Here is a 144,179-nt window from a genome sequence, read left to right as displayed (position 1 = left end):
AAGTAATATTAAAAAACAATAATAACCCCCCCCAGAATTAATAAGTTCACCATACAAAATCAACCTACACTATCAGCAAATATATGGACACTAAATTTGAAAATACAAAACCATTTACAGTTACTTAAACAGATATGTTTACATGCAAATGTAACATAACTCATGCAAAACTTATATGCTGAAAACTACAAAACACAGATGAAAGAAATCTAAAGAGATCTTAAAAATGGAGGGACATACTATGTTCATGGATTGCAAACCCAGTATAGAAAAGAGGTCAATTATTCCCAAATTGGAATACAGGTTTAGCAAATCATTGAAAAATATCAGCAGGACTTTTTTGTAGGTTTAGAAAATATTATTTAAAAATGTATAAGGAAAGGCAAAGGAATTATGACAGTTAAAACAATGAAAAATAAGAATAAGGGGGGAGGAATCAGTCTGATTATAGGGCTTATTATATAGCTATCATTGAGACTGTGTGGTTTTGGCAGAGGGATAAAGATACAGATCAAAGGAACAGAATAGAAAACCCAGAAATCACCCAAGTAAAGTGAATGCATTTTTTACAAAGGTGCAAAAGTAATTTAATATCAGAAGGATAGCCTTCTCAAGAAATGGTGATGGAGCAATTGGGCATTTATAGGCAAAGAATGAACCTTGACCCAATTCTCACACCTTATACAACAATTAACTTGAAATGGATCATGAACTTTAATGTAAAATGCAAAACTATAAACCTTTCAAGAAAAAACATACAAGAGAAAATGTTTATGTTCTACGGCTAAAAAAGAGTTACTAAATTTTGTACCAAAATCCTGATAAATAAAAGGCAAAAATAATAAATTTATTTTCATCATAACCAAAAACTTTTCAGTGTAAGAGATCTTTTAAAGAGGATGAGCATCTCTAGACAGGGAGAAAATATTTGCAAACTACATATCTGAAAAAAAAAAGAGATATAACTGGAATATATAAAGAATACTTAAATCTCAATAGCTTGAAAAAACCCGAATCAGTTACACAATGGGCAGAAGAGAACTTGCTGAAGGGGATACACAGATAGCAAATTGACACATGAAAAAATCAACATTATGAAACATTAGGGAAATGAAAATTAAGACCACAGTGAGATATCACTATATAACTATGATGATAGTTACTAAAACAAAAATAGTGGCAGAAAGAGATCAAGATGATGGAGTAGCGGGAAACTGAGCTCACCTCCCCATGAGCATATAAAGAATATCTCTACAATTCTCACTGAAAACAAACTAGTGACTGTCAGAAAGACTCTCCTACAACCAAGGCTTCCACATGGAGTTGCACAGGAAGGCAGTAGAAGGGATCAGGTTGGGACTTGAGCTCCAAGCAGCAGACACAGAAGGAAGGGGATTACATGGGCTTGGAGATCCTCCCTGCAGAGTCAGTAGTTAAAACCACATATTGGGAACCTCAAGCCTGAGGGCCAACACCCAGAAGATAATTCCCCTTAGCTGGTAAGAAAACCAATGAGGCTTAGAGGAGGGCTGTAACTGGTCATAGCAAAGACCCTCTTCCAGCAACACAAGAGAAGACTCTACACATGGACATCACCAGATGGTCAACACCAAAATCAGATTGATTATATTCTCTGCAGCAAAAGATGGAGAAGCTCTATACAGTCAACAAAAACAAGACCAGGAGCTGACTGTGGCTCAGATCATGAACTCCTTATTACCAAATTCAGACTGAAATTGAAGAAAGCAGGAAAAACTGCTAGACCATTCAGGTATGCCCTAAATCAAATCCCTTATGATTATACAGTGGAAGTGAGAAATAGATTTAAGGGCCTAGATCTGATAGATAGACTGCCTGATGAATTATGGAATGAGGTTCATGACATTGTGCAGGAGACAGGGATCAAGACCATCCCCATGGAAAAGAAATGCAAAAAAGCAAAATGGCTGTCTGGGGAGGGCTTACAAATAGCTGTGAAAAAAGGAGAAGCAAAAAGCCATGGAGCAAAGGAAAGATAAAAGCATCTGAATGCAGAGTTCCAAAGGATAGCAAGAAGAGATAAGAAAGCCTTCTTCAGAGATCAATGCAAAGAAATAGAGGAAAAGAACAGAATGGGAAAGACTAGAGATCTCTTCAAGAAAATTAGAGATACCAAGGGAACATTTCATGCAAAGATGGGCTCGATAAAGGACAGAAATGGTATGGACCTAACAGAAGCAGAAGATATTAAGAAGAGTGGCAAGAATACACGGAAGGACTGTACAAAAAAGATCTTCATGACCCCGATAATCACGATGGTGTGATTACTCACCTAGAGCCAGACATCCTGGAATGTGAAGTCAAGTGGGCCTTAGAAAGCATCACTACAAACAAAGCTAGTGGAGGTGATGGAATTCCAGTTGAGCTATTTCAAATCCTGAAAGATGATGTTGTGAAAGTGCTGCACTCAATATGCCAGCAAATTTGGAAAACTCAGCAGTGGCCACAGGACTGGAAAAGGTCAGTTTTCATTCCAATCCCAAAGAAAGGCAATGCCAAAGAATGCTCAAACTACCACACAATTGCACTTATCACACACGCTAGTAAAGTAATGCTCGAAATTCTCCAAGCCAGGCTTCAGCAATACGTGAACCGTGAACTCCGTGATGTTCAAGCTGGTATTAGAAAAGGCAGAGGAACCAGAGATCAAATTGCCAACATCTGCTGGATCATGGAAAAAGCAAGAGAGTTCCAGAAAAACATTTATTTCTGCTTTCTTGACTATGCCAAAGGCTTTGACTGTGTGAATCACAATAAACTGTGGAAAATTTTGAAAGAGATGGCAATACCAGACCACCTGACCTGCCTCTTGAGAAACCTGTATGCAGGTCAGGAAGCAACAGTTAGAACTGGACATGGAACAACAGACTGGTTCCAAATAGGAAAAGGAGTACGTCAAGGCTGTATATTGCCAGGGTCCAGCCCCGGTGGGGACGGAGTCGGCGTCCTTGGAAATAACTAATTTAATTACAAATACAGAGAGAGATTACAAACGGATAGTGTAGTAGAAAAAATTAGTGTAGAAAAGGAGCCTGAATAACTTGGTTTACATGGAATACCAATCACCATCTACATAGGCCGCAGGCGTCTTCCCGTTCTCCCGAAGGAGAGGAGGCACTAAGGGCCCCCCTGGTCTGATCTTAGCAGCCCAGGCAAAATTAGCAGGCTTGGTGAGTACCCACATTCCAGATGGAAATTCAGCCAGAAGGGGAAAGAAAGAACGACATGGGGGAACAGTATTTCCGGAAACTGATCCGATTTCTTTATTTTGGGGTTTGCTTATATACCTTTTGTTACACATTGGGATGAATACAGAGTCACGCGGGGGTCAGCAGTCCTGACCTTTATCAAAATCAGGTGCTTCACATAAATGTATAAAAAAAGTCTTAGGGGTTTTACATCATCTTCTGGCCATGAGACCTGCTGACATTTTACGACCCTTTCTTTCTGATAACCAAAAAACTTATTTTTTCCAAGGGTGTTTTTTTCTTAAACCAGGCACCACCCTCCAAATAAAGTTGCATTCCTATAGGGTGAGGGTGTAGTGAGTTACAATCAAGAAAGGAATTTATTTAACCCAAAGTTAACATGATTAATCTTAAAGGTTAATACTTATTTCTCCTATATGCTTAAAGGTTAATTCTTATTTCTCCTATATGTTAGTTATATTCATTATAAGGACGGGAAATATGGAGATTTAGCAGCAAACATCAGCCCAACAAATGAAAATCCTTTCCCCAATGTTCCCCTTAAGATCTATTTAGTCTTAAGATAGTGATAAAGTTACATTTTTACATAGCAAGGACACAGTGATTTATAACAAAGTAGAGTGATCTATTACAAAAGAGAAAATTCATTAACTCAAAAAGTCTAGTATTGCTAACCTTAAAAACTACTATATTTCCTTTTCTATATTCCAAATACATTGATTAATATATTCCCAGGTGCCTAAGGATATGGAGGCCTGGCGGCAATCATTGACTCAACAATGAGAAAAGCCCTATGCTGATTAAGACTCTCAAAATACTCCAAAACTCTCTGTGCTGTTTATGGTTGAGAGGTAGTAAACAATCATGTGGGTAGTGGCAGGAGTGTGGATAATCCTGTCACACAAGCTAGTCTGTCAGCAGAGAGGTTTGACCTGAGACACCCTTGTCACACCTAGGGCAGGGAATTAGCAGCAATTATTGGCACAACAAATGAAAAAACCCTTCACCAATATAATTCCTAACCAACCCACTATACTGACAATTTCCAACTTCCCAAAGGAATTTGCCTTTAGTAAGTCTAAAACATCTCGTGCCTTTCAGGTTGGGAGGCTGTAAACAATCACATGTGGCCGGATGAACCTATACAGGCGGGCTGTCATGCCCAGGGATTTTTATTGACTTGGAGCTGCAGGTTAACTCCTTCTCTGAGAGAAATGGTGATGGGGGAGAGCCCCCCGTAAAGTCAGAGGTGTAGGTGAGAGCATAAAACAGACTCTGGTTGTGAGGGTAGATGCTCGGGAACAGGGGGTTTCCTGAGGCTTGATCACGCCTTTGCGTATGCCAAGCCTCCTTCCTCATGACCTTTGCCATAGGCTGAGTTCCTCACTCTGGCCCCGAGCAGTATATTGTCACCCTGCTTATTTAACTTATATGCAGAGTACATCATGAGAAATGCTGGACTGGAAGAAACACAAGCTGGAATCAAGATTGCTGGGAGAAATATCAATCACCTCAGATATGCAGATGACACCACCCTTATGGCAGAAAGTGAAGAGGAACTAAAAAGCCTCTTGATGAAAGTGAAAGTGGAGAGTGAAAAAGTTGGCCTAAAGCTCAACATTCAGAAAACGAAGATCATGGCATCCGGTCCCATCACTCCATGGGAAATAGATGGGGAAACAGTGGAAACAGTGTCAGACTTTATTTTGGGGGGCTCCAAAATCACTGCAGATGGTGACTGCAGCCATGAAATTAAAAGACGCTTACTCCTTGGAAGAAAAGTTATGACCAACCTAGAGAGCATATTCAAAAGCAGAGACATTACTTTGTCAACAAAGGTCTGTCTAGTCAAGGCTATGGTTTTTCCAGTGGTCATGTATGGATGTGAGTGTTGGACTGTGAAGAAGGCTGAGTGCCAAAGAATTGGTGCTTTTGAACTGTGGTGTTGGAGAAGACTCTTGAGAGTTCCTTGGACTGCAAGGAGATCCAACCAGTCCATTCTGAAGGAGATCAACCCTGGGATTTCTTTGGAAGGAATGATGCTGAAGCTGAAACTCCAGTACTTTGGCCACCTCATGCGAAGAGTTGGCTCATTGGAAAAGACTTTGATGCTGGGAGGGGTTGGGGGCAGGAGGAGAAGGGGACGACAGAGGATGAGATGTCTGGATGGCATCACTGACTCGATGGACGTGAGTCTGAGTGAACTCCGGGAGTTGGTGATGGACAGGGAGGCCTGGCGTGCTGTGATTCACCGGGTCGCAAATAGTCAGACATGACTGAGCGACTGAACTGAACTGAACTGTAAGAAATCTAGACTTTGCTCATGAAGTTCATGCACCTGCTTGATTCAGTTCAGTTCAGTTCAGTCGCTCAGTAGTGTACAACTCTTTGCGACCCCATGAACTGCAGCATGCTAGGCCTTCCTGTCCATCACCAACTCCCAGAGTCCACCCAAACCCATGTCCATTGAATTGGTGATACCATCCAACCATCTCATCCTCTGTTGTCCCCTTCTCCTCCTGCCCTCAATCTTTCCCAACATCAGGGGTTTTTCAAATGAGTCAGCTCTTCACATCAAGTGGCCAAAGTATTAGAGTTTCAGCTTCAACATCAGTCCTTCCAATGAACACCCAGGACTGATTTCCTTCAGGATGGACTGTTTGGATCTCTTTGCTGTCCAAGAGACTCTCAAGAGTATTCTCCAACACCACAGTTCAAAAGCATCAATTCTTCGGCACTCAGTTTTCTTTACAGTCCAACTCTCACATCCATACATGACCACTGGAAAAACCATAGCCTTGACTAGATGGACCTTTGTTGACAAAGTGATGTCTCTGCTTTTTAGTATGCTGTCTAAGTTCGTCATAACTTTCCTGACCAGGGGTAAGTGTCTTTTAATTTCATGGCTGCAATCACTATCTGCAGTGTAACCCTGCTTGATTACTCCCAGGAAAAAGATTGAAATTGCCCAAGGAATTAGAAAATATAAATAGAATCATTCAGAGCTGAAGAATCTGATGACTAAGATGAAAAACAAAAGAAAGAATTAATAGTAGACTAGGTGATACAGAAAATGCAAAAGTGACCTGGAATATTCAATAGTGGAAAACATCCAATCAGAACAGCAAGGTAAAAAAGAAATTTGTAAAATGAGAATAGGGTTTCCCTGATGGTCCAGTGATTAAGAATCTGCTTTGCAATACAGGGGACACTGGCTCGATTCCTGGACTGGGAAGATTCCATTTGTGATGGGGCAACTAATTTGTTGCACTGCAACTACTGAGCCAGCATTCTAGAGACTTCTAGCCACAACTACTGAACCCACACACTTCAAGTACTGAAGCCCAGGCACCCTAGAGCCTGTGTTCTGCAATGAGAAGCTGCCACAATGAGAAGCCTTTGCACTGTAGCTGGAGAATAGCCTCCTCTCACCACAACTAGAGAAAGAGCAACAAATAATTTTTTTAAATGAAAACAGCTTAAGAGGCTTCTAGGATATTACAGAGGTCTCAGAAGGAGATTAGAGAAAGGGGTCAAAAATTTATTTGATGAAATTATGGCTGAAAATTAACTGAACCTGGGGAGGAAAAAAAAAAAAAAAAAGATACCCAGGCTTATGAAGCACAGAGAATCTCAAACAAGATGAAACCAAGATAAAATATAATTAAAACAGCAAAAGTTAAAGATAGACAATTCTTAAGGCAACAAGAGAAAAACAATGAGTCACATACAAGGGAACTCCCATAAGCTTATCAGCTGATTTTTCTGCAGAAACTTTGCAGCTAGAAGGGAGCGGTATATTTTAAGTGCTGAAAGGGAAAAACCTACAGCCTAGGATACTCTACTGAGAAAGATTATAATTCAGAATTGAAGAGGAGACAAAGAATTCCTCAGACAAGCAAAAACTAAAATAGTTTGTCAATATTAAACTGATCTTGGACTTTCCTGGTGGTTCAGTGGTTAAGAATCCACCTTCCAATGCAGGGAACATGGATTTGATCCCTGGCATGGGAAGAATCCACATGCCACCAGGCAACTAAGTCCAAGCACCCTTGCTCTAGAGCCTGTGAGCTGCAACTGCTGGGCCTGTGTACCACAAACTACTGAAGCCCACATGCCCTAGAGCTTGTGCTCTGCGACAAGAGAAGCCACCACGAGACGCCTACACACCACAGCTAGAGAAAGTCTACACACAGCAGTGAAAACATGTAAATAAATAATATTTTTACTAAACTGACCCTAAAGGAAGTGTCAAAAAGGCTTTCTAAATGGAAAAGAAAAGGCTACAAGATATACAATTTATAGGAAATGAAAACTTCCACTAGTAAAAGCAGCTATATGATAAAGTCCATCAACCGCTTAAATAAGTTAGTACAAAGATTAAAAAATAAAAATTGTAAAATCAACTATAACTGCAATAAACAGTTAAAGAATAAACATGAAGAAATAAAATAAGACATTTAAAACACAAAATATTAGGAAGGGGACTAAAAAATGTAGATCTTTTAGAATGTGTTTGAACTTAAGTGATTATCAGTTTAAAACAAGCAGATGCAGTCAACAAATATATACTCCATGGTAACTATGCATCAAAAATCTACAACAGATGCACAACAACTAGAGATAGGAACACGAATAAACCACTAAACAAAGTCATGAAACTATATAGAAGAAATGAAAAGGAGAAGAAAAGAATGAAGAACTACAAAAACAGCTGGAAAACAAATTTAAAAATGGCAGTAAGTACACACTTATCAATAATCCCTTTAAATGTCAATTGACTAAATGCCCCAAGTAAAAGATGTAAGGTGGCTGATCTAAGTTAAAAAAATAGGACCCAGTACTGGCACAAAAATAGACACATAGATCAATGGAACAGAAGAGAGCCCAGAAATAAAGTCACACACTTGTAGACAATTAACCTACAACAAAGGAGGCAAGAATACACAGTGGAGAAAAAGCAATCTCTTTGATAAGTGGTGCTGGGAAAACTGGACAGCTATGTATAAAAGAAAGAAGTCAGAACATTCTCTAACACCACATATAAAAATAAACTAAAGTCAAATAGACTAAAGACCTAAATATAAGATTCAAAGCCACAAAATTCCTAGAAGAAAACATAGGCAGAAAACTCTTTGACATAAATAATAGCAATCTATTTTTGGATCTATCTTCTAAAGCAAAGGAAACAAAAGCAAAAATAAACAAGTGGGATCTATTTCAAATTTAAAAGCTTTTGCACAACAAAGGAAATCAGTGACAAAACAAAAAGACAACCTACAAAATGGGAGAAAATATTTCCTAATGATAGGACCAATACGGGGTTAATATACAAAAGATATAAACAGTTCATACAATATACAGTTCATCATCAAGAAAACAAACAACACAATTAAAAATGGCCAGAAAACCTGAATATACATTTTTCCAAAGAAAACATACATATGGCCAGCAGGCACATGAAAAGATGTTCAACATCACTAATCATTAGAAAAATGCAAATCAAAACTGCAATGAGATATCATTTCACACCTGTCACAACGGTTACCATCAAAAAGAACACAAATAACAAATGTTGTGGAGGATGTGGAAAAAAACGGGAATCTTCATACACTGCTGGTGAGAAAGGTCATTGGTGCAGCCACTGTGGAAAATAGTATAGAAGTACCTCAAGATATTAAAAAAAACTACAATAACCCAGCAATTCCACTCCTGGGTTAGTATTTTAAAAAGCAAAAGTACTAATTAGAAAAGATACATGCACCCCAACATTCATAGCAGCACATTTACAATTGCCAAGACATGAAAATAATTTAAATATCCATCAACAAATTTTATACACACAAACACACACACAAAATAGATTATTAATAAAAAAAAAAGTAATGACATTTTCTGGGCTTCCCTGGTGATCCAGTGGTTAAGAACCCTCCTGCCAATGCAGAGGACACAGGTTTAATCCCTGGTCTGGGAAGATTCCACAGGCTGTGGGACAACCCAGCCTGTGCGTCACCGCTACTGAAGCCCACACACTCCAGAGCTCATGTGCCACAGCTACTGAACCCACGTGCTCTTGAGCCTGTGCTCCACAACTAGAGTAGCCCCCACTCACCACAGCTAGAGAAAGGCTGCATACAACCAAAAATAAATAAACAATGTTTTAGAATTAAAAACAAAAAAACATTGTGCCATTTGTAACAATCTGGAAGGACTACAAGATAGGGGAAGGGAATTAAAAGGTACAAACTATTACGTATCAAATAAGCTACAAGGATATATTGTACAGGGTAGGAAATATGTTGTGTTGTTCAGTCACTAAGTCATGTCTGACTCCTTGTGACCCCATGGACTGCTGCACGTCAGGTTTCCCTGTCCTTCACTGTCTCCCAGAGTTTGTGCTAACTCATGTCCATTGAGTCAGTGATACCACCCAACCATTTCATCCTGTCACCCACTTCTCCTACTACATTAAATCTTTCCCAGCATCAGGGTCTTTTCCAATAAGTATGAAATACGGCCAATATTTTATAATAACCAACATTCAGGAAATGAAGATCATGGCATCTGGCCCCATCACTTCATGGGAAATAGATGGGGAAACAGTGGAAACAGAGTCAGACTTTATTTTGGGGGGCTTCAAAATCACTGCAGATGGTGACTGCAGCCATGAAATTAAAAGATACTTATTCCTTGGAAGAAAAGTTATGACCAACCTAGATAGCATATTCAAAAGCAGAGACATTACTTTGCTGACTAAGGTCCGTCCAGTCAAGGCTATGGTTTTTCCTGTGGTCATGTATGGATGTGAGAGTTGGAATGTGAAGAAGGCTGAGCGCCGAAGAATTGATGCTTTTGAACTGTGGTGTTGGAGAAGACTCTTGAGAGTCTCTTGGACTGCAAGGAGGTCCAACCAGTCCATTCTAAAGGAGATCAACCTTGAGTGTTCTTTGGAGGGAATGATGCTAAAGCTGAAACTCCAGTACTTTGGCCACCTCATCCAAAGAGTTGACTCATTGGAAAAGACTCTGATGCTGGGAGGCATTGGGGGCAGGAGAAAAAGGGGATGACAGAGGATGAGATGGCTGGATGGCATCACTGACTCAATGGATGTGAGTTTGACTGAACTCTGGGAGTTGGTGATGGACAGGGAGGCCTGGCGTGCTGCGATTCATGGGGTCGCAAAGAGTCAGACACGACTGAGCGACTGAAATGAACTGAACTAAACTGATAAATGGAGTATAACTTTTAAAATTGTGAATTACTATGTTGTATACTTGTAACTTATATAATATTATGTATCAACTATATCTCAGTTGAAAAGGCCTATCTATCTGCTGCTTACAAGATACTCAATTTAGAGGTAAAGACACGTACATACTGCAGGTGAGGGAGATGGAAAAGATATTTCATGCAAATGAAAATGACAAGAAAGCTAAGGTAGCAATACTCATATCAGACAAAGGAGACTTTAAAATACAACAAAAGACAAAGAAGGGCATTATATAATGATTGAAAGATCAGTATAAGAAGAGAATATAACATTCATTAACATACGTGCATCTAATCTGCTGCTGCTAAGTCACGTCAGTCATGTCCGACTCTGTGCAACCCCATAGATGGCAGCCCACCAGACTCCCCCTTCCCTGGGATTCTCCAGACAAGAACACTGGAATGGGTTGCCATTTCCTTCTCCAATGCATGAAAGTGAGAAGTGAAATTGAAGTCGCTCAGTTGTGTATGACTCTTCGCGACCCCATAGACTGCAGCCTACCAGGCTCCTCCACCCATGGGATTTTCCAGGCAAGAGTATTAGAGTGGGGTGCCATTGCCTTCTCCACATCTAATCTAGGGGTACCTAAATATATAAAGTAAACATTAATAGACATGAAGGAAGACATTGACAATAATTGAAAACCCCAATAATAATAGGGGACCACTTACATCAACAGACAGATCATGCAGACAGAAATCAATAAGGAAAAGGTGATCTTAAATAACATTCAGACCAGTTGAACTTAATTAATATCTATAGAATGTTCCATTCAAAACAGCAGAATACACATTCTTTTCAAATATACATGGAATATTCTCCAGGATAAATCATGTGCTAGGTCACAAAATAAGTCTCAGTAAACTTAAAGGAATAAAAATTACATTAAGTAGCTTTTCCAACCACAAGGGAAACTGGATATCAGTTACAGAAAGAAAAATGGGGAAAACACAAATATGTGGAGACTAAACAACATGCTACATAAAAAAAAAAAAAGGATCAACAAGTAAATCAGAAAATACTTTGAGACAAATGAAAATAAATCTTTCCAAAGTTTGCAGGAAGAAGCAAAAGCAATCTCACATGCTCGTAATGTAATGCTCAAAATTCTCCAAGCCAGGCTTCAGCAATACGTGAACCGTGAACTTCCAGATGTTCAAACTGGTTTTAAAAAAGGCAGAGGAACCAGAGATCAAATTGCCAATATCTGCTGGATCATTGAAAAAGCAAGAGAGTTCCAGAAAAACATCTATTTCTGCTTTATTGACTATGCCAAAGCCTTTGACTGTGTCAATCACAATAAACTGTGGGAAATTCTGAAAGAAATGGGAATACCAGACCACCTGATCTGCCTCTTGAGAAACCTATATGCAGGTCAGGAAGCAACAGTTAGAACTGGACATGGAACAACAGACTGGTTCCAAATAGGAAAAGGATTATGTCAAGGCTATATATTGACACCCTGCTTATTTAACTTATATGCAGAGTACATCATGAGAAATGCTGGGCTGGAAGAAGCACAAGCTGGAATCAAGATTGCTGGGAGAAATATCAATAACCTCAGATATGCAGATGACACCACCCTTATGGCAGAAAGTGAAGAGGAACTCAAAAGCTTCTTGATGAAAGTGAAAGAGGAGAGTGAAAAAGTTGGCTTAAAGCTCAACATTCAGAAAAAGAAGATCATGGCATCTGGTCCCAACACTTCATGGCAAATAGATGGGGAAACAGTGGAAACAGTGTCAGACTTCATTCTGGGGGGCTCCAAAATCACTGCAGATGGTGATTGCAGCCATGAAATTAAAGATGCTTACTCCTTGGCAGGAAAGTTATGACCAACCTAGACAGCATATTCAAAAGCAGAGACATTACTTTGCTGACTAAGGTCTGTCTAGTCAAGGCTATGGTTTTTCCTGTGGTCATGTATGGATGTGAGAGTTGGACTGTGAAGAAAGCTGAGTGTAGAAGGATTGATGCTTTTGAACTGTGGAGTTGTAGAAGACTCTTGAGAGTCCCTTGGACTGCAAGGAGATCCAACCAGTCCATTTTGAAGGAGATCAACCCTGGGATTTCTTTGGAAGGAATGATGCTGAAGCTGAAACTCCAGTACTTTGGCCACCTCATGCAAAGAGTTGACTCATTGGAAAAGACTCTGATGCTGGGAGGGATTGGGGGCAGGAGGAGAAGGGGACGACAGAGGATGAGATGGCTGGATGGCATCACTGACTCAATGGACATGAGTTTGAGTGAACTCCAGGAGCTGGTGATGGACAGGGAGGCCTGGCGTGCTGTGATTCATGGGGTGGCAAAGAGTCGGACACGACTGAGGGACTGAACAGAACTGAACTGAAGGGAAGTTTATAGTTATACAGACCTACCTCAAAAAGCATGTAAAATCTCAAATAACATAACCTATCATCCAAAGAAATTAGAAAAAGAAGAAAAAACAAAGTCCCAAATCAGTAAAAGGGAGGAAATTATAAAACATCAGAGCAAAAACAATATAGAGGCCAAAAAATAATAGATAAGATCAACAAAACAAAGGGTTAGTCTTTTGAAAAGATAAACATAATCTTAGGCTCATTAAGAAAAAAGAGAGTCCTGGCTTCAGCAGCACATATACTAAAATTGGAATGATATGGAGAAGATTAGCATGGCCCCTGTGCAAAATCATATGCATATTTGGATGCATTCCAAACTTTAAAAAAGAGAAAGATGAAAAAAAGGGAAGGGGACCCAAATAAAGAAATAAGAAATGAAAGAAGAAATTATAATCAACATCACAGGGAACGAAAAAATGATAAATGGTCCAATGGTTAAGAATCCACCTTGCAATGCAGGAGAAATGGGTTCAGTCCCTGGTCAAGGAACAAAGATCCCACATGCCACAGAGCAACTAAACCCATGTACCACAATTACTGAGTCCACATGCTCCAGAGCCCACGTGCTGCAACTAGAGAGCCTGCATGCTGCAACTACTGAAACTCGTGCACCACTACTAGAAAGTCCACCACCCACAGTGACTGATCCTGCATGATGAAATAAAGACCCTGTGTGCTGCAACCAAGACCCAATGCAGCCAAACAGATTAAATAACTGAAATGGATACTACAAACAATTACATGCCAACAAATTCAACAACCTAGATGAAATGGATGAATTTCCAGAAACATACAGTCTTCCAAAACTGAATTGGAAGAAAAAGACAATCTGAACAGATCAATCATTAGTAGTGAAACTAAATTAGCAAAAACCAAAAAGTTTAGGCACTCAGTCATGTCCAACTCTTTGTGACCCCATGGACTGTAGCCCACCAGGCTCCTCCATCCATGGGATTTTCCAGGCAAGAGTACTAGAAGTGAGTTGCCATTTCCTTTTCCAAACAAAGCAAAATAAAACAAAAAAATTCCCAGCAAACAAAAATCCAGGACCAAAAGCCTTCACAGGATAAGTCTAACAAACATAATAAAAGCTAAAGCTTATCTTTCTCAAACTATTCCCAAAAAAACTGAAGAGAAAGGAACACTCCCAAATTCATTCTATGATGCCACTATTACCTGATACCAAAACCAGAAAAAGATACTACCAAAAAGAAATAAAAGGAAATTACAGGCCAGTACCTCTGACGTCTATAGACACAAGAATTCTCATCAAAATATTAACAAACCAAATTCAATAATATATTAAAAGGATCATACACCACAATCAGTGAAATTTATTCTAAGGATGCAAGAATAGTTTGATATTTGCAAATCAATCAAAAGTGATCCATCACACTAATAAAAGGAGAGATTAAATCAAATGATCACCTCAACAGATTTAAGGAGCATTTCAAAAACTTTGACATCCGTTCATGATTTAAAAAAACCTCCCATCAAAGAGGGAGATTATATATGATAAAACCATAGCTAACATACTCGATGTGAAAAGCTGAAAGCTTTTCCTTCAAAGTTGGGAACAAGACAAAGAAACCCACTCTTGCCACTTCTATTTGACACACTGTTAATATTCCTAGCCAGCAATTAGACAAGAAAAAGAAATAAAAGGCATCCAGATCAAAGAGAAGTGACAGTAAAACTGTCACTATTTATATAGAAAACCCTAAAGTCTGTAAGCCAAAAAACTATTAGAACTAATAAATGAATTCAGTAAAGTCTTGGGATAAAGGATTAATATATGGAAATGTTTTTCTATACACTAGTAATGAACTACCAAAAAGAGAAAGCAAGAAAACAATTTTAAATCATATCACAAAGAATAAAATACCTAGAAATATAAACTTAACCAGGAAGGTGAATCACCTATACTCTAAAAATTGTAAAACATTGAAGAAGGAAATTGAAGATTATACTGAAAAAAAGGTAAAGATATCCTGTCTTCATGGGTTGGAAGAATTAATGTTGTTAAAATAACCATACTACCCAAAGAAATCTACATATTTAATGTAATACCTATCAAAATATACATGATATTTTTCACAAAACTAAAATAATTTTAAAATTTCTGTGGAACCAAAAAAGACACCAAATAGCTAAAGCAATCGTGAGAAAAACGAACAAAGCAGGAGGTATCATGCTCGCTGATTTCAGGCTTTACTACAAAGCTATGGCCCCAAAAGAAATGCGAACTCAAATTTACACAAAAACCTGTACACAGATGTTGATAGTAGCCTCATTCATAATAGCTCCAACCTAGGCACAATTTAGATGCTCCTCAGTGGGTGAATGTCCACGGAACTTTGAGGACAGATGCTGCAGTTTAGACTCAGACTGTTTGTGACTTTCCAGAGAATGAATATATGATTAGGGCAGAGTCAGGATGTGTGCTGAGAGGCTTGGAAAGGAAAATGATGACACACTAGGAGAACTGAATAATTCGGTCTATAACGGGTAAATATTGAACTGCATCTGTAAGGCCTTAAGGTTTCCAGATCTGTTTCAGTCCAAAACACTTAGGAAACACAGACTCAGTAGGGCAGCCTCCTAGGCTTACCAAGCAGCATGTGTTTTTCCTCCTTTGGCAGAGATGAGCCTTGGCATCTGTTCTCCTACATTTAGAACAATCTGTGAATAACCTCATGGGCAAAGTGACCCACTTTGTGGAACACAAGTTTTGTGTGTGGATTTTTGGGTGTTTGTGTAAGATGTATGTGTATGTAATATGAAGTTTGCAATCCTCAGAAAGGTTGATGTTGTTAAGTCACTAAATTGTGTTAAACTCTTTGAAACCCCATGGACAGCAGCACATCAGGCTTCCCTGTCCTTCACTGTCTCCCAGAGTTTGTTTAAATTCATGTCATTGAGTCAGTGATACTATCTAACCATCTCATCCTCTGCCACCCTCTTCTCCTTTTGCCTTCAGTTTTCCCCAGCAGCAGTGGCCACAGGACTGGAAAAGGTCAGTTTTCATTCCAATCCCAAAGAAAGGCAATGCCAAAGAATGCTCAGACTACCACACAGTTGCACTCATCTCACATGCTAGTAAAGTAATGCTCAAAATTCTCCAAGCCAGGCTTCAACAGTGAACTTTCAGCTGTTCGAGCTGGATTTAGAAAAGGCAGAGGAACCAGAAATCAAATTGCCAACATCCGCTGGATCATCGGAAAAGCAAGAGACTTCCAGAAAAACACCTACTTCTACTTTATTGACTATGCCAAAGCCTTTGACTATATGGACCACAACAAACTCTGGAAAATTCTTAAAGAGAAGGGAATACCAGACCACCTGACCTGCCTCTTGAGAAACCTGTATATAGGTCAGGAAGCAACAGTTAGAACTGGACATGGAACAACAGACTGGTTCCAAGTTGGGAAAGGAGTATATCAAGGCTGTATATTGTCACCCTGCTTATTTAACTTATATGAAGAGTACATCATGAGAAATGCTGGACTGGATGAAGCACAAGCTGGAATCAAGATTGCCAGGGGAAATATCAATAACCTCAGATATGCAGATGACACCACCCTTATGGCAGAAAGTGAAGAAGAACTAAAGATGAAAGTTGTTCTTGATGAAAGTGAAAGAGGAGAGTGAAAAAGTTGGCTTAAAACTCAACATTCAGAAAACGAAGATCATGGCATCTGTCTCATCACTTCATGGCAAATAGATGGGGAAACAGCAGAAACAGTGACAAACTTTATTTAAGGGGGCTCCAAAATCACTGCAGATGGTAACTGCAACCATGAAGTTAAAAGACATTTGCTCCTTGGAAGAAAAGTTATGCTAGACAGCATATTAAAAAGCAGAGACATTACTTTGCCAACAAAGTTCTGTCTAGTCAAAGCTGTGGTTTTCCCAGTAGTCATGTATGGATGTGAGAGCTGGACTATAAAGAAAGCTAAGTGTCGAAGAACTGATGCTTTTGAACTGTGGTGTTGGAAAAGACTCTTGAGAGTCGCTTGGACTGCAAGGAGATCCAATCAGTCAATCCTAAAGGAAATCATCCCTGAATATTCATTGGAAGGACTGACGTTGAAGCTGAAACTCCATTACTTTGGCCACCTGATGTGAAAAACTGACTCACTGGAAAAGACCCTGATGCTGGGAAAGACTGAAGGTGGGAGGAGATGGGGACAACAGAGGATGAGATGGTTGGATGGCATCACCGACTCAATGTACATGAGTTTGAGTAAACTCCCGGAATTAGTGTTGGACAGGGAAGCCTGGTGTGCTGCAGTCCATGGGATCACGAAGAATCAGACATGACTGAGCGACTGAACTGAACTGAACTTCCCCAGCATTAGGGTCTTTTCCAGTGAGTCGGCTCTTCGCATTAGGTGGCTAAAGTATTGGAGCTTCAACTTCAGCATCAGTTCTTCCAATGAATAGTCAGGGTTGATTTCCTTTAGGATGGACTGGTTGGGTCTCCTTGCAGTCCAAGGGACTCTCAAGAATTTTGTTTAGCACCACAGTTCGAAAGGATCAATTCTTCTGCGCTCGGCTTTCTTTACGATCCAACTCTCACATCCATACATGACTACTGGGAAAACCATAGCTGTGACTATACAGTCCTTTGTGTAATCAGGCTAAGTGATGTCTCTGCTTTTTAATATGCTGTCTAGGTTTGTCATAGCTTTTCTTCCAAGGAGCAAGCGTCTTTTAATTTCATGGCTGCAGTCACCATCCACAGTGATTTTGGAGCTCAAGAAAATAAAATCTGTAGCTGCTTTCACTTTTTCTCCGTCTATTTGCCACAAAGTGTTGTGAGACCTCACCAAGTGAGCAAACGGCACCAGACTACATCAGAGACATGTTCCTCACATTACCACAAGATGGCAGCACATGCACACAGCATTTGAAGTTCATTCAGAAATAAACCCACTCCAGTATTCTTGCCTGGAGAATCCCATGGACAGAGAAGCTTGGCAGGCTATAGTCCACGGGGTCGCAAAGAGTCGGACACGACTGAACGACTTCACTGAAAGTGAAAGTGAAAGTTTAGTCACTCAGTCAAGTCCGATTCTTTGCGACCCCCTGGACTATAGCCCACCAGGTTCCTCCGTCCACGGGATTCTCCAGGCAGGAATACTGGAGTGGGTTGCCATTTCCTTCTCCAGGGGATCTTCCTGACCCAGGGATCGAACCGAGGTCTCCCACATTGTAGGCAGACGCTTTACTGTCTGAGCTACCAGGGAAGTCATTCAGAGAACAGTGCAACTAAACTGTCCCCTGTCACTACCCCTGCCATCCTGGAAAACTCGACACTAAAGGTTTATGAGGAACCTTTATGACCTCCTTTTATGACAATGTGTTGCAAACACGAAGAATTTTAGGTAAATACGTAGATCCAAGAGATGGCCAGAGGGACTTCCTTAGTGGTCCAGTGGTTAAGAATCTGCTTTCCAATGCAGGGAATGAGGGTTCAAGCTCTGGTGTGGAAACTAAGATCCCACGTGCCATGGGGCAACTAAGCCCACATGGGCTTATGAGGGTGTCCATACTGGACAGGACTCCTTTGAGATGTGACTGTGGGAACACACAACTGAGGAGACAAGATCATTGATGGAGAGCTGGGAGGCCAGTGTGTTGGAAATGTTAATATTATCTACCAAGATATTGATCTTACCAAGGAATACGACTAGGGAGTGTTAGAGAAAGTTTAAGTGATTCAGGAAGTGAAACTTCAAGGAATAAACTCATCTACCCAGACTTTCCCTGGAAAAGGAAATGACAACCTATTCCAGTATTCTTGCCTGGAAAATTCCACGGGCAGAGGAGTCTGGCAGGGTCCTTGGGGTTGCAAAGAGTCAGACACGACTGAGTACACACACACACACCCAGAATTTGGTAAATAACTGTCACCACAATGATGGTAGGAGAAACAACTCCTGGTAAGAAGGAGGGAGCATGTTCCAGGAAAGCAATAGTGAATGGGAGAGGAAATAACCCCTCCTCCCCACCTTCAGGTCCACAGAGGTAAAAACGAATTGCACAAAACATCCACACCTGAGAGAGCAGAGGGGCAAGGTGATCTAGCATGCCAGCTGCCAGTCATGTGTGGCCATGAGCACTTGAAATGTGACTGGTGTGGCTGAGGAACCGAATCTTTAATTGAATTTAATTCCAATCAGGTTAAAAGCTGAAGTTATATAAAATTTTTTTCTGTTAAAAAAAATCACAGATCCATTGTTTTGATAGGACTACATTTCGCTTTAACTGTTGAAAATCCAAACAGAAATATGCTCTAAGTGCAAAATACACACCATATTTCAAAGACAGTATTTAAGAAAAGTTTAAATATATTAATATTTTTAATATTTTTAATTTATATTTTTATACTTTCACATGATAAGTATATTGTTAACAGGTTACATAAATATGTTTTTGCATGTTGGATTTGTTTTGTTTGAGAAAATATATCATCAAAATTAGTTTTATCTGCTTCTTTCCACTTATTTTTTTTTTAATTTTGTTTATTTGGCTGCACCAGGTTTTAGTTGCAGCATACGGGATCTTTGATCTTCATTGTGGCCTGTAGGATCTAGTTCCCTGACCAGGGATCGAACCCAGGCCCCCTGAGTTGGGAGTACAAAGTCTTAACCACTGGACAACCAGGGAAGTCCCTTTACTTATTTTAATGTGACTACTAAAAAACTTAGAATTACATGTATGGCTTACTTTACATTTCTATTGGGCAATGCCAGCTTAGGGAAAAATGATGAAAGAAGCTCCTAGAAAAGAAATGGGCACTTAGCTGACAAGTGACCAAATGTTCCAAAAGGCACAGTAGAAAGGCCAGAAAGGGTCAGAGAGGCAGAAGCACACTCATGATTGTGGGTGTCTTGGAACTGAGGGATCTCCAGAAAGTCCTGGGCCTCTTGTGGTGCCTGGAGAAAACAGACAAATATAAAGAGCTGTCTTGATTGTCTCAAAGCAAGAACCAGTGATGAAGCCGTGACTGGAGGTAAGAAGGTGAACCAGATCTAGTTGGGAACCCTAACTCACTCTGCCAAAGGAGGCAGGGAAAACAACTCTTTTGAAGGAAACCTATTCTTCAAGGTATGAAAGTAAAGGAGGAGTCAGGGGTGACTCGAAGATTTAGCAACTGGAAGGATGGAGTTGCCTTTTATCAAAAAGGGAAGACTGCAAATCATAGTTGGGGTGGTGGTGATGAACAGCATGGATTCACACTGGGACACGCTAGGTTCAAAGATTCTCTTAGACTTCCAAGGAGAGATCCGGAAGAGGCAATTAGTTGTAGGAGTCTGCAGTTCACAGAAGAGTTGAGGCTAGAGATAATCTGAGAGTCTTCAACATCTAGATCGAATTTAAAGCTATGGAACGTGAATTCTGAGACTTCCCTAGTGGCGCAGCAGTAAAGAACCCACCTGCCAGAACAGGAGATGCAGGTTCAGTCTCTGGGTCGAGAAGATCCCCTGGAGAAGGGAATGCCAACCCACTCCAGTTGGATTTCCAGCTGGGAAAGCTCACGGACAGAGGAGCCTGGCGGACTACAGTCAATGGGGCCTCAAAGAGTCAGACGTGACTTAGTAACTAAACAATGGCAAAAACAACAATGTGAATTCTGAGATCAAAAAATTCTAGATCATTACAGCTATTTCCCATTAGTTTGCTGAATAACTATGAAATAAATAACCCCTAACTCATTTTTTAGCTTATTTTTTTCCCCTGATGTATCTTCCTATTGATATTTAACTCAATCGTATATTACACTGAACACCTGCTGACAGAGGGTATAAGGGTCCAGAAGCCTGGTGTTTCTACATTTCATAGCAAAGAGGACCTATTACCATTGACTCATTGAGAGCTTCCTAACTGCTGCTCACCCTGCTTACAAGTTGCTCCTGCCTCATTGCAAATGTTTCCCTACATGCCTGAAATTTGTTTACAAAAAATTAAATGTTTGGTGAGAGTCTTTTGAACTGAACTAGCTATATCACCTCAACTGACGAAAGTCATTCTCTTTGCATTAGGCTAACTGGTGAATAAGCAGTTCAAGATCCTCAGAGAAGAGCTTTCTGCACAGTAATTAAACAAAAGCATATAGAAGAGGAAGAGAAAAAAGCGGGGGAGGGGGAAGAGAAGGAAATGGCATCAGATAAATCTGTCTTTCCTTCTGTGGCTCCTTGGTTAGCTGAAACAAAACAAAAACTCTTAATTTTCACCATTTAACCCTGGTTTGGTTTTGCACTCTACTTCCTTCTGGAAGCACCCCGCCACCACCTGGCATCCCATCCCTCCTCCCCACACAGCTCCTCTCATGGACATAACTGGGAAGGCATTTTAAAAGTGGCTTCCAAGTTGAAGAGAGAATAAAAAAAACCACAGAGGTCAGACTGCAAGCTTATCATTTCAATTACCAATTTGCTGAGGAAACTGAAGCTTAAAACTGGTGGAGACAGAATCAGAACCAGAGCCCTTACTCCCTTTTCCGCCTTCTCTTTTAGCTTCTTATTACAATAAATTAAAAACACATACAAAAGTAGACAGAATAGTATAATGATTCCATACATACCCATCAAATTCCCTGGAGGCTCAGATGGTAAATTATCTGCCTGCAATGTGGGAGACTTGGGTTTGATCTCTGGGTCGGGAAGATACCCTGGAGAAGGGAATGGCCACCCACTCCAGTATTCTTACCTGGAGAATCCCATGGACAGAGGAGCTTCATCCATGGGGTCGTAGAGTCAGATACGACTGAGCAACTAACATTTCCACTTTCTTTCATCAACATTTTGCCAGTATATTGCTGTATTCACCCCCTCTTCTATTTGTACTGAACTGTCGTAAATAAAATCCAAAATACAATGTCATTTCTCTCATAACTACTCTAGCATGCTTCTATAATGATAAAAATAGTTTATAAAAGAAAAACACATGCTATTAGACATTCAGTAAAGTTAACAATAATTCCTTTAGTATCATCTAATACCTATCCATATTCATTTCCCTGATTATTAAAGGTGTCTTTGTGTTTGGTCATTGGAATCAGGATTTTAAAAATTCATACATTGCATTTGGCGGCATGTCTCTTAAGTCCCTTGAAGGATGTGGCAATCTTACTGCTCTTTGTGATTTAACGCCATTGATTTCTTCAGGAGAGTGGATCAATTAGCTTCCAGTACGTTCCTTGCTCTGAGTTTGGCTTTTGGCTTCATTTTGCGGTGCTGTCTGTGTCCCATGGTGCTCTCCTGTTACCTGTACTCCCTGTACACCAGAAGTCAGGTCTAGAGCCTTACTCAGATTCAGATTCAACTTTTTAGGCAAGAAGAATAGATAGGAGGGATTGTGCGTTTGCTGTGGCTTTCCATCAGGGGCATATCATATAGAGCTCCAGGCTGTTTCTGGTGACGCTAAAGCTGTTTGCCAGGTCCAAGTGGTACTGGCCTGATCCCTCCATTATGAAGTGTCCTATCTGGACTTCTCTGATGGCTCAGTGGTGAAGAATCCACCTGCCAACGTGGATTCCATCACCAGTCCACGAGGATCCCACATGCAGTGGAGCAACTAAGCCTGTGCAATACAACTATTCAACCTGTGCTCTAGAGCCCGGGAACCTCAACGGATGAAGCTCGGGCACTCTGGGGCCTGTGCTAAGCAACAAGAGGAGCCACTTCAATGAGAAGTCCATGCACCGCAACTAGCGAGTAGCGCACGCAGCAACAAAGACCCAGCACAGCCAAAAAACAAACAAATAAAATAAACCTTCCTATCAACTTTCACGTTGTGGTGCTAGCGTCACATGAAAATACACTCATTGCTTCATTAATGCTTGTTGCTGTGCTGCTGCTGCTAAGTCGCTTCAGTCGTGTCCGACTCTGTGCAACCCCATAGACGGCAGCCCACAAAGGCTCCTCTGTCTCTGGGATTCTCCAGGCAAGAACACTGGAGTGGGTTGCCATTTCCTTCTCCAATGCATGAAAGTGAGAAGTGAAAGTGAAGCTGCTCAGTTGTGCCTGACTCTTCGCGACCCCATGGACTGCAGCCTACCAGGCTCCTCCATCCATGGGATTTTCCAGGCAAGAGTACTGGAGTGGGGTGCCATTGCTTTCTCCAGTTGTTTGTTATTGTTTAGTCACTAAGTCATGTCTAATTTTGTGACCCCATGGACTATAAGTGGATTGCCATTTCCTTCTCCATCATTAATACTGGAGTGGGTTGCCATTTCCTCCTCCATCATTAATGCTTGCAAGATGGCAATTTTTTAAATTCTATCATTACTTTTGCTTCTATTAGCTGAAATTTTTCTATAAAGGGAAATTTGTCTTTATTAACTAATTGGTTTTCCTGCTACAGGACTTCCCAGGTGGCACAGTGATAAAGAATCCACCTGGCAAGGCAGATGATGCAGGAAATACAGGTCCCATCCCTGGGTCAGAAAGATCCCTTGGAATATGAAATGGCAACCACTCCAGTAATCTTGCCTGGAAAATTCCATGGACAGAGGAACCTGGTGAACTATATAGTCCATGAGGTCGTAAAGAGTCAGACACGACTGTGCACACACCACCTTTCCTGCTACGTAGTTGATCTTATCAAGGATAAGCATTTGAGTCTGTCCATTTATTTACCAATTGTCAAAGAACTGAATTTTGCCCTGATAACTTCTAGTGGTGACAAATGCAGGGCTCTTGTCCTTTCATTTTTTTCTTGTATTGTTATGTTTCAGTCTATTGTGTGTTTTGGTGCTAAACTGTTCAGTCTTAGGTGAGTGCACATCCCTTCAGATTGGCTTGTGTGCTCTTTTACTTCTCTGATACCTTCCTTTTTTAAGGCATAATAAGATATCCCATGCTCCTGTCCTTCAAACCCTACCTTGCACCTGTTGAAATCTATTTTCTGCTGGTCTAGTGACAATCCATAGCCTTTCTTGATACTGCCTGTTCCTTAGGGCATATCTAGGCCTTTCCTTTAGCTAACAGTTGTGGTCATGAGGATCTGCTCTTCACTTGGCAAGATGCCTTGGAAATTTTACTCTGTGGGTTTTTATAACCCTTTCTTTTTAAGGCCCCTGAAGCTCTTTGCAAGCCCAGATCTCATGCTTTGCTTTTGTTTTGTTTTTCCTCTTAACATGACTGCTTCATAGCCACATAGGCAGATACAGAGGAAAAGCAGGAGAAAGAAGAACATTCTGGAAGGCCAGTTTGGCCCTTAAAAGAATCCAGTTTTGATTCAAGCACTGCCTTCCTCCTTCCTCTCCAATCACTGCTTCCCTTGGCCAGAGTGGATGGCTTAGCTGAGGCAACTTCTGGAGTGTGCATTTGACATCCAACATCCAAAGAACAAATTCCCACTTGCTATTATCCACTTCTGATTCTTCCTCCATCTCTGAGATCAGAGATAAAGTGGGACAGGGAGCAGTGAGTGGAGCTGCAGAAGCAGGGATGGACTGGAGCTCCAGGTGGGAGCGGAGGCCCAGGGCTCACTGCTGGGTGTGGTTCAGGGATATGGGGCAACATGGAAGCTGGGGAAGAGGAGGGGAGGTATAGTGGGGCAGAATGAGACTCAAGGGTGGAGTGAAATTACCTGCTGTTCATACACCAGCTGGAAGTTCTGTTGAACAAATGTGTTTTTTTTTTTTTTGTTATTGTTGTTCAGTGCTTTGTTTATTTAGCCTGATGGAGTGGTTGTGAAACCATTTTGTTCTGAGATTGCTCAGGACTCAGATTATATCCATTTTCATAATATCCACATCTCCAAATGGCACCAGCCCTCATGGTCTCAGTTCAGTATCACCATGGAGCCACGCCGTGCCCACTAAAGGAAGGATGGCAGGCTCAGTTTGAAAAGATGGGTAGGATGTAGAGTTAGGCAGAGGCTGTAGGGCTGTGATCCATGAGAGGGCAGCAGCCAGGACTGGGATATTCCAGTGGTGACTCACCACAGGGCTGGGTGATGCCACCAGACCGTCCAGGAAGTCACTGGCCCCAGACTGATAAATTATTTCCTCACTCCTTCTCACTGCTCACCCAGCTGTGGAAAGAAGCCCAGAGTTTGTCATGACACTATGGAAGTAGTTGGCTAGTTTATGAGGTCAGAACAGCACCAGTGGGTGTTTATAGCACTCATTAAATTTCAATGTTAGCTTTGAAGGTCATCTTGTTCAAAAAGGCAGCTGGGGGCTTTCCCTGAATGTCCAGTGGTTAAGAATCCTTCTTTCAATGCAGGGGACACGGGTTTGATCCCTGGTCAGGGAAATAAGATACCATATACTGTAGGGCAACTAAGCCCGCGAGCCAAAACTAAGACCTGATGCAGCCAAATAAATAACTGTCAAAAAAAAAAAAAAAAAGAAGAAAGGCAGTTGGTGAAGCATCCCATCTCATGAAGGGAAGGGCCCTCACTATACCTGAGGCATCTCTACTTTACACTGTGATGATGGTCAAGGACCCTTAAAATATAGATGAGCTGTGTTTAGTCTGTGTCACCTCCACCATCGTAGGAACTCAGTAAAGGTTTGTGGAATAAGTGAATGAATGCATAAACAGTGTCTTCTTTGCAGAAGCAGGAGTTGAGGACAGTCCTCTGAGTATAAGCAGAAAGTGTCTGGACCTTTAAGTTTGTCCTAACCATCTCACCTCCCCTTCATGTTTAAGGAGAACCCAAACGGAAGCGTCTCCCTCACCCACAGGGTTTCTAACTGGCTAGAGATTAGACACAGGCCCTCAGGGAGTTCAGACAAAGGATCCGTAGGTGAAGAGACTCACTCTGTCAGTTGCCCGATTCCCCAGGCTGCCTCCCCAGAGCTTGCTTAGTTTCTCACCAAGTGCACACCCAGTGCTGGGAGGGGAACGAAGGGAGAGCCGCGACCTTCACACACTGGGACAACATCCCTGCTCTCCTTGAGCAACAAAGACCAGGTACCAAGCAGCCCTTTCAAATGATGCTGAAAAGTCTACTGGAGCAGTGCAGTTATTCCTGAAATGTGAAATTCAGTGGAAATAGGCAGATTACAAGCAATACATACTATGTGAGCATATATATACATGCTTCTGTTCAGAGAAAGGCCTGAAATAGCCTAACCAGATCAGTGTCTCCTCTCGGGGATTATTGTGGCCTTTACTTTTATTTTTGTACATTTTTGCTTATCTATACTCTAAATTTCCTTAAAGTAATGAAGTTGCAGATTAAAAAGACAGTTTAAAAATTCATTTATTTTTTAATTGAAGGATAATTCCTTTACAGAATGTTGTTGTTTTCCGTCATTTTGAAGATAAGAAACAAAATGAGATTGTATCTCATAATGTACCATTCATTCAACACTAAGAGGTAGTTTTCTGAGAAGCCTGGAAAAGAGCCCTCACTCCCTCACTCAGCTTTGCCAAGTTCTCTGGGGCCCACTCCAGGTGTTCAGGAGCATGTGGGCCCTGACTCCACTCCTCTGACAGGGAACAGACATGAGGTGTTATATTTCGGTCATTTTGATTTATTTGTCCATGTATCACTTGGGGCCTAATGAGTGCTACACTCTGAACCAAGTGTTAAGGTTAAATTCTGTCCTGGTGAAGAGAAGGGTGTTAGGTACTAAACTGTGGCCCCCCAAAACTATATGTTGAAGCCCTAGCCCTCAATGTGATAGTATTTGGAGATGGGACCTTTGGGGAGTAATTAAGTTTGGATGAGGTCATGAGGGTGAGATGCCCACCATGGGGTTGGTGTCCTTATAAGAAAAGCAGTTCATTCTGTCTCCAAGAGCACACACCCAGAAAAGGCTGAGGACCCAGAGAGAAGGTGGCCATCTGCAAGCCAGAAAGAGAGTCTTCACCAGGAACTGACCATGCTGGCACTCTGATCTTGAATTTCCAGCCTCCAGAACTATGCAAAATCAATTTCTATTATTTATGCTGCCTCTGTGTGTGGTGTTTTGTCATGGCAGCCTGAACAGACTAAGACAAAGGGCACATAAAGCAGAAGTACAAGGCAATGTCTTCAGTGCTATAGGTGCGGTGATGGCCAGAAAGTTCTAGCCTGCTCTTCTGCTAGCTACTCAGTGCCCTGGAGCAGAGACGTAGCTGGCCTGGAAGATCAGGCCACATAGTACAGAGAAATCTGCCCAGAGTTTGGGTGGGTTTACAGATGGGAGGGGAGGGAACTTTGCGTTCAGGATCCCAGGCCAACACAACATACATGCATGCTGAATTGTGGGCCATAGTCTGGGTTTCCTGTCACAGAGGGAAGAGAGAAGAGGAAGTCAAGAAACTTGTCCTTCCCTGGTATGAGGCCAAAGTGTTATTTGTTTCTTTTCTCTTTGGCATCATCTCAACCCTCCTCTAGGAGAAGGCAATGGCAACCCACTCCAGTACTCTTGCCTGGAAAATTCCATGGACTGAGGAGCCTGGTGGGCTGCAGTTCATGGGGTCACCAAGAGTTGGGCATGACTGAGTGACTTCACTTTCACTTTTCACTTTCCTGCATTGGAGAAGGAAATGGCAACCCACTCCAGTGTTCTTGCCTGGAGAATCCCAGGGACAGGGGAGCCTGGTGGGCTGCCATCTATGGGGTTGCACAGAGTTGGACACGACTGAAGCGACTTAGCAGTAGCAACCTTCCTCTAAATGCTGTATCTATTTCCTTGGGCTCTTGTCCCCATAGCATCATGCTGTATAGGGGGCAAGATAAGACCCATGCATCCTGTATTCCAAAATTATCTGCCTGTACTCCTAGCCAATCAGAACATCCACTCCCTCAACACTTGAATCAGAAATTAATCCATACTGAGATGTAAGTCACTGATTGGATCAAAATCTTACTAGAGCATTTCCCAGAATGAGTGCATAGACAAGAAATTTTAAGTTAGACATATTTCTTTATTACTAACTCTCCAGAGCTTCCAATATGCTCTTGGTCACAATTTCTGACCTAACATGTCCCTAACCTTTTACCTAGAGAATACTTTTTTTATGTAACATCTTCCCTTTGGCTCCAGAATTCCATAGTAGGCACTATCGAAACTTTGTCCTGAAGATTTTGCATTTAAAAAATAGACCTATGACACTAATTAACTGCTACTGAAATTTCTGACTGTGTAACAATGAGTTAAAGAACTTTCCTGGAATGTGTGTGTATGTAAGCAGGCAGATTTATATGATGATGACTCTGAATTCTCCACCTGACATCTTGCTCAGGCCCAGACCAATATATCCAGCTGCTCATGGGACTTTCCTGTTGGGTGTTGCCCAGACACCTCAGACCAGACAGTCCCAAAGGGAAAATCAGTATATGTCCTCATGTCAGCACATGGCAGGATTATTCACCCAGTTACTCAAGACAGAAACCTAGGAGTCATGATGGACACCTCCCTTTCCGTCACACCACGCAGTCAAGGCCTGCACACAGCAACTGAGGCCTGCAGCTTCCTCTGCTCACTATCTTCCAGATCTGAAGCTCGCCTCTACCTCCGTCACTCCTGCTAATGCTGGTGTTGGGACCTTCATTACTTTTCTCCTGACTGACAGCAGTCTCTCCTCTGGACAACTGGAGAAATAATGGTACCTGCCTCACTGGGTGGCTATGAAGGATACAACACTTAATAAACGTAAAGCAGTAACAGGGCAGGCTGTGCAGCCCCCAGGAGCTCACTCTGTCCCAGCAGTCAGTGTAGCCCAGGTTGCCTAATGAAGCCCCTGCTTTCACCAAGTCCCCTGCTGCACCTGCCTCAATCCCGTGTATGTGCAGAGATGCAGCCACTAATGCTCCACAGTCCTCCCTGCTTATCAGGGGGCTTGTTCAGCAACCCTCCCAACTCTGCCTCAAGGGAAGGAAATGGGATTCCAAGGACTCTGGAATCTCACCTACTCACTCCTCCTCTCTGTATTTGCCCACATGTGGCTGGCTTGGAAGTGCTTCCTCTAACTTTGCTTTCTTGTCGGGATGGGATGTCCCCTGCTGCTTGTTTTCCAGTGTCCCCGACTTGCCCCCTTGCCTAAGGCCATGAGGCAGAACAGTTGTCAGGGAATATCATTAATGAAGCAGAGAAAAATATCTGGAATTACAATTCCAAACTGCTGTCTAATATAAAATTTATATGTTTGAATTTTCTGTCACATGTGAACATTGTTTAAAAAAAAAACAAAAAACGCCGAAGAAAAAAGAAAATCCAGGTAAACAAGCTTCTGAATTCATTGTGATGTTGTAATCATCTATAGAAAATTCTGCATTTTAAGCCTGCTTTATTTGATGCTAGGGAATTAATGCATGCTTACTTCTTTTTGATCCAGTTGTTTTTTGTGTATGTGAACCTGAGTTGCCTTAAATCCGTCAAACAAAGAAAAACAATTTTCATGGCATTGGGCATCTCTGATATCTGACCAGACTGCTACTATCAGTCGTTACCACAGGTGACACAAAGTATGTGCTGAACAGGGATTGGCCCACATCCAACATTAGTCCTCAGCATGGCATGGGATCTGATATGGCACAGAACTGGAAAGGTGTGTGTGGAACACGAGAAATGCAACCAGCTCTTTTCTGCCCTGCAAAAGACAATGGTACTTGCTAAGCTGCACAGAACCTTCTTTTCCTGGAACTGGCTTCCAGGAAGACAGACAATGGCCGCCAGCTGGTTCAGTAGGAGACAGAGACAGCTGCTTTGGACAGTGCTGAGTGGCCACTCTCTTTAGCAGCAAAGACAACAGAGACCACCTCGGCTCAGAGAAGCAGGTTTGATTCAGTGACATTTGGTCAGCAGCCATGACGTCGGACATTAATTCAATGAATAAGAAAAGGAAAGCATTAAGAGGCAAGAGAGAGACAAAGACACATGTTTTCCTCCATACCTCTAGAATGACTGGTGTTTTGGTAACGGATATCAGCAAAGACTGAAAAAGAATGCACTACCAGCTAGAAGGAGGCAGTCCTCAAGTTTTATCCTTGAATAAGTATATTCAAAATTTTTGGAAAAGGGCAGGAAAAAAGCTGGTCTGAGCCATTCAGAGGCCCTAAGAACAGTTATTGAGACCATGGGGAACTCCTCTCTCAAAATGTAGGACTTAGACTTCTCCTCAGAGGCTCACTCATAACCCACTTTTCCCAGGATAAATTGTTGGCTACTGCTACTACTAAGCCATTTAAAAGATAGCAGTACACTCAGAATGTTTTAAATAATGATCAGAAGTGTCAGTCAGAGTCCCTCAGTTCAGTCAGTTCAGTGGCTCAGTCGTATCTGACTCTTTGTGACCCCATGAATCGCAGCACGCCAGGCCTCCCTGTCCATCACCAACTCCCAGAGTTCACTCAGACTCACATCCATCGAGTCAGTGATGCCATCCAGACATCTCATCTTCTGTCGTCCCCTTCTCCTCCTGCCCCCAATCCCTCCCAGCATCAGAGTCTTTTCCAATGAGGCAACTCTTCGCATGAGGTGGCCAAAGTATTGGAGTTTCAGCTTCAGTGTCAGTCCTTCCAATGAACACCCAGGACTGACCTCCTTTAGAATGGACTGGTTGGATCTCCTTGCAGTCCAAGGGACTCTCAAGAGTCTTCTACAACACCACAGTTCAAAAGCATCAATGCTTTGGCGCTCAGCTTTCTTCACAGTCTAACGCTCACATCCATACATGACTACTGGAAAAACCATAGCCTTGACTAGACAGACCTTAGTCGGCGAAGTAATGTCTCTGCTTTTCAATATGCTATCTAGGTTGGTCATAACTTTCCTGCCAAGCAGTAAGCGTCTTTTAATTTCATGGCTGCAGTCACCATCTGCAGTGATTTTGGAGCCCCCCAAAATAAAAACTGACACTGTTAACACTGTTTTCCCATCTATTTGCCATGAAGTGATGGGACCAGATGCCATGATCTTCGTTTTCTGAATGTTGAGCTTTAAGCCAACTTTTTCACTTTCATCAAGAGGCTTTTTAGTTCCTCTTCACTTTCTGCCATAAGGGTGATGTCATCTGCATATCTGAGTTTATTGATATTTCTCCCGGCAATCTTGATTCCAGCTTGTGCTTCTTCCAGCACAGCATTTCGGTAACCATTAAAAATGAAGTTGTAAAATGTAGAGTGGCATAGACATTTTACATTCTAAATATGTACATTTTAAACTTTTTATTTTCAAATAATTAAAATTTCACAGGACTTTGCAAAGAAAATAGAGAATTCCCTCATACCTTTCATCTAGTTTCCCCCAATGATTATGTCTTAATTAATTTTTGTATAAATATCAAAATCAGGAAATTGACATTGGTACAATGTGTGTATAGTTCAGTGCATCTCATATTTAGATTCATGGAAGTCAAGTGGGCCTTAGAAAGCATCACTATGAACAAAGCTAGTGGAGGTGATGGAATTTCAATTGAGCTATTTCAAATCCTGAAAGATGATGGTGTGAAAGTGCTGCACTCAATATGCCAGCAAATTTGGAAAACTCAGCAGTGGCCACAGGACTGGAAAAGCTCAGTTTTCAGTCCAGTTGCAAAGAAAGGCAATGCCAAAGAATGCTCAAACTACCGCACAATTGCACTCATCTCACAATTTAGTAAAATAATGCTCAAAATTCTCCAAGCCAGGCTTCAGCGATATGTGAACCATGAACTTCCAGATGTCCAAGTTGGTTTTAGAAAAGGCAGAGGAACCAGAGATCAAATTGCCAACATCTGCTGGATCATCAAAAAAGCAAGAGAGTTCCAGAAAAACATCTATTTCTGCTTTATTGACTATGCCAAAGTCTTTGACTGTGTGGATCACAATAAACTGTGGAAAATTCTGAAAGAGATGGGAATACCAGACCACCTGACCTGCCTCTTGAGAAACCTATATGCAGGTCAGGAAGCAACAGTTAGAACTGGACATGGAACAACAGACTGGTTCCAAATAGGAAAAGGATTACGTCAAGGCTGTATATTGTCACCCTGCTTACTTAAGTTATATGCAGAGTACATCATGAGAAATGCTGGGCTGGAAGAAGCACAAGCTGGAATCAAGATTGCTGGGAGAAATATCAATAACCTCAGATATGCAGATGACATCACCCTTATGGCAGAAAGTGAAGAGGAACTAAAAAGCCTCTTGATGAAAGTGAAAAAGTTGGCTTAAAGCTCAACATTCAGAAAACGAAGATCATGGCATCTGGTCCCATCACTTCATGGCAAATAGATGGGGAAACAGTGGAAACAGTGTCAGTTTTTATTTTGGGGGGCTCCAAAATCACTGCAGATGGTGACTGCAGCCATGAAAAGATGCTTACTCTTTGGCAGGAAAGTTATGACGAACCTAGATAGCATATTGAAAAGCAGAGATATTACTTTGCCGACTAAGGTCCGTCTAGTCAAGGCTATGGTTTTTCCTGTGGTCATGTATGGATGTGAGCGTTAGACTGTGAAGAAAGCTGAGCGCTGAAGAATTGATGCGTTTGAACTGTGGTGTTGGAGAAGACTCTTGAGAGTCCCTTGGACTGCAAGGAGATCCAACCAGTCCATCCTGAAGGAGATCAGTCCTGGGTGTTCATTGGAAGGACTGACACTGAAGCTGAAACTCCAATACTTTGGCCACCTCATGCGAAGAGTTGCCTCATTGGAAAAGACTCTGATGCTGGGAGGGATTGGGGGCAGGAGAAGGGGACGACAGAGGATGAGATGTCTGGATGGCATCACTGACTCGATGGATGTGAGTCTGAGTGAACTCTGGGAGTTGGTGATGGACAGGGAGGCCTGGCGTGCTGCGATTCATGGGGTCACAAAGAGTCAGACACGACTGAGTGACTGAACTGACTGAATGCATATATACAGAATCTAGAAAAATGGTACCAAAGAATTTATTTACAGGGCAGCAATGGAGAAATAGACATATGGACATGGGTAGAGGGGAGGAGAGGCTGAGATGTATGAAAGAGTAACATGGAAAGTTACTTTAGCATATGCAAAATAGATAGCCAATGGGAATTTGCTGTATGTCTCAGGAAACTCAAACAGGGGCTCTGTATCAACCTAGAGGGGTCAGATGTGGAGGCAGATGGAAGGGAGCTTCAAAAGGGAGGGGATATACTTATACCTATGGCTGATCCATGTTGAGGTTTGACACAAAACAACAAAATTCAGTTAAGCAATCATCCTTCAATTAAAAAATAAATAAAAATTTTAAAAAGAAATGAAAAAAAAAAGGAGGAGAAGGGGACAACAGAGGATGAGATGGCTGGATGGCATCACCAACTTGATGGACACGAGTTTGAGTGAACTCCGGGAGTTGGTGATGGACAGGGAGGCCTGGGGTGCTGTGATTCATGGGGTCGAGTTGGACACGACTGAGTGACTGAACTGACTGAATCACCACTGAAGTAAAGATAAAGAACCAGAGGACTTCCCTAGTGGTCCAGTGGCTAAGACTCTGCATTCCCAAAGCAGGGGGCCTAGGTGGAATCCCTAGTCAGGAAACTAGATCCCACAACTAAGAGTTTGCATGCTGCCACCTAAGATCGTACATGCAGCAGTGAAGACTGAAGATGCCAAGTGCCACAAATAAGACCCAGTGAGAAAAAAAAAAAATCATAAAAAAATTTTTTTAAGATAAAGGACCACTACATCACTGTGAAGATCTGCCATGATTCCTCTTGTTTAGTCACAAAGTTATGTCTGACTCTTCTGACTCCATGGACTCTCGCCAGTCTCCTCTGTCCATGGGATTTCCCAGGCAAAAATACTGGAATGGGTTACCATATCCTTCTCCAGGGAATCTTCCCAACCCAGGGATTGAACCCATGTCTCCTGCATTGGCAGGTTGATTCTTTACCACTGACCCAGCTGCAAAGCCCCCTATTATCCCTACTACCTGACAACCACTGGTCTGCTTTCCACCTTTCTAATTTTATTATTTCAAGAATGTACCATGTGTTAGTTGCTCAGACATGTCCAACTCTTTGCGACTCCATGGACTGCAGGCTCCTCTGTCCATAGGATTTCCTAGGCAAGAATACTGGAGTGGGTTGCTACTTCCTTCTCCAGGGGATCTACCTAACTCAGGAATAGAACCCAGGTCTCCCACATTGCAGGCAGATTCTTTATTGTCTGAGCCACCAGGGAAGCCCAGATGGAATCATACAGTATATAGCCTCTTGATACTGCTTTTTTCACTCAGCATAATGCCCCCAGTATCCATCCTACTGTTTGGGCCAATAGTTGATTCCTTTTTATTACTTAATAGTTTTCCATGGTATAAATGTATCACAGATTGTCCAACAATTTACCTATTGAGGAGCATTTTGTTTCCAGTTTGGGGCTATTACAAATAAAGCTGCTGGAAACAATTGTGTATAGGTTTCTGTGTGGACAAGTTTACATTTCTCTAGGTTAAAACCTCAGGAGTGCATACCTGGGTCATATGTTAAGAATATATTTCATTTTAAAAACACTGGCTAACTATTTTCTAAAGGAGATGTAGCATTTAATGTAAAACTAACTTTGTATTAATTTTCCCACAAGTATGAGAAATCTACTTTCTCCATGTCCTCACCAGCACTTGGTATTGTACAATTTTGTACTGTGGCTATTCTAATAGATTGTAGCTATTCTAATAGATTTGTATTGTAGCTATTCTGATTTGTAATGAGAGTGTAGTGATATCTCATGTTACTTTGCATTTCCTTAATGGACAGTGATATTGAATATCTTTTCAAGTATTTAATGCCTATATATACTCTTCAGTGTAAATGCCTCTTCATGTCTTTTGACTGTTTTCTAATTGAATTTTATTTACTATTGAGTTTTGAGAGTCCTTTGCCAGATATATGGTTTGCAAATATCTTCTCCCAGTCTGTAGTGTCTCTTTTGATTCTCTTAACAGGGTCTTTGCAGAGCAATAGTTTTTAATTTTGATAAAATCCTGCTTAGCAATTAAAAAGACCTAAAGATTTTCTGAGAACTAAGTTGTTGGTTTTTTTTTTTAAGCCCCTAAGACCGAAGATTTTTTCCAATGTTATCTTTCAAAAGATCTAGAATTTTGCATTTCAACCCATGATCCATCTTGAGTTACTTTTTGCATAAGATATGAAATTTCAGTTCAGTTCAGTCACTCAGTAGTGTCCCACTCTTTGCGACCCCATGAACTGCAGCACGCCAGGCATCCTCATCTGTCACCAACTCCCGGAGTTTACCTGGGAGTAAACTCACGTCCATTGAGTCAGTGATGCCATCCAACCATCTCATCCTCTGTTGTCCCCTTCTCCTCCTGCCCTCAATCTTTCCCAGAACAGGGGCTTTTCCAATGAGTCAGCTCTTTGCATCAGGAGGCCAAAATATTGGAGTTTCAGCTTCAACATCAGTCCTTCCAATGAACACCCAGGACTGACCTCCTTTAGGATGGACTGGTTGGATCTCCTTGCAGTCCAAGGGACTCTCAAGAGTCTTCTCCAACACCACAGTTCAAAAGCATCAATTCTTCAGTGCTCAGCTTTCTTTATAGTCGAACTCTCACATCCATACATGACTATTGGAAAAACCATAGCCTTGACTAGATGGACCTTTGTTGGCAAAGTAATGTCTCTGCTTTTGAATATGCTGTCTAGGTTGGTCATAACTTTTCTTCCAAGGAGTAAGCATCTTTTAATTTCATGGCTACAATCACCATCTGCAGTGATTTTGGAGCTCCCCAAAAGCCACTGTTTCCACTGTTTCCCCATCTATTTGCCACGAAGTGATGGGACCAGATGCCATGATCTTCGTTTTCTGAATGTTGAGCTTTAAGCCAACTTTTTCGCACTCCTCTTTCACTTTCATCAAGAAGCTCTTTAGTTCCTCTTCACTTTCTGCCATAAGGGTGGTGTCATCTGCATATCTGAGGTTATTGATATTTCTCCCGGCAATCTTGATTACAGCTTGTGCTTCTTCCAGCCCAGCGTTTCTCATGATGTACTCTGCATATAACTTAAATAAGCAGGGTGACAATATACAGCCTTGATGTACTCCTTTTCCTATTTGGAACCAGTCTGTTGTTCCATGTCCAGTTCTAACTGTTGCTTCCTAACCTACATATTGGTTTCTCAAGAGGCAGGTCAGGTGGTCTGGTATTCCCATCTCTTTCAGAATTTTCCACAGTTTATTGTGACCCACACAGTCAAAGGCTTTGGCATAGTCAATAAAGTAGAAATAGATGTTTTTCTGGAACTCTTGCTTTTTCAATGATCCAGTGGTTGTTGGCAATTTAGGTGAAGGTTTTGCTTTTTTTTTTTTTTGCAAATGGATATCCAATTGTTCCTGCATCATTTGTTGAAAAGACATTTCTCCATTGATTTGCTTTTACGCCCATGTCAAAAATCAGTCAGCTGTATGTATTTCTGTAGATCTTCTACTGTTTCACTGATGTGTCTACCCTTTCACAGTACCATACAGAATCGATTCTTGAAACTACATTAAGTTTTGAACTCAGGCAGTGATTCCTCTCACTTCATTCTTTTTTAAAACTCTTCTTAGATACTCTAGGTCCTTTGCCTTTCCATATAAATTTTAGAATAATGTGCATATCTACAAAATGTTTTGTGGAAAGAGTACAATATGAATTGCATAAAAGTCCCATGTGTTTCTGAGGTCATGCTCATTTTTTATCAGTCTACTTTCTGTTTTGATTGGGTAATTTTTATCTCTGATTCTATCCTCTGTCCTATTCTGCTGTTGAGCCCATTCACTTTTTAAATTTGCTCATTCTAAAACTTTTGTTTGGTTCATTATATCTTCTGTTTCTTTGCTGAGACTATTTTTCCATTTGCTTCGATTTGTTTCCATTTGTTCCATGTTTCTAATTGCTTGCTAAAGCATCTGCTGACAACTGCTTTAAAATCCTTGTCATGTAATTATGTGTCATCTGTACTGTCTTTTCTCACAGGGTTTGAGATCTTCCTGGTTCTTGGTATGAGAAGTGGTTATTGATTGAAACCTGGACGTTTTTGGTATTATAAGACTCTTACTAAATTTTACTTAAATCTTGTTTTTTAACAGGTCCCCTTTGCCACAGCATTGCCTCATTACTGCCAGGTAGAAGGTTCCTGTTGACACCTGAGGACAGGAAGGGCTCGGAGTTCAAGTTTTACACTAGACCTCCTCTGACACCACAGGGTGAGAAGCATCTGTTACTGAGGATGAAGGCTAGGCTCCTTGTGTAGTCTCTACTGACACTGTTGTACAGGCCATCTCTTTGCCACTGTGCAGTGGTAAAAACCCTGATTCTCCTCTGAGCACTGTTCCCATCCCAGAAAGCAAGGAGGTTGGAGTCCAGGTTCCTCACTAGACCTTCTCTGACACCATCCTGGCAGAGGGCTGAAGTACTAAGTTTAAGCCTCCTGGGGTGGAATCTAGGCCATCCCTTTGGCCTTAACTGGTGAGGGTGAGGATATGATTGCAGTCTTTCATATTTGATTAGAATAGAGAAGTTACTGTCTAAAGGATTTCTGACTTGTTATGCTGCCCTTTTCCTGGTCCTTTGCATGAAGAGATCAGGCTTTTACTGGGTTTTGGTGTTCACTTCATTTTTGCCTACATCTTCTGGTGTTTCCTGGTAGCCAACTTCACCAAAATTGTCTGATATAGATAAGGAAAATAAGAAAACCCAGAAAATTCACGTTTTTCCTTGAGTCCTGAAGTCCATTGCTAAATCTGTCTTCTCTCCATCTTTGTCTTCTTATGCTTGTTTTGCATATAATTGTTCATATGTCAGAGGTTTTAGTTGTATTGGGAAGTATGTATATTCCATGTTTCCCAAGAAGTTTAATTTTTCATTACATACATTTTAGTCAAAAAATGAAAAGATCCAAAATCCTGTTAAAAAATGAAACATACTATGTGCTTAGAAAGAAATACCAAATTATATTAATATTTGGGTAGTAAACTTACAGAAGTTTCTTTTGCTAACTCCTATTTACCATGTTTAATATAATGTACATGTGTCACTTGGAAAATGATAGTCCTTTTCCTAAGCTGATTTCTACTACTCTCTTCATGATACACCCCAGGTTATGTTCACTTTTGCAAGGAGTATGAATTCCATCCAAGTAACATCAAATAGCATTTGAATCTTCATTTGGTGTGCTTTTTAAAACTTCCAATGAGCTGATACTTTACAGATTCATGTCCTGGCCACTACTTTCCAGGAATGGATCCTCTGCACTCTTTCTGTCCAAGAGGCAGAGAGGACAAAAGTTGGTACCCTGGGCAAAAGTGTAGGGCCTCTGTGATTGCTCTGTTGTTCAGTCACAGTCGTGTCCCAACACTCTGTGACCCCATGGACTGCAGCATGCCAGGCTTCTCTGTCCTCCACTATCTCCTGGAGTTTTCTCAAATTCAAGTCAATGAGTTGGCTATTTTACCTAACCATTTCAACTTCTGCTGTCCCGTTCTCCTTTCGTCTTCAATCTTTTCCAGTATCAGGGTCTTTTCCAGTGAACCGGCTCTTACCATCATGTGGTATCAGCTTCAGTCCTTCCAATTAACATTCAGGGTTATTTCCTTTAAAATTGACTGGTTTGATCTCCTCATAGTTCCATAGACTCTCTTAAGAGTCTTCTCCAGCAGCAGAATTTGAAGGCATCAGTTCTCCAGCACTCAGTCTTCTTTATGGCCCAACTCTCACATCTGTACGTGACTACTGGAAAATGTTAGTTTGGACTACAAAGACCGTGGTCAGCAAAAAATACTGTCTCTGCTTAATATGCTTTGATTTGGACCATACAGTGTTGGACATAACACTGGAGGAGGTGAGATGCGAGCAGGTTTGGTGAAAGGAAGGAAAAATCTTTGCTGAGGTGTGTTAAATGTGAGATGCCCATTACATCTCCAAGTGGAGATGCAAACTGACAACTGGATATATGAAGCTGGGGCTTAGAGAGGTCTGGGCCACAGAAAAATACATTTGAAATTATGGGATAACATGGAACTTTTACTAAGGTTTAGTTTCTTTCCCATGAAATTATGTAATTTGGTTCTGCAAGTTTGTTTCAGTTCATTCATCCCATATGTATTTGTTTTCTGAGAAAAAAGGCAGAGGTATGTTTGGATCAATTTAGTAGAGGACTAGACAAATTATTTCCATTCATTGCCAAGTCATCTCCAACTCTTTCACAACCCCATGGACTGTTGATGGGACTTCTCAGGCAAGAATACTGGAGTCGGTTGCCATTTCCTTCTCTAGATCTTCTCAACCCAAGGGTCAAACCTGCATCTCCTGCATTGCTGGGTGGATTCCCTACCACTGAGCCACCAGTGGTTTATTATTCCTATACTAACATTAGTTTCTTCATTATTTAAAAACTAATTTCACCATGTCATTTTCCTTAAAAATCATCAATGAACTTTTATATCCTACAAGGATGCAAGGCCTCTGACATCCCTAAATCCTCTTCCACTGTTGGGATGGCTCTATGATCCTCTCTGAACATACTACTACTTTGGCCTCTGAGTTTACAAAGGCTGTGCCCCAAAGCAACCACCACCCCATTCTGCAAGGGCTTGAGAGCCTCATGAAAACTTTCTTCCAATCCATGAGCTCTCCTCCAATACATACTTGGGGATCTTAATCATATGCTTACTTTTAAACCATTTCAAATCCATTTCTCAATATATACCCATGAGATTATTTTGATATATTTCCACTCATGAACACCAAATACTACATTACTTCTAGTATGTATACATTCTTTCTACCCCAAAAGTACATGATCCAAACCTAAAACAGAGTAAATCATTTGTATTCAAATCTAAATGAATAGAACTCCACTGTCAACCTAGAGTACCAAACCAGTGATAATGTATGTGTATGTGTGTGGTTGGGGGAGGAACGCAGTCAGGGTGTGGAGAGTCAAGGAACAAAGGATAATGATGGTCCCTCAAGACTCATGAGCACTGGCCCCACAGGTCATGCAAGTCCTACCCAAGGCAGTACCTGATTCAGCCACCCACTGCAGGATATAGGTGTACTGCTCTAGAAAGGGACAGGCCTGGGAGAAAACTACCTTATCTGCCACTCATTCCCATGACTGTCCTCATTCAGCACGGAGGAGAAAATTAGTTATGGTAGCCCATAAACTAAGTGACCCCAAGAAACTGGGGGTGGAGTGAGACCTCTATGTTTAAATATGCCAACATACATGCACATGCATGCACACACACTCTAGACAACATGGTTGCACACCATACAAAAACATATGTATACTGTGAAACAGTCTGAGTTAGGAAACTAGGATTGTAGTCTCCACCATTTATTCATCTAGTTCATATCTAAGTATAGAACACTATGTAGTGCTAGAAATGCAAAGAAGTCCTTGCCCTTAAGGGGCTTACAATCTTATAAGCGAAACAGAACAGGCACATAAAAACTGGGACTACAAGAAAGCATATGCTAACAAATGCCACAAAACTTCAGAGGGCAGCATTGTCCAAGAACATGGGACTAGGAGTCATAAAGCCCAGTTGTAGTCCCAACCCAGTAAGTCAGTTAACTTGTCTGGGTTTACTACCCCAGCTGCAAAATTGTGAGATTTAGAGGCTGTCTGTACTTGTTTGCATCATGATTCTGATCAAAAGCAGAGGAATGGTTTTTGAGGAGGTGGCACCTGAGCTGAACGCAGAAGGAAGTCAAGGAAAGCGGTGCTGAGGTAGGCCTAAGTATGGGCTTCGGAGGGGAGAAGAAAGACAAATGTCACAAGGAGCAATGGGAGAGAGGTAAACAGGTAGCGGTGGGAGCCCTCAGGCACCACTGACACAGGAATGAACTGTGTTCCTCATATTTACATTCAGTTACAGTACATAATTCCAGATAATGGAAAAAAATCAAAGAACAATGGCAGCATTTTATCAAACATTTCACTCGATTTCCAAAAAATATATAAAATAATTTAACATTATACTTCTACATTTAAAATTGACATTAATAAACTATTCCAACTGCCAAAATGAAAACCAACTCACTGCCAAAATGTAAACCTACTCAAAGTTTACATTCTTAGTAAATTAAATCTCTTAACTCAAAAGTACATTTGATACAAATTATATTATCCTCAAAATCCCAACACTTCTTTTCTACTATGTCCCCATGCATTATGGAAATAAAAATTTGTAAAACAACGTCCCTACCCTTGAAGAGCCTGCAGCGTGGTGAGGCAAACATTAACTGTGTCTACCAAGAATGTACCATGATGCATGACATGATCAAGGAATGAACATTCAGCCATGGAGTAAAAAAAGGTAGATTTATCCCTTCCTAAGTTTTGGCAAGGGTACAGCAGAGAGGTCGATGAAGGGCTAAAGGAGAAATGAGTGCGAGCAGGGAGAAAGTATCAGGGGCAGAAAAGGCTTCCAGGCAAGGCACATGGCTACAGAGAGGGAGCAGTGTGGGAATATGGCATGGCGAGGGCCTAACACAGGCACAGTGTAGCTAGAGCAGAGTGTATGGGGCAACAGCTAGTGATATGGAAGCCAGGACTTAGTCCTATAAAAAAGGAAGCTACTGCTGGCTATGAGTTAATCATCTACTAACCCTGGTGTTTATAAGATCAGAAAGAGACAGGAGAAAGTGAGCAGTGAGGTTCTGTCCTTGTCACAAGCAGTGGCTGTAAGCTCTACTCAGCAAATTATACTGTTGAGGAAACTGACCCCTACATCACTTCCTTTCCTGTTCCTCTTCTTTCCATTCATGATCTGCAAGTCTTTAAAATGGAGCTGGAACTAAAAAGGCACAGGGGAGGAGCAAACAAACAGGACTAGAAATACACGAATGGCTAATCAAGTTACCATAAAGTAATGGTAACTGTATTATACCAGGTCTGTAGATCAAAAAAAGTTAATTCTTTTTCAGAAGTTTTCTAAAAGTGCCTAATTCACACCAAGTTAATTTCCACACAAAGTGTTGCAAAATCTCTTTCAACATGAGAAAAGTATATAAAATCCCTGCAGAAAACTATTTCCTAAACTATTTTCCATTAAATATCAGTGTTACAAACACAGTACCATAGGATTTTAAAGCCTATCTTCACACAATTAAGATCTGACCAAAACTGCATTACTCAGCTTAAAAAAGTAAAGATACAACATACAACCCAAGTTTTCGGTTCTCGGCTACTACCAAATCATATCAGTAATGAATAAACTGCCTACATGAAGTAAAAGCTGTATGCAAATAAGCCATCCTTTCAGGGTGGACACTAAATTCCAGTATCTCATAATAATAGTAAAGGACCAATTCTACACAAGTAACATCTTGAAATTTCATTTTATAATGAAGAAAATAAATCTGTGTATTTTACTTAACATTTACTCATAAGTTAGTTATGCCAAAACAATCTGCTTCTAATGAAAGAAACCTTTGTATAATCCTAATAATACGCATACACATACATAGAATCTTCTACATTTCTAAATAAATTACATGCATGATATTCATTAACCAATAAGAATACCAATGAGAATTCAGGATATTTATTTTTTGCACAGGGTTTTATCTACTGTACAACACACACATACATAAAACAAATCCACAAAGCAATGGTGTGTAATAGGTAGTGAGAGACACACTTAAGCATATTTAACATGCCTACAGACAACTTTTTTTTTCCTTTTTTTTTTAGGCAACAAAATATTTTTTCAGTCCTTGACACCTTCTCACACTCACCTAGCACCACAGATGCAAGGACTTACAGTAAACGTGTAGTCTCATGCTTAAAACAGAAAGCATGCATTCAACAGAATTTATACATTATCATCTATTGTATGAAGTCTGTAATCCATACTTGTAATATTTTGTACATTAAGTTACCCTGCAGCTTTTGGGAATTTTAATATTTATGCAAAATAACTTCTGAAAGATTTATGAAACAAGTTTTCAAGGATCACCTTTAGGCTATTTACACAGGTAATCGTTTGGTTAAATGGGAAAATGGCAGCAGCCTCAAGGTTCATACTGAATGAAAATGGTGTGCATGTCAATTCATGTGAAAAATACATTATACACACAGATGGCACAAAGGTTTGTGCAGTTGGAATCACCAGTGCAAATACATGCATTTGAGGTACTTATTTTTCCCATGGTCAGGTATAATTATGCATAGTCATGGTCTTCTGAGTGCTAAGTATTTCTGACCTGATCAAATAAAAAGCTGTAGTAAGTGTAAATATGAGATATTTATATAGCTAATTCCAAAATTCTATGTTTAACACTATACATTTACATATTTAAAGTATTTACCAACAAATAAATATTCTCATTGTAAAGAGATTGACTGGTAATTATACCTGGCCAAGTGATTTAAATAGCATACTTGAAATTCTAGCAAGAACCGTAATGAAATAGAAAATACTTCATTATTGCTTCATTGGACTGAAAACCTAAAAGGCATAAACAGTGCTTAGTGATGAAAAGTGAATACCCAGAATAGCGGTGCATGCCCCAAATGGTTTCCACCCAGTAAACGCTAAGCACTCTCCACATTATCAATGCCATTGGCATCCACAAGAATGTCAGGCTCCCCACACAAAGATGAGGGAACAAAGCGGCTAACAGTAGGACACAAACAGCTCTTAAGCTCTGGTAATTCTTGCTTCAGGCGTTCCAACTGCTCCACTTGGAATATATTTGGCTGTTCAGGCATCCAATCATATATCCTATGATGAGACAAACAGAAAACATAAAATAGGTAATTTTATGGTTTACTTAGGATCTCACAACCTACAGAATGCCTAGAACACCTATACTACAAAGTCTTAATTTTTTCTTTAAAAGATATAAGCATCAGTTTTATTTAAAAACATTTCTCTTCTTCCAGTCTACTCACTGCCTTTTTGCAACCCTGAAGCAAAAGAGCTGATTATAAATTGAATCAGAAAATGAAATCTGTAGCTTACTAGTGATTCTTCAAGTATCTTTTCTCCAATCAGCAATGCCTTATCTGACAGATGGGAAGTTACTACAAGGTAGAGTTGGAATTCATACCTGATTCTGACTTCAAGCAACTAAAGATCAAGATGAAAAGGACTGCTCGGGACTTCCCTGGCAGTTCTGCAGTTAAGAACCCACACTTCCACTGCGGGGTACATGGGTTCCAGCCCTGGTTGGGGAACTAAGATCCCACATGCCACATGATGCAGCCAAAACATTAAGATTAAATTTAAAAAAAAAAAAGGACTCAGCAGTGTGAAAATTATGCTAAAGCTATGTAGTACTAACAGATGTATCTAGACTTGAGAGCCCCAAGTGACAATAATGGTACTAGCATTGCCCACCAGCACAGCAAGGCAGACCTTTCACTGTTTAAATGTAAAAAAACAGACAATTTACATGAGGCACTAACTCTTTATGACATCAAGCCACTCAGCAGTGCTCAGACTCTGCAATACCATGGACTGTTGCCTGCCAGGCTTCTCTGTCCATAGGATTTTCCAAGCAAGAATACTGTCCTCCAGGGGATCTTCCCAACCCAGGGACCGAACCCAAATCTCCTGCGTCTCTTGCACTGGCAGGTGGATTCTCTACCACTGCACCACCTGGGAAACTACTATGGCATCAGAATAGGGAGAATTTTCTTAAACAAGATTTTTCAAGTATTGATTTTATGAAATATTTCACTATTCTAACACAAAGACTTAATTAAAGGCATGTATACAATAATGAGAAGTGATCTCTCTAGATCAAGATATCAGACTGAATAGAAGCATCTAAGTTCCTTCCCTACATCCTGTCAGAAATAAAATAAGGGTATTGAGAGAAAATTCACTAAATATGAGAAAAACCAAAGAGACACAGCAACAAAATTTTGGAAGCTGGAAAACAGATGGATAAGTAATAAAATACTTCAATTAGCAGAATAGCAAAGTCCAAACCACAAGCTAGTAGTTGAAAAAATGAAAAGGGTGCACTAAAAGTAGCCCAAACTCCTCCGGAACTGGGTGGGGGGAGGAAGGGGCTCAAAGATGGGAGGATGGGGTGAAGGTTGAGCAGTAGCAAGTGGTTCCCCCTTCCATTTAACTCCCTGCTGTGGAGGCTGCCCCTGCCCTACTTGGTCCAGGTTGAATGAGGGAGAAGACTACATGAGAGAGTCTGAGACATTTTATGAAATAGCCATCAGCATCAGGGAAATTACAGATGGTACAAATACAACAAATTCTAAACACAGAGACCTGCCCTTCTTCACCCATCTCTCTTTCCTCACTTAACTCCAAGAAACTGAGTAGCCAGACTTGTATACTCGAAGTACAAAATATTAGTCTTCTATGAGGAATCTGACCAATCAAAAAGCAAAGTTTTTAATCTAATGATAGATGTATGACCAAAGGGGTCCCACAGATTACTCCACAATGAGATTTCACAAGCCATATTCATACACTCAAGAGTTTCCAACAAGCTTTTTAGATTTCAATTCCTTAACCAAGGATTTCTAAATATCTGAGGAAAGCTTCTAACATGTAAGATAGTGAGCAAAAGAGAAGAAAAAAAATTTTTGCAAGTGATCCTTAATGATTTCAGATAAATAGTAATTTCATCAAAAGAACAGAATTTTTTAAATACATATAGAAAAAAGAGCATTCAGAGGAAAAAAGACAGTTCTTGAAAATTAAAAGCACAACAGCAGATATGAAAAACTCAACAGGATCAGCGGACACAAGGTTGAGGAAATCTCTGAAAGTAGAACAAAAAGACAAAGATATAAAATAGGAAAAAAGCTAAGAATTTAAATCTGGTCGAAGAGTATGTAATATACAAATGAAAAGATTTCTATAAAGAAAAACAAAAGGGATACCAAGTGCCTAGCAGACCCACAAGACCATCTTTCTGAAAATTTAGAACACTAGAGACAAAAGCGAAGATTCTCCAGACTTCAGGAAAACAAATCACATGTGAGGGAGTAGGAATCAACATGGTTTCACATTTCTTAACAGCACAATGGAATTGTGAAGATAACGGAGAAATGCTTTTAAAGGTCTTAAAAAAAGATTTCTAACATGGAATTTCATGCCCAGCCACTTCCAGACATGCAAGTTTTCAGACTTTCCATCCTCCTTTCTCAAGAAGATACTGAACTATATGTTCGATAAAAACGACAGAAAAATGAGAGAGAAAAAGATCTGGACTACAGGAAACAGGAGCTCTGACCTAAGAACTGTTGCTCAGCATGGCAGTTGTACCCAAAGAGTCAAGCAATGTTACTGAAGAAGACTGACTGGATGGACAGGCTTGCTGTGGGCTAGCACTCAGAAGAGCCCCTGCCTATCAGGCTTGCTGTGGGCTAGCACTCAAAAGAGCCCCTGTAGCTTTGAAACCTACAGAATGCCCTGAACTATTTAACATTTGTTGATTCCGTTTCCACTCTACCTGACAGGTTTATTTTGGGCTGACCTACTCCTGAGAACTCTTAGGAGGCTCCAGTGAGCACAGAACAAGCACAGAACAGCCCGCTCCATGTGCCCATATTCCTATTATACTTCCCATGCCTAATCCACAGACAAATGCCTGATGCTGAGCTAGAGACCCAGTGGGTCACAAAATTAATCTAGAAAGTTAAAAGTAGCATAGAAAAGTGCAAGCCAATGGCACAATCATTTAAAAAGCACACATACATAAATACTCAGGGACCATTATCTTTTTAACTTATTTAACAGTTTCCGGTCGGAGAAGGCAATGGCACCCCACTCCAGTACTCTTGCCTGGAAAATCCCATGGATGGAGGAGCCTGGTGGGCTGCAGTCCATGGGGTCGCTAAGAGTTGGACACGACTGAGCAAATTCACTTTCCCTTTTCACTTTCATGCATTGGAGAAGGAAATGGCAACCCACTCCAGTATTCTTGCCTGGAGAATCCCAGGGACGAGGGAGCCTGGCGGGCTGCCGTCTATGGCGTCGCACAGAGGTGGACACGACTGAAGCGACTTAGCAGCAGCAGCAGCAATAGTTTCAGGTACACACTTGTAGATTAAATATCTACATGTGAACTAGGTTGCTATGTAAAATGCATTTGCAACTGGGTTTGGGGTCAACAGGTTTAAGTAACTCATTCCCCTAAAGAAACTTATACACATAACCTGGTCAACAATATTTACAACAAACAGTGTAACACCAAACTTTGGCAACCACCTCAACATTCTCCAATAGTAGAATAAATTGTGGTAGAATCATAGAGCCATGAAGAGAAACATATCATAACATGCAACAAATGGGTTGACTTTAAGAATGTAACAAGTAGGGAAAGAGTACAAATAAAGTTTAAAAGCCATGAAAAACTAAATGTTATATTGTCTGCTGCTACTAAGAATTTTAAAAAATTTGAGAATAATCTGATAATCAGTTATATCTGAGGGAGGGGGTAAGGGAATATAATTAGAGAGGGGCATACAAGGGAGTTCATATCTAATAATAATGCTCTTTAAATGTGGGTTCTGTTACTGAATTATTTTAAATAATTTGAGCAGACACAGTATACAAAGAGGAAACATTGCTCAATTTACTGTATGAGGCAAGTATTATCCTCATGTCAAAATTAGACAATCATTTGATAAAGGTAAATTAAAGGCCATTTTAGTCATTACTACAAATGCAGAAATTCCAAATATCAGTAAATTAAGCATAGCAGCTTGTATAAGATAATAAATCACAAAACCATGATTAAATCTAAAATCTGTGTTAATGCCTTTGTAAAATTAGAACTGGCTTTGACAAATTAAAAACACATCACAATTTCCCCCCATGTAAAATGAAACAAAGATTCTGAATCATTTAGATCTTCAATATGTCTAAATTTGATAATGAAAAAATAACAGCAATAAGCACCTTAAATACCATAAGAAACCGTTTAAAAAAAAATTTACACAGGAACTCAGGGACAATGAAAGAGATAGGAAAGATTGCTAGGTTTTTCTTGGTTGCACCTCATTGCTTGCAGGATCTTAGTTGCCCAACCAGGAACTGAACTTAAGCCATTGGCAATGAAAGCACTAACTTCTATCCATAGAGTGCGAGGGAATTCCCAGGACTGTTAAGTTTTTATTATTAGTCTTGAACTATTTGAAATACGTACACACACACACACACACACACAGAAGACACATATATATGTAGTTCATATATATAAGTATGGTTGATTATATATATAGACGTAATACTTTGACTAAAATTCTTTAAAAAAGAAGAAAAAACTTCCAAGAACAATAAAAACTGACTCGAACCCAGTCCATATTTCACCTCTCCTTGGGCCCAAGCAGAAGCCCAGTGCTGGGTTGCCTCAACATCCTCCACACACACCCTCAACACAGTCCTGCCCTGGTGCCTGCTCCCACCTCTGCCTAAAATGCAAAATCTGTCACAGCCAATTTCACCACCACCACCCATGCTCAAATCTATCTCTTGCTTCCTCTTTAAAATTATTTTTGTTGACCCTGTGCCACGAAGCACTCACTCTGTTTTGGCTTTTTATATATATCACACAGGATCTTCCTGTTTTCCTTGCAAGGTCAGTGTTTGTTACAACCAAGTAGGGCCCTTTAGATGAAGGATCTGACTAAAATTTCTATACTCTACAACAGCTGTACATGATATAATCTCACAATATACTTTTCTTACCTGAAAAGGTTTGCAATCATTCCTTCCTCCTCCTCAAAGAAATATTCCCTCAAAATTTGCTAAAGACTTCCATCATATTACAACTTAAAATTTTTAATTTTCCTTTAGTTAGATGGAAACATCTAATAGAAAGAATCATGAATTATGCAGCTTAAAGAAATATTAGCCAAATACTTTAAAAGGCAGGCATTATCCGGGTTGTAGTTTTAAGACAACACTAATACAGACAAAATAGCGGGGGTGGGGAAAGCTTTATTAAGTAAGCAATATAACTTTATAGAACAAACAGTAATATGAACTAAATCCAAGGACTGTATTTTTTTAAAGCAGGTCTGGTAACAAATTTTATCGCTTACTTGATGCTGCTCAAGTATTAGTAAACCCACTAAACCCCCTCAGCAGAGTAAACCTTCTAACCCCAGATTTTTTTTACACTAAGCAACCTTTTCATCTCTCAGAGATCTCAGACTTACATTTTAAACAACCAGCAAATTTATTTAAAAACAAATTATTTAAGCTATTGTATTGAGCCAAAAACTGGTAATACCAAAGTGAACAAAACAGGCAAAGCCTTGCCCTCATGGAGGATATTTGGGGATGTGCAAAGTATGAAAAGCCACAGAACTGGATGAGACCACCAAGAAAGTTCATACAGACAGAGAACAAGTTTAGGGCAAACAGCCACCTCCAACTGCAAGATGAGTCAATATATCTTCTATGTTAGTGAGCACTCTGAATTTTTAACAAACTTCCCAAGTGACTGTGGTATACTCCAAAGATTGAAAAAATTTCACTGACAAATAAATGTAAAGATAATTATACTACTTTTCCTCTTCTAACAATCCATGAAAATTTTTCATAAAAAACAAATACCTATCATAAATTAGACCATTAACTCCAAATTCCTTTAATTTCTTTCTGTTTTCAGGATCATTGGTATCATCGCCCCAACAGAATATGACCAGTCCCTTAGCTTTTGCTTCTTGAATATAGGACGGATTTCTGAGTAGGTCTTCAGTATGTGCATTTATTCCCTAAAAGATGAAAAATAAGTTACTAATGAAAAAGTAACATTAACTACAAATTAAAATGGTCATACTCTATATTAGTATTCTGTAAAGTAGAATGGACAGGGAAGGAAAACGTTAGAATTTTTTCTTTCAATTTAATAAATCAAACCAGTTTAGATGATTCATAAAACCCACTCAGAACACTAAACTACAAAACATACTTAACCTAGGCCTGCAAAAAAATTTTTGTCAGTAGTAGTCATTTAACTGCTTTTCAGTCTGTAACTTAATATTCTCATTTTATGTAGAGCTATCTGCTCATTATACATAAGTCAAAACTAACCACTCAGATGTTAAGGTAATGCATAATTTTACTATTACTCTAAAATATTTTTCAAAAACTAAATATTAAAAAATTCAAGCATAGCTTACCAGTAGATTTTCAAATTGTGCAAAGCTCATTGCAATGGGAGTTGTCCGAGATCTGAGGTCCATGAGTTCAGGGTAAATATCAGACTTCCCTTGAGTCAAAAATAATATGGGATATTTGTTCTGCTTTTGCCGAACCCTAAAAAAAGACAATTTAAAAAATATTTTTCAATGGGCAGATAACCATAACATATCGCTTTCAAATTTGAGAAAATACTAAAAATATAAACAAAAAGAAATTAAAGGCATACTCGTTACAGAGGTATAACAAACATTAACATATACTGCCTGTAAGTTAAAAAAAAGAAAAGAAAAAATTATATCATTCTATACAAGAGTTAAAATGCTCTCAGAAATGGGCAAAAAGAAAACCCTTGAAGGATTACAATTCCGTAAGGAGGATTTCATATGTCTGTAAAATGAAACACAGGGTGTGAGGTACTTCAACCCAGGGATGTACAAGACATCTCAGTTCAGTTCATTTGCTCAGCAGTGTCTGACTCTTTATGACCCCATGAATGGCAGCATGCCAGGGCTCCCTGTCCATCACCAACTCTCGGAGTTCACTCAGACTCATGTCCATCGAGTCAGTCATGCCATCCAGCCATCTCATCCTCGGTCGTCCCCTTCTCCTCCTACCCCCAATCCCTCCCAGTATCAGTCTTTTCTAATGAGTCAACTCTTCCCATGAGGTGGCCAAAGTACTGGAGCTTCAGCTTTAGCATCATTCCTTCCAAAGAAATCCCAAGGCTGATTTCCTTCAGAATGGACTGGTTGGATCTCCTTGCAGTCCAAGGCACGCTCAAGAGTCTTCTCCAACACCACAGTTCAAACGCATCAATTCTTTGGCGCTCAGCCTCCTTCACAGTCTAACTCTCACATCCATACATGACTACTGGAAAAACCATAGCTTTGACTCGACGGACCTTCGTCGGCAAAGTAATGTCTCTGCTTTTGAATACGCTATCAAGGTTGGTCATAACTTTTCTTCCAAGGAGTAAGCATCTTGGCTGCAGTCACCATCTGCAGTGATTTTGGAGCCCCCCAAAATAAAGTCTGACACTGTTTCCACTGTTTCCCCATCTATTTCCCATGAAGTGATGGGACCAGATGCCATGATCTTCGTTTTCTGAATGTTGAGCTTTAAGCCAACTTTTTCACTCTAGTCTTTCACTTTCATCAAGAGGCTTTTTAGTTCCTTTTCACTTTCTGCCATAAGGGTGGTATCATCTGCATACCTGAGGTTATTGATATTTCTCCGGGCAATCTTCATTCCAGCTTGTGTTTCTTCCAGTCTAGCGTTTCTCATGATGTACTTTGCATAGAAGTTAAATAAGCAGGGTGATAATAGACAGCCTTGACGTACTCCTTTTCCTATTTGGAACCAGTCTGTTGTTCCATGTCCAGTTTTAACTGTTGCTTCCTGACCTGCATACACATTTCTCAAGAGGCAGGGTAGGTGGTCTGGTATTCCCATCTCTTTCAGGGTTTTCCAGTTTATTGTGATCCACACAGTCAAAGGCTTTAGCATAGTCAATAAAGCAGAAATAGATGTTTTTCTGGAACTCTCTTGCTTTTTCCATGATCCAGCGGATGTTGGCAATTTGATCTCTGGTTCCTCTGCCTTTTCTAAAACCAGACTGAACATCAGGAAGTTCACGGTTCACATACTGCTGAAGACTGGCTTGGAGAATTTTGAGCATTACTTTACTAGAATGTGAGATGAGTGCAATTGTGTGGTAGTTTGAGCATTCTTTGGCATTGACTTTCTTTGGGATTGGAATGAAAACTGACCTTTTCCAGTCCTGTGGTCACTGCTGAGTTTTCCAAATTTGCTGGCAGATTGAGTGCAGCAATTTCACAGCATCATCTTTCAGGATTTGAAATAGCTCAACTGGAATTCTATCACCTCCACTAGCTTTGTTCATAGTGATGTTTTCTAGGCCCACTTGACTTCACATTCCAGGATGAGTGATCACACCATCATGATTATCTGGGTCGTGAAGATCTTTTTTGTACAGTTCTTCTGTGTATTCTTGCCACCTCTTCTTAATATCTTCTGCTTCTGTTAGGTCCATACCATTTCTGTCCTTTATCGAGCCCATCTTTGCATGAAATGTTTCCTTGGTATCTCTAATTTTCTTGAAGAGATCTCTAGTCTTTCCCATTCTGTTGTTTTCCTCTATTTCTTTGCATTGATCGCTGAAGAAGGCTTTCTTATCTCTACTTGCTATTCTTTGGAACTCTGCATTCAGATACTTATATCTTTCCTTTTCTCCTTTGCTTTTCACTTCTCTCCTTTCCACAGCTATTTGTAAGGCCTCCCCAGACAGCCATTTTGCTTTTTTGCATTTCTTTTCCATGGGGATGGTCTTGATCCCTGTCTCCTGTACAATGTCACGAACCTCATTCCATAGTTCATCAGGCTCTCTTATCTATCAGATCTAAGCCCTTAAATCTATTTCTCACTTCCACTGTATACTCATAAGGGATCTGATTTAGGTCATACCTGAATGGTCTAGCGGTTTTCCCTACTTTCTTCAATTTAAGTCTGAATTTGGTAATAAGGTGTTCATGTAGGGAATATATAAAATGCAATACAGAAGACAAATCAAAGGTGAAGGCTGAAAACTTCCTTATCTCCTACTGCAGCAAAACTACTCTAAATCCTAGCTACAGTCTAAGTATATAGGAGAAAAAAACTACTTACATTGTGCAAATATCTGCATCAAATGAAGAAAATACTATTCTCCTCTTCCCAGAATTTTCTAAAACAGTTTTTAAAATTATATCCAAAAACAGATTCATGTCAAAATATGTTGATAAGTTACCATCCCACATTCCATCCTATGGAAGAATAGGAAAACAAAAGTCATTAAATACCCTAGAATCACAGTACTAAGAAAAATTCTTGAGAATAGTCCAACTAGTATTTTACAGATAAGGAAAGCAAAAGCCTATGTGAATTATTAAGGTATAGATGCTTACATACAAAGTGATTATAATATCAATTGACTTTTGTTTTAATGAAGTTTAACAAAATAAAAGCTAAAATTCTAGAAATCTGAAATCTACTGTGACTTTAAAATATTTTTATATAATCTTCATAAACTGTAAGTGGACAAAAAGACTCCACTTTATTTGTTAACTCACTAGCCAAAAATCCCTGGTAACTAAGAATTACCAGTTAAAAATCTCATTCTTGAGTCTTAGGCATATTAAGTACCCTCAAAAACTAATTTTCTAAATATAGATAAAATACTAAGAGCCCTGTTGATCACCAAATACTAAAAATTTAAAATATTAGTCATTACAGTTATTCTAAAAGCTCTGAAAACTAAAAATCAAGTACTAGGAAAAACATGTTAGCCAGGACCAGCTTATCATAAATAGCGATGTAAAAGACATGCTTTCAGGACAGTTTTGATTATTCTGACCAAAACAAATACCAAGATTGCCTGGATTAACTACTTCCAATGTCCCCCCACCCTAACCAGCACTCTTAGCATGCAACCTGATCTGATACATCCAAGAGTTAGTTGTTTTCCTGGATTAGAACACTACTAGGCTCCACAAAGTCAAGGCTCTTTTTCACCATTTAAGCACAGTAGCAGCTTTTCAATAAATAATTCTTTATTGAACAAAAGAATGACTAAATTTTTCCGAAATTTCTTTTCCTAATTACTACTAGCTACTGCCACTTAACAAAAAACTGCTTAGACAATTATTTAAGGTAAATATTGAGATGAGGGTAAAAAGACAAATACTAATCATTTACAAAGTTCTGACTGGTTAGATTTCTCCCTGTTCCTTTTACAAGTCCCAGAAATTGTCCATATTACTGTGCGCATGAGAGGCATGTAAACTGGATTTTCTACTATAATGTAATAACTGGGCTTCGTCATAACTGATAGCTCAGTTGGTAAAGAATCCGCCTCCAATGCAGAAGATCACAGTTTGATTCCTGGGTCAGGAAGATCCCCTGCAGAAGGGATAGGTTACCCACTCCAGTATTCTTGGGCTTCCCTGGTAGCTCAGCTGGTAAAGAATCTGCCTGCCATCCGGGAGACCTGGGTTCAGTCTGGAGGTTGGGAAGATCCCCTGAAGATGGGAAAGGCTGCCCACTCCTTAACTTTTAAGAACTCAAATAAGTGTAAATTATGCTTTATTTAAAAGGTCTAACAAGCACTGTGCCTGCTGGAAGAAGCCCTAAGATTTCAGTTTCACTTATTCCACTAAAACAAAGAGACAAGAATCAATGCATTTAAAGAAATGAGAGGGAGGAAAGAAGAATGGGTCACATGGAGAATGGCTTACCCTTTGCTGGCAGATCCATTTAATTTCTATGTTAAACCCTACATCTTCTGGCAAAGATTCTAAAACCTAGAGTTGCATTTGTTGGTGGTAAATTTTGTTTCGTTTTTGGTGAGATGAATGGTAGAATAAGAAGGAAAAAAAGAAAAACAAATTTATTACAAAAAGCAACCTGTAAGAAAACATATCACTAGTAAGGATAAAGCGCTTTGTGCTGTTGAAAAAAACCACTATCTTTTCTTGTACTCAAACTGACAACCTGGTTAATGATTAAATTGAATAAGAAAGTCAAAACAAATTAAATAGCAAAGACAGTGGTCTTTAGCATGTGATAATTGATTACTACTAACCATTGAGATGATCCTAACCTAAAATCCTTTTCACCATTAGTACTGAACAACTAAAGTGAGCAGTAATAACAGACAAGCAGCTTCATGAATTTAAAAAGACATCTGTCATATTTTCTGAATCACATCCAGGTCAATCTACTAAGATATAGTTATACAAAAGAACATAATTTCTAGCTTTGTTTTGAAGGTGGTGATACGTAACTTGTACCACAGTGATAACTCCCTGGAAAGATGTTATCTCCGAAGTTAAAGACGCTCATAAATAAAAAAAGTCTTTATCTATATAAATAACAGAGTATCAATTTATCTAAATTACCTAGACACTATGCAGTAATACCACTTGGCCTGGCATAATTAAAATATAATCTAAAATATGAAGCCTGAGACTTCCCTGGTGGTCCATCGGTTAAAACCGAATCCACCTTCCAATGCAGGGAATGTGGGTTCGATTGCTGGTCAGGAAACTAACTTCCCACATGCCATGGAGCAACTAGAGAACTATTGAGCCTGCATGCTCCAGTTATTAGAGAAGCCTGCACACCTCAATGAAATGCCCCTGTGGTACAATTTTGAGAAAGCCCATGGGATGCAATGAAAACCCAGCACAGCCAAATTTTTTTTTTAATAAAATAAAATAAAATATGAAGCTTGTTTACTAACCTACAAGCAGCTGGTTTATTCAAACACCAATTTGTTTTGTCAAATACTCAAGCATGCTAAAGCAGAAAATTAATTTAGAACAATTTATTTCAAAATTTAGAAACTTAACATGGATAGTATATGTGTTATTTAATTTTATAATAGCAAGTAAAAGAATGCTAACAGAATAAGAATATAGCCTGGAATTCTGGTGACCCTGGATATAGCCCTGGTCTGCATTAACCAGCTGCATGAAAAGTACAATACCTAAAACAAGCTGTATTCAATCTCCTGTGGGGTTTTTTAATTTCTTCTCTGATATGTTTAGCCTTACTTAATGTATCTGCCATATTTTTACTGGACTAATGCACAATCAGAAAAGGACAACCCTCTGAAACACAATTTTTTAAAAAATCTGTTTTTCTGTTCTATGAAATCATGTCCCGAAATCATGAAATTTCTAAGAACCAAATGATTTCAGTATTTTGGGCTAGAAGGAATGACTTAGCTAGCCTTCATACATATCTGAAAAATTATTCAAACCATGACCTAAAGGAACTAGTGCTGCTGCTGCTGCTAAGTCGCTTCAGTCGTGTCCGACTCTGTGCGACCCCACAGATGGCAGCCCACCAGGCTCCACCGACCCTGGGATTCTCCAGGCAAGAACACTGGAGTGGGGTGCCATTTCCTTCTCCAATGCATGAAAGTGAAAAGTGAAAGTGAAGTCACTCATTGGTGTCCGACTCTTATCGACCCCATGGACTGCAGCCTTCCAGGCTCCTCCATCCATGGGATTTTCCAGGCAAGAGTACTGGAGTGGGGTGCCATTGCCTTCTCCAAAGGCACTAGGACAATGACTATTATAGGGGTTTTTTGTAGCATCCTTTTTAGAGGGTAAATAATCATGATAAACAGGTATTACCTACTTTTTCCCTAAGAAAACTACTGTAGTTGACACATCACCAGAAATACAGGGGGAAACAGGAAAATTAGGAAATGGAGCCAACAAGAACAAAAGGAGATTCAGCATGATAAAAGAGGGTATATGACCTGCCTGTCAAAGGAATTCCTCTATGAACTGTGTCTAGTTTTAAATCTTCATGTGAATTTTTGTTACACTTTTTCAGAGTGAATTCTTAAAATTTGTATCTCATTTTAAGTAGCCAGGGTACCTACATTGTTTGGTTGGAGAATTTCTCTCTAAAAGCCAAAGTCCAGCCTTATATTTTATAAAAATGCCTCTCCCATCATCACACTTCCCTCTGCAACCCCTTTTCTATGCCCTTTCCTCTCTGTTTATATACAGAAATAAGTGAATTTTCTGTTCTCCAAATTAATCCATTGAGTTATGAAATTTATTCACCTGAGCAAATCAGTTTCTCATTTAAAAAAGGTACACAAATAGACAAGAATGTATCTTCTCTAAAAAGCATCAAACATTAGTTTACATTACACATCCTTTTTAGTGCCCATTTAAAAGACCAAAATAAATTATTCAGATATAGAAGAATTAATGATAGCATTACCCTAAGTAAAGAACTTACCATCTTAAGAGAAGGAAATGGCTGATTTTCAGAAAAGGAATTTTCTTCTTCAACCATAGATTCTGAAATTTTAAATTATAAAAACTCAGTAGATTAATGCCACTTGATCACAAAGACCTTCCCCTGAATTCTTTAAGGAAGTAGTTATGAGATCCTTTCACATACAGTACTTTGAAGGCTCTTGTATTTAGTAATTGTAACCAATAAAACCCCCATTTTCAAAATGAGCATCCTTTATGAAGACCACTTTACAACATTTAATAGGAACATCTAAGTGTATCATCTCAACAGTCATTATTTTCTTATAAAAATTATACTTTATAAAAAGAAGTTGCAAGCAATTATTTTTTATATCTCATTTAGGTTAAGGGCTATGTAAAGTAATGCTCAAAATTCTCCAAGCCAGGCTTCAGCAACACATGAACTGCAAACTTCCAGATGTTCAAGCTGGTTTTAGAAAAGGCAGAGGAACCAGAGATCAAATTGCCAACATCCACTGGATCATGGAAAAAATTTCTGCCACCCTTATGGCAGAAAGTGAAGAGGAACTAAAAAGCCTCTTGATCAAAGTGAAAGAGGAGAGTGAAAATGTTGGCTTAAAGCTCAACATTCAGAAAACGAAGATCATGGCATCTGGTCCCATAGCTTCATGGGAAATAGATGGGGAAACAGTGGAAACAGTGTCAGACTTTATTTTGGGGGGCTCCAAAATCATTGCAGATGGTGACTGCAGCCATGAAATTAAAAGATTCTTACTCCTTGGAAGAAAAGTTATGACCAACCCAGAGAGCATACTCAAAAGCAGAGATATTACTTCGCCAACAAGATCTGTCTAGTCAAGGCTATGGTTTTCCCAGTGGTCATGTATGGATGTGAGAGTTGGGCTGTGAAGAAGGCCGAGTGCCGAAGAATTAATGCTTTTGAACTGTGGTGTTGGAGAAGTCTCCTGAGAGTCCCTTGGACTGAAAGGAGATCCAACCAGTCCATCCTAAAGGAGATCAATCCTGGGTGTTCACTGGAAGAACTAATGCTAAAGCTGAAACTCCAATACTTTGGCCACCTCATTCGAAGAGCTGACTCATTGGAAAAGACTCTGATGCTGGGAGGGATTGGGGGCAGGAGGAGAAGGGTACGACAGAGGATGAGATGACTGGATGGCATCACCAACTGGATGGACATGAGTATGAGTGAACTCTGGGAGTTGGTGATGGACAGGGAGGCCTGGCGTGCTGTGATTCATGGGGTCGCAAAGTGTCGGACACAACCGAGAGAATGAACTGAACTGAACTGAGTCCTGCTAATACTTCTACGTGAAATAGCAAGTTAAAATTAAGAGACTCTACAAGTACCATTGTGTCTTTGTTAGCATTATCATTTAATCCAAAATCAATTATGTCAAGGTACACAGAACTTTTACCTAGAGAAAAAAATTTTCTATCAAGATTTAAACCTCCCCAATAAACAAAAAGTAAAACAAAACCAACAAGTAACTAATCCTGTGCAATGCAAATTCAAAAACTAAGTCATATAAAATTTTCCAGTAAAATAAGTTAAAAGTAAATTCATTTTACTATAATAGTTATGAAACATTTACAAGCTTGCAAAGTCATATTTATGCTCTGGGGTTTTGGGCACCTCACAATGCCTTTATAAAGGCATTACAACTATCCTGTTATCCTAACTGCAGATAAACATTTAATGAATACCTACTATAACCATTTATTATAAATTTTTCAGGGAATATAAAACTATTTTCACACCCTTGGGAGGTTTACATTCTGGTGGAAGAGATACGACATGTGCAAAAATAAAGGGTTAAAAAGGACATATTGAAGCTAAGATGAATGCCATACACTATTAAGTTCTACGGGGGCAGAAAGCAAAGGGGAATTACAAAGGGATTTTATATTCCATTGAGGAAAGTGGAGCATGTAATGGTTAAACACAAAGATGGACATCATAGCTGATAAATGCTAGAGCTAGTTCAAATACCTATATAGGGCTAGATTCTATATTTGATACACTCTTGTCCTCTATAACACTTAAGAATGTGTGGAAAGATTGGTAGGTACAAAATAATAAAGATTTTTGATCATCAAGCTACGAAAACTCATAAAAGTAAAAAATCATGCTTTCTGTATACATGACACATATTCATTTGACAAGTATTATATGTAAAGCCTTTGCATCTATAACATTACATTTATATAACTATTATATTAAGGTCACAAAGAGTACATTAAAATGGATAAGAAAATTCATTATGCTAATCATGAAATGAAAACAATGTTTTCATATTGGTACATACCTTTCAGATCTTTAGATTTCAATGCAGTCACATGAGTGAGCTGGAAAACACACACACACATACAAAATGCAATCATTAAAAAAAGGCCTTAGATTCTGACGATATGGCTAACAGAGCTATAGCTTGAAAAGCTAGCTAGTTAGAAAAAACATAAAATGTAGAATTATTATTTTAATAAGAATAAGCCCTTATCAGTGTATATATTTTATATTTACATACATATACAAAAGATCATGATCAAATAACCAAGGAGAGGAGAATATATAAATCAGTAGGTTAGGAAACTGTTTATACTCAAACAAGCATTTATTTAAGATATCTAATGAGAACAGGAAGGATCATCAAGTAAAATTATATGATCAATAAAACAGAGAAGGTTCTTAGTAGAATAAGTATAAAAATCAATAATAGCATAGAAGGTCAAGTATGAAATAAAAAGAGCTAAAGCAGACCAGCAAAAGAATTGCAAAAAAGCAAAATGGCTGTCTGGGGAGGCCTTACAAATAGCGGTGAAAAGAAGAGAAGTGAAAAAGCAAAGGAAAAAAGGAAAGATATAAGTATCTGAATGCAGAGTTCCAAAGAATAGCAAGTAGAGATAAGAAAGCCTTCTTCAGCGATCAATGCAAAGAAATAGAGGAAAACAACAGAATGGGAAAGACTAGAGATCTCTTCAAGAAAATTAGAGATACCAAGGGAACATTTCATGCAAAGATGGGCTTGATAAAGGACAGAAACGGTATGGACCTAACAGAAGCAGAAGATATTAAGAAGAGGTGGCAAGAATACACAGAAGAACTGTGCAAAAAAGATCTTCACGACCAAGATAATCACGATGGTGTGATCACTCACCTAGAGCCAGACATCCTGGAATGTGAAGTCAAGTGGGCCTTAGAAAACATCACTACAAACAAAGCTAGTGGAGGTGATGGAATTCCAGTTGAGCTATTTCAAATCCTGAAAGATGATGCTGTGAAAGTGCTGCACTCAATACATCAGCAAATTTGGAAAACTCAACAGGGGCCACAGGACTGGAAAAGGTCAGTTTTCATCCCATTCCCAAAGAAAGGCAATGCCAAAGAATGCTCAAACTACCGCACAATTGCACTCATCTCACATTCTAGTAAAGTAATGCTCAAAATTCTCCAAGCCAGGCTTCAGCAATGTGTGAACCATGAACTTCCAGATGGCCAAGCTGGTTTTAGAAAAGGGAGAGGAACCAGAGAGCAAATTGTCAGCATCCGCTGGATCATGGAAAAAGCAAGAGAGTTCCAGAAAAACATCTATTTCTGCTTTATTGACTATGCCAAAGCCTTTGACTGTGTGGATCACAATAAACCGTGGAAAATTCTGAAAGAGATGGGAATACCAGACCACCTGACTTGCCTCTTGAGAAATCTGTATGCAGGTCAGGAAGTAAACAGTGAGAACTGGACATGGAACAACAGACTGGTTCCAAATAGGAAAAGGAGTACATCAAGGCTGTATATTGTCACCCTGTTTATTTAACTTCTATGCCAAGTACATCATGAGAAACGCTGGGCTGGAAGAAGCACAAGCTGGAATCAAGATTGGCGGGAGAAATATCAATAACCTCAGATATGCAGATGACACCACCCTTATGGCAGAAAGTGAAGAGGAACTAAAGAGCCTCTTGATGAAAGTGAAAGACTAGAGTGAAAAAGTTGGCTTAAAGCTCAACATTCAGAAAACGAAGATCATGGCATCTGGTCCCATCACTTCATGGGAAATAGATGGGAAACAGTGAAAACAGTGTCACTTTATTTGGGGGCTGCAAACTCACTGCAGATGGTGACTGCAGCCATGAAATTAAAAGATTCTTACTCCTTGGAAGGAAAGTTATGACCAATCTAGAGAGCATATTGAAAAGCAGAGACATTACTTTGCCAACAAAGGTCCATCTACTCAAGGCTATGGTTTTTCCAGTGGTCATGTATGGATGTGAGAGTTGGGCTGTGAAGAAGGCTGAGCACCGAAGAATTGATGCTTTTGAACTGTGGTGTTGGAGAAGACTCTTGAGAGTCCCTTGGACTGCAAGGAGATCCAACCAGTCCATCCTAAAGGAGATCAGTCCCAGATGTTCACTGGAAGGACTGACACTGAAGCTGAAACTCCAATACTTTGGCCACCTCATGCAAAGAACTGACTCATTGGAAAAGACTCTGATGCTGGGAGGGTTTGGGGGCAGGAGGAGAAAGGGACGACAGAGGATGAGATGTCTGGATGGCTTCACTGACTCGATGGACGTGAGTCTGAGTGAACTCCGGGAGTTGGTGATGGACAGGGAGGCCTGGCCTCCTGCAATTCATGGGGTCGCAAAGTGTCGGACACAACTGAGCGACTGAACTGAACTAAACTGAAAGCAGACCAGAGACAACTTAAGGTTATAGCTAGTCCCTATGGCCTACGAAGACTTATAGCCCCATCTCCTTCATGAAAGCAAAAGCTGGTGGGATCCATGGAAACTGTTAAAGGTGACAGATGGATGAGCACAAACTCATTCTTCCTAATAGAACAGAAAACCAAAGCATAGCCTCTACACATCATGTATATATAGTCATCCCCACGGGCAAAGAGAACATTGGTATATACAGACAAGTACAAATAGAGCTAAAACTAAATGATAAATGTAAAATCAAAAAGATTTAACATTTCACACTATTATTACCTTTAACAACTGGAGTTGGTCAAATGTTAATTCTTTCACTGGAATTTCAAATAATTCAACTGGATCAGCGTCAAATTTCTAAAAAGAAGAAAATGGGGCCGTAAGTTATTACTGAATATTTACTCTAGACAGTCCCTATGTCTCAGTTTTCTGATAAAAATAATTGTTTGGTGGTCACAGTGAGCCCACGAAGGGGAGCTCTTTCTACCTAACACCACCTTCCAGCTCTTAAATTCTGGCTTTTTTGTTTTTAATGTAGATAAAACCATTTTTTTTAGTGAAGAAAAAAACAGCTGGGAAGAAGCTGTAGCACTGAAGACACAGTGAGAACCAAGCCATAGATCAGTAATTTCTCCTGTTTCCTGCCAGGCTGTATACATTTGACATATATCCATGCTACATGACTAGGAAATCAACAGGCAAGCATGATCCAAGTATGGATGAGTTTCTGTCAAGTTTCTAAACATTTCAAAGTCTTTTAAACTGAAGTTTGGTTAAAAACAACCACAGAAATCAATTGTCATGGAAAAATTGATTATAGATGCTTTCACAATAAGCAAATCTGTTTTATTAGAGTTTAATAAATCAAAAGTCACACTATTCAGGCACTTCTATCTTAAGGAAACGAGTTAATGCACCACCAGTAAATCATCAGTCCAACAAACAAATTAAAATCCAGTGTATGTCTATTCATTTTCACATCAAGTACATATAGTATGAGACTATGTAAGTTTTTCTAGAAGGATACACAAGAAACTGCCAAGTAGAGAAGAGAGTATGACCAAGGAGAAAAAGGAAGATTAATGTTTCATTTCATAATCTTTTTACTTTTTAAAATTTTATTTGTTTATTATTTTTGGCTGCACTGGGTCCTCACTGCTCCGCCCAGGCTTTCTCTAGTGGTGGCAAGTGCAGGCTTCCTTGTGGTGCTCAGGCTTCTCACTGCTGTGGCTTCTCTTATGGCAGAGCACAGGCTCTGGGAGCACAGGCTTCATAGTTGCGGCCAGTGGGCTCAGGAGTTGTGGCAAGTGGGGTTAGTTGCCCCATAGCATGTGGAATCTTCCTGAACCAGGGATTGAACACTAATCCCCTGCACTGGCAGGCAGAAATTCTTAACCACTGGACCACCACTGAAGATCCACTTCATAATCTTCTGAACTATTGGTATAAAAAATACTGGTATATAAAAATATACTGGTATATGAAAAAACTGGTATATAAAAATAAATGTACATAAATTGGTTTTATAAGGAAAATATCAACTTAAAAATGAATACTAAAAAAATAAACAATTTATTGTTTTCATTCTGCAATTAACTCAGGTTCAATCAAAGAACAATCAAAGTCTGATAAAAATGACGGGTCAGTTAAACTCTTCAATTAACCCTCACGGAGTTTAAGAAATTACAGATAGAGTCACTAATCTCAATCTTGGTTCCTTCACCATTCCATCCGTTTTTGTTTCACTTTGCAGTAACATTTCCCCCACAGCAAAAACAACCTGTCCCAAGTCTAATTCTCCATCTTTCATCTAAATAGGTGCATCTTGGGAATTCCCTGGTGATCCAGTGGTTAGTACTCAGCACTCTCACTGCTGAGGGACTGGGTTCAATCCTTAGTAAGGGAAGCAAGAGTCCCCAAGCCATGCAGCATGGTGCCCCCCAACAACAGATGATTTAAATAAATAAATAGGTGCATCTCCTTCCTTCTCCTAACACCATTTCACAATAAGGGAAGGATCCTTTTCTATAAATGAAAATAATCCAAACTCATATGACTGAATATAATAGAATCCACCAGCAGGCAGTCAGGTGCCTTGTCACAGATTTACACTACATTATGTAGCTCAACATTCAGAAAACTAAGATCATGACATCCCATCACTTCATGGGAACTAGATGGGGAAACAGTGGGAACAGTGTCAGACTTTATTTTTTTTACGCTCCAAAATCACTGCAGATGGTGACTGCAGCCATGAAATTAAAAGACGCTTACTCCTTGGAAGAAAAGTTATGACCAACCTAGATAGCATATTCAAAAGCAGAGACATTACTTCACTGACTAAGGTCCGTCTAGTCAAGGCTATGGTTTTTCCAGCGGTCATGTGTGGATGTGAGAATTGGACTGTGAAGAAGGCTGAGCACCGGAGAATTGATGCTTTTGAACTGTGATGTTAGAGAAGACTCTTGAGAGTCCCTTGGGCTGCAAGGAGATCCAACCAGTCCATTCTGAAAGAGATCAGCCCTGGGATTTCTTTGGAAGGAATGATGCTAAAGCTGAAACTCCAGTACTTTGGCCACTTCATGGGAAGAGTTGACTCACTGCAAAAGACTCTGATGCTGGGAGGGATTGGGGGCAGGAAGAGAAAGACCTGAAAGAGGATGAGATGGCTGGATGGCATCACAGACTCGATGGACGTGAGTCTGAGTGGACTCCGGAGTTGGTAATGGACAGGGAGGGCTGACGTGCTGCAATTCATGGGGTCACAAAGAGTCGGACACAACTGAGCGACTGAACTGAATTGATGCAGTGTCTGGTACATGTTAGTTAATCTACGATGTTTTATCAGTTTCAGGTGTACAGCAGTGATTCAGTTACACAAACATATATGTATATATAAATAGATATATCTAGTCTTTTCCATTACAGGTTATTATAAGATATTGAATTAAGATACTGTTCCCTGTGATATACAGTAGGACCATGTTGTTTATTTATTTTATATATTGCAGTTTGCATCTGCTAATCTCAAACTCCAAATTTATATGAAATAATCCCTTTCCCCCTTTGGTAACCATAATTTTGTTTTCTAAGTCTCTATTTTGTAAGTTTATTTGTATTATATTTTAGATTCCACGTAAGTGATATCATATGGTATTTGTCTTTCATTTTCTGACTTACTTCACTTAGTATGATAATCTCTAGGTCCATTCATGTCACTCTAAGTGCTATTATTTAATTCTTTTTTTATGGCTGAGTAGTATTCCACTGTACATGTATATATCTTAACACATTCATCTGTATCCATTCATCTGCTGATGGACATTCAGGATGCTGCCATGCGTGAGATACTCTAAATAGTGCTGCAATAAACATTAAGGTGCATGTATTTTTTCAAATTATAATTTTCTCTGGAAATCCCAAGAGTGGTATTGCAGGATCATATAGACTTACTTCATTTTTTGAGGAATCTCCATACTGTTCTCCATTGTGGCTGCACCAATTTATTCCCATTAACAGTGCAGGAGGGTTCCTTTTTCTCCATACCCTCTCTCCAGCATTTATTATTTCTCAACTTTCTGATAATGGCCATTCTGAGCAGTAAGAGGTGGTACTTGACTATAGCTTGGATCTGCGTTTCTCTGACAGTAATACTGAGTATCTTTTCACGTGCCCGTTAGCCACCTGTATGTCTTCTTTGGAGAAATGTATATTCAGATCTTCAGCCCATTTATTGAATTATAAGAGCTGTTTGTATATTTTAGAAATTAATCCACTGTCAGTAGCGTCATTTGCAAATATTTTCTCCCAGTCAGTAGGTTGTTTTCTTTGTTGTGCAAAAGCTTCCAAGTAATTAGATCCCCTTTGTTTTTTATTTGCATTACTCTAGGAGACAGATCCAAAAAAATATTGATGCAATTTGTATCAAAGAGTATTCTGCCTGTTTCCTCTAAGCTTTATACTGTCCGGTCTTACATTTAGGTTTTTAATCCACTTTGGGGGTTCTTGTTTTTTTTAAATAATTTTATTTATTTTGGGCTGTGTTGAGTCTTTGTTGCTGCATGGGCTTTTCTCTAGTTGTGGTTAGAGACGGCTTCTCCTGATGCAGAGCGTCAATCAAGGGCATGAAGACTTCAGTTCAGTAGTTGTGGCTTCCAGGCTCTAGAGCACAAGCTTAATAGTTGGTAGCACATGGGCTTAACTGCTCCACAGCAAGTGGGATATTCCTGGATCAGGGATCAAACCTGTGTCTCCCACACTGGCAGATGGATTCTTCACCACTGAGTCACAGGGAAGCCCTGAGTTTATCTTGTATGTGGTGTTAGAGAATGTTCAAATTCATTCTTTCCCATGTAGTTCTCCAGTTTTCTGTCTTAACTTCAGATCTACTCAATTGAAAACGATACCCATCACAGTTTTAAAGAAAATGCCAGGAGATGTGGGTTCCATCCCTGGGTCAGGAAGATGCCCTGGAGGAGGGCATGGCCACCCATTCCAGTATTCTTGCCTGGGGAATCCCATGAACAGAGAAGCCTGGCAGGCTACAGTCCACAGGGTTGTAAAGAGTCAGACATGACTAAAGCAACTGAGCATACATACATCAGTGTCTGCTGGGGATTGGTTCCAGGACCCCTCATGGATACCAAATCTACAGACGCTCAAGTCTCTTATGTATAATGGCATGTATATATGAAACTTGCTAATTTTTAAACTTTTGTCTAACTGTAAGAATTAAAGGAATTTCTACATACCTTTTTCATAGTCAAACAACAAGTCAGATCATGATACACCACAGGCACAAAATCTTTTGAAAGATGTACATCAAATTCTACAAAGGCTGCACCCTGAGAGGAAAAAAAAAATTGAAAAATATTATCTAGCCCACAATACATCTAAAACTCTAAGAACATAACAAATGTATTGTTCACTGTAAAAGTATAGACCTATCTATACACACAAAAACTTCCTCAAGAATTATTTAATGCTATACTTCAAGCTTTTTCTAAAAGGTAATCTTTTAAAACAATTATAACTTCTTTTTTTAACAGCACAACAATTTTTCCTGGCAAAAAATTGGGTACTGATCCGACTCAAACACACTCCAGGGCCTTTCTGTGGCAGTGGACAGTCTCCACCAGTGTTACCTCTGCTCCTGCTATTAGCAGAAATGGAGCCTACAAGGAGTCTGGGGCATGGCTACCTCCCATCTTGTTGCCCCTGCACATCTCCGTTCAACAGTCAAACCTCAAAGGTGAGGTGGGAACAGGAAAAGCTGCAATCTCTTAGCTCTGCTACTTGGTGCACTTGAACAACACTATATAGCCTTTCTTAATAAAACCTCAATAATCAGATTAAAGAGGAAACTACAACTTCTGCTGAAAAGAGAAAACAGAAATGGATAACAAGAATAATGTATACACCAAATTTCCTAATAGAAACTTAAATGAAGAAATATGTACACCAATTAGACTTAAGTCAGATCCATGACTTATGAATTAATCCAAATAAAGGCTAAAAACAAACTGACAAAATTTGTGAATTCACTATAAGAAAACCAGCTGGGATCAAAGGATACAAGATCTGATGGTGTCTATGGCCCAGAGAAGTGCTGTGTAAGAATGGATGGACATGTTTCCATCCCTTACCCTAGCTTTAATCAAGAAAAATGCTTAACTTGTCAGTGCATATAGATCATAGGCTAGAACCAAAGGAGTCTGCTTCCTCTGTAACTTCTGAAGCAGGAAATAAGCTTAGCTGCTTCCACTGTCAACAAGAAAATAACACAAATCATTTTTATCAAAGAGGGAAAAAAAAAACCCTATACCCTGTAAAGAGTTAAAACAATTATACATAAAGTATAGCTTCCCAGTTTTAAAGTTTAATTTTACATGATTACCATCCTTTAGGAAGATAAATTTACTAAGGGATAAAATCTGATCTCAAAATTCATGTGTGAGGGACTTTCCTGGTGGTCCAGTTATTAAGACTCCACATTTCACTGCAGGGGGCCCGGGTTCAAGCCCTAGCCAAGAAACTAATCTACCACATGCAGTGTAGCATGGCCAAAAATTAAAAAGAAAAAAAAATTAATGTGTGAGCAAGTTTTAAGAAATAAGCCAATAATAACCGAAACCTCTTCAAGGATGTCTTTAACATGAAACCAAACGAGCCTTTCATAGCTAACATAAGACATTCTATAAAGTGATCCCTGAGAGTAAAAAGGGTTTCAACAGAAAAGGGCTCAATGGAATCTTCCCTCAAAAAGCAGACACCCTGAAAGCTCTTTATTAGGGATCTTCATGTGTGCAAAGCTAATAGAACCATGTTTAGATTACTTAACTATAAGGAACTGAAAATAGTTACAAATAATGACCTACAGCACAGCATAATTATATTTTAACATCTTTTCAACACAAAATTATCAACTAAACATTTTTAAACATAAAATAAATGATTATGATAATCAATCTAAGAGCTCAAGAAATATAAAATGCATCATTATTTTATATACCACTAAGCGGGAGAAAAAACAATGCCAATCAAACCATGACAAGTTAAGACAGTTATAAATCCTATCCCAATTTTAGAGATGTTAAAATATGGGAAAAGTGTGTCTTAGAATAGTTGTTTGCTTCATATAAGTGATAAAATTAAAATCTAACAAATCAAGTTTATTTGCTGAACTATTTTTAAAAAGGCAAAGCTTAAGGCATGTATGTGGAGGACAATGGGAAAAGACTGAAATATAGAGTTTCTCAGTTTTCCCCTTAGTTTTAACTTCAAAACATGAGGCTTAACTTGAGGTACAGTAGAAGGTGATGGGGGAGGAAACACACAGGCTCTTGATTTACAATGTCAAACTTCAGGTACTGAAAAACCTAAACGCTAAAAAAAAAAAAAAAAAAACAACCACTAACTGAATAACGATATAAAAGGAGTTAAGAAATTCAGCATGATCAGGTTAGAATCAGGATGGTATACAGTATATATATATATCTGTATATATATATATATATCTGCATGTATATCTCCATATATATATATATATCTATATATATATGGAGTTTTATATACATATAATATATATATAAGGAGTTTTATACGCGCACACACACACACACACACAATATTAGAAAAAGTTAAGAAGTTCAACATAATCAGGTTGGTATACAGGAGGCAAACTGACATACTAAGTGTTTTTCTTTGCGACCCCCCACCAGGCTTCTCTCTCCATGGAATTATCCAGGCAAAAATACTGGGAGTGGGTAGCCATTCTCTTCTCCAGGGGATCTTCTCGACCCAGGGATTGAACCTGGGTCTCCTGCATTCCAGGCAGATTCTTTACCATTTAAGCCACAAGGGAAGCCCAAGTGAAGAGACAGGACTAATAAGGAGTTAATATCTAACATAAAAATTTACAACTCAGCATCAAAAAAACCCCCAAACTATCCAATTATTTAAAATGTTAGAAGAACTGAGTATACATTTTTCCAAAGGAAATGCAGATGACCAACAGATATAGGAAATGTTATAACACTCAGCATGAGGGAAATGCAAATCAAAACCACAAAGAACCGGACTTCCCTGGTGGTCCAATGGTTAAGAATCCACCTACCAATGCAGGGGACACAGGATCAAACTCTGGTCTGTGAGACAAATAAGCCTGTGCACCACAACTACGAAGCCTTTGTGCCACAACTACTGAAACTCGCATGCTTTAGAGCTCCTGCTCTGCAGTTAGAGTAGCCACAACTAGAGAAGCCCTTGCAGAGCAACAAAGATCCAAGGATAGCCAGAAAGAAATATAAAACAAAAAAACCACAATGAGTTATCACCTCACTATCATCAAAAGAATGGCTATCATCATAAAGAACAGAAATAAATGCTGGCAAGCATGTAAACGGAGCCCTCTTACACTGCTGGTGGGAATGTAAACTGGTACTGACACTGTGAAAAACAGTTATGAAGGCTTTTCAAAAAGCTAAAAAGAGAACTACTATATGACCCACCAATTCCACTCCTAGATATAGCTGAAAAATACTAATTTGAAAACATATATGCTCTTCAATGTTCACAGTAGCATTATTTACAACTTCCAAGATATAAAGAAACCAAACTGAATGGATAAAGATGTGATGTATGTATGTACACACACACACAGCTCAGCTTTGTGTACTGCTCAGCCATAAAAGAGAGTGAAATTTTGCTATCTGTAACAACATGGATGGACTTGGAAGGTATTATGCTAAGTGAACTAAATCAGATAGAGAAAGACTATACTATATGACATCACTTGCATGGAACAGTGGTTATCAGTGGAGAGAGGGAAGGCAGGAGGGGCAATAAAGGCATAGGGGATTAAGTGGTACAAACTATCAAGTTTAAAATAAGCTACAAGGATACAACACAGGGAATATAGCAAACATTTTACAATAACTATAAATGGAGCATAATCTTTAAAAATTGTGAATAATTATATTGTATACCTATAATTTATGCAATATACATCAACCATACTACAAATCACCTAATTAACTTTTAAGAGGATGCTTAGGATTCCATTGCTTTAGTTCTAATCTGCACCATGAACCGAAATTAAAATGCCTAGAAATATTTTATCTTCACTCAGAAACATATTTAGAAAAAGCAGAAATATTCTCCCTTTTATCCTATTAATGCAGACTGGAGGAGGCTGTCCCAACCTACAACTCTCTACTTTTCTACCTGTGGATCACTTGTCCAAAGTTGTTTAAAGAGAGGTTCACTTACATGACTAGCAGCATTTCTTAAAGAAGCAATAGTATTTTCTTGAACTTTAGCAAGCCTGAAAGAAAATATATAGAAATATAGTTATCATTAATAAAGAAAAGATAAATTTAGTAAAGAAGTCAACTATATTTTCAATAATGGACACAGTATTTATTCTCTATTTTGAGGCTAACTTTACCATCCCCAAAATAAGACTGACCATTACTTGATTGGTGTGTGCATTCCTTAAATCAAGCTCTAATAATCATAGGTATTTACAAGCCAATTTAAAGCCCAATTACAAAATTACATTTAAATCCAGGGTAATAATTAAAAGGATCCTTTGACCTTTAGTTGGTTAAACCTTATCATCAAGCATAAGCTACCAAATGCTAGTACTACTCAAATATTCAACCTACTGAGCAGTTGTTGTAGAATTCCCTGCACCTCGATGTCCAACATCCAATGGTATTCTTGGTTTCCAATACTTGGAAAATGAAGATTTCATGTCACAACTGTATCCTGGTAATGGCTTAATAATTATATAGTCAACTTTCATAGGAAAAAAGGGGGAAGGGAAAAAGAAAGACAATTAAAAGGCTACGATGAACTCAATTACACTTAAACACCATCAAACCAGCTTTATCAGCTGATCAAAGAGAGAAATCAAGTCAATGACCATTCAGAGTAAAGCTTCCAGAAAATTGCTGTTGTTCAGTCACTAAGTCATGCCCAACTCTTTTGTGATCCCATGGACCGTCACTCCCCAGGATACTTTGTCCATGGGATTTCCCAGCAAGAATATTAGAGTGGGTTGACATTTCCTTCTCCAGGGGATCTTCTCAACCCAGGGATCAAACCCATGTCTCCTGCTTAGCAGACAGATTCTTTACCAATGAGCAACCAGGGAATGTATTTGTTAAGATTCTGAAACAACTTATTAATTCTTTACCATTCTCAAAAGCACAATTTGAAACTAATTAGAATCCTAACTTAAACTTTGCTTATTTGTAAAGGGCCACCATGCTTGTCTAAGCTTACCTCTCACTTTGCCTATTGTTTTCCTAGAATTTCTGCTCATGATGGGAAGAGTAAGGATTCCAGCGCTCTTCCCACTCTCTGCAATGGTGGACGATAAAAGACATGCTGTACCCACATGTCCAGGAAAAGCATCACCCTGAACTACATGTTCACTGAGATCTTCCTGAAAAATAAGGATAAGAATAACCCAAATTCTTATAATTGAATATTCTCCAATAAAAGATCAAAAAAGACACCCTTAAAACCAACTCGGAATCCATGGAAGGAAATCAATAAGAAATACAACCGAATTTATATTCAGGTAATTTAGATAGCTTTGTTGTAACAAGTAACATATTTTCTTTTAGTATGCAAAGATATTTAATACATAGTATATTTAAGACTTTATGTTCATTAATCGTTACTGTTGATTTGTACTTCTGATCCTCTAACATACATTATGCAAATATAAAGCGTCGACTGAATGTTTCTAAGTACTTTTATATTCAAAGACTAAGATATACCTGTTGGTGTTTAGTTGCTAAGTTGTGATCAACTCTTGCAAACCCATGGACTAAAACCCACCAGGCTCCTCTGTCCATTGGATTTCCCTGGCAAGAATACTAGATAGAGTGGGTTGCCATTTCCTTCTCCCAGGTATATTTCTGACCCAGGGACTGAGCCTGCATCTCCTGCTTGGCAGGCAGATTCATTACCACTGAGCACTAAGGAAGCCCAAGATATAATTATTTTCCTTGTGGCTCAGCTGGTAAACAATCTGCCTGCAATGAGGGAGACCTGGGTTCGATCCCTGGGCTGGGAAGAGCCCCTGTAGAAGGGAAAGGCTACCCACTCCAGTATTCTGGCCTGGAGAATTCCTTAGACTATATATATAGTCCATGGGGTCGCAAAGAGTTGAACACGACTGAGTGACTTCCACTTTCACTTTTAATGTATATTTTGTTCCTTATAAATGCATCTACACAGATGACACAGAGGGATAGTAACCTCTAGGACACTGAATACTTGAGATTATATAGTGTGTTTTATCCACCTAGTCTATGAATAAATTAGTACTTCCAAAACTGCTAACCAAATGAAAGGGAAGTCAGGCTGTTTGAGAGATAACTAATAGGTAGGTACTAAAAGAACAAGGAAACATTCAACCAAAACTTCATATTTTTATAATAAATGTCTCACAGATCTTATTAATTAGGCAAGATAACTTTACATTATACAGCTATAAGACTTACTCAGGTTCTAATCCATCCTGAATTTTGCTATTTTCAGAAACACTGGCTAGGTGCTATGGTTGGGGAAGGTTTATTCCCCACCCTCAAAGAGTCAAACTCTAATCTGGTGTAAATGTGAGTGGAAATATGAAAGAGCCAGGACCTTAGGAGAGGACCCAGTTTTATTTGTGAGGAGCAGCTAAATAGCCCCAAAGCCAAGATAAGCATCACAAACAGCTCTAGAAAGTTGGCAGCACAGAGTCTGAATAACTTGGCACAATTTTCACAGCAACTATCTTTTCTTACATATTTATACTATCAAGTAAAGTTGGAAAAATGAGTTCACTATTACAATGGATTCTTATAAAATGCTTCAATAAACAAAACTTCAGTCATGAAGAGGGCTCAATCATGCTAGTTACATCAGTTTGCCTATCAAGTAACAGCCTCTAATCTTCAAAGCAGCTTTGGGTACATTCATTTATGTTTAAAATACACAGACATCAAGACATCTGGTCATAATTTGAATGCAATTTTGAAGTTCTCAATTATATTGTTAATGAGTCTGGCAACTCTAATTTTTTAAAATCTGCTAAGGTACAGAGGAGTAAACATCTCTATGTTTACATAAATTAGACTACAATAAAAATCAAAACATATGTAAAAATAAGCTCATGTCTATATTGTCTCACCCTCTTCAGTGAAATATACTTACCTCAAAAAAATCAAATATTAGTTCTAGGTTATCTGGTTCCATTGTCTGTATACTATACTCTGTCCAACGGTCAGGCTGTAAGCCATACCCACACTCCGGCTGTGAATGTCTACACTTGAATTCATTGTCGCTTATTAAGGATATCTCCAGGCTATTTGACATTTTGTGAAGAACAGTGGGAGATACTCTATCATCATCATCTTCCTCCAGACCCTCTAATGTCAGCTTTACCCTAAATGAAAGGAAAAAATGATGAAATGCAAAAAGTGAAGAAAGAAAATCTATATATGTTACCTAAACACTAAATTTAAAATTGTTCCCTTTATATGCTAAACCTTCAAATAACAAAAGAACTATACATACTATAGGTTAAGGCATTAGTTGTATTTTATAAAATAGTGGTGTTTTTATCTCCAAACATTTTTGCCAAGTATTAAAATGAGATAAATGCTCATTATGCCTAAGGCTATTTTCATTAATTCTTTGAGTTTTTTAAAATGAATCTAAAGAGGCATTTACTATTATCCATTTATAACTGGCTATCTCAATTTCTTATGAGAAGTTTCACAAATATATATATAACAAGTACAATTTTGAACCATATTCTGTTAGTGTGCATTAAAAGACTGTTAGACAGGGACTTCCCCAGTGGTCCAGTTGTTAAGAATCCGCGTTCCAATGCATGGGTTTTAGGTTGGATCCCTAGTTGCAGAACTAAGATCCCACATGCTGCAGAGCAATTAAGCCCACACCACAACTACTGATCCCATGTGCCTTAGAACCTGAGCACCACAACTAGAGAAAAGCCCTCATGCCTCAACTAGAAAAGACCACATGCCACAATGAGATCTTGAACGTTGCAACTAAAATCCGATGCAGCCAAATAAACATTAAAAAAAGCCTGTTAAGAGTTGGAGGTCGTAAATTTTTAAATTTCCCATACTTCTCCTCACTACACTGAGACCAGGTATTTTGTGAACAGATTATTAAAGAAAACTATGGTATTAATGGTATTAAAAGCATGGTATATACATTTGCAAGTATTCATGGCTTCTATGTATTTACATATATGTACTTTTTAATGAAACAAAAGAACAAAACGAGAAACCAAGAGTCTTATTAACTCCCACAGCAATGAAAATAAAAGACAAGTTACCTAAGCCACTGGGTCACAAAGACTAATTTACTCCCAGTGAGAAGCAATCAGCTGCAGAGAACACTTGTAATACCAATAAGTTAACTCAATTCTAGAATATTTCTTGCACCAACCGGAATGTACATAGATCATATAACTTTAATACCAATGATGTAGGAGTAATGTTATTGTATAGAGTACAGTTGAACTAGGAAAGCTTTTCATTCTAGATTTAAATAAGATCCACTTAATAATACAAGTAATAGAACTGCATTAGTGAGGCCTGTTCTGTGAATGACCTGCTGCCTCCAACAACTGTGCAGACTTATCTTACAGGCACATATTCCAAGGTATCCCAAAAGGGACATGATTATTCAATTAATAATAATGTGCCATAGTGATACTGTAAAATCAAAAGTAGCACCACTTTAATAATCCAAACAAAAAAGATCCTTTCTTCTCTCCACACTCTTAGGAATATCTCTGAACAATTGATTTTGCTGGTGAGCCTGAAAGAACAAACATTCTTTACCAGGACATACAAAAAGTGACCACAAATGGACTGTAATGAATCGGCAAGGAAAGCATGGAAGATTAAATATGACTATTCTCAGGACTTCCTGGTGGTCCAGTGGTTAAGACTCCAAGATCCCAACACAGGCAACAGGGGTTTGATCCCTTGTAAGGAACTAGGATGCTGCATGCCCAGGCCAAAAAAAAAAAGCTAGTCTACAAATAGTAATGTGCAACTACCTACCTCTCCCCCCTCCCAAAAAAAAAAAAAAAAAAAACAAGTTTAAAGGGATCAATGAAAGATTTTAGTTCATTTATATTAAAGGTTTTCTTCAAATAGCTATATAAATGTTATCAGTTCAGTTCACTCAGTTGTGTCTGACTCTTTGCAACCCCATGGACTACAGCACGCCAGGCTTCCTTGTCCATCACCAACTCCCGGAGCTTGCTCAAACTCATGTCCATTGAGTCGGTGATGCCATCCAACCATCTCATCCTCTGTTGTGCACTTCTCCTCCCACTTCAATCTTTCCCAGCATCAGGGTCTTTTCCAAGGAGTCAGTTCTTTGTATCAGGTGGCCAAAGTACTGGAGATTCAGCTTCAGCATCAGTCCTTCCAACAAATATTCTGGACTGATGATTTCCTTTAGGATTGACTGGTTGGATCTCTTTGAAGTCCAAGGGACTCTCAAGAGTCTTTCCCAACACCACAGTTCAAAAGCACCAATTCTTTGGTGCTCACCCTTCTTTACGGTCCAACTCTCACATCCATACATGATTACTGGAAAAACCATAGCTTTGACTAGACAGACCTTTGTTGACAAAGTAATGTCTATGCCTTTTCATACACTGTCTAGGTTAGTCATAGCTTTCCTTCCATGGAGTGTCTTTTAATGGCTGCAGTCACCATCTGCAATGATTTTGGAGGGCAAAAAAATAAAGTCTCTCACTGTTTCCATTGTTTCTCCATCTACTTGCCATGATGTGATGGGGCCAGATGCCACGATCTTCATTTTCTGAATGTTGAGTTTTAATTGAGCTTTTTCACTCTTCTTTCACTTTCATAAAAGGCTCTTTAGTTCTTCTTCACTTTCTGCCAGAAGGGTGGTGTCGTCTGTATATCTGAGGTTATTGATATTTCTCCCGGCATCTTGATTCCAGCTTGTGCTTCATCCAGCCCAGCATTTCACATGATGTACTCTGCATATAGGTTAAATAAGCAGGGTGACAATATACAGCCTTGACGTACTCCTTTCCCAATTTGGAACCAGTCTGTTGTTCTATGTCTACCTGTAACTGTTGCTTCTTGACTTGCATACAGATACACGTATGCATATAGGACCTGCATACAGGAGGCAGGTAAGGTGGTCTGGTGTTCCCATCTCTTTCAGAATTTTCCAGTTTGTTGTGATCCACACAGTCAAAGGCTTTGGCACAGTCAATAAAGCAGAAATAGAGGTTTTTCTGGAACTCTTGCTTTTTCAATGATCTGGCGGATGTTGGCAATTTGATCTCTGATTCCCCTGCCTTTTCTAAATCCAGCTTGAACATCTGAAAGTTCATGGTTCACATACTGTTGAAGCCTAGCTTGGAGAATTTTGAGCATTACCTTGCTAGCACGTGAGATGAGTACAACTGTGTGGTAGTCTGAACATTCTTTGGCATTGCCTTTCATTGGAATTGGAATGAATATATAAATGTTATAGTCTATCATAAAGTAACACTGCTTTCCAAGTTCTGGTGGAATCAAGTGAAAGAGAAACTTGTGTGTAAAATGTGGTGGTGAGATTTGCTTGTTAGATTACTACTTTTGGCTTGTGGAAATCGCTAAGTAAGCAGTATTGAAGGCAAGTCCAAGTCAGAGTCTCCCAAAGAGTCTGAACAGCTGCAGAAGCTCTTCATTAGGAGTGAGCTTTGCAACAACCAAGGAGAGTCTGAGAAGCCATTCTGAGCATTGGTGAATGCTCACACTGTGGCCATGAGGGGTCCAAATATCAAGCACTCTAGAGGCATGGGTTTGACACAGTGGAGGCGGCAGATCTCACCATGAACGCAAGACCACACAAGGTGGATGGAAGAGTTGTGGAACCAAAGAGGGTTATATCAAGAGAAGATTCTCAAACCGCCCACTTAAATGTGAAAAAGGTTTTTGTTGGTAGCATTAAAGAAGACACTGAATAACATCACCTAAGAGATTAATTTGAACAGTATGGGAAAACTGAAGTAACTGAAATCATGAATCACTGAGGCAGTGGCAAAAAGAGAGGCTTTGCTTTTGTAACCTCTGATAACCATGACTCTGTAGATAAGACTGCCATTCAGAAATACCATACCGTGAATGGCGACAACTGTAAGGAAAGTAAGTAAAGTCCTATCTAAGTAAGAGATAGCTAGTGCTTCATCCAACCAAAGAGGCAGAAGTACTTCTGGAAACTTTGGTGGTAATCAAGGAAGTTGTTGTGGTGAGGATGACAACTCTGGCTGTGGAGGAAACTTCGGTGGCCAAGCTGGCTTTGGTAATAGCCATTGGTGGTGGTGGATATGGTAGCAGTGGGGATGGCTATGGATTTGATAATAATGGAAACAATTTTGGAGGTGGCAGACGCTACAATGATTTTGGCAATTACAACATCAATCTTCAAATTCTGGACTCATGAAAGGATGAAACTTTGGAGGGAGAAGTTCTGGCTCGTATGGTAGTGAAGGCCAATACCTTGCTAAACCACAAAAGCAAGGTGACTCTGGTGGTTCCAGCAGTAGCAGTAGCTATGGCAGTGGCAGAAGGTTTTAATTACTGCCAGGAAACAAAGCTTAGCAGGAGAGGAGAGCCAGAGAAGTGACAGGGAAGCCACAGGTTGTAACAGATTTTGTGAACTCAGCCAAGCACAGTGGTGGCAGGGCCCAGCAGCTATGAAGAAAGATGTTCTAGACAATACTCATCTGTATGGGTAAAAAAACTTGAGGACTGTATTTGTGACTAATTGTGTAACAGGTTATTCAAGTTTGTTCTGTGTAAAGCATTCCAGGACAGTTTTAAAGTAGACTTTTTTTTGCATCCATGCTTTTTTCTGCACCCATGTAACATTCTGATCATGACACTGAATAAATGTGTCTTTAAAAAGAAATAAATCAAATGTGGTGTTAAGGAGATAAAAAATCATGTTAAGTGTGTTATTTAAAATGCAAACACTATTGCTAAGCTTTTAAAATAGTCATGATAAATTTGCAGATAAAATTATTTTCTAGTAAATGAAGGCTTAACCTATCAATACTATGAATTTGGGGGAAAGAGATGGTCAAAACAAACATCAATTGCTAGCTATGCACAGTTATTTCAGTAGGAATCAGTTAATTTGTAGTGGCCAAATAAGTATGATTATAAAAATATACCAATTTAAGCCTAAGCAACACAGTAATATATACAAACACTCAACTTCTATATAAACAAGAAAAACATAGGACCCAGTATGCATAAACAATCCAAACAGAACACAATTAATTATCTATTAATTTTTTTGGCTGCATCGCAGTATGCAGGATCTTAGTTCACCAACCAAGGATGGAACCACGTCCCTTACAGTGGAAATGAGAAGTCCTACCATCATCATTTCAAAATCATAAAATGAAGACACTTTATAGCTATAACACAACTTATTTGCTTCTTTTAACATCTAAATACAATATCTACTTATTTATGACTATCTGGTTAGAGAATCTTTGCAATCAAACTGACCAAGCAGATCAGCTACGTGGTCCAATTACCTAGGTTTCTCAGAAGCAAAGCAGAGGCCTAAAAAAGCTAATGATCAGAGACAAGGTACACCCAGCACACTTTACTCACTCTCAGAACGGGCCAATGGAAAGTGTTGAGAAGTGTCACCCACCCTTTCCCATACGTATTTTATGACTAGGATAAGTAATATAGTATTTTCAGCAGTTACTGTAAAGCGTTTATGGATTTACAAACTGCACCATCATTATTAATTTTATCATGAAAATACATATTAACTATTATTGTTAACTACTTTAGTTACTGAAAATGGCCCTTTCAACCCAGTCCTGACATTTTGTTAGAAAAAGCTGCATTACACAGCATACTTAGAATTCTCAGTCTCAAAGTTAAAAAAATTCAAGTGATAAGGCTGCCCTGCTTTGCTAAGAAATCAGTCCATTCAAAGATATACATGGTGACATTACAAAAGTTTAAGTTACTATTTAGTTATTTATACAAAGCTTGACATCTATTTCTTAAATTAAGATTAAAATTGCACTAATCTGGAACTGCTATGGTAACTGTGACCTTTCCTTAATGAAAAGGTTTTTTGTTTTTAAGACACAGGAAAATTTAGGACACTAAAGTGTATTTCCAGTGACCATTTTTCTGTTTGTGCCATTCTCCCCTCATTTAACACAAAATCATTTCATCACATCAATTTTAAAACAAAGTGCTACACTAAGAAATTTCAAATGGTAGGAACTACAAAGACATGTCAGCCTAGAAATCACTTACGTAAGGTAAAAAAAAATTTTTTCTGATTTCACATTTGGAGATTAAGACTAATGTAAGTACATTTAACTGTAGTAATCTTCATGCAAGGAAGCAAATTCACTTTTACAAGACCCTGCTGTTTGTTAGAATATAAGAATGCTACTTCCTCAGTTGATACACTTAAAGCCTATAACCAGATGGATCAGAAATCTACAGCAATGGTGAAAATAAATAAGTAACAAATACACATGGTCCTACCTAAATCTAGATTTTTTAAATTTTTTCTTGGTTATTGAGACAGGAGGTTTTTCGGAATAATGCAAACGTAATCTGATTTCGGTCTGACATGTCAGCCATCCAGAATCCAGAGTCTCAATACCATCTAGAAAAAGTATGAAGAACACTAATTAATATACACATTTTAAAAAACAAGCCAATAACTACAAGATACATTGACAGTCCCAGTTCACATTCACAGTTTGATACACTCAGGTTATCTATCACTGGTATTTCTCTTCAAAGCAAATATACAAGTAGTCTTAAGTCTGTCATTAAAAGAAAACTTTTATATGAAGTACATAATGTATATACATATGAAGGGGGAAAAAACTAAATGAACATTAACAACTAAACAAACTAAATTAAAATACTCTTATTGAATATATTATTGAAGTAATACAAATCCATCTCAGAAAGAATACATATCCCAAGAAGGCTTATAACCTAGCAGTTGTTCCACTGCTGACCACAGTTACAATTCCAAAGTGTCACATGAGATACTCAGCTGAAAACTAGTTATTCCACTAGTGCCGGCAGTGGAGATACCAGGAGGTAAGAATCAAACAAAATCAATGTACTGGGAGATGCTAGGGGCAGGGAACAGGCGGTTGCCAACTAGAGGGCAGCCAAGGCCAAACAGGAAAAGGGGCTTGGAACAGAGCCTGACACACACCAAGTACTGAACAAATATTTGTTGAAAGATTTTATCGAGTAACAACACCCCATTTCTGGAGCTGTTTATCTCCTGAGTCATGGCACAGTTCATGACTCCAAAGAGATTAAGCCCTGAGCCTTTGGAGTGGGAGCACTGACTCTTACAAGACCCTAGACTACCAGAGAACTAACCCTAGGGAGTACCAAATAGTGAGAACTAACACAAAAGAAACCACCTGAATACAAGACCCACCATTACCCAACCACCAGTAGCATCCTGTATAGGACACCTCATCTAAACAACAAACAAAACAAAAACACAAACCAAATCATCAGCAGACAGGCGTACCACCTCACTCAGCATTTCCCATCAGAGGAAAAACAAAAACTCAGCACAAATCTCACCCTACAGGAAGCTCACACAAACCACTGGACCAACCTTAAGAGGGCAGAAACCAAAAGGAAGAAAGAATTCAACCTTTTTCAAGAAAAGAATTCAACTTTCCTTGAAGCCTGAGAAAAGGAGACCTCAAACACAATAACTTAAAAAAAAAAATAATGAAAAGGCAGAGAAATAATGCACAAATAAAGGAACAAACTAGAAATACAGAAGTCCAAATAAATGAAGAGGAAACAGGGAAACTACCTGAAGAAGAAAACAGAATAATGATAATAAAGATGATCAAAAACCTTGAAAACAGAGAAAATGCAAGAATCAATAAACAAAGACCTAGAAGAATTAAACAATAAACATACAGAGACAAACACAATTACATATATTAAAATACTCTAGAAGGAATCAATAGCAGAATATCTGAAGCAGAAGAAAAAATCAGTGAGCTGAAAGATAAAATGGCAGAAATATCTTCTGAAGAGCAGAACGAAGTAAAAAGAATGAAAAGAGCTGAGGACAGTCTCAGAGACTTCTGGGACCATATCAAATGTGCCAACATTCCAATTATAGGGGTCACAGAAGAAGAAGAGAAAAAGAAAGGGTATGAGAAAATCTTCAAAGAGATTATAGTTGAAAATTTCCCGAACATGGAAAAGGAAATAGTCAAGTCCAAGAGGCACAAAAAGTCCCATACAGGATAAACCCAAGGGGAAACACCAGGACAGTAACAAAAACTAAACACAAAGAAAGAATATTAAAAGCAGCAAGGGAGATGCAACAAGTAACATACAAGGGAAACCTCATACATTTAATAGCTTATCTTTCAGCAGAAACTCTGCAGGCCAGAAGGGAATGGCAGGATATATTTAAAGTACTGAAAGGGAAAAATCTACAACTAAGATTAATGTACCCGGCAAGGATCTCATTCAAAATTGACGAAAAGCTTTTCAGAAAGCAGAAGTTAAGAGAATTCAGTACAACCAAACCAGCTTTACAACAAATGTTAAATGGACTTATATAGTCAGGAAACACAACAGAAGAAAAGAGATGTACAATATCAACCCCAATTAAAGAAAATGACAACAGGAACATACATATCAATAAATTACTTTAAATGTAAATGTATTAAATTCTCCAACCAAAAGACACAGACTGGCTGAATGGATACAAAAGAAGACAGATATATATGCTGTCTACAAGAAACCCACTTCAGACCTCAAGACACATAGACTGAAACTGAGAGGATGGAAAAATGTATTTCATGCAAATAGGAAGCAAAAGAAAGCTGGAGTAGCAATCCTCATATCAGACAAAATAGACTTTAAAATAAAGAAGATTACAAGAGATAAGGAAGGACACTACATAATGATTAAGGGATCAATCCAAGAGGAAGGCATAAGTAACTATGCACCCACCCAACATAGGAACAACTCAATACATAAGAGAAACAGACACGAAAGGAGAAATTGACAGTAACACAATAATAGGACACTTTAACACCCCAGTCACACCAATGGACAGACCGTTAAAACAGAAATTAATAAGGAAACACAAGTCTTAAATGATACATTAGATGAGATGGATCTCACTGACATCTTCAGGACATTCCATCCAAATGCAGAAGAATACATCTTCTTCTCAAGTGCACATGGAACATTACCCAGGACAGACCACATCTTGGGTCACAAATCAAACCTCAGTAAATTTAAGAAAACTGAAATCCTATCAAGCATCTTCTCAGACCACAACACTATGAGAGACTAGATATCAATTACAAGAAAAACTGTAAAAAAACAGGTTTGACATAAACACATGGAGATTAAACAATATATTTCTAAATAACTAACAGGTTACTGAAGAAATCAAAAGAGAAATCAAAAAATTTCTAGAAACAAGTGACAATGAAAACACAACTCAAATGTATGGGATGCAGCAAAAGCAGTTCTAACAGGAAGTTTATAGCAACACTATCCTACCTCAAGAAACAAGAAAAACAGTGAAAAGACAACCTAACTTTACACCTAAACAACTGGAAAAAGAAGAAACCCCCAAATTAGTAGAAGGAAATAAATCAGAATTTGAACAGAAATAAATGAAAAAGAAATGAAAGAAACAATAGTAAAGATTAATAAAACTAAAAGCTGGTTCTTTGACAAGATAAACAAAATTGACAAACCTTTAGCCAGACTCATCAAGAAAAAAGAATCAAATCAACAAAATTAGAAATGAAAAATGAGAGGTTACAACAGACAATGCAGAAATACAAAGGATTATAAGAGACTATTATGAACACCTATATGGCAATAAAATAGATAACCTGGAAGAAATGGACAGATTCTTAGAAAAGTTCAATCTTCTAAGAAATTGTGAACAACCCAATTCAAGCACTGAAATTGAAGCTGTGATCAAAAATCTCCCAGAGAACAAAAGCCCAGGACCAGATGGCTTCACAGGAGAATTTTATCAAACATTTAGAGAAGAGCTAATGCCTATCCTTCTAAAAATCTTTCAAAAAATTGCAGAGGAAGGAACACTTCCAAACTCATTCTATGAGGCCACCATCACCCTGATACCAAAATCAGACAAAGACAACACACACAAAAGAAAACTAGAGGCCAATATCACTGATGAACATAGATGCAAATATCCTCACCAAAATGTTAGCAAACAGAATTCAGCAACACATCAAAAAGCTCATACACCATGATCAAGTTTGGTTTATTCCAGGGATGCAAAGATTCTTCAATATACACAAATCAATCAATGTGATACCCCACATTAACAAATTGAAAGATTAAAACTATATGATCATCCCAATAGATGCAGAAAAAGCTTTTGACAAAATTCAGCACCTATTTATGATTAAAATTCTTCAAAAAATGGGCATAGATGGAACCTACCTCAACATAGTAAAGGCCATATATGATAAGCCTACAGCAAACATTATTCTCAATGGTGAAAAACTGAAAGCATTCCCCCTAAGATTAGGGACAAGACAAGGGTGTCTATTTTCACCACTATTATTCAACATAGTTTTGGAGGTTCTAGCTACAGCAACGGAGAAGGCAATGGCAACCCATTCCAGTACTCTTGCCTGGAAAATCCCATGGACGGAGGAACCTGGTAGGCCGCAGTCCATGGGGTCGCTAAGAGTCGGGCACGACTGAGCGACTTCACTTTCAGTTTTCATGCACTGGAGAAGGAAATGGCAACCCACTCCAGTTCTTGCCTGGAGAATCCCAGGGACAGGGGAGCCTGATGCACTGCCATCTATGGGGTCGCACAGAGTCAGACACGACTGAAGCGACTTAGCAGCAGCAGCAGCTGCAGCACTCAGAGAAGAAAAACAAATAAAAGGAATCCCGATCGGAAAAGAAGTAGTAAAGCTCTCACTGTCTGCAGATGACATGACACTTTACATAGAAAACCCTAAAGATAGTACCAGAAAATTACTAGAGCTAACCAGTGAATTTAGCAAAGTTGCAGGATACAAAATCAATATACAGAAATTACTTGCATTTCTATATACTAACAATGAAAAATCAGAAAAAGCAATTAAGGAATCAATTCCATTCACCATTACAACAAAAAGAATTAAATATCTAGGAATAAACTTACCTAAGGAGACAAAAGAACTGTACAAAGAAAATTATAAGACACTAATGAAAGAAATCAAAGATGACATAAACAGATGGAAAGATATTCCATGTTCCTAGGTAGGAAGAATCAATATTGTGAAAATGAGTATACTACGAAATGCAATCTACGGATTTAATGTGATCCCTATCAAGTTATCAATGGCATTTTCCACAGAACCAGAACAAAAAAATTCACAATTCACATGGAAACACAAAAGACCCCGAATAGCCAAAGCAGTCTTGACAAAGAAGAATGAAGCTGGAGCAATTAACCTTCCTGACTTCAGATTATACTACAAAGCTACAGGCACCAGGACAGTATGGTACTGGCATGAAAACAGAAATATAGACCAATGGAACAACATAGAAAGCCCAGAATAAACCCATGCACCTATGGGTAACTTATTTTTGACAAAGGAGGCAAGAATATACTATGGGGCAAAGACAGCCTCTTCAATAAGTGGTACTTGGAAAACTGGACAGCTACATGTAAAAAAATGGAATTAGAACACTTTCTAACACCATACACAAGGATAAACTCAAAATGGATTAAAGACCTAAATGTAAGACCAGAAACTATAAAACTCTTAAGAGGAAACATAGGGAGAACCCTCGATGACATAAATCAAACCAAGATCCTCTATGACCCACCTCCTAGAGTAATGGAAATAGAAACAAAAGTAAACAAATGGGACATGATTAAACTTAAAAGCTCTTGCACAGCAAAGGAAATTATAAGCAAGGTGAAAAGACAAGCCTCAGAATGAGAGAAAATAACAAATGGAACAACTGACAAAGGATTAATTTTCAAAATATACAAGCAGGTCATACAACTCAATACCAGAAAAACAAACTACCCAATCAAAAAGTGGGAAAAAGACCTAAACAGACATTTCTCCAAAGAAGACATACAGATGGCTAACACACACATGAAAAGATGCTCAACATCACTCATTATTAGAGAAATGTAAATCAAAATTACAATGAGATATCACCTCACACTGGTCAGAACAGCCATCAACAAAAAGTCTACAAACAAATGCTGGAGACGGTGTGGCTAAAAGGGAACGCTCTTGCACTGTTGGTGGGAATCTAAATTGATCCAGCCACAATGGAAGATGGTATGGAGATTCCTTTAAAAACTAGGACTAAAACCACCATGGGACTCAGCAATCCCACTCTTAGGCATATACCCTGGGGAAACCAAAATTGAAGGAGACACATGTATCCCACTGTTTATTGCAGCACTATTTACAATGGCTAAAACATGGAAGCAACCTAGATGTCCATCGACATATGAATGGATGAACAAGTTGTGGAATGAATACACAATGGAATATTACTCAGCCATTAAAAGGAATGCATTTGAATCCATTCTGATTAGGTGGATGAATCTAGAACCTACTATACAGAGTGAAGTGAGTCAGAAAGATAAATATTGTATTCTAATGCATATATACGGAATCTAGAAAATTGGTAATGAAGAATTTACTTACAGGGCAGCAATGGGGAAACACATAGAGAATAGACTTATAGACATGGGGAGAGCGGAAGACAGGATGACATGTATGGAAGGAGTAACATAGAAACCTCCATGATCATATGTAAAATAGATAGTCAATGGGAATTTGCTGTATGGCTTGGGAAACTCAAAACAGGGGCTCTGTATCAACCTAGATGGGTGGGATGAGGAGGGAGATGGGAGGGAGGTTCAAAAGGGAGGAGATATATGTGTATCTATGGCTGATTCATGTTGGGATTTGACAGAAAACAGCAAAATTCTGTAAAGCAATTATCCTTCAATGAAAAATAGGGTTTTTTTTTTTAATGAAAAATAAATAAATAAATGCATTATCCACCTACATATTCTGCCACTGATAAACTGCATGTTTGTGATAACACTGCTAGCACTGTTTAATTTGAAGTTTCTTACTAACAAAAGTAATAACATTGTCATAAATACCAGGGAGCTGACAACTGTTTTGTACCTAAGTTTTCCATCAACAGGATTAAAAAAAAAAAAAAAAAAAAATCCAGGAAATTTTCTCCTTAGGTCTGATTTCCTAACTATCAAAATTTTATACATAAAGAGAAACCATTACCATCTCAAGTGTTAGACTACTTTATGATGTAATATAAATAATCCCAACCAAAATCAAGAAAGTAAGTTAAATTACTGTCTGAACACTACAAAAGCATATACATCTGTAAAGTGGATAAAATATGTACCTAGTAAAACAACAATCAAAACACTCAGGCCCAGACTTCCCTGATGGCTCAGTGGATGGGAATCCATCCACCAATGAACGGAATAGAGGCTCGATTGCTGGTCTGGTTATAAGATTTCACATGCCATGGAGCAACTAAGCCTTAGCACCACAAGTACGGAGCCCACCAGCGTAGAGGCCGTCCTCCACAAGAGAAGTCACTGCAACGAGAAGCCTGCACACCACAATCCACACCACACTGAAGAGTAGCCCTCCCTCACCTCAACTAGAGAAAGCCCACACGCAGCAATGAAGACCCAGCAGAGCCATATCAATAAATAAGACATCCAGGCCCTACTCCTTCCTGTTTCAACAGGAACAAGTAATTCTGGTTATGAGCAATTATCTCTGGTTCTGTAAGCACACATTCTGCTCACCCCCTTTATAACTTTTGATTCCTATGGTATAGTATCTAAAATGAAGATGAAGGTTTAGCATGATAATGAATTCCAGTCATTGAAGAAATAACTTGAATGCTTAGGATAAAATATCTACTGATGCAGAAAGTATAAGAATGCATAACATTTTCAGAAGTAAAAGGACTTTAGACTCCACTGTAAATTGTTTACTCAGCCAGAATGACTAGAACATTATTCTTAATCTGGATTTTATTATGCACAAATGTAGGTTATGAGTAATGGTTCACATTTAAAGGTTTAGAACAATTAATATTCTCAAACACAATACTGTTAAGTAATGATATAATAACCATTAAGTATAATACTTTTAAGTTAATTCTATTAATTCATACACCTAAAATTACCAGCCAAATAAAAATCAAAAAGATAAAATTGTAAAGCATAAGAAATATACTAGAGAGAATTCCCTGGCGGTCCAGTGGTTAAGACTCTGCACTTCCACTGCAGAGGACACAGGTTTCATCCCCCAGATTGAGGAACTAAGATTCCACAAGCAGCATGGTGATACAGTAGATCCTGGTGATCCAGTGGATTAAGAGTCCACGTGCCAATGAGGGGACACAGGTTTGACCCCTCACCAGGAAGATTCTACACGCCATGGACAACTGAAGCTCACGCACCACAGCTGATGAGTCCCTGAGCTGCAGCTACTGAAGCCCTTGTCTAGACCCTGTACTCTGCCACAAGAGTAGCTACTGTAACGAGAAACCCACGTACTGCAGCACCCACTCATCCTAACTAGACAAAGATGCAGAACAACCAAAAATAAATAGAGAAATAAATAATCCAAAAAAATTCATAGTCTTATTTCTCTGTGCTGTTTCTAATGAAATGTTATGTAAGATCTCAACCATGTGAATGAAGATTTTTGAAAACTCAGTCTCACTTACTGTGGATTCCAAATTGTCCATCATCAATAATAATTTCACTTTCTAAAATTGAAGGAAAATAGAAAACTTAGTTACAATTCATGATGTACACACAGAATGAACTGAGAAATTACCCACCTTAAGGATTTTTTAAAATTAATTAAAAATATAAAAGCATCCCAAAGTGAATAAGCATATTTATTGTAGCCCTCAATAAAGAAACCCCTTTTAAGGAGGCTATCAGACAGTAATAGTTCTTACATTCATGGTGATTATTCACAATGTTACAAGGAAGAGAAAAGAAAACTCCTCAGAGAGGTGCTCCAGACTAGAGGCACTGGGACAAATGTTTATACCAACCAATGTATGAGACTGACAAGTTGCTGGACAACAATATTGCCTGGTTTTTTTCAAACCAAAGGTCTTGGCACAATTAAAATGCTTATTCTCACATAGTGCCTATTCTGATCTTAACTAAACTATAATGCTCGTCAAACCCCAACTATTCTCTACAGCCAGCTAAAAGCTTTTCAAACAGCATAAACTTACCTGTATACATAGAGCTGTGAGGAACTACCAAAAGTAATTGCTCCCTTCCAACAGAAATGTCAACTAAATGAGAAAAACTGTTAATCCCCACCCTCTACGTAAAATACTGATTATCTCCCCTGCTACTTCATTCCCCAGTTTACTTTAAACATAAATCTGAAACAGTTGTCAAAATAAGTTTGATAGTTTCCAGTAAAGATTCTCTGGTATATTTCACACAGCTCTTAAGTTCAGAAGTTACACTTCCTAAAAGCTTAAAATAACTTTATTAAAAAGATCAGAAAATCATCCTACCTCTCAAAGAAAATATATTTAATTGCAGGATGCTTCAAAATGCAATTTTTCAAATATTCAATTCCTAATATTTTCCAACCTCAGTATAATTCTAAAGTACACTATCATAACAATTATAAATATAGTATCAAATGTATTAAAACATGCAAAAAGAAAATCCAACAGAGGATGGAACAAGATACTTGTTTAAACGAGATGTGTCCTTGATGCAGGGTAAAGCAGAATCACTCATTATTTTCTAATCTAAGCTAGTAACTAACAAGCCATTTATTATCTTTAAATTATAATTTTTTCAAGAAACTAAATTTCTCAGCACTAATTTATACACAAAACCAAGTGGGTAATTTAATGTATGTGAAAAGAATTTCAAATTTCAATCTCAGTATGGAAAAAGAAATTCAAAAATACTTGTATGAAGAGAAATGCCATTGTTGGGCATAAGAAAACTAAATAACACTTAAACAAACAAAAAAATTTATCTGAATAGCAACTTTAACATAGCCAGCAGGGTATTGGGCGAAAATGTCTGCTGTTGCTGCTGCTAAGTTGCTTCAGTCGTGTCTGACTCTGTGCGTCCCCATAGACGGCAGCCCACCAGGCTCCCCCGTCCCTGGGATTCTCCAGGCAAGAACACTGGAGTGGATTGCCATGTCCTTCTCCAATGCATGAAAGTGAAAAGTGAAAGTGAAGTCGCTCAGTCGTGTCTGACTCTTAGCGACCCCATGGGCTGCAGCCCACCAGGCTCCTCCGTCCAACCGGGAAATTTGAATTCATTCATACAAGTTTATTCAAATATTCACTAGTTTAAAAAAAAACACACACACAATAAAATAAAATACTACTCAAAGTTAAAAGAATCATTGTTTTGTGTTAGTTCTTTCTTTGAATGTTCTCTAAGTTCTCTGAGCAAGTAATCAAAGCCACAGACAGATGCTCAGTTAAGAAAAATGCTATTTTACAAACTTTTGTAACTACTCCAAATGGAAATATATATTCCATGAAGTCATCTAATCCAAGAAATTAAAAATAACTAGACAAAGGTTTCTAATTAAGTTTACAAAGAAAGGCAATTAAGAACTGCTTAGTTTTGAAACTAAGACACTAAGTGAAACTTGTAGTATTGACAATGCATTTACCTTAAACTTTAAAATAAATATTTATTAAATCCCACTAAGCCAATGTGCAGCATATTAGTAACTTTATGCATATGCCTCAAACAGATGCAGTTAATGCCCATACCTAAAGGGGTTATTGATCGTGGTTGTAGATGAGTCTCCCACTTGTGAACTATGACTTGACATGGGCCACCGATAGTCTGCAATTTAAAAGTTAAACGTCTGCAATAATTTCTTGTATCTTATTTTCTACCCATGATGTCATTAGATGTTTGTGGCCTAAGTCTTATACTAAGCATGAAACCAAGAGATTCATCTTGTTAATATCATTATAATGCCCCAAATCAGGAATGTACCAGGTCACAAAACATGATGAACCCTGGAAGAAAATGAGGGTGAGGCAGTAAACAGAAAAATGAGATGAACTGGCACATAAAACCGTTCTAAACCCATTCTTTAATCTGCCAACAATACTCAGTTTAATCTTTAACTGATACTCTGTTCTGAGTTAAATTAACAGCAAATACACATTATGTTCCGTATGTTGGCAGTCAATGTGATTACTGGAAGAAGCATCTCATCTGAAGTAACTCTTCAAGGGTTTAGAAAAAGCTGAAACTCTCCGATAGAAATAAACAGTAAGAACAAATACTGCAAGATCAATTATTGCAAGTATGCAAGGAACTAGAAGGCATCATGAAGTTCTTCATTTCATGTATTTAAAAACTGCTAAGTAGGTAACGGGAAGAATATCAGATCCTCACATCAGAGTAACCAGTGCTTTTAAGGAGCACAAGAAGCCCTTTCCTTCAGGAAAGGAAACATGCATGGGTAAATCTGAAGAACAAGTTTAATTAAATGGGAGTAGGCATCCAGTTTTACTCTTCATGCCTCGAAGTTTATAAATTCATACAGTGTGAAAAATTATAATACTTGTCTTCTGTTATCAAGTTGTCTTACTGAAAAGAAAGTTAAAGTGTTAGCTGCCCAGTCATGTCTGACTCTTGCGACCCCATGGACTGTAGCCTGTCAGGCTCCTCTGTCCATGGGATTTCCCAGGCAAGAACACTGGAGTGGGTAACCAATCCCTTCTCCAGGGTATCTTCCCAACCCAGGGATTGAACCCAGGTCTCCTACACATTGCAGGCAGTTTCTTTACCATCTGAGCCACCAGGAAAGTCCAGCCTTATATATTGTTGATAATGTCTACAGCAATTTAAAAGCTAGAATGAACTACCACAAAGACTCCTTTGTGTGTTCCTAAGGGACTAAAGTATGAAGTGCTTCCTAATTTTCATTAAAAAAAGAAAAAAGCTTGACTAATTAAACTTATGTGCCAAAAACAATCCTTTACATATTTTAAAAGCAAAATTTCAAACCTAACAAAGTTTGATAACCTAACAAGGTATTTTTTCCTCCTGAAAAAGAAACTTAAAATACAAAAAGCAAAAAGAAAACAAAATCACCTATTATCACATCACTTATAGACAATCACGATCAATATCTTCACATATTCAAACTCCTTTCTAGGTATGTATTATATATACATTTCTCCCTATAGTACATCTGTAGATGGCATTAAATACTCTTTTATAACTTTTTCTAGGATTTCAATATTGATTTAAGAAATGTGCCAAATGACAGTAAGTATGTAACAAGTTAGGCAAGAGAGAATTCTGCTACTACTTAAAATATTCAGAGGCTAAAACCTTATTTAAAACTTGCAAACTTTCAAAGTTTGAAAACTAACATTGCATTAGATATACATTCAATTCCTTAATCCTGGGACAATACAGGAACTCATTTTCTCCAGCTGAATGCATCCTTGTCATAAGTGTTCACTTGTGAATTGATAATAAACTGTGTAGACGTTTTTAGAAAATGTAATGTGAAAGTGTTCATCTTAAAATATGGTGAATTATGTTTTAAAACGAGGAACATTTGATCCTGCATCTGTTAGATATTTTTTACTAAAACTTTCTGCTGTCATTTTTCTGTATTTTCACAGATAAAACTTTATAATCCTCAAAAGATGCATATATATATATTAAAAATAGGAATGTTTCTTAGCAATAATGGGCAGCCAGAACTAACCAACCTATTCCCTTCTTACACCCTTCCCATGTCCCCTGCACCCACCTCAAAAAAAAAATCCTCTTTGCTACAAAAATGGTATAGATCCATATTGTTACAAAAGTTACTAAGGAAATGTGACTTGAAAGGGTGCCATGAATGTAACAGTAAATACCAGTGGGCATTAAAAGTGAGTAGAAGAGAGACTCTTTCTGTTTTAATTCTGTTACTAGAGAATTTCACAAAGTGTTGACTGCAGTATCTATAATCATGTAAGAATAACCCTGTGGATTTAACATTTGAGAGTGAACATATTGTAGTAATTAAGTTTAAAAACCTCACCCCCATCTGTTTTAGTAACAAACCCTCTAATCATAGCATAAAGCAAATGAGGCTCGAACAGAATGGAGTTTTGAGGAGCAGTCTGAAGGGCCAATTACAAGTCTGAAGGGCTTGTGATTCTACAAGCATTCACATTAAAAATTCATGATTGGTACATAAAATGTTACGGTACTGACAAATGAACCAAATCTTAAAAACACACTGAATTTCCAAAATTGTAATGCCTACTTTATTAAACTTCAGAAGGTAATCTTAAATTTTAGCTTACTAATATTTTTTCAAACAAAAAAACTTAAGACTTGAGCACTGGGAAATTAAAGATCTCAGTAATAATTCCAAAACATGCAGTCCTTTTTAATACTCTAAATGTAGTAAGTCACTCTTCAAGATCTTAGAAAAAAACAAGAGTTCCATTCTGTAAAAGACTATCAAAATGTTAAGTGCTTTGGAATGAAACAGAAGGTGGGTCTTTGGAGAAAAAAAGTAACTATTAGCCGAAGACAGTATTCTAGTAACAGTACTGTTAAGAGTTATTCCACATCTTATTTTTATTATACTGAAAGTCACTCAGTTGTGTCCGACTCTGCAACCCCATGGACTATACAGTCCATGGATTTGATTTCTCTAGGCCAGAATACTGGAGTGGGTGGCCTTTCCCTTCTCCAGGGGATCTTCCTAACCCAAGAAATCAAACCAGGGTTTCCTACATTGCAGGCGGATTCTTTATCAACTGAGCTATCCGAGAAGCCCATCATAGCATGTATTGAATCAGATGACTGCTGGAACACTTTTCAAAATGCATATTAACAAACAAACAAAAAAATGTTTCCAGAAAAACATCATAATGACTGCTCTCTTAAACAGTTACATCATTCAGCTACATCAAGCACTGAGAAACAAGAAAGATTAAGTGCAGTTTTTGTTTTTAACAAACCACCAAGCAAAATAATCACTATCATGTAATATCACTGCTTTCAAATATCATAAAAACTGTTAAGTGTAAATTTTAGATATTTCACTGTTTCCTTTCTACAATTTTGAAACAAATACCCATGTGAAAGGAGCTCACACCTGAAGTCAATTCCCCTGCAACTGGTAATTCCCCCATTCCCCACCCACAGTGAAGACTGCTACCATGTCCTGCCTGCCAAGGTTTGCACATGGTCGGGTGTTGCTCCAAGATTTGTTTCATACATGCAGGCTTCCCCATTCATTAAACTATTGATGTCTCCATAAAAAAGAAAATAGTATCTATGTCAGAGGCCAGATATCACTATTTTTAATAAGACCAGTAAGAATCAACTGTCTGCCTATCAAATGATTGTTTCTTATGTTAAAGGATTTAAACAATAATCAAGGGAGATTAACCACAAGATAAAAAAATTTGTAATGAATCTAATTATGAGTGAATGTTAGCACCTGTAAAAATTAAAAGTAGATGTTATTGTAAAATAAAGAGCTGTTTCACTGAAATGAATGAAAAATTTCAAAGACAATATAATCTTAGTATGAGACAATCCCTAATTCCAGCCACAAATAAAAAGGGGTGAACATGGATTTTAAAATGTTTAAGTTACATGTTAATTCAAAAATTATCTTTGGTGAAGATGTGAAAATAATAGGTTATCTTCAGACTCACAGCAATGCTTCCATTCCAATTATATCTACTATTTTTGTGTGCTATGTTAAAATATATTTGTTACCTGTAAAATTATTTTAAAATTCAATTATTAATACCTTATTCTAATTCTACAAAGTATAAGAATATGAAAAATTAGGAGAAAAAGGACCTCAAGACTCTTCTAAACTTAAAGGAATATGCCAGAAAGAGCAAATTATGAAGAGAAACTATGAATGGCAAAATGTTCTATAGAAAAGTTTTAGCAATGAAAGGGACCTAAAAAATCCACAGTTCAAACCCTTCATTTTATAGATGAGGAAGCTGAATTCTGAAGGTCAAGCGACAACATCACAAGATTTTTGGCTTAGGTTCTACAACTGCCTGGATAGACTACCGAAAACTTGACTCAGTAAAATTAACTTTATTACCCATTTCAGTTTTTCAATGCTTTTATAATTATTTTTCTTTCCAATCATTCTTTATATTCATAAAACATATACTCTAATGATTTACATCATTTCACAATTTAAGATTCCTTGCACATTGGTTCTATCATTGCACAATTGAGACAAAGTTTCTACTTGAAATAATTATTCATTTAAAAAGCGCCACCAACTTTAAAAAGAAAAGCGTCACTTTAAGCTGGCATATGGGGGAAAAAATCTCTAGCCATATGCATGGAATTTATTATGTGGCTATTTACTCTATTCCATGAAAAACATACTTACCATGGCAGCCCCTGCATCACACGGTACATGTGTACACGATACAGAGCACCTACTTAAAGAAACACACTCACCAACATATACTGTAAACTTTTGCAAGTATTACAAGGGGAAAAACTTGTTTCTTACTGTAAACAGAATTCTTGCCAATTTTTTGAAAAGACATTTTGGATTGATTTGCTGCTTTTGGTTACATCTTCAATGAAAAGAGAAAATAGATTGGCTTAATTTGACCTGTGTTGCCAACAGTCTTACTTTAGGAAACTATGCCCAAAGGATTCATTACGATTTTTCTTGTCCATATGTCCCCTAAGTAAAATTTAGTTAATTTCACGTTACAGATTTCATATACTAGGATCCTCAAATAAGCTTAGTCATAAGAGCTATGATCTACATTCTATGCACAAATGTTCACTGTACACTAAAGAATTCTGCCACAATCCAACCCCTCAGCCAAATAAATAATCTCTTCCCAAGCCATTAAAGTGAGACTATTGTCAAGATAAGCCAACATAATGATCAACTATAATGTAATTTAATTTTAATTACTGAGTATATTTACAATATATTTTTGGAATAAGAAACGTAATAGGTGCAAAAGACAGCTGAAGTGGGTTTGTCAATTTTTTTGTTTTGTTTTTTATAATGGTGGCTAAAGAGACTGAGGAAACAGTGGCTGCTTGCATTTTTTTTTTCCTCACATGTAACTAGTACTCAAGGACCCCACAGGGAAATACATTTTTAAAAAGATCTAATCCACATTCTGCTTTCCTAGACTCCTGTTTAAGCTCTTTTTCACATGCAGCCCAAAGTGTGCTCAGATAAAAATCTGAAAGAAAAGAATCCTTTCAGCAAGCAACTATCTTTAAAATAAGAAAGAATCGATTTTCTTTTCTAAACATGAAAATGATCCCAAAATAATAAGCCATTGTGAGCAAGCAGATTTAGAGCTAACTGATACTTCAAAGCCTTTAGAAAAGATCCTGATTTATCAACACCATCACTGAAAAAAATCTAAAAAGAATGACTTCAGTTTTGATAGCAGTTAATGCAGCCACTAAGAGTTGGCTGCAGTGAAATAATTTTTAAAATGGCTATATACTCCTCTAAATATATTTTACCACAAACAAATCAAAAACATGAAATAAACAGAAAAACCCTTACTACTGGTTACTAACTAGTTCACAAAAGTTATAGAAAATGCACACCTATCAAGAACATTTATCATTAAAACCAATTTCATAATAAGAATATTGCAGAACATACTTACTATTAGTCTTTTTAAAAAATTCCACTGCACACTGCCTCTGAAGTGGCTATTTCCTTTCTTTGGGGTACTGAAACATTATTAATCTAGAGTTCTTTTTTCCTTATTTGATCAAAACAAACTCATTTTACTTTTAATGTTTCCAAACTTAAGTTATTTGCTTTTGAAAGAAGTGTTCTAAAGAAACTGGAAACTAGATAAAGAAAACATACCTTTGGTTCTAAAAAGCACCCTTTGAAATAGCGGTACTGAACTGATACTCCTCTACTGAGTACAATGGTTGCTTTCCATAACATGCTGTGAGAAAAAAAGAAAGCAGCAGCATCAGTATCAAATTAAAAGGCAAGACTTCATTAATTCATAAAATCCTTCAAGTAAGATGTGTAATCAATACCATTTATCCCTACAAAAATTTTTATTCGAGGCCTGATATCAATTGGGAACTGGGAACAAAATACCATGCTGGGCCCCATGGAGCTACTGGGCTCAAGACCTTTGTGTCTCCCATTTCTTTGATTAATAGGAAACAACCTTCATTCAGTCTCCATGACCTTCTCTGAGTTCCAATGGGCAGATTCCAGCAGTTCTTAATTAGGGAAGGGAGGGGATGCAAGACCAGGGAGAAAGGAACAGTCAAGAGCAGCCTTGTGGCAAGGTCCTGTTTCCCTACTAAGTATACATACAACAGTTATCCTTCAGCTATTTTACAGATACTGAAATCCCCTCCAGGTGGGAGAAGTTAATGGTATGCAGCCCACAAGCAAGAAGACCCCAGACCAGTTAGATCTGAAGGTTGATGAAGTTGACTCCCATTTACCTCACCCATCAGAAGAAATGTCCACCGAGCTGATCACGCCTTCTTTGGGCAATTGCTATAAAACTTTTGACTATCTTTCCCAATTTGGGACACAGTTTTGAGGGGATTAACCCACTGTGGCCTGCTTTGCCTAGCAAAGCAATAAAGCTGTCCTTTTCTACTTTAACCAAAACTCTTGTCTCCAAGATTCATTTTGGCATTGATGTACAGAGAAGCTGAGCTTTAGGCATCAAACACAGTGATGAGTAAGGGACAAAAAGTTTTATCTTCAAGGAGAGTGTTTGCTTACATGAGTAGACAAACAAACATAGGAAGGACTAGCTGACCTTTCCGAGGGGACAAATTTTGAAGGGAGACCTCAACAATAGCTGTTTGAGCTGAGACCTAAACAATGAGTCATACAAAGAACCAGAAATATTCCAAACAAAAAAAGGCAAGCAAGCACTGCAGACTTCGGAATCTCTTCACTTTTCAATTAGCTAGGGATATTGCTGCTGCTGCTAAGTCCCAGCCCACCAAGCTCCCCCATCCCTGGGATTCTCCAGGCAAGAACACTGGAGTGGGTTGCCATTTCCTTCTCCAATGCATGAAAGCGAAAGTGAAGTCACTCAGTCGTGTCCGACTCTTAGTGACCCCATGGATTGCAGCCTAGGGCTTCCGTGGTGGCTCAGAGGTTAAAGCGTCTGCCTCCAATGCGGGAGACCTGGGTTCGATCCCTGGGTTGGGAAGATCCCCTGGAGAAGGAAATGGCAATCCACTCCAGTATTCTTGCCTGGAGAATCCCTTGGACAGAGAAGCCTAGTAGGTTACCATCCACGGGGTCGCAAAGAGTCGGACACGACTGAGTGACTTCACCTTCACCTTCAGGCTCCTCCGTCCATGAGATTTTCCAGGCAAGAGTACTGGAGTGGGTTGCCACTGCCTTCTCCGAGCTAGGGATATTACATGGCTGCTAAGAGGCTTTGAGGCTAAAGTCACTGACTTAACCTCCTGTTTCCACTGTCTCTTATTTTCCTGCCCAGCCTCTAGCTATTCCCCCCTAGTCAAGCAGAGTCTGTGTCTTATTTGTTTGTAAGTCTTACAACTTAATGTCTTCCTTTGAACTATGCTATTCTAACATATTCTAAACACTATTTCTAAAGTTTGGACTCAACAGTGAAAGAATTCACTACAATTCAAGATTATAAGTCATTTTTAACTTCAAATCATAGACTAATAGCATTTAAAGTGTGGTCCCAGGACCATATCACCTGGGAGCTTGTAGAAATGCAAAATCTCAGAATATATCTAAAACTATTGAGTTGGAAACTCCCAGGGAGGGCCCAAGCACTCTGTAATTTAACAAGCCTCCAGGCTCTGATGAACACTTACGTTTGAGAGCCCATGTCATAGATCATTACCCAAACATTAATTCAGCATGAACAGTTCAGTGACTAAACAGGAGCTCTGAGTGTGCGTCCATGATACCAGATAGTCAGCACTGCTCCCCACCTGGCTCTGCCAAGACAGACCTAAGGCATTACCCTTACTCTGACTCAATTCTGGTCTCTAACAAATATCCACAACCAGCTGTCAACCCTGGTCTCCAGCTACAACAATCAGATTAACCTGGCAATAATAAAATACATATGTCCTGGCTCCACCTTGGGACACTGGTTTCACAGGTCTGGGGTGAAGCCTGGTCACATGGAGTTTGATACACTGGATGCATATGGTTGGTTGAGCAACACTGCTGCACAGCAAGGACAGACCAAATGCTCAGCACATGTGCTCTGACTACTTCTCCCTGATAAGCCTCAGAATCCTCTTCAATACAGGGCTCTAGACAGATTCTACCAACTCTGGGGTGAAACTTAGTTCCCATCTCTGCTACCAAAATTATGGCAAATGTCCAGTATTATTTCATAGATAAAATCAACCAGATTAAGTGAAACTTGTCCCAGATGTGCACAGTAGAATTAATATGAAGCTTTAAAAATGTGTTGGGGTCCCTCTCCAGTGCAGTATTTATCCATCTTCCAGGAGTAGGGCCTAAGCATATGTACTTTTTTAAAAAAGCCCCCTTTAAAAGGGCTTTAAATCATTTAAAGTCCTTTTAAAATAATTTTTTAAAGTGGTTTTAGGACTTTCCTAGGTCTACTGGTTAAGAATTTGCCTGCCAATGCAGGAGACATGGGTTCAGTCCCTGGTCCTGGAAGATCCCAAACGCCAGGGAGCAACTAAGCCCATGCACAATGGCACCCACGTGCTACAATTACTGAAGCCCTCGGGGGCCCTAGAGCCCTCCTTCACAACAAGAGAAGGCACTGCAATGAGAAGACAGATAACGGGGCAGCTCAAGAATTCAGAGCAGAGGTAAACAAGTTCAGAAGGACATGAGGTTTCACCTCAGACAAGAGTGACAGATCCACAAATCAAGGAAAAAATAGCCACTTGAACAGAATAAACATTTCATTTGTGATCGCAATATCATTTGTCAACATAATTTAACATATATATAAAAAGAAGAGAACTGGCTGAGAAAATGTGTCACACAAATGACAGAGAAAATGGTATTCTATGTGTTTGTTTTCTTTTCCTAAGATAACATTATGGTCTTGTTCTACTTTCCCTGTTATTTCCCTGTCCTCCTCAAACTATCTGCTGTGAAGGGCCAGTTTCTGTTAGTGTGTGTTAACCTACCAATACTTCTGGTCTACAACACATCTAGTTCAGTAAGTCCATTACATGTATTAGTGTCCTAGCAATGCCAAATTGCCGTAAGCATTTTTAAACACTTGCTCTCAACTTGTGCATTTCTCACATCATGCACTAAGAAAAAGATGTTTTTTGTCTAACATTGGGTCTACAGGCCCCAGTTTTAGTAGAAATGCTTAATAACCATCTAACTGATGTTTCTCCCTGGGGGCACTGCATGTATTTGTACACTACTTACAATCAATCTCATCTCTCCTTTACCCCCACACACACATTTTGACAATCAGTAACGCTTCAAAATATCTGCCGGCAGAGAAGGATTACCATTGTTCACATCGCTGATTCTATCCTAACCTCTTTACCATGCAGATGAGGGAACTGAGGCTTAAGAGATACGGGATCTGCCCCAAATCAGAACAGCAGAACTGAGCTGGCCCCCAGGCCCTCCTTTCTCCACTCCAATGCACCAACACACCCATGCTAGGTTTAGTGCTGTAATTAACGTCAGTAGGGAACTCATTTCATTAGCTAAAAATTCTAATGACGTGTTCCACTCTCTTTTAATAGTATATATACCTCAAGAAAATTATTTCTTAGGCTAAAGCAAAAATTAGATCTTTTAAAGAGTATGTAACAAGAAACCAAAGACAATGTCTTAAAAAATTTTTTTAAATAAGAAACAACAACATAAGCCTGTTTAGGAACATGGTACCAAAAGATGCAGCTAACAGCCAAGACTTGAAACTATCTGAGAGGTCAAAACTGAGAAACAAAAGAACTTGTTTTTCACAGCAAAGTTTGTAAAATGACTTTACTCTCTATGCATATGTGATAAGTTTGCTAAAAATTAAAAGAAAAATACACCAAGATATCTTAAAAAAAAAAAAAGGTTTATAATCTGAATGTCACAATTATTTGGTAATATGACATGTCCATGCTTACCTTTCACCTGTTTCATTCTCTGGAAGAAGAGCCACAGCTTTTTGAGGATTCCAGTTTCCCAAAGCATCACAGCTTCCACATATTGCAAAAACCTCTCCTAAAAAACCATAATGGGTTAAGTAGGAACATCTCATTTGGTTTTAAGAAGTTGCACTGGTTTAACAGGCTGCAGAGTCCCCTTTAGCAGAGATGAAAGGGCTTCACTGGAGAAATGGGTTTGAACCCAGGTGGCACACACACTAGCACCTATGGTTTTTTTGGGAGGTTTCTTTTTTCCGTTTTGATTACACCTGCATTATTAACCTGACCCACCTCTACAGAACCAAAGGCAGAGAAAAGGAAGGATGTATAAGGACAGAATTTATTTTTCAACTACTTACTGAGCTAATAATGAGCACCAAGAAGACAAAGTGATCAAACCACAGTCCTTGTCTTCAAGGCAGCTTCAAGGCAACCACTAAAGGCATATAAGTATCCTAGAGAAATAATAACTGATATTTTCCAGGAACTCAAACAGTAGCTATCAAGAAGTTAAAGATCAAGAAAATTATCAATGGGACACGAGCAATGTAGCCATCACTAAAAAAAAAAAAAACCCCTCAATACAAAACCAGCGAAAAATCTAGTTATTCTTTACTTAAAAAAAAAAGAGATTATCACACTTCATCTGAACACTTCTCAACACACAAACCAACATCACCTATATTTGCTAATTTCATACATTTAGCAAAAGTCTACAAGTTCTTGAATTTAAGTATGCAGAAGTCTTTAACATATATATCAACACATTCTGAATTTCTATAATTAAAATTCATGAAGAAAAAGACAATGAACTGAGCCCAAATGAACAAAACTTCAGGACAAACTCCTTCACAGTCTGTGTAGCTTGGCTTCCAAGCTTTGGACACTATTCCAGTAAGACTGAAGTTATACTTGGCTTTAGCGACCTGCATGAGCATTTTGTATACTTGGACTGTCTAAAATTAAACTAAAATCACAAGTGTGGCAGTCATTCAGAAGTTTTCAAGGTTTTAAATACATGTCTATAAAGGCATATGGTGGTTATACATAAAGATTTCATTTTAAAATATTCACCAATCCTTAAAGTAATCAGATTTTTTCTTTTTGCAATTAACTTAGGTTATCACTACCTTTTCTGATGTAAAGAAAAAAAGATAAACACTTTTGTTAAATACAAAGCACAAATATTTATTCTCAAGATCACATATGCTGCTATGCATAGGTACAGCATATAAGATGGTTCCTAGCTTAAAGTATAGATTACCATAAAATCACTGATTCAGGCCTGTTATAAGGAGAGTCTCACCAAACTTCTTCATGGACTCGGTTATTTCCTATTCAAACACAGTAAAGTAGCTACTCTTTGTTCTGGAAAGAACATGTATCAGACATGGAAAAAAGTGAAACCTGGACAAACTTGGTTACTTTCCTTCTATATAAAAGCTCCTGCATTTTACCAACACCCTCCTACAATGTTACTCTTTCTGCTGATTGGCTTTGAATATGGCTTCTATGAGAAAAAAAGGGAAACTTTTTACTAGAATAGGCCTCTTTCTTTCATTGGCTTTCATTTATCAAGAGACTTGAATGCTAACTAAAGGAATTTCAAACAGTACTGCCACATATTCTTTTTAACTTGTTCCCTCTAACTTCACCCCTCTCTGCACTCTCTCCACATTTAGCAGAGAATACATCCTCGTTGCTTTGGGGAGGAAATTAAAGTAACCCAAGATTTAGGCAGAAGGTGAGAGTCCTTCTTGTCCCTCCACTTTCTTTCCTCCCACTTAGACTCACCTACATTCACATCTACCACTATCTTCCCTCTAGTCCTTCAGGAATTACACCTTGTCAAGCTGACTCCTCTAGAGCTAATTCTGCAGTCATCCTATTTGTCTGACATGGTCAGCCCCTTCTAGCTTAAAGTGCCTATGCACAAAAGTCAATAAAAGATACAGGTATGCAGTCTTCTCTCCACAAAGGAGAATTACACACTGGACAAGAGGTGAGTACTGGACCCAAGGGACCAGCAATCTTCAACCTGCAGAATCTTGCCCAGAGGTGGAGCTGTCCAAGATGATCTTGGCTAAGAATGTGTGTCAGACAAACACACACACAATCAGGTGCTGTAATAGCTACTGGATCAAAGATGCTTGATATATAGAATGAATAAGTTAAGAGGTGGTGGGAAGGGGCACAGATCTAAACAAAGGAAACAATTTGACAAAGCCCCAAAGGAGAAAAGGAATGCAACAGATTTGAGGACTGGCCAGTGTAACCAGAGTGCACTAAACAAGGAAGTATATAACCCAGGCGTGATACTATATTTTTCTTTTGTTCATTTTTTGGGCTACACTGTGCAGGCATGTAGGATCTTAATTCCCTGACCAGGGATTGAAAGAAGATAGAATTCATGTCCTCTGCAATGGAAGCCAGGAAGGAGTCTTAACCACTGTACTACCAGGGGAGTCCCAAGGTGTGATTGCTCTGACGTGCTACCTTACACTGAAATTATTTCACACTGTTTTAGTAGACAGCAAAAAACACAATGAAGCTTTTAAAAATAGATGTATAAGTAAGGAACAAATTTATCTTAGCCAAATATTTAACCAACTTTTCACACTAGAAACATTTCCATCATTTTCATGCAACTTAAAACCTCTCACTGCTGAAGGCCCAAGTTCAATCCCTAGTCAGGGAACAACTAAGATCCCACAAGCTATGGGTGTGACCAAAAATAACTTGGCTCAAATATCTTTATCCTATGCAAAATTCACAGCTTTCCTGGAAAATATGATAATAAAACACTATTTGAGACAGCTTTTTGTTTTTTTTCTTGAGCTTACTATGCTCCAAGTACATTTCTGTTATCAGGCATGCCCTGAAGATACTTTCATCTAAAAATTAGAAATATATTTAAAAAATAAATAAAAATTAGGTCCACTCTAGTAACAACTCTATATTTAAGATAATCCGGATAAGGAATGTAATTTTTTAAAATGTTTAAAAGTAAAGCTTTACAATACCTGGTAAAAGAGTTCCTCTTATTTCAAAGGTAACCTGAGAAGGTGTCATTCTGATGGATTTATTTTAGGATGTCGTGCTATAAAGAAAAAGATGATGTCATTTATAGTACATTTAGATCGCTAGCACCAAGAAATAAGCTAAAAAGCACAAAACAAAAATGAATCTCAACTGTGAGCAAAAGATTTCAGAGACTTTATTTAGAGAGACTGAATTACTTGGGAATCACCCGGCAAGTCTTAGGGCCTAATGTTACAAAGCTATTCTGTAAGAATGCATGGACCAGAAAAAACTGCAAAACAAGTGTGTCCAGGCTTTTTTTTTTTTTTTTTTTTTAAGAATTCAAGACTATCTTGTCACACAGTTACTTCTCTAATAAGCAGCTGTTTTGAACTCCACCTATCTTTCCTGACCAGGCTCATGTTTACAGTGGAGGGAAATATACACACATACAACTACAGACAGAAAAAAGCTTGGCTCAAGAGTATTTTTACTTTAATTAAGAAGGTTCCAATTTTAATAACAAGAAAACAACCAAAAAACTTAAGCACCATCCACTGAAACAAATTGGTTATGTTTCATAACAAGTTTGAGAATCTGCTTCTAAATGACCTGATGGCTTAAAAAAGACAAAACCCATTCCCCTACAAATCATTTTTCAAGTTTCTCTTTATTAACTATAGGGCCATCATTACTCCAGTCCCGTAGTCTCAACTCTGCAATCTATTACCAAGCCCTGTAGATATGAATTTATCTTACATACATGCCTTTCTAAGTTTAAACTTATTTAAAAACTCAAGCCTCTTATATTTTGTCTTCCAATCGCTTTCCAACAATACATTTTTATGTCAATTAGAATGCTTCTCACATCCCTGGCTTAGAATCACATCCATTATTTTACAGAAATCTAAACCCCTAAGCTCTTGGTGTCCTTTACTCCTTTAGCCACATCTTCGCTCCAGCTTGCTTTCCACTTCTTTGCTGTTTTTCCTAGCCTAACCAACTTATTCACCTTACCATCTCTTTATTTAAGTACTTAAGATAGGACATTTTTAAAGACTTTAATGTACATCAATTCTCGCAGTTTTTAGAATTTAAATATAAAAAGAACACATACTCCACACAAAAGGCCACATCATATTGTACATAACCTATCCCAAACACCTCCAAAAAAACTTTTGTACCCTCCATCCATCAATGTTCCTAGAGGAACTCCAATGTCTTTATGTCATTTCCATTAATTTTCCAGCTTAAATATTGTTTACTTGCATTTACACATTTTATTCCAAAAAAGTCCTTAAGTACCTTTCTCGGCTATTCATTCTTCCATTTTTGCTATGCTCCCTTCCCCTCCCTGTGAACACCTGCACAACTCTGCAATGGTCATTTAATGAACACTAACACCCACAGTTAACCACACTTTCAAGTCAAAGCAGATAGATCTAAAGCAGCAATTTTGTTCTCTAAGGGTATTTGGCAATGTCAGGAGACATTCCTGGTTGCCACAACTGTGGGTGATACTCCTGGCATCTAGTGGTAAAAGCTGGGAGTGCTGCTCAACACCATATAACGCACAGAACAGCACTCCACAAATATTATCCAGCTCCAAGTATCAAGAGGGCTAAGGATGAAGAATCTCTAATAACTAACCCTCATGGGGGCTGCAATGAAAATCAGAGTCACCATGCATCATCTCACCTACATCAATTATAAAATGTAAATGTAGTAAATAAACTAATCAAGTGAAATGAAAGTCGCTTAGTCGTGTTGGACTCTTGGCGACACCAGACTGTAGCCCACCAGGCTCCTCTGTCCATGGAATTCTCCAGGCTAGGAGTGGGTAGCCCTTCCCCTCTCCAGGTGATCCTCCCAAACCAGGGATCGAATCCAGGTCTCCCACATTGCAGGCGGGTTCTTTACCATCTAAGCCACCAGGAAGACCATCAGTCAACGTGGTTTCACATCCCTTGGCTAAAGAAATCCCTATTTAGTAACTCTATTCAGTTAGAAAACCCAAGATTCCACACTAGAGGGGAAAAAAACCTGTCCTTGATCAAACCACATATGCTAATCTACTTTCTATATCTAAGAGTAAACCTGATCTATTTAAAACATATTAATACATCCAGTTTGAGCTCAGTCAAAGAATGTTTTAAATCTAAAATTAGTTCTAGATTGTTACCGGCCATTTAACCTATATAACTCAAATAACCTTAGTCTGATAGGAATATGAGTATAACCCTAACAATAGGATGATTTCCTTTCCTAATAAATGATTCATTGAAGCACTGCAATCTACTTTTAATTTATCTCTTACATTTATATGCATCAATCATATCAAGCAGAAACCTTAAGGCTATCTAAAAAACTAGGCTTTTTAAGTTACTGAATTGAGACAAAGCAAAAAGTTCTATCATCCAGCAAACTGCTGAATAACCAATCTCACCATATAACCTGAACTTTCACCCAATGGTTACTGCCACAGTTACTAAGAACAATCTCATGTATATAATTAAAAATTGGTACTTGATTATTTGTTGATCAATTTTAAGGAATTGTTTTAACCAATTTTAGGGAAACAGACGTAATTATTCCTATGTATTAAAATCAACACCTAGTAAAAAATATCTGAATTTCTACTGCGTTAAATTTATGAAAAGGGCCTTAGCTGATTATAGTTGAGCCTCTCATTATTAAGGTTGCTTGTAAGAGTGGCTATCGTAACTTGGCTAGAAACAGCTGCAGTTTACATTATGTACTATATACCAAAGCTGCATATACAAGCACAAAATTAACCCCACTCCTCCAAAAAAAAAAAAAACCTCACTGGGTGTCAACAAAGCATCATCTCTAACTTGGATTGCCAAAAAAGTCATATAATCTGTTTAAGTTTCACTCTCCCCACTGCCCAAATTTAACACCATTCCAAATAAAAGCCTGCAGAGCTGCTCCTACAGCAGTTTACTTGATGGTGGACAGAGGCCAAAATTCTGGTGCAGGACTGAAGTGTACCATTTTGGCACCCTGCTACCACCAAAGTAAAATATTGTTTTGTTATGAAACAAAAAATTTACACAACCAAAATTTCCTCTTCTTCCAAACATGCAAAGGAAATCTCAACTTGAACAGGGACAGATCTTCTAGATACATGCAAGAATAAGATGGAAAATGCTAGTCATTTTATATACACGAGCTGACTGTATATGTAATTTAACTAATTCACCTATACCCTAACGTACAAAACATGCGTCCTGAGATATGTTTTTGGTTTGGTTTTAAACATAACCTCCATTTTTTGCTTTCTGAAGTGTTAAACAGCATTCTCACCTGAGACTCTGAGTTGCATTTAACATTATTTTAACACTTTTTTAAGGACTCGAATAATTTGCAAAATGACACTGTAATTTACATTTTAAAAATACTTCAAAAATACTACCTGGCAAAGTAAGTTTTACTTTATTCTTTTTGTCAAATAAACTGTTCTAACATATTCCTTTACTGGCTTGCCAGCTTAGGGAACAAAAGAAAGATTTAAACAAACAGAGGTACAATTTAGAACTAAACTGAAGTCACAGGTATTTTCAGCAAAAATGTATTTTTTTCCTAGCCAAAAAGACATATTTCACTGTTTTCCTTCAAATATTTTTTCAAAGAAAAAAAGCAGTTTCCAATTCTCTAGGCTCCAACAGCTTTGCCTCCTAAATGCATATTAGAAAGCAATATATAAATGCCTATACTTTCCTGAGCTAACTTCTGCTCATCCTGGTGGAGGATCATTACGATCCCTCTAGTCCAACCCCAGTATACTGAGTCAATACTTTAATCCAGTGTACACAGATATGAGGGCTTCCCTGGTGGCTCAGAGGTTAAAGGACCTGGGTTCGATTCTTGTGGTGGGAAGATCCCCTGGAGAAGGAAATGGCAAGCCACTCCAGTATTCTTGCCTGGAGAATCCCATGGACGGAGGAGCCTGGTGGGCTACAGTCCACAGGGTTGCAAAGAGTCAGACAGACTGAGCACAGACATGATGGGTTTTTATTAAGAAAGCAGTTCTGAAGATTTCATTAAGCCAGTAAACTCATTAATCATCTTTCTACACAATGGCAGAAAACCATTCCAAATTTTTTTTCATTTCATCTAGATATTATTTTCATATACATTTACTTTTCCTGGTTAAGTTATACACAAAGATTTGATTCATCAACTTACTTTTTGTACATATCAAATTTTAGTCACTCTGCCACTGAAATATCCTTTGTGGTCATTATTTGAGTCGAACTTTCCTAATCTCATCTTGTCTAGAATATCAGTTCTTGCTAGTGATGTCAAGAACGGACCGAACCATGTGCAGTTTTACCTGTTTGTTTTACCTTATGTTACTTACTTGTACCCAGAATGTTAGGCGTTGGGAAAATGACTGATATCTTGTATTTATTTCTCATCTAAGTCACAACTGTCAGAAATGTAGCAAGACGTGGGGGGGGGGGGGGGGGGGGCGCGGGGGGGCGGAGAAGGGGTGGAAGGGGAGTAGTGGGTAGAAATTGGGCAGAAATAGGAAGGGCAACAGAAAAGTATAAAGAAAACATCAAGCCCAAACATCCAGCCAGTTCCTCTATGTGTTACATCAGACTAGACCGCTGTCTCAATGGTGAAAGATCGCCACACTTCGTTACTGAATTCATGATTCATGCCTGATTTCCTTTATAACCCGAGAAGTGGGAAAGACGGGGGTCGATGAACTAGGTTTTCTACCACAAGGTAATCTGAAAAGCTTGGAAAAAGTAGAGCTTTAGAAAAAGGAGCAGCTGTCTTAAAATTGTATCAAGGGCACTGATGTCTATTACTGGAACCTTTTCCTAAAAAAGTAAGGCACTTCGGTTTCTTGGAATAACTGAATTATACAAGCACGCCCTAGACTACTTGGATAAGCAATTTCAGAAAAGCAGCAGTTGTCAAAACACTACGAATTACTTATGGGTGAAGTCAGAGTGGCGGTGAGCGAGTTCTGCGGCATTTACGTTTCTCCGCTCCCTAAATGGTTCTTCCAATACTTAGGTGGTCTCACGCTCTATGCATTCTGGTATCACCGAAAACGCTACAGAATTTTCGTACGGGAACTAAGCACTAGGCAGCACAGCGTAATCGCCGCAGCAAACGATAAATAACGTAAACATGTGTAACCCACCGATTTACAGGAGCAAACCTCCAGGCCGCCGTTCCCCGACCGGCTGCCAGTCCAGGGTGAGGGATCCTGCCCACAACTCGCCCCCCGCCCCGCCGCGCAGCCCTGACAGCTCGGTCGCAACGTGAGCGACCGCCAAGGCCCCCGCACCGAGCGCCCAGCCCGCCCGGCCTCCCACCTCACCTGCTGGGTCCACGGGTCAGCGCCACAACCGACGCCGCACCCGACAGTCAGTGTCGCAGGCCCAGGTACCGGGTACCGGGTACCGGCCGTCAGCACCTCGCCAGCGCTCCCTCAGGCAGCCCGCAGCGGCACCAAGCTACAGGAAGCGGCTCCGCTCAAACCGGTTTCAGCTGCTCCAGACCAAACCGCCAGGCCACCTCGAGGGGCGGGGCCTGAGAAGCGGCGAGGCGGGGCCTGACGTCACGCCCGGCGCCCTCCATGCCAATGGATGGCCGAGCGTTGGGGGCGGGCCCGCGCGATCCTGGTAAGGGCAGGCATCAGTGACTGAGGGCTACTGGGCTTTCCAGGGGTCTCCGGCGTGGGCTTTTTCCGCTGACTGGGTCCGGCGGCAGAGGCCTGACCTGGGTTCTTAGACACCTACCTGGGTCCCCTAAGCCGTCCTAGGACAAACTAGAATGGAAGGTGGAGCTGAGATCCTGAATTGCGTCTTTTGTCCCATTGAAAAGCGGGGGAGATTAACAAGATTAACATTCTGTGGAAACTATTTCGTTACAAAATGAAAAGCGCACTTGGACCAAATCTTTAGGGTTAAGGAGAATTGACAGACCTAAGATTGTTGAGAGTTTTTAACCTTCCCTATGCAAAGGATGGGATTCATACTTGCAGTATCACCTGGTGGTTATTATCACAGTTGCCCTCTGGAGACCCTGTCAGACCTGCCTATTCCAACTGCTTTTAAGGGCTTCCCAGGTGCAGTGATAAAGAATTCTGCCTGCCGATACAGAAGACGGCAAGAAAAGGGGTTCGATCCCTGAGTTTGGAAGATCCCCTGGAGAAGGAAATGACAACTCCGGAATTGTCTGGGAAATCTCATAGATGGAGGAGCCTCGCGTTTTTACAGTCCATGGTATCTGCAAAAGAGTGAGACACAATTTAGCGACTCAGCAGCAACAACGTCAATCGGCATGAATTGCATGTAACAAGACCCAGGTTATTCATATGTAAAATAAAGCTTGAAGCTAGAAAGATTTACTCTCTCCTTTGATAGCTCCTTTGAGGGACTTCCCTGGTGACTCAGACGGTTAAGCGTCTGTCCACAATGTGGGAAACACGGGTTCGATCTCTGGGTCGGGAAGATCCCCTGGAGAAGGAAATGGCAATCCATTCCAGTACTATTGCCTGTAAAATCCCATGGACAGAGGAGCCTGATAGGCTCCAGTCCGTGGACTCGCGAAGAGTCAGACACGATTGAGCGACTTCACTTTCACTTCGATGGTTCCAGGAAAAATTAATCGGCCAACTTAAACTGTTGCTTTCCAGCCTTCAAGGTTAACTGCTAGTTTACCCGTAATAGAAAGTTGTTATCAGATTTCATTTAAAACGAGTGAGATTCCAACTCGAAAATTTCATAGTTCTATAGCAATATGATAATATATTTGTAATTATATTTTAAAAATCGAGTAATATATCGAAAATATCTTAAGATATGGAAAAAGGACTCAAGAGCTAGCTCCAGTTGCAAATTGGTTAGAATGGTCCTATTGAAAAGGCATTTGGGTTAGAGGCGCTCTAGCTTTTAGACAGCTCCTAGCTTTATAAGTAGGATTTTATAAATAGATATATTTGTTAATAAAATAAAATTTTATATATCGGGTGACTGAATTTTATATTTGATCTTGGATTAGCTCCCAGAGCATTTTTGACTGTTGTCTATTCAGTTAATAAATAATTACTAAGTGCCTGCTTAGTGCAAGATACAGGATGCAATGGTTTCTTGCTGTCACTAGTTTTAATCACAATTTTCATAAGGAATTAAAATTTCCTCTTAATTATGTACTATTATCTGCTAAAGTCAGCTGTTAACATTTCCTAATACCTTAGAGTTCATTTCATTCTTCTGCTGTTAGTCATACTTCAGTGATGAATTTCTTTCATATGTTTGCTTTTTTTTAATGTTTATACTAGATCTCTTTTTTTACTGTAATCACCATTTAATCAAGCCTAACGTTTATAGTTCAAATTGATGGATCAAAACCATGCTCTTTCCCTAAATCCTATTGAAATCACAGAAGAATTATACATATTTGAAAATCACCATCAGTGGGCCAGAAATTGAGGAATTTCTAGAAGATTTAAAACAAGCCAGCAGCGTTGGATAATTGAAAAACTGAGAACAGAGAAACATGGACCTGCAAAGGGAAAGAAGGGACTCCTGGAGCTGCCACTTTACACATCCTTGCTTAAAAACTCTTATAATAATTCAACATATTTTAGATTATATCATATATGCCTTGTTATGATTGCTATATTAGAGTAAAATATAAACAATACATTCCTTCCTCCTACTTCTGTGGAATGTTATAACTTTTGCAAGAAATGTTTAATGAGATTAACTTGGATCTTATCTCATTTAAAATATTTAATGTTATCTTATTTGATTAAATAATGAAACATATTTACTCATTTGTCCAAAATCAGCTGCATGATCTCTCTTTGTCTTTCATGTATTAATGATGGTAGTAGCATTGGTGGAAAATCTTCTAGACTTAGGTCCCAGAGTTGAACTTAAATCCTACCCCTCACTATCTGTGATTGAATATAAATCTTTGGAAAATTTTTTACTGCAATTGATGAACTTAAATATATTTATTTATGTGTGGTACTAGGGATCTTCAGTTGCATCATGGGGGTGGAATCTGGTTGCCTGAGGGGGGATTGAACCCAGGCCCCCTGCATTGGGAGTGCAGAGTCTTAGCCACTGGGCCACCAGGGAGATGTCTTCAAATTGATGAATTATGAGGCTTTCTTTCTGGACAAAACGATTAAGCCAATTTCCTTTCTTTCTTAAATTTTGTAGAGGTGTTGCAGGAAGGAACCCAATCCTGACTCCATGTTCAGTTCAGTTCAGTCGCTCAGTCATGTCCGACTCTTTGCGACCCCATGAATCGCAGCACGCCAGGCCTCCCTGTCCATCACCAACTCCTGGAGTTCACTCAGACTTACATCCATCGAGTCCGTGATGCCATCCAGCTATCTCATCCTCAGTCGCCCCCTTCTCCTCCTGCCCCCAATGCCTCCCAGCATCAGAGGCTTTTCCAATGAGTCAACTCTTCCCATGAGGTGGCCAAAGTACTGGAGCTTCAGCTTTAGCATCATTCCTTCCAAAGAAATCCCAGGGTTGATCTCCTTCAGAATGGACTGGTTGGATCTCCTTGCAGTCCAAGGCACTCTCAAGAGTCTTCTCCAACACCACAGTTCAAAAGCATCAATTCTTCGGCGCTCTGCCTTCTTCACAGTCCAACTCTCACATCCATACATGACCACTGGAAAAACCATAGCCTTGACTAGACGGACCTTAGTCAGCAAAGTAATCTCTCTACTTTTGAATATACTATCTAGGTTCTTCCAAGGAGTAAGTGTCTTTTAATTTCATGGCTGCAATCACCATCTGCAGTGATTTTGGAGCCCCCCAAAATAAACTCTGACACTGTTTCCACTGTTTCCCCATCTATTTCCCATGAAGTGATGGGACCAGATGCCATGATCTTCGTTTTCTGAATGTTGAGCTTTAAGCCAACTTTTTCACTCTCCTCTTTCACTTTCATCAAGAGGCATTTTAGTTCCTCTTCACTTTCTGCCATAAGGGTGGTGTCATCTGCATATCTGAGGTTATTGATATTTCTCCCAGCAATCTTGATTCCAGCTTGTGTTCTTTCCAATCCAGCGTTTCTCATGATGTACACTGCATAGAAGTTAAATAAGCAGGGTGACAATAGACAGCCTTGCCATACTCCTTTTCCTATTTGGAACCAGTCTGTTGTTCAATGTCCAGTTCTCACTGTTGCGTCCTGACCTGCATACAGATTTCTCAAGAGGTAGGTTAGGTGGTCTGGTATTCCCATCTCTTTCAGAATTTTCCACAGTTTATTGTGATCCACACAGTCAAAGGCTTTGGCATAGTCAATAAAGCAGAAATAGATGTTTTTCTGGAACTCTCTTGCTTTTTCCATGATCCAGTGGATGTTGGCAATTTGATCTCTGGTCCTCTGCCTTTTCTAAAACCAGCTTGAACATCAGGGAGTTCACGGTTAACATATTGCTGAAGCCTGGCTTGGAGAATTTTGAATATTACTTTACTAGCATGTGAGATGAGTGCAACTGTGTGGTAGTTTGAGCATTCTTTTGCATTGCCTTTCTTTGGAAACTATTTTTTTTACTTCCTTTTATTATTATAATCATACTCAATGGCTTGCTTGGAGGACCCTGCCTCTCTGCTTGACTGTAAACTAAAGTGCCTTTGTTCAGCTCCTGGAGAGAGAGTTTGTCCCCTCCCACTTGTGAACAGAAGAGATTAACACACCCCTTCTGAAGGGAGATGTTTTGCAAGACTGAAGACCTTTCCACTTTATTTCCCCACTGCATTTCCCTCTCTAGTCTGCCTTTTGACTTTAGTTCCTCATTGCTTCTTTCTTTCCAGTCTGTAAGAGAACCTGGCATCCAGACCCAAATAAATTTGGTTATTTTGAGGCGCTAGCTTGCCACCTTCTCGATCTGCCGGCTCCCCAGTTAAAGTCTCTTCCTTACCTCCACCAGGGCTTCCCTGGTAGCTCAGATGGTAAAGCATCTGCCTGCAATGCAGGAGACCTGGGTTTGATCCCCAGGTCAGGAAGATCCCCTGGAGAAGGGAATGGCAACCCACTCCAGTATTCTTGCCTGGAGAATCCCATGGATGGAGGAGCCTAGTAGGCTACAGCCCACAGGGTCATAAAGACTGTGGACACAACTGAGTGACTTCACTTTCTTTACCTCAACACCTCATCTCTTGGATTCATTGCCCTATCGTGTGGCAAGTAGAGTTAGCTTGAACTCGGTAATAGAGGTAGAAGTAAGCTGTTGCTAGTTTCATTTTTATTTTATTGAAATTACCTTTGTTGAGTTCAGGGTTTTTAAAATAAATTTTTAGCTGTGCTAGGTTTTCAATTCTGTGCTTGGGGTTTTCTCTAACTGCAGGGGGGTGGGTAGCATGGAGACCTACTCTTCTTTAAGGTGTGCAAGCTTCTCATTGCAGTGGCTTCTCTTGTTAGAGAGCATGGGCTCTAGTTGCACAGGCTCAGTAGTTGTGGTGCAGGGTCTTAGTTGACCCTCTCAGCATGTGGGATTTTCCCAAATCAAGGATCAAACTCATGACCCCTACATTCTTAACTACTGAACCACCACAGAAATCTCAGGTTCAGTTTTTTCATATAAATATTACTACAAAAAAAAAGTTTTATGTTGATATCAGTATTTTTTTAACCAACTACAGCATCTACTTTTGTGGCCACTATTTTATCAAGTCTAATTTTGCAAGACTTTATTTTTATCACAAAGTGTTGATTCTTCCAGCAATGGAATTCCCTGAAGGCTCAGACTATAAAGAATCTGCCAGCAATGCAGGAGACCCAGGTTTGATCCCTGGGTTGGGAAGATTTCTGGAAAAGGGAATGGCTACCCACTCCAATATTTTTCCCTGGGGAATTCTGTGGAAAAAGGAGCTGGTTCAGTCCATGGGGTTGCAAAGAGTCAGATGGGATTGCAAAAAGTCAGACACTCATGAGTGACTAACGTACACCTGTACACCTTTGGTAATTTTAACTAATCAGCTTTGATTTGTGCTGAGTCTTCTCCCAGAAATATTCATTATGACGTAGATAAAAGATCATTTGGGAACTTCTCTGGTGGTCCAGTAGTTAAGACAAGGGACACAGGTTCAATCCCTGGTTAAGGAACTAAGATCCCACATGCCTTGGAGCAACTAAGTTCACACACTGAAACTACTGAAGTCCACACTCCAGAGACTGTTTGCCACAACTAGAGAGAGTCCATGCACTGCAACAAAAACTCCACATGATGCAGTGAAGGTCCTTTGCACAGCAACTAAGACTGCACCTGCGTGTGTGCCTGCTAAGTTGTTTCATACTTCTGACTTGAGGCAACACTGTGAACCGAAGCCTGCCAGGCTCCCCTGTCCATGGAATTTTCCAGGCAAGAATACTGGAGTAGATTGCTATGTTCCTCCAGGGGACCTTTGACACAGCCTAATTAATTAATTAATTTTTTAAAAAGAGTGATCATTCGTACTTACCCCTTGATCAACCCATGTAAATATTTTGAATATTCTCCTGAGATATTCCACAATCTCTGTACTGTCAGAATCTTTTACAGATTCAAAAAGCTATCAACTTCATGTTTCATTCACCTCACAGGTGGCTCTGTCCGTCGAAGTTAAGGTCCATGCTTTTCATTCCCTCTGCATGAGTCCATGAGCAATTCCCAAGTTATAGAAGGCACTACTAATTCTTTAGCAGTGGCTACAGGATTGGTAAAGGTCAGTTTTCATTCCAACCCCAAAGAACAGCAATGCCAAACAATGTTCAAACTACCACACAATTGCACTCATCTCACACACTAGGAAAATAATGCTCAAAATTCTCCAAGCAAGGCTTCAACAATACATGAACGATGAACTTCCATATGTTCAAGCTGGATTTAGAAAAGGCAGAGGAACCAGAGATCAAATTGCCAACATCCATTGCATCAGCGAAAAAGCCAGAGTTCCAGAAAAACATCTGCTACTACTGCTGCTAAGTCGCTTCAGTCGTGTCCAACTCTTTGCGACCCAATAGATGGCAGCCCACTAGGCTCCTCTGTCCCTGGGATTCTCCAGGCAAGAATACTGGAGTGGGTTGCCATTTCCTTCTCCAATGCATGAAAGTGAAAGGTGAAAGTGAAGTCACTCAGTCGTGCCTGACTCTTAGCAACCCCATGGACTGCAGCCTACCAGGCTCCTCCATCCATGGGATTTTCCAGGCAAGAGTACTGGAGTGGGTTGCCATTGCCTTTTCTGAGAAAAACATCTACTTCTGCTTTATTGACTACGCCAAACCCTTTGACTGTGTGGATCACAACAAACTATGGAAAATTCAAGAGATGGGAATACCAGACCACCTTACCTGCCTTCTGAGACATCTGTATGCAGATCAAGAAGCAATAGTTAGAACTGGACATTGAAAAGAGTCATTTCCTAGGCAGGTTGATAAGAAGTCTAGGGGTCCCCAAGGAGAGAGGGGTTTGGAATTCTCAAGGAGGAAGAAAGGACAAACTTTTTTTTCCCTCTACATTTCTTAAGATTATGTATCCTGCCTGAGGACAGTCCCTGGATTAAACCTTCTGGCTAATCTTGTTACCTTAAAATGTAAATTATGGGAGTAGGTCTGGTCTTTACAAGGATTATATAACAATGTATCCTGCCTGAGGACAGTCTCTGGATTAAACCTTCTGGCTAATTCTGTTATCTTAAAATGTAAATTATGGGAGTAGGTCTGGTGAGGTCTTTAAAACCTTCAGACATTCTTTGGATTCATTGGAGAGTATATAACTCCATTGCTAACACTAGCAAGGGGGTACTCTTTCTACCCCCTTCTGATGTTTATGTCAGAAGCTTTCTCTATTTCCTTTATACTTTAATAAAACTTTATTACACAAAAGCTCTGAGCGATCAAGCCTCATCTCTGGCACTGGATTGAATTCTTCTCCTCCAGAGGCCAAGGATCCCAGTGTCTTTTTGTGGTTCAACAACAACCTTTCAACATGGAACAACAGACTGTTTCCAAAATGGGCAAGGAGTATGTCAAGGCTATATATTGTCACCCTGCTTATTTAACTTATATGCAGAGTACATCATGCGAAATGCCAGGCTGGATGAAGCACAAGCTGGAATCAAGATTGCTGGGAGAAATATCAATAACCTCAGACACGCAGATGACACCAAACTTATGGCAGAAAGCGAAGGACTAAAGAACCCCTTGATGAAAGTGAAAGAGGAGAGTGAAAAAGTTCGTTTAAAACTCAATATTCACAAAAATAAGATCATGGCATCTGGTCCCACGCTTCATGGCAAATAGATGGAGAAACAATGGAAATAGTGAGAGACTTTATTTTCTTGGGCTCCAAAATCATTGCAGGTGGTGACTGCAGCCATGAAATTAAAAGACACTTGCTCCTTGGAAGAAAAGCTATGATCAACCTAGATAGCATATTAAGAAAAGAGACGTTATTTGCCAACAAAGGTCCATCTAGTCAAAGCTATGGTTTTTCCAGTAGTCATGTATCGATGTGAGAGTTGGACCATAAAGAAGGCTGAGCACAGAAGAACTGATGCTTTTGAACTGTGATGTTGAAGACTCTTCCCTTGAACTCCAAGGAGATCCAACCAGTCAATCCTAAAGGAAATCAGTCCTGAATATTCACTGGAAGGGCTGATGCTGAAGCTCCAATATTTTAGCCACCTGATAGAAAGAACTGACTCATTGGAAACGACCCTGATGTTGGGAAAGATTGAAGGCAGAAGGAGAAGGAGATGACAGAAGATGAGTTGGTTGGATAGTATCACCGACTCAGTGGATATGAGTTTGAGGAAGCTTCAGGAGTTGGTGATGGTCAGGGAAGCCTGGAGTGCTGTAGTCCATGGGGTCACAAAGACTCGGACATGACTGAGTGACTGAACTGAACTAATTCTTCATAAAAGGGACTCAGTTGCTACAGTTTGTTCTTGCTGTTAATTTTTCTTTCATATAGAGATCAATTCTATATGGAGGAAATTTAGGGAACTGCTGATTCCAAAAATTTTTAGGTGCTGCAAATGTGAACCTTTAAACCAATTTCAAATTGGCTGCTGCTTTTCTGGTCCATGCTTTCCAAGCTCTCAGTTGTATCATCATATTGAAATGTCTGTAGCACCTAAGGTTCAGATGGTTAGCTCAAAATGTCTTTGACCTGTTTCTTCATTGGTGAAGTGGAAATTTAAATACCATAGGTTATTTCAAATGAAGCTGGAGAAGGCACCCAGCCTCTGATACAGTACCTGCTGCTACCTAAAGACTATGTCCCTCCTGAAAGTGAAAGTGAAGTCACTCAGTCGGGTCCGACTCTTCAAGACCCCATGGACTGTAGCCTACCAGGCTCCTTCGCCCATGGGATTTTCCAGGCAAAAATACTGGAGTGGGTTGCCATTTCCTTCTCCAGGGGATCTTCCTGACCCAGGGATCAAACCCGAGTCTGTAGGCAGACACTTTACCATCCCCCCTAGACCTTCCTTATATCTCAATTCCATGAAAGAACTACCAATTTCAACATATGTAAGAAGTTGATTGTAAGACAATACTAAGAATCAAAAAGTGTTGACCTTTAAATATGTCATAACATCTTCTTATATTTTGTTTCATTTTATTTAATGAGAATGTTCTTTTATATCTATTTAGATACAAATTTTATTCTATATCATTATTGTGCATATATGCATGAAAAGGAAAATATAAGTGAAATAAATTGCTTAGTTCAATTCAGTCACTCAGTCATGTCTTTGCGAATTAGTCCATGGAGTCTTTGCAAATTAGTCCATGGAGTCTTTGCGTTGCCATGGACTACAGCACACCAGGCTTCCCTATCCATCACTAACTCCCAGAGCTTCCTCAAACTCATGTCCATCGAGTTGGTGATGCCATCCAACCATCTCATCCTCTGTCATCCCCTTCATCTCCTGCCTTCAATCTTTCCCAACTTCAGGGTCTTTTCCAAGGAGTTAGTTCTTCACACCAGGTGACCAAAGTATTGGAGCTTCAGCTTGAGCATCTGTCATTCCAATGAACATTCAGGACTGATTTCCTTTAGGATGGACTGGTTCAATCTCCTTGCTCTCTGGACTCTCAATAGTCTTATCCAACACCACAGTTCAAAAGCATCAGTTCTTCGGTGCTCAGCTTTCTTTATAGTCCAACTCTCACATCCATACATGACTACTGGAAAAACCATAGCTTTGACTAGAAGGACCTTTGTTGGCAAAGTAATGTCTCTGTTTTTTAATTTGCTGTCTAGGTTGGTCTTAGCTTTTCTTTCAAGGAGCAAGCGTCTTTTAATTTCATGGTTGCAGTCACCATCTGTGGTGATTTTGCAGCCCAAGAAAATAAAGTCTCTCACTGTTTCCATTGTTTCCCCATCTATTTCCCATGAAGTGATGGGACCGGATGCCATGATCTTAGCTTTCTCCATGTTGAGTTTTAAGCCAACTTTTTCACTCTCCTCTTTCACTTTCAAGAGGTTCTTTAGTTCTTCTTTGCTTTCTGCCTTAAGGCTGGTATCGTCTGCGTACCTGAGGTTATTGATATTTCTCCTGGTATTCCTGAAACATCTTCACATTTATAGTTCAACCATAAATAACATTGTGAAAAGTGAAGTCGCTCAGTCGTGTCTGACTCTTTGCGACCCCATGGACTGTAGCCTACCAGGCTTCTCTGTCCATGGGATTTTCCAGGCAAGAATACTGGAGTGGGTTACCATTTCCTTCTCCAGGGGATCTTCCCGACCCAGGGATCGAACCCAGGTCTCCCACATTGGAGGCAGGCGCTTTAACCTCTGAGCCACCAGAGAAGCCCAAATAACATTGTAATGCCCTTGTTTTCTAAACAATATTATCCAATAACATTAGTGACGAAACATTTTTTTAAAAGTGCTCGAATATCATCACCAGGACCTAAGTCACCGATACCAATGGCCAAGTTTTGATGCCATTGCTGGTTTTGAGCCTAAGGGAAGCTATCAACAAAGGTCTACAGATAATAGTCTGGATTCCTACTCCATCTTCAAAGGTCTTCAGGGAAAACAACGACATTCAAGTGCGTCTAGAGGACAAGTATGTCAGGGCTGCTCCTCCCTGGCCATCAGTGATTTCAGAGGTTAAATTTTTCAAAGGGGATAGTAGAATGGGTGGAATAAGGTAATGCCCAGCAGAATTCACAGAATTGTGGAAATTATGCTAATAGTTTTGGTAGAGTACCATTACCCATTTAATTTCCCTATCACATTTTAAATTTATATAACCCAAAAGGGAGTGCTTTAAAAACAGTTGTTTTAAGTAAACGGAAAAATTAATTAGAAAGTTTTGTCGGTTGCTATATAGAGTCTCCTCCACAAAAAGGGAGAATAGAATTACAATTTTCTCATTTTGCTGAAACTGGATACAATGAAGCAGAACAATTAAATAATGGGCAGAGGACATAACATTTTTCCAATGAAGACATACAGATTGGCCAACATGAAAAGATGCTCACCATCACTAATCATCAGGGAAATGCAAAACCACAATGAGCTATCGCATCATGCCTGTCAGAATAGCTATTATCAAAAAGACAAGAGACTAGAAATCTTGGCTATGATGTGGAAAACGGGAAGTTCTTGTGCATTCCTTGGTGGTAATGTAAATTGGTGGAAAAGAGTATCGAGGTGCCTCAAAAATTAAAAATAGAACTACCATGTGATCCAGCAATTCCACTTCTAGGTATTCACCTGAAGAAAACAAAAATACTAATTCAAAAAGATAAATGCACTCCTATGTTCACAAAAATGAATGCGATTGTCAAATCATTATGTATTTCTCCTGAACTAACACTATATTTCAGACTTTTTAATACACACAGAAAAAATTTAACAGAAAATCCTGAACATTTTGTCTTCAGTCTGTTCCACTTATTACTATTTTCTTGTCTCTCCAAATGCCTCTGACTCTTGTGCATTTTGCATTACAATGGATCCCCCCAAAGAGTTCCCTTTACTGCTCAAATTGTTCCACAGTTGACTGGCTATCATTTTACCATTTTAGTGAAAATATTGATTGTCCACAAAATGAGCTGCTGTTTCAGGGCATATCCTTACTCAGAACAGAAAAAAAAAAAAAAAAAAAAACCACTATCAGCACTGCTACCACACACAAGGGCCAAAAACCCAGCTGCTCAATCCAGGCTGGTGCCAGGCCAAAGAATGCTGGAAGCAGAGTGAGGAAGGCAGGGTTTTTGGCACTGGTGGTGCGTCTATTATGTGAATGATTTAGATGGAGAGATTAGCAGCAATAACCCTTCTCTCTGTTCTACTCTTCACTTGTTGTGCACCATACCTTTGTTATTTTACCTAAAAATGAAAACAAGACTGAGAACTAACACTTCATTGCTTTTATTTATTATATCCCTGTTTGGCACCCCTGTAATCCAGTCTTTTTTTCTCTAGATTTATTTAACTATCAGAATCTGCCTGCCAATGCAGGAGACCCAAGAGATGAGGATTCAATCTCTGGGTTGGGAAGATCCTCTAGAGGAGGAAATGGCAACACACTCTGGTGTTTTTGCCTGGAAAATTCTATGGACAGAGGAGCCTGGCCGGCTACAGTCCATGGGGCCACAAAGAGCCAGACATGACTGAGTGACTGAGCACACAGGCATTTTTTAAAAAAACTGAATAAATGACCTTTATTTAATACAAATATTATATCTATGATTAATGGTTAGAAGACTCAGTTATAGTGTGTGTAGTCAACCAAAGTTCATCAGAAATGGAAATTGTCTCCCAAGTTATTTCATTACCCAGCCAACTATAGACGTGAGCGTTAGTAACCTCAACTAATTAGTTGTTTTTAGAGATGCTTATTTTTCTGGATTTGGAGAGAGACGTTTCCTGTAGGGAGTTATTACAGAAAAGTTCTTTAGGAAATGACATCCTAGGCTGATAAAACATTAAAATCAGTGATTACTTTTTAGGTCTCAGGTTTCAAATCATAGACTAATTGAAACTGAGCAAGACCTTGTGGGGCCCTCCCAGGTACAAATCCTTCCACATTGCCTTTTCTCCTTTGCAGGAAACAGGCTTTACTTGGCTTCCTTGACCTTCCTTAATTTCCAAAGGGCAGATAAAAACAATTGTTAACAGAAAAGGGAAAAAAGTGAAAGTGAAAGTTGGTCAGTCAGTTGTGTCCAACTCTTTGTGACCCCATGGACTGTAGCTCACTAGACTCCTCTGTCCCTGGAATTTTCCAAGCAAGAATTCTGGAGTGGGTTGCCATTTCCTTCTCCAGGGGATCTTCCCAACCCAGTGATCAAACCCAGGTCACCTGCACTGTGACAGACTATTTACCAACTGAGCCACCAGGGAAGCCTTAAGCCATAAACTACCAGAAAAGGGAGGGAATGCAGAAAAAGAGGAGGGGCAGTCAAAGAAACAATAGTGTAGGGATGGGGCAGAATCCTGGCCCCTCCTCAAGGGGTATACATTACAATATATCTTTGAGCTCTTTTGCAGGAACTAAGGCCCCCACCCACCTTAAGAATCACCTGCAATTCAGGAGTCTGCCAGCAACGCAGGAGACCAGGGTTCGATTCCTGAGTCCCAAAGATCCCCTGGAGAAGGAAATGGCTATCCACTCCAGTATTCTTGCCTGGAAAATCCCACGGACAGAGGAGCCTGGCAAGCTACCGTCCATGGGGTCCTATGACTTAGCGACTAAACCATCACCGAGGCCCCCACCCAGGTGGAGGATGGAAACTTCAGGCTGAGCACAAGATTCCTGAAACCACACCCTCACAGTGTGTGACAACAAAGATTCTTGACACCTTCCCCCAAATAATTAACTTTCTCTTTCTCCATTTAAAAAATTTTCATGGTCGACCAGAAACTTCAGAATTGGTTCTTGGACATGAGTTTGCTTTCTCCACAGTTTGCCAGCCCCTTGAATAAAGCAAGCTTTACTTTCCAACTAACACTTGTCTATTGACAAGGTGTTTCTTGCATATTGACTTTCAAGCAGCAAATAGCCTCATCTGAGTTCAGTAACATGGCCAAAGCAGGCACCCACTACTTAAGGTAAACAGCCAAATTCTTTTTGTAGGAGATTAAAACTCATCTTGGAAATTTTAAGAAATTCAGAGAGCTAAGAATTCTGTAATAACCAGAAATTTCTGTTTGTCTTCAAAATAGAGAAGCCTTCCTCTTTGTTTGCTTCATGTAAGGTTGGGGTGTGGAGGAGAGGGTAGGGGGAAGGCAAAGAAAGCAAAAGGGTAGATTTATTCTCATAGTCTACCTCTCTGGATTAAATTTCACCATCACCTCCATGGCTCTCCAAGATTAGTGAATCCTGCTGCTGCTGCTGCTGCTGCTGCTGCTAAGTCGCTTCAGTCGTGTCCGACTCTGTGCGACCCCATAGACGGCAGCCCACCAGGCTCTCCCGTCCCTGGGATTCTCCAGGCAAGAACACTGGAGTGGGTTGCCATTTCCTTCTCCAATGCATGAAAGTGAAAAGTGAAAGTGAATTTGCTCAGTCGTATCCTACTCTTAGCAACCCCATGGACTGCAGCCCACCAGGCTCCTCTGTCCATGGGATTTTCCAGGCAAGGGTACTGGAGTGGGTTGCGGTTGCCTTCTCCGTTAGTGAATCCTACCTACCTCTAAAGCTTTGTCTCTGGCCCAAGCCACTCTCTTCCTTCCCAGTCTGGCTCAGATGGGAAAGTGTCTGCCTACAATGCGGGAGACCCGGGCTCAATCCCTGGGTTGGGAAGATCTCCTGGAGAAGGAAATGGTAACCCACTCCAGTATTCTTGCCTGGAAAATCCCATGGACCGAGAAGCCTGGTGGGCTACAGGCCATGGGGTCGCAAAGAGTCGGACTCGACTGAGCGACTTCACTTTCACCTTCACTTTTCAGTCTCAGTCCCAACTGATTTGTGAAAGTGAAAGTCGCTCAGTCATGTCCGTGTCCGACTCTTTGCAACCCCATGGACTATACAGTCCATGGACTTCTCCAGGCTAGAATACTGGAGTGGGTAGCCTTTCCCTTCACCAGGGAATCTTCCCAACCCAGGGACCGAACCCAGGTCTCCCACACTGCAGGCGGATTCTTTACCAGCTAAGCCACAAGGGAGGCCCAAGAACATTGGAGGGGCAACTAATTTGTAAACTCCTTGAATTTACTGACTCTTATGTTATTCTATTTTGAAGCCCAGTGTCTATAACTAAGCCTATCAGATGGACTTGATAAGTTCTGTTGCCTGAGGGAATAAATAATTAACTTCTAAAGCCCCTGCTTTCTTGTAATTAATCTCAACTACCAGAAGGGCCATCTAATCTTTAGAAAAGTTTGGAGTGATTTCAGAATCACAAACTTTAATCTCACATGGCCATTTAAAAACATATTTATTTATTTATTTGGCTGTGCTAGGTCTTCATCGCTGCGCCTGTGCTTTCTCTAGTTGTGACAAGAGGAGGCTACTCTCTAGTTGTGGTGCATGGGCTTCTCATTGCGGTGGCTTCCCTTATTGCGAAGCATGTGTCCTAGGCGTGGGGGCTTAGTTGCCCCTCGGCATATGGAATCTTCCTGGACCAGGGATCAAAGCCATGTCCCCTAAATTGGCAGGCAGATTCTTAAGCACTGGACCACCAGGGAAGTCCAAAGTTTGTTTAATTTTTTACTGCACTTCATGGCATGTGGGACCTTAGTTCCTCAACTGGGAATTGAACCCATGCTCCCTGCTTTGGAAGGTGGAGTCTTAACCACTGGACCACTGGGGAAGTCCCTCACATGACTATTTGAATTTGGCACAGGGCTGAGCACAACTATTCTAACAGATACAACATCTCCTCATCCTGTTTCTAGTCCAAAGATACTGCCCTGAGCCAAAAGCAATGTGGTGGTGGTGGTTTAGTTGCTAAGTCGTGTCCAACTCTTGCAATCCCGTGGACTGTAGCCTGCCAGGCTCCTCTGTCCATGGGATTCTCCAGGCAAGAATATTGAAATGAGTTGCCATTTCCTTCTCCAGAGGGTCTTCCCAACCTAGGAATTGAACCCAGGTCTCCTGCATTGCAGGCAGATTCTTTACCAACTGAACTATGAGGAAAGCCCTAAGGAAGGTGTCTGCCATCTAATTATGCCACCACAGGCTTATGCTCTGTGTAATCCTTTGGTCTACAGACAAGCATGATCTCTTCCTGCTCAGACCCCAGAATGGCCCTCTTTGATTTCAGAGCCAAAACATTTCTAGCAGCCAACAGAGCAATTCATTCCACCGTATCTCTAGTTCTGTGACCTTCAACCTCCTGGGTTTCCAACAGTCTTTAACAAAGAGAAACCATAGCAACTTATCAGTAATAGAAGTAAGAATTTATAGCACCCAGTTTTGGAAGGATGTGAAAAAACAAATAATCTGGTACATTATTGTTAAGGATTTTCATTAATAGCACTCTTTTGGAGAGTATTTGAATCATAGCTATGAAAAATTTGTGTGCATAGCTTTCAACCCAGAATTTATATTTTTTAGAAAGGTATACTTACAAGCATATGAAAGTATACTAAGAATTAAGAAAAAAAGTAGAAACAATACAAACATTTGGCAGGGGTTACATAAATGATGCTCAGTTATCTACAAAAGAAATAAATAGTCGCTTAAAGAAGAATTTGATTACTCCTTATGTACCTGCTTAAAAAGATGTCCACAGTCTATTACTAAGTAAAAAACAGTGGTAGAGTTTTTAGTATGATCCTACTTTTTAATAAAAGTATTTCTTGATAATAGAAATATATGTTAGTATACTACTTTTAAAAAGCTCAGTGAATACACAAAAAAGTAGTGGAAATATGTGAGGTTGTGGCTTTTTTGTGTGTTTTTCTCAGCTTTTCAAATATTCTATGTGAATATGTATTAATTTTTAATCATGCTCGAAAACAATAGAAAAGGCATATACAAGCAAACTACAAGCTCATCTTCTAACTACTGAATTATGGCAACAAATTGTGGTAACAAATGAAACAAAAAGGAAGGAGGGTGGGTGTTTGTTTTTTGATCACTCTGCACAGCTTCTTGAATCTTACTTCCCAACCAGGGATCAAACCTGCACCCTCAGCAATGAGAGCACAGAGTCCTAACCACCAGACCCCTAGGGAATTCCCAATAAAGTTGTTTTGAAGGAAAAAGAAATTTGTGAAATTTTCAGGAAAAAAGAAGTGTCACGTCTTGGATTTCACTGGTAGTCCAGCAGTTCAGTTCAGTTCAATTTCAGTCGCTCAGTTGTGTCCGACTCTTTGTGTCCCATGGACTGCAACATGCCAGGCCTCCCTGTCTATCACCAAGTCCTTGGAATTTACCCAAACTCATGTCCATTGAGTCGGTGATGCCATCCAACCATCTTATCTTCTGTCGTCCCCTTCTCCTCCTGCCTTCAATCTTTCCCAGCATCAGGGTTTTTTCAAATGAGTCACCTCTTTGCATCAGGTGGCCAAAGTACTGGAGTTTCAGCTTCAACATCAGTCCTTCCAATGAACACTCAGGACTGATCTCCTTTTGGATGGACTGGTTGGATTTCCTTGCAGTCCAAGGGGACTCTCAAAAGTCTTCTCCAACACCGCAGTTCAAAAGCATCAAGACGCAGTAATTCCACTACAGGAGGCTCAAGCTCAGTCTCTGGTTGGATAAGTCCTACATGCTGCCTCGGTGTGGTCCAAAAAAAAAAAAGTATCACTTTTTGTTTCCATTGAAATCCACTGAAATTCCTCTGTCAAATCAGGTGGAGAATTGTGATCTACTGAAAAATAGCACACAGCCCCCAGCATCCCACCCCCACACCCAGAGAAGCTCCACTAACCTTTACAGGGAACTCTAAGTAATGACTTGTAAGAAGCACACTAGCTCTCCCTAACTGTGAATTTGTCTGACTCAGTTCTCTCCCCATCTTTCTTGCAGCATTCACCAAGGGTATAATTTACAGCCACCACATGTACTCATGGATGTTCCAGACATGATTATTATATGTTCTGGACCTTGGCTTCATCTTCTTTCCTAGGACTCCCACTCTAGAGAGAATATGATATCATACTCAGAGTGACAAAAATATTGTTTCTGCTCTAATTTATTTTTTAAAGTAATTTCCATACTTCGGTATGTAACCTAAGCTTCCATCATGATCCAAACAAAATTGCACTCAACAATTGCTCAAATGCTTTATCATTGGAAAAGTATTTTATGCTTGGATTGCCCTTCATAAATCCTATAAACCAGAACTAAAATCCTGCACCAGGACTGTTAGCAGTTAAAAGTATTTTAACTTTTCTTTCTTTTTGCATATTGGTATTTTTTAATGTTTCACACTGAATATTTATTGCATTGGAAATAGAGAATGACTGCACAGCAGGCAATGTGCTAAGAAGTTTACATGTGCTAAGAAGTTTAGTAAATCCTCCCAACTGTGTTTGAGGTACTATTATTAACACATATTGTAAGAAAGGAAATAAAAGCCATTAGGTTAAATAACTTGACTAATTCATCTCCACTATCTGGTTTTATACAAACCACTCATACCCTTAGGCTTTCAATTTTATAGCCTATAAAACTAAGATAGTATCTACCTCATTGAGTGTAAGAATTTTAAAAGAATGTCAACTGTGAATGAGTTCTTATGTGAAACACCTGGTATAAAGAAAACAAATTCTTCGAAGTTCTCTAACAATGTCAAGTACAAATATTAAACTCTTAAGTCCTGTGCAGGAGCCAGCTGCATGTGGGTGGTACCCATCTCCCAACTTCAAGTTCACTGTCTTCACATTGGTGACTTGAAATCAGCCACGGGGGGAGTCTGAAACCAGTAAATGCTGCAGATCAGGTCTTTCCCCGAGGAGGACTGGTTGTCGGATATTTACCGGCACACCACAGCTCCCAGATTAGAATATAACGGGTTTACTGAACTAGCTCAAATTCAGTTTTATTTATTGATGTAGGGAGAATGATTCATAACTTGGATCTGCATGTTATGAGGCCTATTTTCCCAGCTGCAGTGTGAAGGAATTCCAAGAATGGCAAAAACCCCCTAGAAAATGATTTTCCCATTTTAGCTATTTCAATCTGATTAAGGAAACACAATATGCCAGACACATCATTGGGTTTTTGTTGTTGTTGTTGTTGTTGTTGTTAATCTCTGCCCTGCTTATTACTGCCATAAAGGGCTCAGATAAATAACTTTGTGAATAGCCCAATTTGTTTGCCATACTAGTGTCTTGGAGTAGCTAGCTCATTAAGCAGTATTTATTCTCCTGTGGAACCACATCTTGTAAGAACGGCTGGCATGGAGAAGTTGAGATATTTTGTCAAAATAAGGCAGTATTGGTCAACATTATTTCAGTGGTTCATGTTTGGCCCCAGAAAGCTTCCCTTTCCTCAATGACAAAATAATGAGACTACTTCATTATGGCTGAAGAAATGCAAAACTTTGTTGAACTTCATTGTGCCCTCCTGAAACTCAAGCTTCAACTTAAGTGGGTACAGAGGACAGAGGGTAAGTCCTGCTTCCTCCTCGATGTGATCAAGTCACTGGGTACATCCATTGGCCTTTTTCCCATGGGCCCTGCCAGCTTTCCTGTGTCAATGTAGGTCAAAGTGTCCCACTCACAGATACCCAGTCTGGGAGGCAAAGCTTGGCTGGCCTCTGACTAGACTAGAGTTAGGTTCCTGATCAGATGGAAGCTAATTAGCTTCTCTCAGCAGTTCTCCTGGGTTCCCTTACCCTACTGCTCTCCACCCGGGTGCCCTTTCCCAATAAAATCTCTTGCTTTGTCAGCACACGTGTCTCCTTGGACAATTCATTTCCGAGTGTTAGACAAGAGCCCAGTTTTGGGCCCTGGAAGGTGTCTGCCTTCCTGCAACAAATGGCAACTCTGGTGGGACTCTTTTTCACTGAGACTGACATCCTGACCACTCGGGGTACTCAGGGTCCAGCTTGCCTGCCAATGGACCAGACCCAGTGGCCACAACTGGGACTCTTTTGTCCCTGGTCTCCTCCTGACACGGACAACTGGCCAGAGTGCCCCGACCGGTAAGGAACAAGAGACATTATTGACCTCTCTCACCTTCCCTCTCTCTTTCCTCTCCTTAACCCTTCCTATCTTTCCCTGTTTTTCTAGTCCCCCAGTCCTGGACACAGGAATCTGGTTGAAGGGCCCTCAGCCTGAGCTGAGGATTGGAGACTGATCACCTCCTCTTGGCAGAGAACTCGAATTCTGGTTCTGGTCTGGTCTGATTTCTGGTAAGGCCAAGTTCCAGTCCTCCCTTCTCTGGAGGCCCAGGGAAAAGTCCCATAACGCCTGGGTATCTGTAGGTGGCAGGAGACGTCTGTAAGACCACCCCTTTTGCCCCCCTTCTCCCGCTTCCTCCCCCTTCTTTCAACCTGGCTTCCTTTCCTCCCTTGAAATCTTTGATGTTAGTACTTGGATCTGAAGTTCTGTGTTTCTATAGGAGGTTTTCTGAGAGACTGTATTCTTGTATTTAAGGGCTTCCCTGGTGGTGCAGAGGTTAAAGCATCTGCCTGCAATGTGGGAGAACTGGGTTCGATCCCTAGGTCGGGAAGGTCCCCTGGAGAAGGAAATGGCAACCCACTCCAGTATTCTTGCCTGGAGAATCCCATGGATGGAGGAGCTTGGTGGGCTACAGTCCACGGGTCGCAAAGAGTTGGACACGTCTGAGAGACTTCACTTTCAGCAACTTCAGCTAGGATACCACATGTTTCCCAAGACTCATGTAGCAAAGTACAACAAATTTAGTGACTTAAAACAACAGAAATTTATTCTGTCACATTTCTGGAGGCCAAAGTGCCAGCAGAGCCATGCTCTTTCTGAAGACACCAGGAGAGAATCTGTTCCATGCCTTTTTCTTAACTTCTGGTGTTGCCAGCAATCTTTACCCTTCTTTAACTTATATATATGCATTACTCCAATCTCTGCTGCCATCATTGTACACCATTTCCCCTGTGTCTCTGTCTTTACATTCTCTTTCCTCTGTGTGTATCTATCTCTGTGCTTCTTACACTCTTCCAAAGACATCAGCCATATTGGATTACCTACCCTAGTGACCTTATTTTAACTTGGTTGTATCTGCAAACCCCTATTTCCAAACAAGGTCATGTTCAGAGATACAGGGGTAGAACTTGAACATATCTTTCTGTGGGATATATTCCACAACAGATACTAAGAAGAAAGTCCTCAGTGAATGCTCTATAGGTCAGTTCAGTTCAGATCAGTTCAGTAGCTCAGTCGTGTCCGACTCTTTGCAACCCCATGAATTGCAGCACGCCAGGCCTCCCTGTCCATCACCAACTCCCGGACTTCACTCAGACTCATGTCCATAGAGTCAGTGATACCATCCAGCCACCTCATCCTTGGTTGTCCCCTTCTCCTCCTGCCCCCAATTCCTCCCAGCATCAGAGTCCTTTCCAGTGAGTCAACTCTTCACATGAGGTGGCCAAAGTACTGGAGTTTCAGCTTTAGCATCATTCCTTCCAAAGAAATCCCAGGGCTGATCTCCTTCAGAATGGACTGGTTGGATCTCCTTGCAGTCCAAGGCACTCTCAAGAGTCTTCTCCAACACCACAGTTCAAGCGTCAATTCTTCGGCGCTCAGCCTTCTTCACAGTCCAACACTCACATCCATACATGACCACTGGAAAAACCATAGCCTTGACTCGACAGACCTTCGTCAGCAAAGTAATATCTCTGCTTTTGAATATTCTATCTAGGGTGGTCATAACTTTTCTTCCAAGGAGTAAGCGTCTTTTAATTTCATGGCTGCAATCACCATCTGCAGTGATTTTGGAGCCCCCCAAAAATAAAGTCTGACACTGTTTCCACTGTTTCCCCATCTATTTCCCATGAAGTGATGGGACCAGATGCCATAATCTTCGTTTTCTGAATGTTGAGCTTTAAGCCAACTTTTTCACTCTCCTCTTTCACTTTCATCAAGAGGCTTTTTAGTTCCTCTTCACTTCTGCCATAAGGGTGGTGTCATCTGCATATCTGAGGTTATTGATATTTCTCCTGGCAATCTTGATTCCAGCTTGTGCTTCTTCCAGTCCAGCATTTCTCATGATGTACTCTGCATATAAGTGAAATAAGCAGGGTGATAATATACAGCCTTGATGTACTCCTTTTCCTATTTGGAACCAGTCTGTTATTCCATGTCCAGTTCTAACTGTTGCTTCCTGACCTGCATACAGGTTTCTCAAGAGGCAGGTCAGGTGGTCTGGTATTCCCATCTCTCTCAGAATTTTCCACAGTTTATCATGATCCACACAGTCAAAGGCTTTGACTTTATTGAGCTGAACTCAATAAAGCAGAAATAGATGTTTATCTGGAACTCTCTTGCTTTTTCCATGATCCAGCAGATGTTGACAATTTGATCTCTGGTTCCTCTCCCTTTTCTAAAACCAGACTGAACATCTGGAAGTTCACAGTTCACACATTGCTGAAGCCTGGCTTGGAGAATTTTGAGCATTACTTTATTAGCAGGTGAGATGAGTGCAATTGTGTAGTAGTTTGAGCATTCTTTGGCATTGCCTTTCTTTGGGATTGGAATGAAAACTGACCTTTTCCAGTCCTGTGGCCACTGCTGAGTTCTCCAAATTTGCTGGCATATTGAGTGTAGCACTTTCACAGCATCATCTTTCAGGATTTGAAATAGCTCAACTGGAATTTCATCACCTCCACTAGCTTTGTTCATAGTGATGCTTTCTAAGGCCCACTTGACTTCACATTCCAGGATGTCTGGCTCTAGATGAGTGATCACACCATCGTGATTATCCAGGTCGTGAAGATCTTTTTTGTACAGTTCTGTGTATTCTTGCCACCTCTTCTTAATATCTTCTGCTTCCGTTAGGTCCATACCGTTTCTGTCCTTTATCGAGCCCATCTTTGCATGAAATGTTCCCTTGGTATCTCTAATTTTCTTGAAGAGATCTCTAGTCTTTCCCATTCTGTTGTTTTCCTCTATTTCTTTGCATTGATCGCTGAAGAAGGCTTTCTTATCTCTACTTGCTCTTCTTTGGAACTCTGCATTCAGATGCTTATATCTTTCCTTTTCTCCAGACAGGGGTTTGTAAATAATCAGGCCAACATGACTCAACAAGGGAAGGCAATTGGAAAAGGAAGGCACAGGCAGAACAGATGTAAAAAGGGAAACAGAAAAAAAAGAAAGATGGGCAATGTGGTCTCCACTGCATCCCTTCCATGAACTCAATCATTGCCTCCTTTTATTTTGTTCACTTGAGAGACTTTTCTAAATTGTAAGCCATCAGAACCTTGATGAGATGTTGCCCCAAAATCCATGTGGAATGGTTGAAGATCCCTAAAGGCATATTTACAGCCTCAAGAAAATTGAGAAATACAAAGGAAATGTCATAAGTTCTTCATGAAGCCAAGTTTATCCCATAAAAAGATATCCTATGATAAATGACATTTATTTCTATTTTTAAAGGTTAAAATATCCCTTGAAACAATCAGAGTTTGTTTCATTTTATAATGTTCTATTTGGGACAAAATGAAAAACCAGCAATCTTATATCTAGACTCAGAATTTTAAAAAATTTACTTTGTTGGATCAAAATTTTCTAAAAGTCTGATAAGCACTGACCTAAAGCACACTGAAGCCCCGTGATGTTCACACACAATATCCACAAGCTTTGCTGAGTAGGAGATTCAATTTGTTTCTTCTGACAAATTCTATGTAAGCCACTTTCCCCCCTGCAAAGTCTCTTTGGATACAAATTTTCACCAGACTAAGTTACTTCAGGCTCTCTTGCAGTAAGTATGGGGCTCATGACAATTCTTTGTTGCTTGGAAACTGCACTCATTTATAAGGGGGGATACATCTGCTGGATCATTGAAAAACCAACAGAGTTCCAGAAAAACATCTATTTCTGCTTTAGTGACTATGCCAAAGCCTTTGACTGTGTGGATCACAATAAACTGGAAAATTCTGAAAGAGATGGGAATACCAGACCACCTGACCTGCCTCTTGAGAAACCTGTATGCAGGTTAGGAAGCAACAGTTAGAACTGGACATGGAAAAACAGACTGGTTCCAAATAGGAAAAGGATTACGTCAAGGCTGCATATTGTCACCCTGCTTATTTAACTTATATGCAGAGTACATCATGAGAAATGCTGGGCTGGAAGAAGCACAAGCTATAATCAAGATTGCTGGGAGAAATATCAATAACCTCAGATATGCAGATGACACCACCCTTATGGCAGAAAGTGAAGAGGAACTAAAAAGCCTCTTGATGAAAGTGAAAGAGGAGAGTGAAAAAGTTGGCTTAAAGCTCAACATTCAGAAAACGAAGATCATGGCATCTGGTCCCATCACTTCCTGGGAAATAGATGGGGAAACAGTGGAAACAGTGTCAGACTTTATTTTTGGGGGGCTCCAAAATCACTGCAGATGGTGATTGCAGCCATGAAATTAAAAGACACTTGCTCCTTGGAATGAAGGTTATGACCAACCTAGACAGCATATTCAAAAGCAGAGACATTACTTTGCCAACAAAGGTCTGTCTAGTCAAGGCTATGGTTTTTCCAGTGGTCATGTATGGATGTGAGAGTTGGACTGTGAAGAAAGCTGAGCATCAAAGAATTGATGCTTTTGAACTGTGGTGTTGGAGAAGACTCTTGAGAGTCCGTTGGACTGCAAGCAGATCCAACAAGTCCATTCTGAAGGAGATCAGCCCTGGGATTTCTTTGGAAGGAATGATGCTAAAGCTGAAACTCTAGTACTTTGGCCACCTCATGCGAAGAGTTGACTCATTGGAAAAGACTCTGATGCTGGGAGGGATTGGGGCAGTTGGAGAAGGGGACGACAGAGGATGAGATGGCTGGATGACATCACTGACTCGATGGACGTGAGTCTGAGTGAACTCCGGAAGATGGTGATGGACAGGGAGGCCTGGCGTGCTGAGATTCATGGGGTCACAAAGAGTCGGACACGACTGAGCGACTGAACTGAACTGATTTAGCAGCCAGTTCTATGCTAAGAGGCCAACCTCCCTGGCCAACAACAGTATCAGCTTGGAATGGTCTGATTTTTCATTCCCTTGTCTCTCTGAGACAAAGAGTTGTGTGCAAATAGCTTATTTGTAAGGTGATCTCAGAAAGTATTGTGAGGGAGGGGGAAGGGGACAGGGAAAGGGGAAAACCCAATAAAGAATAATGTAAGTAACGTGTAAGTCAGTGGCTCTTCAAAAAACAATTCTGATTTGTTCCATTTGCCAGTTTCCATGGTACAAATACTCTCACCATGGCCATCTTTGAGCTACCTATGTAGCATCACTAAATGTTGAGCTGGGGTTAGATGCCCAACTGAGGACATTATAAAACATTTACACCATACCAATATAATAATTCAGAATATGTCACCCCAAAATATGCCACTTTGACATATTGATTATTTCGAAATAAATGTACTTAAAAAACAGTGATATAAGGAGGATATTCTGACCCTCCTTTGTCCCCCTGAAAGCAAGAGATGAATTTTCCATGTGAAACGCATCTTCCCTGTATCTGGAGTGGAGATGGCATCCTTGTCAGCCAAGACAGGGAATTTAGGACTGAGAGGCTATATTAAATTTTTTTTTTTAATTTCTTCACCAATATACTACCCCAAACCCAAGCTCCTTTGTCTTTTCTGCAACAAAGAGAGAACATCTCAAACTCAGGGGTGAGAACTATAACCTCACATTCTTCACCACTCTTCTAAGACCCAGTCTCAGCTCCTTTATAGATTAGTGCTCCATGTGGGCTGAGTTATTTGTTATTTGGCTTTGTGAATATGCATATGTGTATGTGAGTTAAAGAACTCTATTTTCCTAGCATATATTCTATAGATGAAAGAGAAGAAAGAGGGTGAGAGTATAGAGTGTAGCAGGGAGAGAGAAAGAGGGAAGAGGAGAAGAGGGAGGAGGAAGAAAAGAAGGAAGTGGAGGAAAAGAAGATGGAGGAGAAAGAGGTGGAGGAGGAAGAAGAGGAAGAGATGGAGAGAGCAGAACAGAAGTGGATAGAAAGGAGTGAGAGGGGTTATAAGGGTCACTTGCATAATCTGCAGAAATCAAATATAATTATGGAATGCCCTAGAATCTAGGATCTAAAGCAGTGTTTCTCAAATTTTAACTTACCCTGAATCACCAGGGGTCCTTGTTAAAGTACAGGTTCTAATTCAGCAGGTCTGGGGTCTGAAATTCTGAATTTCTAACAAGCTTCCACAGGGTGCTGATGCTACCATCTCTTCAAGTAAGCAAGTACTCTTTTAAAATTTATTTATTTATTTATTTTTGGCTGCATTGGGTCTTTATTGCAGCGTCATCTCTTGTTGTGGAGCATGGGCTGTAGGTACATGGGCTTCTGTAGTTGTGATATATAGGCTTAGTTGCTCCGCAGTATGTGGGATTTTCCCCGACCAGAAATTGAACCCGTGTCCCCTTCATTGGCAGGTGGACCCTGAACCACTTGATCACCAGGGAAGTCCCGAGACACAACTAGTCTTTGATCAGGAAGGCTCGCCACTGTATAGACCCAGTAGATAAATGCTCAAGGAGTACATCATTTTGTAGGCCTTTGGTATCTGTGGTCCATCTCTCACCTGATGTTCTTAGGTTAGTTCATATATTTTCAGGAGTTCTAGATGATGGAACACTAACCAAACTTGAAGGCAATACCAAGACAAGTCATCAAAAATTATGTGTACCAAAAATTGTACTGAAACTGTTAGTTTAGTGTTAGTCAGTCATGTCTGACTATTTGCAACACCATGGACTGTAGCCTCTGTCCATGGGATTCTCCAGGCAAGAGTACTGGAGTGGGTAGTCATTCCCTTCTCCAGGGGATCTATCTTCCCAACCCAGGGATCAAAGCTGGATCTCCTACATTGCAGGTAGATTCATCTTTTAAACACAAGAATCAGTCACTGCATATGACCTGGTGCTGCAATTGTAGGTTTAAATTTCATCCCTATAGGTAGAGGCTAACTGATAATCCACACCCCACTGTTGTACACTCTCTTTCATAATGACTCATAAAAGCAAACAAAAAGTGAGAAAATATTTACACAGAAAGTAAATAACAAATATCAGGATTATATTCAATATCTTTGGTTCTAATTTCATTTACCTTTTCCCACATTACATTTATGGAGAACTTAGGTAAATCACCAAACTTCTTATGCTATTTCTAGAGCTAGTAAGCAGAAAAAAAATAATATTTACAACACACTGAAGATGTTGGAAGCAACATCTCTTGTGTGCACTCTCTCCTCCCTCCTCCACCAAATTCTTTTTTGGTGTGTTAAACCTGGATGCAGAAGTCACAAATTCAGAGATAAATTCTATAAATTCCCCAAGTCAAGTAGAAATTCAGTTCAGTTCAGTTCAGTTCATTTCAGTCACTCAGTCATGTCCAACCCTTTGCAACCCCATGAATTGCAACATGCCATGCCTCCCCGTCCATCACCAACTCCTGGAGTTCACTCAAACTCATGTCCATCAAGTCAGTGATGCCATCCAGCCATCTCATCCTCTGTCATCCCCTTCTCCTCCTGCCCCCAATCCCTCCCAGCATCAGAGTCTTTTCCAATGAGTCCACTCTTCACATGAGGTGGCCAAAGTATTGGAGTTTCAGCTTTAGCATCACTCCTTCCAAAGAAAACCCAGGACTGATCCAAAGACTGATCCAAGGAGTAAGCATCTTTTAATTTCATGGCTGTAATTACCATCTGCCATGATTCTAGAGCCCCCCAAAATAAGTCTGACACTGTTTTCCTATCTATTTGCCATGAAGTGATGGGACCAGATGTCATGATCTTCGTTTTCTGAATGTTGAGCTTTAAGCCAACTTTTTCTCTCTCCTCTTTCAGGTAAACTAAATTATGCCATATCATTTTCACCTAACAAACCTATGATATGAGCTTTCAGATTCCATACAAGTTGATTATTTGGGGAAAATATCTCAGTAGCTAAAAAGGATAACTACTTGCATTAAATATGTATAATCAAAGAACTTAGTTTGCTACCGAATGTTCATAGCAACATTACTTACACTAACTAAGATATGGAAGCAATCTAAGCTTTCATTAACAGATGATGAATAAAGAAGATGTGGTATACATCATTTTGGAGCCCTCCCTCTAGCTTATTAGTATCTGGACCCAGCCCTGCCCACCAGCTTGTCAGCCAGCACCAGTATGCCTCAAGTCAAACAGCTAGCCAGACAGGGACACAGTACTACCCACCAGCAGGTGGGCTCCATTAAGACCCGCAGAAGACCATAGCCACCCCAGGACCTGACCCTTGGTACCAGAGGGCCTGGGACCCAGCCCCACATACCGGTTCTCAGACACTATCCTCGGGACTCCCCCAGGACCCTGTCTCATGAACCACTTGGCTGATACCAATGCCTGGACACCAGGGCCCTATAGCCAGAGATCCCAGGACCCAGCTCCACTCACCAGTGGACCAGAACTAGCCCTTGATCTAGTATCACCCACTAGTGGGCATGCATCAGCCCCAGGACTCCCTGTGTCCTGGCCCCACCCAACAATGGGCAAATACATAAACCTCAGGATACTTAGGGCCCAACAGCCAGACATGCTAGGACCCAACTTTATCCACCAGTGGGCCAGAACTAACCTTGAGACCAGACTTATACACCACTGAGCTGGCACTAGCCCCAGGAGTCCCTGGGCATCTGCCTTGACCACTAGCAAGCTGGCACCAGCTCCAGAACTCCTAAGCCCTCAAGCAGAGAATCTAGAACCTAGCTCTGCTCACAGTAGGCTGGGACTGCCCAAGGACCCATCCACACTCACCATGACAACAACAGTACCACAGCCAGCCCTATTAGGACCTACCCTACCCACTAGCATGCCAACTGGGAAACCTTGGACCTCTCAGTCCGTGTTCCCAGGAGCCAGCCCCACCATTAGCAGGGTGACACCAGATCCAGGGACCCACTGCACAACCACCCACCTCAGAAGCTGGGTCTGCACACCAGTGAGCCAGCACTAGCCCCAGGACATCTTCCTTCCCTAGGGCTCTGCAGCCAACTGCTTCATAACCCAGCGCTGACCACCAGGGGCTGGCAGCCCCCACACAAGGCAGGACCTGGCAACCTATCAGACCAAGGGCCAGTCACACTTACCAGGCCACCCACAGTAGTATTCAGACCACAACAGAAGGACCCATGCTGCCTACATAAGCAGCAACCCTAGAGCATATAGCTCTAGAGACTAGAGGGGGTTGTTTATAGGATGTCTCCAAGGTTTGGAAACATAACCTTCCAAATACGTAGAAATAAAAACAGCAAATGAGGCAAAATGAGGCAAGAAAAGAATATTATCCAAAGGAAGGAACAAGATAAAACCCAAGAAGAAGAGCTAAGGGAAATGGAGATAATCTACCAGGAAAGAGTTCAAAGTAATTATTTTAAAGTTGCTCAAAGAACTTGGAAGAAGATTGGATAAACAGAGTGAGAATGTAAAAGTTTTTAACGAAGCATTAGAAAAAATAAAGAAAATCCAGACAGTGATGAAAAATACAGTACCTGAAATAACATGTACATTGGAAAAAATCAAAGGTAGAGTCGATGATACGGAGAAACAGCTCAGTGAGCTGGAAGACAGAGTAGTGGAAACCACTCAAGCTGAAAAAAGATATAAGGACTATTTAAGAGACCCCTGGGATAATATCAAGCATACTAATATTCACATTATAGGAGTCCCAGAAGGAGAAGTACCTTTTGAAGTCCCAGACCCCTACTTCCTTCTCCCTAGCTCATGATATATAAGAAGGTCTCTTATATTTGGGCTCCCTTATGTACAAAGTTAAATTATATCTATTTTTCTCTTCCTAATCTCTCTTTTATTCCAAGGAGACATCTCAGCCAAGAACCTAGAAGGGTTTAAAATTATTTTTCCTTCCTAACACCTTCCTCACACCATAAAAGTTTACCTGTTATAATTTCACAATGCCACTCTTTTCAATAGCAAAAGGATTAAAAGCTACTAACAAAGTACATAAGGAAGAGACTTATTGGTCACTTTAAACATCAAAAAACAAAGTTTTCCAAGTTGATTGTGAGAGTCACAAAATATCATAAACATTTTATGTGTGATTATAGAATTACTTCAGCTTCTTCAGAGTGACTGGTTGGGGCATAGGCTTGGATTACTGTGATATTGAATGGTTTGCCTTGGAAATGAACAGAGATCATTCTGTCGTTTTTGAGATTGCATCCAAGTATTGCATTTCAGACTCTTTTGTTGACCATGATGGCTACTCCATTTCTTCTAAGGGATTCCTGCCTGCAGTAGTAGATATAATGGTCATCTGAGTTAAATTCACCCATTCCAGTCAATTTTAGTTCACTGATACCTAGAATGTCGACATGCACCCTTGCCATCTCCTGTTTGACAACTTCCAATTTGCCTTGATTCATGGGCCTAACATTCCAGGTTCCTATGCAATATTGCTGTTTACAGCACTGGACCTTGCTTCTATCACCAGTCACATCCACAGCTGGGTATTGTTTTTGCTTTGGCTCCATCCCTTCATTCTTTCTGGAGTTATTTCTCCACTGATCTCCAGTAGCATATTGGGCACCTACCGACCTGGGGAGTTCCCCTTTCAGTATCCTATCATTTTGCCTTTTCACACTGTTCGTGGGGTTCTCAAGGCAAGAATATTGAAGTGGTTTGCCATTCCCTTCTCCAGTGGACCACATTCTGTCAGACCTCTCCACCATGACCCTCCAGTCTTGAGTGGCCCCACACAGCATGGCTTAGTTTCACTGAGTTAGACAAGGCTGTGGTCTGTGTGATCAGATTGGCTAGTTTTCTGTGGTTTCAGTGTGTCTGCCCTCTGATGCCCTCTCGCAACACCTACTGTCTTACTTGGGTTTCTCTTACCTTGGATGTGGGGTATCTCTTCACGGCTGCTCTAGCAAAGTGCAGCTGCTGTTCCTTACCTTGGATGAGGGATATCTCCTCATGGCTGCCCCTCCTGACCTTGGACGTGGGGTTGCTCCTCTTGGCTGCCTCCCCTGTCTTTAGGCGTGAGGTCTTCCAACAACACAAAAGAAGACTCTACACATGGACATCACTAGATGGTCAACACCGAAATCAGACTGATTATATTCTTTGCAGCCAAAGATGGAGAAGCTCTATACAGTCAGCAAAAATAAGACGGGGAACTGACTGTGGCTCAGATCATGAGCTCCTTCTTGCCAAATTCAGACTTAAATTGAAGAAAGTGGGGAAAACCACTAGACCATTCAGGTATGACCTAAATCAAATCCCTTATGATTATACAGTAGAAGTGGGAAATAGATTTAAGGGACTAGATCTGATAGACAGAGTGCCTGATGAACTATGGATGGAGGTTCGTGACGTTGTACAGGAGACAGGGATCAAGACCATCCCCAAGGAAAAGAAATGCAAAACAGCAAAATGGCTGTCTGAGGAGGCCTTACAAATAGCTGTGAAAAGGAGAGAAGTGAAAAGCAAAGAAGAAAAGGAAAGATATAAGCATCTGAATGCAGAGTTCCAAAGAAGAGCAAGAGATAAGAAAGCCTTCCTCAGCAATCAATGCAAAGAAATAGAGGAAAACAACAGAATGGGAAAGACTAGAGATCTCTTCAAGAAAATTAGAGATACCAAGGGAATATTTCATGCAAAAATGGGCTCGATAAAGGACAGAAATGGTATGGACCTAACAGAAGCAGAAGATATTAAGAAGAGGTGGCAAGAATACACAGAAGAACTGTACAAAAAAGAGCTTCACTACCCAGATAATTACGATGGTGTGATCACTCACCTAGAGCCAGACATCCTGGAATGTGAAGTCAAGAGGGCCTTAGAAAGCATCACTAGGAACAAAGCTAGTGGAGGTGATGGAATTCCAGTTGAGCTATTTCAAATCCTGAAAGATGATGCTGTGAAAGTGCTGCACTCAATCTGCCAGCAAATTTGGAAAACTCAGCAGTGGCCACAGGACTGAAAAGGTCAGTTTTCATTCCAATCCCAAAGAAAAGCAATGCCAAATATTGCTCAAATTATCGCACAATTGCACTCATCTCACATGCTAATAAAGTCATGCTCAAAATTCTCCAAGCCAGGCTTCAGCAGTACATGAACTGTGAACTTCCAGATGTTCAAGCTGGTTTTAGAAAAGGCAGAGGACCAGAGATCAAATTGCCAACATCCGCTGGATCATGGAAAAAGCAAGAGAGTTCCAGATAAACATCTATCTCTGCTTTATTGACTATGCCAAAGCCTTTGACTGTGTGGATCACAAAAAACTGTGGAAAATTCTGAAAGAGATGGGAATACCAGACCACCTGACCTGCCTCTTGAGAAACCTGTATTCAGGTCAGGAAGCAACAGTGAGAACTGGACATGGAACAACAGACTGGTTCCAAATAGGAAAAGGATTACGTCAAGGCTGTATATTGTCACCCTGCTTATTTAACTTCTATGCAGAGTACATCATGAGAAACTCTGGGCTGGAAGAAGCACAAGCTGTAATCAAGATTGCCGGGAGAAATATCAATAACCTCAGGCAGATGACACCACCCTTATGGCAGAAAGTGAAGAGGAACTAAAAAGCCTCTTGAAAGTGAAAGAGGAGAGTGAAAAAGTTGGCTTAAAGCTGAACATTCAGAAAATGAAGATCATGGCATCTGGTCCCATAGCTTCATGGCAAATAGATGGGGAAACAGTGGAAACAGTGTCAGACTTTATTTTGAGGGGGCTCCAAAATCACTGCAGATGGTAATTGCAGCCATGAAATTAAAAGACGTTTACTCCTTGGAAGGAAAGTTATGACCAACCTAGATAGCATATTCAAAAGCAGAGACATTACTTTGCCAACAAAGGTCCATCTAGCCAAGGTTATGGTTTTTCCAGTGGTCATGTATGGATGTGAGAGTTGGACTGTGAAGAAAGCTGAGCACTGAAGAATTGATGCTTTTGAACTGTGGTGTTGGAGAAGATTCTTGAGAGTCCGTTGGACTGCAAGGAGATCCAACCAGTCCATTCTGAAGGAGATCAGTCCTGTGTGTTCATTGGAAGGACTGATACTGAAGCTGAAACTCCAATACTTTGGCCACCTCATGCAAAGAGTTGACTCATTGGAAAAGACTCTGATGCTGGGAGGGATTGGGGGCAGGAGGAGAAGGGGATGACCGAGGATGAGATGGCTGGATGGCATCACTGACTTGATGGACGTGAATTTGAGTGAACTCTGGGAGTTGGTGATGGACAGGGAGGCCTGGCGTGCTGCGATTCATGGGGCCACAAATAGTCAAACACGATTGAGTGAGTGAACTGAACTGAACTGATAGAATTACGGTTGATGTGGTTTCAAGATATTACTTTATCTAAAATCTTAATTCAAGGTATGTAGAAAATAACATTGGTCTTTTAACTTTTTACTGAAATGAAAGCCAGTATTCCCTACCCCTAAGCCCTTGGTGGTTATGGTAGGGTATTCACTTTTGATTGTTTCTGTTCCAAATCTTTTCTGAGTTTCTGGATATTCATTGAGATTAAAAACTCAGGCATTGTGGTATCTATTTTATGCCCAATCAACATAGTCACGGGTTGAAGATTTTGGGCTTGGTCTGCATTTACTTTTCTCATTTTTCTTTTGTGAAATTTATCTACTGACCAGATAGAGTGGGTTTCAGTTCAGTTCAGTTCAGTTCAGTCGCTCAGTCGTGTCCGACTCTTTGTGACCCAATGAATCTCAGCACGCTAGGCCTCCCTGTCCATCACCATCTCCCGGAATTCACTCAGACTCACGTCCATCGAGTCAGTGATGCCATCCAGCCATCTCATCCTCGGTCGTCCCCTTCTCCTCCTGCCTCCAATCCCTCCCAGCATCAGAGCCTTTTCCAATGAGTCAACTCTTCGCATGAGGTGGCCAGAGTACTGGAGTTTCAGCTTCAGCATCATTCCTTCCAAAGAAATCCCAGGGCTGATCTCCTTCAGAATGGACTGGTTGGATCTCCTTGCAGTCCAAGGGACTCTCAAGAGTCTTCTCCAACACCACAGTTCAAAAGCATCACTTCTTCAGCGCTCAGCCTTCTTCACAGTCCAACTCTCACATCCATACATGACCACAGGAAAAACCATAGCCTTGACTAGACGGACCTTAGTCGGCAAAGTAATGTCTCTGCTTTTGAATATACTATCTAGGTTGGTCATAACTTTCCTTCTAAGGAGTAAACCTCTTTTAATTTCATGGCTGCAATCACCATCTGCAGTGATTTTGGATGGGTTTAGGCTTGCTTTATTCCTTTGGGAGTGGTTGTTGTGGAGTTTGTAACTTGTTGCCAACACTGAGCTGCTTCTACAGAAACACCAGACAGTGAGTTTCACATTTTGATTTCCAAGTAGAACATCCTCAAAATATAGGGTGGTACAAGTCAAGTGAAAGTGTTAGTTGCTCAGTCATGTTTGACTTTGTGACTCCATGGATTATAGCCCCCCAAACAGATTTTATTTTCTTGGGCTCCAAAATCACTGAGAATAGTGACTGCAGCCATGAAATTAAAAGACCCTTGCTTCTTGGAAGAAAAGTTATGACAAAACTAGACAGCATTTTAAAAAAGCAGAGACATCACTTTGCTGAAAAGTTCCGTATAGTCAAAGGTATGGATTTTCCAGCAGTCATGTATGGATGTGAGAACTGGACCATAGAGAAGGCTGAGCACCAAATAATTGATACCTTTGAACTGTGGTACTGGAGAAGACTCTAAAGAGTCCCTTGGATTGCAAGGAAATCAAACCAGTCAATCCTAAAGAAAATCAGCCCTGAATATTCATTGGAAGGACTAACGCTGAAGCTGAAGCTCCAATACTTTGGCCACCTGATGCAAAGAACTGACTCACTGGAAAAGATGCTGATGCTGAGAAAGACTGTGGGCAGGAGGAGAAGTGGGCAGCAGAGAGTGAGATGGTTGAATAGCTTCACTGATTCAGTGAACATGAGTTTGAGCAAACTCCAGGAGATAGTGAAGGACAGGGAAGCCTGGCGTGCTGCCCTCCATGGGGTCACAGAGTCAGACACAATATAGCAACTGAACAACAACAACAAGTCAGTTCTATGTGCAGCATGATAAGTTGCTTCAGTCCTGTCGGATTCTTTGCGACCCCATGGACTCTAACCTGCCAGGCTCCTCTGTCCATGGGATTCTTCAGGCAAGAATACTGGAGTAGGTTGCATTTCCTCCTCCAGGGGATCTTCCTGACCCAGGGATAGAACCTGTATCTCTTAGGTCTTCTGCACTGGCAGGAGTGTTCTTTACCACCAGCACCACTATGGACTCTATCCACAGAGTCCTGATAATTGTTGTCCAACTCTCACACCCATACATGACTGCTGGTAAAACCATAGCTTTGACTATATGGACCTTTGTTGGCAAAGTGATGTCTCTGCTTTTTAATATGCTGCCTAGGTTTGTCATAGTTTTTCTTCCAAGAAGCAAGTGTCTTTTAATTTCATGGCTGCAGTCACCATCCACAGTGATTTTGGAGCCCAAGAAAATAAAGTCTATTATTATTGGAATTTTTTTCCTCATCTATTTGCCATGAAGTGATGAGAACGGATGCCATGATCTTTGTTTTTTTTCATGTTGAGTTTTAAGCCAGGTTTTTTACTCTTCTCTTTGACCATCAAAAAGCTCTTTAGTTCCTCTTCACTTTCTGCCATAAGGGTGGTGCTATCTGCATATCTGAGGTTACTGATATTTCTCCAGGGAATCTTAA

General features: G+C 39.7%; 1 protein-coding gene and 1 non-coding gene across 5 annotated transcripts; one reads left to right on the top strand and one right to left on the bottom strand.

Moving 5' to 3' along the window:
* Positions 1–13,116: 13,116 nt before the first annotated feature.
* On the top strand, positions 13,117–13,221 carry LOC120869646. The gene has a single exon (XR_005722612.1). It is a non-coding gene; the product is annotated as a U6 spliceosomal RNA (small nuclear RNA).
* Positions 13,222–40,115: 26,894 nt separating this feature from the next.
* Positions 40,116–108,912, bottom strand: GPCPD1 (glycerophosphocholine phosphodiesterase 1). 4 transcript variants are annotated; one of them, XM_040247902.1, is made up of 20 exons: positions 108,713–108,912; positions 103,350–103,426; positions 100,306–100,402; positions 96,062–96,146; positions 89,946–90,021; positions 87,885–87,926; positions 79,602–79,725; positions 73,207–73,438; positions 71,281–71,443; positions 70,659–70,791; positions 70,261–70,315; positions 66,243–66,335; positions 61,771–61,848; positions 59,085–59,124; positions 56,777–56,838; positions 54,247–54,312; positions 52,640–52,776; positions 49,933–50,068; positions 49,364–49,524; positions 40,116–43,546 (listed from the first exon to the last, which is right to left on the bottom strand). In XM_040247902.1, the coding sequence occupies exons 2-20, from the start codon at positions 103,396–103,398 to the stop codon at positions 43,357–43,359; spliced, it is 2,019 nt and encodes a 672-aa protein (XP_040103836.1). In that variant the 5' UTR covers positions 103,399–103,426; positions 108,713–108,912; the 3' UTR covers positions 40,116–43,356. The 4 variants fall into 4 exon arrangements, with proteins under 4 accessions (XP_040103836.1, XP_040103838.1, XP_040103839.1 ...); XM_040247904.1 differs by lacking the exon at positions 66,243–66,335 and having other exon boundaries at positions 42,349–43,546; XM_040247905.1 differs by lacking the exon at positions 103,350–103,426 and having other exon boundaries at positions 42,349–43,546; positions 108,713–108,864.
* Between the last annotated feature and the right edge of the window lie 35,267 nt (positions 108,913–144,179).

The sequence above is a fragment of the Oryx dammah genome, unplaced genomic scaffold, assembly GCF_014754425.2.
Source record: "Oryx dammah isolate SB20612 unplaced genomic scaffold, SCBI_Odam_1.1 HiC_scaffold_10, whole genome shotgun sequence".
Lineage (NCBI taxonomy): Eukaryota > Metazoa > Chordata > Mammalia > Artiodactyla > Bovidae > Oryx > Oryx dammah.
The sequence above is the reverse complement of the archived record's forward strand: the minus strand, read 5'-3'. Positions and strand labels throughout refer to the sequence as shown.

Excerpts from the sequence above, each read along its gene's own strand:
- GPCPD1 (XM_040247902.1), bottom strand. The coding sequence starts at position 103,398 with ATGACACCTTCTCAGGTTACCTTTGAAATAAGAGGAACTCTTTTACCA. Across the intron at positions 70,316-70,658 it reads AATTCTACAACAACTGCTCA|GCTTGCTAAAGTTCAAGAAA; the intron begins GTAGGTTGAATA and ends ATTTTCTTTCAG. Across the intron at positions 56,839-59,084 it reads GAAATCTAAAGATCTGAAAG|AATCTATGGTTGAAGAAGAA; the intron begins GTATGTACCAAT and ends TTAAAATTTCAG.